Raw genomic sequence first — 144,179 nt, 5'->3', positions numbered from 1 at the left:
TATAAAGTTTCTTTTCAGTTGCAAACTCCACTCCATTCATATATATGGGGAGGTACAAGCTCCAACTCGATTTTACAGTGAAAACTGCAGAAACTTCAAACCGGCACTAGGAAACAGACTGAGAAAACAGAGTAAAAGATTCTCCTGCAACCCGTTCCCTTGGTGCTAGATGAACGAACGTCTCTCCACATGCTCAGTTCTGAGAGATAAGTGTGTGTGAAAGCCGTACTTCACCAATCTTGTTGGGAACACAAAGTTTCTTTTCAGTTGCAAACTCCACTCCATACATATATATGGGGAGGTACTAGCTCCAACTCGGTTTTACAGTGAAAACTGCAGGAACTTCAAACTGGCACTAGGAAACAGACTGAGAAACCAGAGTAAAAGTTTCTCCTGCAACCCGTTCCCTTGGTGCTAGATGAACGAACGTCTCTCCACATGCTCAGTTCTGAGAGATAAGTGTGTGTGAAAGCCATCCTTTACCTAGCTTGTTGGAAACACAAAGTTTCTTTTCAGTTGCAAACTCCACTCCATACATATATATGGGGAGGTACTAGCTCCAACTCGGTTTTACAGTGAAAACTGCAGGAACTTCAAACCGGCACTAGGAAACAGACTGGGAAACCAGAGTAAAATTTTCTCCTGCAACACTATCCATTGGTGCAAGGTGAACGAAAGTCTCTCCACTTGCTCAGTTCTGAGAGATATGTGTGTTTGGTAGCCGTCCTTCACCTAGCTTGTTGGGAACACAAAGTTTCTTTTCAGTTGCAAACCCCACTCCATACATATATAGGGGGAGGAACTAGCTCCAAATCTGTTTTACAGTGAAAACTGCAGTTACTTCAAAACGGCACTAGGAAACAGACTGAGAAACAAGAGTAAAAGTTTCTCCTGCAACCCATTCCCTTGTTGCTAGATGAACGAACGTCTCTCCACATGCTCAGTTCTGAGAGATAAGTGTGTGTGAAAGCCGTCCTTCACCTAGCTTGATGGGAACACATAGTTTTTTTTCAGTTGCAAACGCCACTCCATACATATATATGGGGAGGTACTAGCTCCAACTCGGTTTTACAGTGAAAACTGCAGTTAATTCAAAACGGCACTAGGAAACAGAAAGAGAATCCAGAGTAAAAGTTTCTCCTGCAACCCGTTCCCTTGGTGCTAGATGAACGAACGTCTCTCCACATGCTCAGTTCTGAGAAATAACTGTGTGTGAAAGCCGTCCTTAACCTAGCTTGTTGAAAACACAAAGTTTCTTTTCGGTTGCACACTCCACTCCATACATATATGTGGGGAGGTACTAGCTCCAACTCGGTGTTACAGTGAAAACTGCAGGAACTTCAAACCGGCACTAGGAAACAGACTGAGAAACCAGAGTTAAAGTTTCTCCTGCAATCCGTTCCCTTGGTGCTAGATGAACGAACGTCTCTCCGCATGTTAGGTTCTGAGAGATATGTGAGTGTGAAAGCCGTCCTTCACCTAGCTTGTTGGGAATATAAAGTTTCTTTTCAGTTGCAAACTCCACTCCATTCATATATATGGGGAGGTACAAGCTCCAACTCGATTTTACAGTGAAAACTGCAGAAACTTCAAACCGGCACTAGGAAACAGACTGAGAAAACAGAGTAAAAGATTCTCCTGCAACCCGTTCCCTTGGTGCTAGATGAACGAACGTCTCTCCACATGCTCAGTTCTGAGAGATAAGTGTGTGTGAAAGCCGTACTTCACCAATCTTGTTGGGAACACAAAGATTCTTTTCAGTTGCAAACTCCACTCCATACATATATATGGGGAGGTACTAGCTCCAACTCGGTTTTACAGTGAAAACTGCAGGAACTTCAAACTGGCACTAGGAAACAGACTGAGAAACCAGAGTAAAAGTTTCTCCTGCAACCCGTTCCCTTGGTGCTAGATGAACGAACGTCTCTCCACATGCTCAGTTCTGAGAGATAAGTGTGTGTGAAAGCCATCCTTTACCTAGCTTGTTGGAAACACAAAGTTTCTTTTCAGTTGCAAACTCCACTCCATACATATATATGGGGAGGTACTAGCTCCAACTCGGTTTTACAGTGAAAACTGCATTAACTTCAAACCGGCACTAGGAAACAGACTGGGAAACCAGAGTAAAATTTTCTCCTGCAACACTATCCATTGGTGCAAGGTGAACGAAAGTCTCTCCACTTGCTCAGTTCTGAGAGATATGTGTGTTTGGTAGCCGTCCTTCACCTAGCTTGTTGGGAACACAAAGTTTCTTTTCAGTTGCAAACCCCACTCCATACATATATAGGGGGAGGAACTAGCTCCAAATCTGTTTTACAGTGAAAACTGCAGTTACTTCAAAACGGCACTAGGAAACAGACTGAGAAACAAGAGTAAAAGTTTCTCCTGCAACCCATTCCCTTGTTGCTAGATGAACGAACGTCTCTCCACATGCTCAGTTCTGAGAGATAACTGTGTGTGAAAGCCGTACTTCACCTAGCATGTTGGGAACACAAAGTTTGTTTTCAGTTGCACACTCCACTCCATACATATATGTGGGGAGGTACTAGCTCCAACTCGGTGTTACAGTGAAAACTGCAGGAACTTCAAACCGGCACTAGGAAACAGACTGAGAAACCAGAGTTAAAGTTTCTCCTGCAATCCGTTCCCTAGGTGCTAGATGAACGAAAGTCTCTCCGCATGCTAGGTTCTGAGAGATATGTGACTGTGAAAGCCGTCCTTCACCTAGCTTGTTGGGAACATAAAGTTTCTTTTCAGTTGCAAACTCCACTCCATACATATATATGGGGAGGTACAAGCTCCAAATCGATTTTACAGTGAAAACTGCAGGAACTTCAAACCGGCACTAGGAAACAGACTGAGAAAACAGAGAAAAAGTTCCTCCTGCAACCCGTTCCCTTGGTGCTAGATGAACGAACGTCTCTCCACATGCTCACTTCTGACAGTTAAGTGTGTGTGAAAGCCGTCCTTAATTTAGCTTGTTGGGAACACAAAGTTTCTTTTCAGTTGCAAACTCCACTCCATACATATATATGGGGAGGTACTAGCTCCAACTCGGTTTAAAAGTGAAAACTGCAGGAACTTCAAACCGGCACTAGGAAACAGACTGGGAAACCAGAGTAAAAGTTTCTCCTACAACCCGTTCCCTTGGTGCAAGATGAACGAACGTCTATCCACATGCTCAGTTCTGAGAGATAAGTGTGTGTGAAAGCCGTCCTTCATCTATCTTTTTGGGAACACAAAGATTCTTTTCAGTTGCAAACTCCACTCCATACATATATATGGGGAGGTATTAGCTCCAACTCGGTTTTACAGTGAAAACTGCAGTTACTTCAAACCGGCACTAGGAAACAGACTGAGAAACCAGAGTAAAAGTTTCTCCTGCAATCCGTTCCCTTGGTACTAGATGAACGAACGTCTTTCCGCATGCTAGGTTCAAAGAGATAAGTGTGTGTGAAAGCCGTCCTTTAACTAGCTTGTTGGGAACACAAAGTTTCTTTTCAGTTGCAAACTCCACTCCATACATATATATGGGGAGGTACTAGCTCCATCTCTGTTTTACAGTGAAAACTGCAGGAACTTCAAACCGTCACTAGGAAACAGACTGAGAATCCAGGGTAACAGTTTCTCCTGCAACCCATTCACTTGGTGCTAGATGAACGAACGTCTCTCCACATGCTCAGATCTGAGAGATAAGTGTGTGTGAAAGCCGTCCTTCACCTAGCTTGTTGGGAACACAATGTTTTTTTTCAGTTGCAAACTCCACTCCATACATATATATGGGGAGGTACTAGCTATAACTCGGTTTTACAGTGAAAACTGCAGGAACTTCAAACAGGCACTAGGAAACAGACTGAGAAACCAGAGTAAAATTTCCAATGCAACCCGTTCACTTGTGGCTAGATGAACGAACGTCTCTCCACATGCTCAGTTCTGAGAGATAAGTGTGTGTGAAAGCCGTCCTTCACCTAGCTTGTTGGGAACACATAGTTTCTTTTCAGTTGCAAATTCCACTCCATACATATATATGGTGAGGTACTAGCTCCAACTCGGTTTTACAGTGAAAACTGCAGGAACTTCAAACCGGCACTAGGAAACAGACTGTGAAACCAGAGTAAAAGTTTCTCCTGCAACCCGTTCCCTTGTTGCTAGATGAACGAACGTCTCTCCACATGCTCATTTCTGAGAGATAAGTGTGTGTGAAAGCCGTCCTTCACCTAGCTTGTTGGGAACACAAAGTTTCTTTTAAGTTGCAAACTCCACTCCATACATATATATGGGGTGGTTTTAGCTCCAACTCGGTTTTACAGTGAAACCAGCAGGAACTTCAAACCGACACTAGGAAACAGACTGAGAATCCAGAGTAAAAGTTTCTCCTGCAACCCGTTCCCTTGGTGCAAGATGAACGAACGTCTCACCACATGCTCATTTCTGAGAGATAATTGTGTGTGAAAGCCGTCCTTCACATAGCTTGTTGGGAACACAAAGTTTCTTTTCAGTTGCAAACTCCACTCCATACATATATATGGGGAGGTACTAGCTCCAACTCGGTTTTACAGTGAAAACTGCAGGAACTTCAAACCGGCACTAGGAAACAGACTGAGAATCCGGAGTAAAATTTCTCCTGCAACCCGTTCCCTTGGTGCTAGATGAACGAACGTCTCTCCACATGCTCAGTTCTGAGAGATAACTGTGTGTGAAAGCCGTTCTTAACCTAGCTTGTTGGGAACACAAAGTTTCTTTTCAGTTGCAAACTCCACTCCATACATATATATGGGGAGGTAATAGCTCCAACTCGGTGTTACAGTGAAAACTGCAGGAAATTCAAACCGGCACTAGGAAACAGACTGAGAAACCAGAGTTAAAGTTTCTCCTGCAATCCGTTCCCTTGGTGCTAGATGAACGAACGTCTCTCCGCATGCTAGGTTCTGAGAGATATGTGAGTGTGAAAGCCGTCCTTCACCTAGCTTGTTGGGAACATAAAGTTTCTTTTCAGTTGCAAACTCCACTCCATACATATATATGGGGAGGTACAAGCTCCAACTCGATTTTACAGTGAAAACTGCAGGAACTTCAAACCGGCACTAGGAAACAGACTGAGAAAACAGAGTAAAAGTTTCTCCTGCAACCCGTTCCCTTGGTGCTAGATGAACGAACGTCTCTACACATGCTCACTTCTGACAGTTAAGTGTGTGTGAAAGCCGTCCTTAATTTAGCTTGTTGGGAACACAAAGTTTCTTTTCAGTTGCAAACTCCACTCCATACATATATATGGGGAGGTTCTAGCTCCAACTCGGTTTTACAGTGAAAATTGCAGGAACTTGAAACCGGCACTAGGAAACAGACTGAGAAACCAGAGTAAAATTTTTTCCTGCAACCCGTTCCCTTGTTGCTAGATGAACGAACGTCTCTCCACATGCTCAGTTCTGAGAGATAAGTGTGTGTGAAAGCCGTCCTTCACCTAGCTTGATGGGAACACAAAGTTTTTTTCAGTTGCAATCTCCACTCCATACATATATATGGGGAGGTACTAGCTCCAACTCGGTTTTACAGTGAAAACTGCAGGAACTTCAAACAGGCACTAGGAAACAGACTGAGAAACCAGAGTATAAGTTTCTCCTGCAACCCGTTCTTTGGTGCTAGATGAACGAACGTCTCTCCACTTGCTCAGTTCTGAGAGATATGTGTGTGGGGAAGCCGTCCTTCACCTAGCTTGTTGGGAACACAAAGTTTCTATTCAGTTTCAAACTCCACTCCATACATATATATGGGGAGGTACTAGCTCCAACTCGGTTTTACAGTGAAAACTGCAGTTACTTCAAAACGGCACTAGGAAACAGACTGAGAATCCAGAGTAAAAGTTTCTCCTGCAACCCGTTCCCTTGGTGCTAGATGAACGAACGTCTCTCCACATGCTCAGTTCTGAGAGATAACTGTGTGTGAAAGCCGTCCTTAACCTAGCTTGTTGAAAACACAAAGTTTCTTTTCGGTTGCAATCTCCACTCCATACATATATATGGGGAGGTACTAGCTCCAAATAGGTTTTACAGTGAAATCTGCAGGAACTTCAAACCGGCACTAGGAAACAGACTGAGAAACCAGAGTAAAAGTTTCTCCTGCAACCTGTTCCCTTGGTGATAGATGAACGAACGTCTCTCCACATGCTCAGTTCTGAGAGATAAGTGTGTGTGAAAGCCATCCTTCACCTAGCTTGTTGGGAACACAAAGTTTGTTTTCAGTTGCACACTCCATTCCATACATATATGTGGGGAGGTACTAGCTCCAACTCGGTGTTACAGTGAAAACTGCAGGAACTTCAAACCGGCCCTAGGAAACAGACTGAGAAACCAGAGTAAAAGTTTCTCCTGCAACCCGTTCCCTTGGTGCTAGATAAACGAACGTCTCTCCACATGCTCAGTTCTGAGAGATAAGTGTGTGTGAAAGCCGTCCTTCACCTAGCTTGTTGGGAACACAAAGTTTCTTTTCAGTTGCAAACTCCACTCCATACATATATATGGGGAGGTACTAGCTCCAACTCGGTTTTACAGTGAAAACTGCAGTTACTTCAAAACGGCACTAGGAAACAGACTGAGAATCCAGAGTAAAAGTATCTCCTGCAACCCGTTCCCTTGGTGCTAGATGAACGAACGTCTCTCCACATGCTCAGTTCTGAGAGATAAGTGTGTGTGAAAGCCGTCCTTCACCTAGCTTGATGGGAACACAAAGTTTTTTTCAGTTGCAAACGCCACTCCATACATATATATGGGGAGGTACTAGCTCCAACTCGGCTTTACAGTGAAAACTGCAGGAACTTCAAACCGGCACTAGGAAACAGACTGAGAAACCAGAGTAAAAGATTCTCCTGCAACCCATTCCCTTGGGGCTAGATCAACGAACGTCTCTCCACATGCTCAGTTCTGAGAGATAAGTGTGTGTGAAAGCCGTCCTTCACCTAGCTTGTTGGGAACACAAAGTTTCTTTTCAGTTGCAAACTCCACTCCATACATGTATATGGGGAGGTACTGGCTCCAACTAGGTTTTACAGTGAAAACTGCAGTTACTTCAAAACGGCACTAGGAAACAGACTGAGAATCCAGAGTAAAAATTTCTCCTGCAACCCGTTCCCTTGGTGCTAGATGAAAGAACGTCTCTCCACATGCTCAGTTCTGAGAGATAAGTGTGTGTGAAAGCCGTCCTTCACAAAGCTTGTTGGGAACACAAAGTTTCTTTTCAGTTGCAAACTCCACTCCATACATATATATGGGGAGGTACTAGCTCCAACTCGGTTTTACAGTGAAAACTGCAGTTACTTCAAAACGGCACTAGGAAACAGACTGAGAATCCAGAGTAAAAGATTCTCCTGCAACTCGTTCCCTTGTTGCTAGATGAACGAACGTCTCTCCACATGCTCAGTTCTGAGAGATAACTCTGTGTGAAAGCCGTACTTCACCTAGCTTGTTGGGAACACAAAGTTTCTTTTCAGTTGCAAACTCCACTCCATACATATATATGGGGAGGTACTAGCTCCAACTCGGTTTTACAGTGAAAACTGCAGGAACTTCAAACCGGCACTAGGACACAGACTGAGAAACCAGAGTTAAAGTTTCTCCTAAAACCCGTTCCATTGTTGCTAGATGAACGAACGTCTCTCCGCATGCTAGGTTCTGAGAGATATGTGACTGTGAAAGCCGAACTTCACCTAGCTTGTTGGGAACACAAAGTTTCTTTTCAGTTGCAAACTCCACTCCATACATATATATGGGGAGGTACTAGCTCCAACTCGGTTTTACAGTGAAAACTGCATGAACTTCAAACCGGCACTAGGAAACAGACTGCGATACCAGAGTAAAAATTTCTCCTGCAAAACGTTCCCTTGGTGCTAAATGAACGAACGTCTCTCCACATGCTCAGTTCTGAGAGATAAGTGTGTGTGAAAGCCGTCCTTCACCTAGCTTGTTGGGAACACAAAGTTTCTTTTCAGTTGCAAACTCCACTCCATACATATATATGGTGAGGTACAAGCTCCAACTCGATTTTACAGTGAAAACTGCAGGAACTTCAAACCGGCACTAGGAAACAGACTGAGAAAACAGAGTAAAAGATTTTCCTGCAACCCGTTCCCTTGGTGCTAGATGAACGAACGTCTCTCCACATGCTCACTTCTGACAGTTAAGTGTGTGTGAAAGCCGTCCTTAATTTAGCTTGTTGGGAACACAAAGTTTCTTTTCAGTTGCAAACTCCACTCCATACATATATATGGTGAGGTACAAGCTCCAACTCGATTTTACAGTGAAAACTGCAGGAACTTCAAACCGGCACTAGGAAACAGACTGAGAAACCAGAGTAAAAGATTCTCCTGCAACCCGTTCCCTTGGTGCTAGATGAAGGAACGTCTCTCCACCTGCTTAGTTCTGAGAGATAAGTGTGTGTGAAAGCCGTCCTACACCTAGCTTGTTGGGAAACAAAGTTTTTTCAGTTGCAAACTCCACTCCATACATATATATGGGGAGGAACAAGCTCCAACTCGGTTTTACAGTTAAAACTGCAGGAACTTCAAACCGGCACTAGGAAACAGACTGGGAAACCAGAGTAAAAGTTTCTCCTGAAACCCGTTCCCTTTGTGCAAGATGAACGAAAGTCTCTTCACTTGCTCAGTTCTGAGAGATATTTGTGTTTGGTAGCCGTACTTCACCTAGCTTGTTGGGAACACAAAGTTTCTTTTCAGTTGCAAACTCCGCTCCATACATATATAGGGGGAGGAACTAGCTCCAAATCTGTTTTACAGTGAAAACTGCAGTTACTTCAAAACGGCACTAGGAAACAGACTGAGAAACAAGAGTAAAAGTTTCTCCTGCAACCCATTCCCTTGTTGCTAGATGAACGAACGTCTCTCCACATGCTCAGTTCTGAGAGATAACTGTGTGTGAAAGCCGTACTTCACCTAGCATGTTGGGAACACAAAGTTTCTTTTCAGTTGCAAACTCCACTCCATACATATATATGGGGAGGTACTAGCTCCAACTCGGTTTTACAGTGAAAACTGCAGGAACTTCAAACCGGCACTACGAAACAGACTGAGAAACCAGAGTAAAAGTTTCTCCTGCAACCCGTTCCCTTGGTGCTAAATGAACGAAAGTCTCTCCACATGCTCAGTTCTGAGAGATAAGTGTGTGTGAAAGCCGTTCTTTACCTAGCTTGTTGGGAACACAAAGTTTCTTTTCAGTTGCAAACTGCACTCCATACATATATATGGGGAGGTTCTAGCTCCAACTCCGTTTTACAGTGAAAACTGCAGGAACTTCAAACCGGCACTAGGAAACAGACAGAGAAATCAGAGTTAAAGTTTCTCCTAAAAACCGTTCCCTTGGTGCTAGATGAACGAACGTCTTTCCGCATGCTAGGTTCTGAGAGATATATGAGTGTGAAAGCCGTCCTTCAACTAGCTTGTTGGGAACACAATGTTTCTTTTCTGTTGCCAACTCCACTCCATACATATATATGGGGAGGTACTAGCTCCAACTCAGTTTTACAGTGAAAACTGCAGGAACTTCAACCCCGCACAAGGAAACAGACTGAGAATCCAGAGTAAAAGTTTCTCCTGCAACCCGTTCCCTTGTTGCTAGATGAACGAACGTCTCTCCACATGCTAAGATCTGAGAGATAAGTGTGTGTGAAGGCCGTTCCTCATATAGCTTGTTGGGAACACAAAGTTCCTTTTCAGTTGCAAACTCCATTCCATACATATATATGGGGAGGTACTAGCTCCAACCCGGTTTTACAGTGAAAACTGCAGGAACTTCAAACCGGCCCTAGGAAACAGACTGAGAAACCAGAGTAAAAGTTTCTCCTGCAACCCGTTCCCTTGGTGCTAGATAAACGAACGTCTCTCCACATGCTCAGTTCTGAGAGATAAGTGTGTGTGAAAGCCGTCCTTCACCTAGCTTGTTGGGAACACAAAGTTTCTTTTCAGTTGCAAACTCCACTCCATACATATATATGGGGAGGTACTAGCTCCAACTCGGTTTTACAGTGAAAATTGCAGGAACTTAAAACCGGCACTAGGAAACAGACTGAGAATCCAGAGTAAAAGTTTCTCCTGCAACCCTTTCCCTTGTTGCTAGATGAACGAACGTCTCTCCACCTGCTTAGTTCTGAGAGATAAGTGTGTGTGAAAGCCGTCCTTCACCTAGCTTGATGGGAACACAAAGTTTTATTCAGTTGCAAACTCCACTCCATACATATATATGGGGAGGTACTAGCTCCAACTCGGGTTTACAGTGAAAACTGCAGGAACTTCAAATCGGCACTAGGAAACAGACTGAGAAACCAGAGTAAATGTTTCTCCTGCAACCCGTTCCTTTGGTGCTAGATGAACGAACGTCTCTCCACTTGCTCAGTTCTGAGAGATATATGTGTGGGGAAGCCGTCCTTCACATAGCTTGTTGGGAACACAAAGTTTCTTTTCAGTTGCAAACTCCACTCCATACATATATATGGGGAGGTACTAGCTCCAACTCGGTTTTACAGTGAAAACTGCAGTTACTTCAAAACGGCCTTAGGAAACAGACTGAGAATCCAGAGTAAAAGTTTCTCCTGCAACCCGTTCCCTTGGTGCTAGATGAACGAACGTCTCTCCACTTGCTCAGTTCTGAGAGATATATGTGTGGGGAAGCCGTCCTTCACATAGCTTGTTGGGAACACAAAGTTTCTTTTCAGTTGCAAACTCCACTCCATACATATATATGGGGAGGTACTAGCTCCAACTCGGTTTTACAGTGAAAAATGCAGTTACTTCAAAACGGCACTAGGAAACAGACTGAGAATCCAGAGTAAAAGTTTCTCCTGCAACCCGTTCCCTTGATGCTAGATGAACGAACGTCTCTCCACATGCTCAGTTCTGAGAGATAACTGCGTGTGAAAGCCGTTCTTAACCTAGCTTGTTGGGAACACAAAGATTCTTTTCGGTTGCAATCTCCACTCCATACATATATATGGGGAGGTACTAGCTCCAACTCTGTGTTACAGTGAAAACTGCAGGAACTTCAAACCGGCACTAGGAAACAGACTGAGAAACCAGAGTTAAAGTTTCTCCTGCAATCCGTTCCCTTGGTGCTAGATGAACGAACGTCTCTCCGCATGCTAGGTTCTGAGAGATATGTGAGTGTGAAAGCCGTCCTTCACCTAGCTTGTTGGGAACATAAAGTTTCTTTTCAGTTGCAAACTTCACTCCATACATATATATGGGGAGGTACAAGCTCCAACTCGGTTTTACAGTGAAAATTGCAGGAACTTAAAACCGGCACTAGGAAACAGACTGAGAATCCAGAGTAAAAGTTTCTCCTGCAACCCTTTCCCTTGTTGCTAGATGAACGAACGTCTCTCCACCTGCTTAGTTCTGAGAGATAAGTGTGTGTGAAAGCCGTCCTTCACCTAGCTTGATGGGAACACAAAGTTTTATTCAGTTGCAAACTCCACTCCATACATATATATGGGGATGTACTAGCTCCAACTCGGTTTTACAGTGAAAACTGCAGGAACTTCAAATCGGCACTAGGAAACAGACTGAGAAACCAGAGTAAATGTTTCTCCTGCAACCCGTTCCTTTGGTGCTAGATGAACGAACGTCTCTCCACTTGCTCAGTTCTGAGAGATATATGTGTGGGGAAGCCGTCCTTCACATAGCTTGTTGGGAACACAAAGTTTCTTTTCAGTTGCAAACTCCACTCCATACATATATATGGGGAGGTACTAGCTCCAACTCGGTTTTACAGTGAAAACTGCAGTTACTTCAAAACGGCCTTAGGAAACAGACTGAGAATCCAGAGTAAAAGTTTCTCCTGCAACCCGTTCCCTTGGTGCTAGATGAACGAACGTCTCTCCACATGCTCAGTTCTGAGAGATAAGTGTGTGTGAAAGCCGCCCTTCACCTAGCTTGATGGGAACACATAGTTTTTTTTCAGTTGCAAACGCCACTCCATACATATATATGGGGAGGTACTAGCTCCAACTCGGTTTTACAGTGAAAACTGCAGTTACTTCAAAACGGCACTAGGAAACAGACTGAGAATCCAGAGTAAAAGATTCTCCTGCAACCCATTCCCTTGGGGCTAGATGAATGAACGTCTCTCCACATGCTCAGTTCTGAGAGATAAGTGTGTGTGAAAGCCGTCCTTCACCTAGCTTGTTGGGAACACAAAGTTTCTTTTCAGTTGCAAACTCCACTCCATACATGTATATTGGGAGGTACTAGCTCCAACTCGGTTTTACAGTGAAAAATGCAGTTACTTCAAAACGGCACTAGGAAACAGACTGAGAATCCAGAGTAAAAGTTTCTCCTGCAACCCGTTCCCTTGGTGCTAGATGAACGAACGTCTCTCCACATGCTCAGTTCTGAGAGATAACTGTGTGTGAAAGCCGTTCTTAACCTAGCTTGTTGGGAACACAAAGATTCTTTTCGGTTGCAATCTCCACTCCATACATATATATGGGGAGGTACTAGCTCCAACTCTGTGTTACAGTGAAAACTGCAGGAACTTCAAACCGGCACTAGGAAACAGACTGAGAAACCAGAGTTAAAGTTTCTCCTGCAATCCGTTCCCTTGGTGCTAGATGAACGAACGTCTCTCCGCATGCTAGGTTCTGAGAGATATGTGAGTGTGAAAGCCGTCCTTCACCTAGCTTGTTGGGAACATAAAGTTTCTTTTCAGTTGCAAACTTCACTCCATACATATATATGGGGAGGTACAAGCTCCAACTCGATTTTACAGTGAAAACTGCAGGAACTTCAAACCGGCACTAGGAAACAGACTGAGAAAACAGAGTAAAAGTTTCTCCTGCAACCCGTTCCGTTGGTGCTAGATGAACGATCGTCTCTCCACATGCTCACTTCTGACAGTTAATTGTGTGTGAAAGCCGTCCTTAATTTAGCTTGTTGGGAACACAAAGTTTCTATTCAGTTGCAAACTCCACTCCATACATATATATGGGGAGGTTCTAGCTCCAACTCGGTTTTACAGTGAAAATTGCAGGAACTTGAAACCGGCACTAGGAAACAGACTGAGAAACCAGAGTAAAATTTTTTCCTGCAACCCGTTCCCTTGTTGCTAGATGAACGAACGTCTCTCCACATGCTCAGTTCTGAGAGATAAGTGTGTGTGAAAGCCGTCCTTCACCTAGCTTGATGGGAACACAAAGTTTTTTTCAGTTGCAAACTCCACTCCATACATATATATGGGGAGGTACTAGCTCCAACTCGGTTTTACAGTGAAAACTGCAGGAACTTCAAACCGGCACAAGGAAACAGACTGAGAAACCAGAGTAAAAGTTTCTCCTGCAACCCGTTCTTTGGTGCTAGATGAACGAACGTCTCTCCACTTGCTCAGTTCTGAGAGATATGTGTGTGGGGAAGCCGTCCTTCTCCTAGCTTGTTGGGAACACAAAGTTTCTTTTCAGTTGCAAACTCCACTCCATACATATATATGGGGAGGTACTAGCTCCAACTCGGTTTTACAGTGAAAACTGCAGTTAATTCAAAACGGCACTAGGAAACAGACTGAGAATCCAGAGTAAAAGTTTCTCCTGCAACCCGTTCCCTTGGTGCTAGATGAACGAACGTCTCTCCACATGCTCAGTTCTGAGAGATAACTGTGTGTGAAAGCCGTCCTTAACCTAGCTTGTTGAAAACACAAAGTTTCTTTTCGGTTGCACACTCCACTCCATACATATATGTGGGGAGGTACTAGCTCCAACTCGGTGTTACAGTGAAAACTGCAGGAACTTCAAACCGGTACTAGGAAACAGACTGAGAAACCAGAGTTAAAGTTTCTCCTGCAATCCGTTCCCTTGGTGCTAGATGAACGAACGTCTCTCCGCATGCTAGGTTCTGAGAGATATGTGAGTGTGAAAGCCGTCCTTCACCTAGCTTGTTGGGAATATAAAGTTTCTTTTCAGTTGCAAACTCCACTCCATTCATATATATGGGGAGGTACAAGCTCCAACTCGATTTTACAGTGAAAACTGCAGAAACTTCAAACCGGCACTAGGAAACAGACTGAGAAAACAGAGTAAAAGATTCTCCTGCAACCCGTTCCCTTGGTGCTAGATGAACGAACGTCTCTCCACATGCTCAGTTCTGAGAGATAAGTGTGTGTGAAAGCCGTACTTCACCAAGCTTGTTGGGAACACAAAGTTTCTTTTCAGTTGCAAACTCCACTCCATACATATATATGGGGAGGTACTAGCTCCAAATTTGTTTTACAGTGAAAACTGCAGGAACTTCAAACTGGCACTAGGAAACAGACTGAGAAACCAGAGCAAAAGTTTCTCCTGCAACCCGTTCCCTTGGTGCTAGATGAACGAACGTCTCTCCACATGCTCAGTTCTGAGAGATAAGTGTGTGTGAAAGCCATCCTTTACCTAGCTTGTTGGAAACACAAAGTTTCTTTTCAGTTGCAAACTCCACTCCATACATATATATGGGGAGGTACTAGCTCCAACTCGGTTTTACAGTGAAAACTGCAGGAACTTCAAACCGGCACTAGGAAACAGACTGGGAAACCAGAGTAAAATTTTCTCCTGCAACACGTTCCATTGGTGCAAGATGAACGAAAGTCTCTCCACATGCTCAGTTCTGAGAGATAACTGTGTGTGAAAGCCGTACTTCACCTAGCATGTTGGGAACACAAAGTTTGTTTTCAGTTGCAAACCCCACTCCATACATATATAGGGGGAGGAACTAGCTCCAAATCTGTTTTACAGTGAAAACTGCAGTTACTTCAAAACGGCACTAGGAAACAGACTGAGAAACAAGAGTAAAAGTTTCTCCTGCAACCCATTCCCTTGTTGCTAGATGAACGAACGTCTCTCCACATGCTCAGTTCTGAGAGATAACTGTGTGTGAAAGCCGTACTTCACCTAGCATGTTGGGAACACAAAGTTTGTTTTCAGTTGCACACTCCACTCCATACATATATGTGGGGAGGTACTAGCTCCAACTCGGTGTTACAGTGAAAACTGCAGGAACTTCAAACCGGCACTAGGAAACAGACTGAGAAACCAGAGTTAAAGTTTCTCCTGCAATCCGTTCCCTAGGTGCTAGATGAACGAAAGTCTCTCCGCATGCTAGGTTCTGAGAGATATGTGACTGTGAAAGCCGTCCTTCACCTAGCTTGTTGGGAACATAAAGTTTCTTTTCAGTTGCAAACTCCACTCCATACATATATATGGGGAGGTACAAGCTCCAAATCGATTTTACAGTGAAAACTGCAGGAACTTCAAAACGGCACTAGGAAACAGACTGAGAAAACAGAGAAAAAGTTCCTCCTGCAACCCGTTCCCTTGGTGCTAGATGAACGAACGTCTCTCCACATGCTCACTTCTGACAGTTAAGTGTGTGTGAAAGCCGTCCTTAATTTAGCTTGTTGGGAACACAAAGTTTCTTTTCAGTTGCAAACTCCACTCCATACATATATATGGGGAGGTACTAGCTCCAACTCGGTTTAAAAGTGAAAACTGCAGGAACTTCAAACCGGCACTAGGAAACATACTTAGAAACCAGAGTAAAAGATTCTCCTGCAACCCGTTCCCTTGGTGCTAAATGAACGAACGTCTCTCCACCTGCTTAGTTCTGAGAGATAAGTGTGTGTGAAAGGCGTCCTTCACCTAGCTTGTTGGGAAAACAAAGTTTTTTCAGTTGCAAACTCCACTCCATACATATATATGGGGAGGAACTAGCTCCAACTCGGTTTTGCAGTTAAAACTGCAGGAACTTCAAACCGGCACTAGGAAACAGACTGGGAAACCAGAGTAAAAGTTTCTCCTGCAACCCGTTCCCTTGGTGCAAGATGAACGAACGTCTCTCCACATGCTCAGTTCTGAGAGATAAATGTGTGTGAAAGCCGCCCTTCACCTATCTTTTTGGGAACACAAAGATTCTTTTCAGTTGTAAACTCCACTCCATACATATATATGGGGAGGTATTAGCTCCAACTCGGTTTTACAGTGAAAACTGCAGTTACATCAAACCGGCACTAGGAAACAGACTGAGAAACCAGAGTAAAAGTTTCTCCTGCAATCCGTTCCCTTGGTACTAGATGAACGAACGTCTCTCCGCATGCTAGGTTCTAAGAGATAAGTGTGTGTGAAAGCCGTCCTTTAACTAGCTTGTTGGGAACACAAAGTTTCTTTTCAGTTGCAAACTCCACTCCATACATATATATGGGGAGGTACTAGCTCCATCTCTGTTTTACAGTGAAAACTGCAGGAACTTCAAACCGTCACTAGGAAACAGACTGAGAATCCAGTGTAACAGTTTCTCCTGCAACCCATTCACTTGGTGCTAGATGAACGAACGTCTCTCCACATGCTCAGATCTGAGAGATAAGTGTGTGTGAAAGCCGTCCTTCACCTAGCTTGTTGGGAACACAATGTTTTTTTTCAGTTGCAAACTCCATTCCATACATATATATGGGGAGGTACTAGCTATAACTCGGTTTTACAGTGAAAACTGCAGGAACTTCAAACAGGCACTAGGAAACAGACTGAGAAACCAGAGTAAAATTTCCAATGCAACCCGTTCACTTGTGGCTAGATGAACGAACGTCTCTCCACATGCTCAGTTCTGAGAGATATGTGTGTGTGAAAGCCGTCCTTCACCTAGCTTGTTGGGAACACATAGTTTCTTTTGTTGCAAATTCCACTCCATACATATATATGGTGAGGTACTAGCTCCAACTCGGTTTTACAGTGAAAACTGCATTAACTTCAAACCGGCACTAGGAAAGAGACTGTGAAACCAGAGTAAAAGTTTCCCTGCAACCCGTTCCCTTGGTGCTAGATGAACGAACGTATCTCCACATGCTCAGTTCTGAGAGATAAGTGTGTGTGAATGTCGTCCTTCACCTAGCTTGTTGGGAACACAAAGTTTTTTTCAGTTGCAATCTCCAATCCATACATATATATGGGGAGGTACTAGCTCCAACTCGGTTTTACAGTGAAAACTGCAGGAACTTCAAACCGGCACTAGGAAACTGACTGAGAAACCGGAGTAATAGTTTCTCCTGCAACCCGTTCCCTTGTTGCTAGATGAACGAACGTCTCTCCACATGCTCAGTTCTGAGAGATAAGTGTGTGTGAAAGCCGTCCTTCACTTAGCTTGTTGGGAACACAAAGTTTCTTTTAAGTTGCAAACTCCACTCCATACATATATATGGGGTGGTTTTAGCTCCAACTCGGTTTTACAGTGAAACCAGCAGGAACTTCAAACCGACACTAGGAAACAGACTGAGAATCCAGAGTAAAAGTTTCTCCTGCAACCCGTTCCCTTGGTGCAAGATGAACGAACGTCTCACCACATGCTCATTTCTGAGAGATAATTGTGTGTGAAAGCCGTCCTTCACATAGCTTGTTGGGAACACAAAGTTTCTTTTCAGTTGCAAACTCCACTCCATACATATATATGGGGAGGTACTAGCTCCAACTCGGTTTTACAGTGAAAACTGCAGGAACTTCAAACCGGCACTATGAAACGGACTGAGAATCCGGAGTAAAATTTCTCCTGCAACCCGTTCCCTTGGTGCTAGATGAACGAACGTCTCTCCACATGCTCTGTTCTGAGAGATAAGTGTGTTTGAAAGCCGTCCTTCACCTAGCTTGTTGGGAACACAAAGTTTCTTTTCAGTTGCAAACTCCACTCCATACATATATATGGGTAGGTACTAGCTCCAACTCGGTTTTACAGTGAAAACTGCAGGAAATTTAAACCGGCACTAGGAAACAGACTGAGAAAACAGAGTAAAAGATTCTCCTGCAAACAGTTCCCTTGGTGCTAGATGAACGAACGTCTCTCCACATGCTCAGTTCTGAGAGATAAGTGTGTGTGAAAGCCGTCCTTCACCTAGCTTGTTGGGAACACAAAGTTTTTTTCAGTTGCAAATTTCATTCCATACATATATATGGGGAGGTACTAGCTCCAATTCGGTTTTACAGTGAAAACTGCAGGAACATCAAACCGGCACTAGGAAAAAGACTGAGAAACCAGAGTAAAAGTTTCTCCTGCAATCCGTTCCCTTGGTGCTAGATGAACGAAAGTCTCTCCGCATGCTAGGTTCTGAGAGATATGTGAGTGTGAAAGCCGTCCTTCACCTAACTTGTTGGGAACACAAAGTTTCTTTTCAGTTGCAAACCCCACTCCATACATATATATGGGGAGGTACTAGCTCCATCTCGGTTTTACAGTGAAACCTGCAGTAACTTCAAACCGGCACTAGGAAACAGACTGAGAATCCAGAGTAAAAGTTTCTCCTGCAACCCGTTCCCTTGGTGCTAGATGAACGAACGTCTCTCCGCATGCTCATTTCTGAGAGATAAGTGTGTGTGAAAGCCATCCTTCACCTAGCTTGTTGGGAACACAAAGTTTCTTTTCAGTTGCAAACTCCATTCCATACATATATATGGGGAGGTACTAGCTCCAACTCGGTTTTACAGAGAAAACTGCAGGAACTTCAAACGGGCACTAGGAAACAGACTGAGGAACCAGAGTAAAAGTTTCTCCTGCAACCCGTTCCCTTGGTGCTAGATGAACGAACGTCTCTCCACTTGCTCAGTTCTTGGAGTTATGTGTGTGTGGAAGCCGTCCTTCACCTAGATTGTTGGAAACACAAAGTTTCTTTTCAGTTGCAAACTCCACTCCATACATATATATGGGTAGGTACTAGCTCCAACTCGATTTTACAGTGAAAACTGCAGGAACTTCAAACCGGCACTAGGAAACAGACTGAGAAACCAGAGTAAAAGTTTCTCATGCAACCCGTTCCCTTGTGCTAGATGAACGAACGTCTCTCCACATGCTCATTTCTGAGAGATAAGTGTGTGTGAAAGCCATCCTTCACCTAGCTTGTTGGGAACACAAAGTTTCTTTTCAGTTGCAAACTCCACTCCATGCATATATATGGGGAGGTACTAGCTCCAACTCGGTTTTACAGAGAAAACTGCAGGAACTTCAAACGAGCACTAGGAAACAGACTGAGAAACCAGAGTAAATGTTTCTCCTGCAACCCGTTCCCTTGGTGCTAGATGAACGAACGTCTCTAAGCATGCTAGGTTCTGAGAGATATGTGAGTGTGAAAGCCGTCCTTCAAGTAGCTTGTTGGGAACACAATGTTTCTTTTCAGTTGCAAACTCAAATCAATACATATATATGGGGTGGTACTAGCTCCATCTCGGTTTTACAGTGAAACCTGCAGGAACTTCAAACCGGCACTAGGAAACAGACTGAGAATCCAGAGTAAAAGTTTCTCCTGCAACCCGTTCCCTTGGTGCTATATGAACGAACGTCTCTCCACATGCTCTGTTCTGAGAAATAATTGTGTATGAAAGCCGTTCTTCACCTAGTTTGTTGGGAACACAAAGTTTCTTTTCATTTGCAAACTCCACTCCATACATATATATGGGGAGGTACTAGCTCCAACTCGGTTTTACAGTGAAAACTGCAGGAACTTCAAACCGGCACTAGGAAACAGACTGAGAAACCAGAGTAAAAGTTTCTCCTGCAAACCGTTCCTTTGGTGCTAGATGAACGAACGTCTCTCCACTTGCTCAGTTCTGAGAGATATGTTTGTGTGAAAGCCTTCCTTCACCTAGCTTGTTGGGAACACAAAGATTCTTTTCAGTTGCATACTCCACTCCATACATATATATGGGGAGGTACTAGCTCCAACTCGGTTTTACAGTGAAAACTGCAGGAACTTCAAACCGGCACTAGGAAACAGACTGAGAAACCAAGTAAAAGTTTCCCCTTCAACCCGTTCCTTTGGTGCTAGATGAACGAACGTCTCTCCACATGCTCAGTTCTGAGAGAGATGTGTGTGTGGAAGCCGTACTTCACCTAACTTGTTGGGAACACAAAGTTTCTTTTCAGTTGCAAACTCCACTCCATACATATATATGGGGAGGTACTAGCTCCAACTCGGTTTTACAGTGAAAACTGCAGGAACTTCAAACGGGCACTAGGAAACAGACTGAGAAACCAGAGTAAAAGTTTCTCCTGCAACCCATTCCCTTGGTGCTAGATGAACGAACGTCTCTCCACATGCTCAGTTCTGAGAGATATATGTGTGTGGAAGCCGTCCTTCACCTAGCTTGTTGGGAACACAAAGTTTCTTTTCAGTTGCATACTCCACTCCATACATATATATGGGGAGGTACTAGCTCCAACTCGATTTTACAGTGAAAACTGCAGGAACTTCAAACCGGCACTAGGAAACAGACTGAGAAACCAGAGTAAAAGTTTCCAATGCAACCTGTTCACTTGTTGCTAGATGAACGAACGTCTCTCCACATGCTCAGTTCTGTGAGATTATTGTGTGTGAAAGCCGTCCTTCACCTATCTTTTTGGGAACACAAAGTTTCTTTTCAGTTGCAAACTCCACTCCATACATATATATGGGGAGGTATTAGCTCCAACTCGGTTTTACAGTGAAAACTGCAGTTACTTCAAACCGGCACTAGGAAACAGACTGAGAAACCAGAGTAAAAGTTTCTCCTGCAATCCGTTCCCTTGGTGCTAGATGAACGAACGTCTCTCCGCATGCTAGGTTCTGAGAGATAAGTGTGTGTGAAAGCCGTCCTTCAACTAGCTTGTTGGGAACACAAAGGTTCTTTTCAGTTGCAAACCCCACTCCATACATATATATGGGGAGGTACTAGCTCCATCTCTGTTTTACAGTGAAAACTGCAGGAACTTCAAACCGTCACTAGGAAACAGACTGAGAATCCAGGGTAACAGTTTCTCCTGCAACCCATTCACTTGGTGCTAGATGAACGAACGTCTCTCCACATGCTCAGATCTGAGAGATAATTGTGTGTGAAAGCCGTCCTTCACCTAGCTTGTTGGGAACACAATGTTTTTTTTCAGTTGCAAACTCCACTCCATACATTTATATGGGGAGGTACTAGCTATAACTCGGTTTTACAGTGAAAACTGCAGGAACTTCAAACAGGCACTAGGAAACAGACTGAGAAACCAGAGTAAAATTTCCAATGCATCCCGTTCACTTGTGGCTAGATGAACGAACGTCTCTCCACATGCTCAGTTCTGAGAGATATGTGTGTGTGAAAGCCGTCCTTCACCTAGCTTGTTGGGAACACATAGTTTCTTTTCAGTTGCAAACTCCACTCCATACATATATATGGGGAGGTACTAGCTCCAACTCGGTGTTACAGTGAAAACTGCAGGAACTTCAAACCGGCACTAGGAAACAGACTGTGAAACCAGAGTAAAAGTTTCTCCTGCAACCCATTCCCTTGGTGCTAGATGAACGAACGTCTCTCCACATGCTCAGTTCTGTGAGATTATTGTGTGTGAAAGCCATCCTTCACCTAGCTTGTTGGGAACACAAAGTTTCTTTTCAGTTGCAAACTCCACTCCATACATATATATGTGAGGTTCTAGCTCCAACTCGGTTTTACAGTGAATACTGCAGGAAATTCAAACCGGCACTAGGAAACATACTGAGAATCCAGAGTAAAAGTTTGTCCTGCAACCCGTTCCTTTGGTGCTAGATGAACGAACGTCTCTCCACTTGCTCAGTTCTGAGAGATATGTGTGTGTGGAAGCCGTCCTTCACCTAGCTTGTTGGGAACACAAAGTTTTTTTCAGTTGCATACTCCACTCCATACATATATATGGGGAGGTACTAGCTCCAACTTGGTTTTACAGTGAAAACTGCAGGAACATCAAACCGGCACTAGGAAACAGACTGAGAAACCAAGTAAAAGTTTCCCCTTCAACCCGTTCCTTTGGTGCTAGATGAACGAACGTCTCTCCACATGTTCAGTTCTGAGAGAGATGTGTGTGTGGAAGCCGTACTTCACCTAGCTTGTTGGGAACACAAAGTTTCTTTTCAGTTGCAAACTCCACTCCATACATATATATGTGAGACACTAGCTCCAACTCGGTTTTACAGTGAAAACTGCAGAAACTTCAAACCGGCACTAGGAAACAGACTGAGAAACCAGAGTAAAAGTTTCTCCTTTAACCCGTTCCCTTGGTGATACATGAACGAACGTCTCTCCACATGCTCAGTTCTGAGAGATAAGTGTGTGTGAAAGCCGTCCTTCACCTAGCTTGTTGGTAACACAAAGTTTCTTTTCAGTTGCAAACTCCACTCCATACATATATATGAGGAGGTACTAGCTCCAACTCGGTTTTACAGTGAAAACTGCAGGAACTTCAAACCGGCACTAGGAAACAGACTGAGAAACCAGAGTAAAAGTTTCTCCTGCAACCCATTCCCTTGGTGCTAGATGAACGAACGTCTCTCCACATGCTAGGTTCTGAGAGATATGTGAGTGTGAAAGCCGCCCTTCACCTAGCTTGTTGGGAACACATTGTTTCTTTACAGTTGCAAACTCCACTCCATACATATATATGGGGAGGTACTAGCTCCATCTCGGTTTTACAGTGAAAACTGCAGGAACTACAAACCGGCACTAGGAAACAGACTGAGAATCCAGAGTAAAAGTTTCTCCTGCAATCCGTTCCCTTGGTGCTAGATGAACGAACGTCTCTCCACATGCTCAGTTCTGAGAGATATGTGTGTGTGGAAGCCGTCCTTCACCTAGCTTGTTGGGAACACAAAGTTTCTTTTCAGTTGCCAACTCCACTCCATACATATATATGGGGAGGAACTAGCTCCAACTCGGTTTTACAGTGAAAACTGCAGGAACTTCAAACCGGCACTAGGAAACAGACTGAGAAACCAGAGTAAAAGTTTCCAATGCAACCTGTTCACTTGTTGCTAGATGAACGAACGTCTCTCCACATGCTCAGTTCTGTGAGATTATTGTGTGTGAAAGCCATCCTTCACCTAGCTTGTTGGGAACACAAAGTTTCTTTTCAGTTGCAAACTCCACTCCATACATATATATGTGAGGTACTAGCTCCAACTCGGTTTTACAGTGAAAACTGCAGAAACTTCAAACCGGCACTAGGAAACAGACTGAGAAACCAGAGTAAAAGTTTCTCCTTTAACCCGTTCCCTTGGTGCTACATGAACGAACGTCTATCCACATGCTCAGTTCTGAGAGATAAGTGTGTGTGAAAGCCGTCCTTCACCTAGCTTGTTGGGAACACAAAGTTTCTTTTCAGTTGCAAACTCCACTCCATACATATATATGGGGAGGTACTAGCTCCAACTCGGTTTTACAGTGAAAACTGCAGGAACTTTAAACCGGCACTAGGGAACAGACTGAGAAAACAGAGTAAAAGATTCTCCTGCAAACAGCTCCCTTGATGCTAGATGAACGAACGTCTCTCCACATGCTCAGTTCTGAGAGATAAGTGTGTGTGAAAGCCGTCCTTCACCTAGCTTGTTGGGAACACAAAGTTTTTTTCAGTTGCAAATTCCATTCCATACATATATATGGGGAGGTACTAGCTCCAACTCGGTTTTACTGTGAAAACTGCAGGAACTTCAAACCGGCACTAGGAAAAAGACTGAGAAACCAGAGAAAGGTTTCTCCTGCAATCCGTTCACTTGGTGCTAGATGAACGAAAGTCTCTCCGCATGCTAGGTTCTGAGAGATATGTGAGTGTGAAAGCCGTTCTTCACCTAACTTGTTGGGAACACAAAGTTTCTTTTCAGTTGCAAACTCCACTCCATACATATATATGGGGAAGTACTAGCTCCATCTCGGTTTTACAGTGAAACCTGCAGGAACTTCAAACCGGCACTAGGAAACAGACTGAGAATCCAGAGTAAAAGTTTCTCCTGCAACCCGTTCCCTTGGTGCTAGATGAACGAAAGACTCTCCGCATGCTCAGTTCTGAGAGAAAAGTGTGTGTGAAAGCCATTCTTCACCTAGCTTGTTGGGAACACAAAGTTTCTTTTCAGTTGCAAACTCCACTCCATACATATATATGGGGAGGTACTAGCTCCAACTCGGTTTTACAGAGAAAACTGCAGGAACTTCAAACGGGCACTAGGAAACAGACTGAGAAACCAGAGTAAAAGTTTCTCCTGCAACCCGTTCCCTTGCTGCTAGATGAACGAACGTCTGTCCACATGCTAGGTTCTGAGAGATATGTGAGTGTGAAAGCCGTCCTTCAACTAGCTTGTTGGGAACACAATGTTTCTTTTCAGTTGCAAACTCAAATCCATACATATATATGGGGAGGTACTAGCTCCATCTCGGTTTTACAGTGAAACCTGCAGGAACTTCAAACCGGCACTAGGAAACAGACTGAGAATCCAGAGTAAAAGTTTCTCCTGCAACCCGTTCCCTTGGTGCTAGATGAACGAACGTCTCTCCACATGCTCTGTTCTGAGAGATAATTGTGTATGAAAGCCGTTCTTCACCTAGTTTGTTGGGAACACAAAGTTTCTTTTCAGTTGCAAACTCCACTCCATACATATATATGGGGAGGTACTAGCTCCAACTCGGTTTTACAGTGAAAACTGCAGGAACTTCAAACCGGCACTAGGAAACAGACTGAGAAACCAGAGTAAAAGTTTCTCCTGCAAACAGTTCCCTTGGTGCTAGATGAACGAACGTCTCTCCACTTGCTCAGTTCTGAGAGATATGTTTGTGTGAAAGCCTTCCTTCACCTAGCTTGTTGGGAACACAAAGATTCTTTTCAGTTGCATACTCCACTCCTTACATATATATGGGGAGGTACTAGCTCCAACTCGGTTTTACAGTGAAAACTGCAGGAACTTCAAACCGGCACTAGGAAACAGACAGAGAAACCATAGTAAAAGATTCTCCTGCAACACATTCCTTTGGGGCTAGATGAACGAACGTCTCTCAACAAGCTCAGTTCTGAGAGATAAGTGTGTGTGAAAGCCGTCCTTCACCTAGCTTGTTGGGAACACAAAGTTTCTTTTCAGTTGCAAACTCCACTCCATACATGTATATGGGGAGGTACTAGCTCCAACTCGGTTTTACAGTGAAAACTGCAGTTACTTCAAAACGGCACTAGGAAACAGACTGAGAATCCAGAGTAAAAGTTTCTCCTGCAACCCGTTCCCTTGGTTCTAGATGAACGAACGTCTCTCAACATGCTCAATTCTGAGAGATAACTGTGTGTGAAAGCCGTCCTTCACCTAGCTTGTTGGGAACACAAAGTTTTTTTCAGTTGCAAATTCCATTCCATACATATATATGGGGAGGTACTAGCTCCAACTCGGTTTTACAGTGAAAACTGCAGGAACTTCAAACCGGCACTAGGAAAAAGACTGAGAAACCAGAGTAAAAGTTTCTCCTGCAATCCGTTCCCTTGGTGCTAGATGAACGAAAGTCTCTCTGCATGCTAGGTTCTGAGAGATATATGAGTGTGAAAGCCGTCCTTCACCTAACTTCTTGGGAACACAAAGTTTCTTTTCAGTTGCAAACTCCACTCCATACATATATATGGGGAGGTACTAGCTCCATCTCGGGTTTACAGTGAAACCTGCAGGAACTTCAAACCGGCACTAGGAAACAGACTGGGAATCCAGAGTAAAAGTTTCTCCTGCAACCCGTTCCCTTGGTGCTAGATGAACGAACGTCTCTCCGCATGCTCAGTTCTGAGAGATAAGTGTGTGTGAAAGCCATCCTTCAACTAGCTTGTTTTGAACACAAAGTTTCTTTTCAGTTGCAAACTCCACTCCATACATATATATGTGAGGTACTAGCTCCAACTCGGTTTTACAGTGAAAACTGCAGAAACTTCAAACCGGCCCTAGGAAACAGACTGAGAAACCAGAGAAAATGTTTCTCCTTTAACCCGTTCCCTTGGCGCTACATGAACGAACGTCTCTCCACATGCTCAGTTCTGAGAGATAAGTGTTTGTGAAAGCCGTCCTTCACCTAGCTTGTTGGGAACACAAAGTTTCTTTTCAGTTGCAAACTCCACTCCATACATATATATGGGGAGGTACTAGCTCCAACTCGGTTTTACAGTGAAAACTGCAGGAACTTTAAACCGGCACTAGGAAACAGACTGAGAAAACAGAGCAAAAGATTCTCCTGCAAACAGTTCCCTTGGTGCTAGATGAACGAACGTCTCTCCACATGCTCAGTTCTGAGAGATAAGTGTGTGTGAAAGCCGTCCTTCACCTAGCTTGTTGGGAACACAAAGTTTTTTTCAGTTGCAAATTCCATTCCATACATATATATGGGGAAGTACTAGCTCCAACTCGGTTTTACAGTGAAAACTGCAGGAACTTCAAACCGGCACTCGGAAAAAGACTGAGAAACCAGAGTAAAAGTTTCTCCTGCAATCCGTTCCCTTGGTGCTAGATGAACGAAAGTCTCTCCGCATGCTAGGTTCTGAGAGATATATGAGTGTGAAAGCCGTCCTTCACCTAACTTGTTGGGAACACAAAGTTTCTTTTCAGTTGCAAACTCCACTCCATACATATATATGGGGAGGTACTAGCTCCATCTCGGTTTTACAGTGAAACCTGCAGGAACTTCAAACCGGCACTAGGAAACAGACTGAGAATCCAGAGTAAAAGTTTCTCCTGCAACCCGTTCCCTTGGTGATAGATGAACGAACGTCTCTCCGCATGCTCAGTTCTGAGAGATAAGCGTGTGTGAAAGCCATCCTTCACCTAGCTTGTTGGGAACACAAAGTTTCTTTTCAGTTGCAAACTCCACTCCATACATATATATGGGGAGGTACTAGCTCCAACTCGGTTTTACAGAGAAAACTGCAGGAACTTCAAACGGGCACTAGGAAACAGACTGAGAAACCAGAGTAAATGTTTCTCCTGCAACCCGTTCCCTTGGTGCTAGATGAACGAACGTCTCTCCACATGCTAGGTTCTGAGAGATATGTGAGTGTGAAAGCCGTCCTTCAACTAGCTTGTTGGGAACAAAAAGTTTCTTTTCAGTTGCAAACTCCACTCCATACATATATATGGGGTGGTACTAGCTCCAACTCGGTATTACAGTGAAAACTGCAGGAACTTCAAACCTGCACTAGGAAACAGACTGAGAAACCAGAGTAAAAGTTTCTCCTGCAAACCGTTCCCTTGGTGCTAGATGAACGAACGTCTCTCCACTTGCTCAGTTCTGAGAGATATGTTTGTGTGAAAGCCTTCCTTCACCTAGCTTGTTGGGAACACAAAGATTCTTTTCAATTGCATACTCCACTCCATACATATATATGGGGAGGTACTAGCTCCAAATAGGTTTTACAGTGAAAACTGCAGGAACTTCAAACCGGCACTAGGAAACAGACTGAGAAACTAAGTAAAAGTTTCCCCTTCAACCCGTTCCTTTGGTGCTAGATGAACGAACGTCTCTCCACTTTTCTCAGTTCTGAGAGAGATGTGTGTGTGGAAGCCGTACTTCAACTAACTTGTTGGGAACACAAAGTTTCTTTTCAGTTGCAAACTCCACTCCATAAATATATATGGGGAGGTACTAGCTCCAACTCGGTTTTACAGTGAAAACTGCAGGAACTTCAAACCGGCACTAGGAAACAGACTGAGAAACCAGAGTAAAAGTTTCTCCTGCAAAACATTCCCTTGGTGCTAGATGAACGAATGTCTCTCCACATGCTAGGTTCTGAGAGATATGTGAGTGTGAAAGCCGTCCTTCACCTAGCTTGTTGGGAACACACTGTTTCTTTTCAGTTGCAAACTCCACTCCATACATATATATGGGGAGGTACTAGCTCCATCTCGGTTTTACAGTGAAACCAGCAGGAACTTCAAACCGGCACTAGGAAATAGACTGAGAATCCAGAGTAAAAGTTCTCCTGCAACCCGTTCCCTTGGTGCTAGATGAACGAATGTCTCTCCACATTCTCAGTTCTGAAGATATGTGTGTCTGGAAGCCGTCCTTCACCTAGCTTGTTGGGAACACGAAGTTTCATTTCAGTTGCATACTCCACTCCATACATATATATGGGGAGGTACTAGCTCCAACTCGGTTTTACAGTGAAAACTGCAGGAACTTCAAACAGGCACTAGGAAACAGACTGAGAAACCAGAGTCAAAGTTTCCAATGCAACCTGTTCACTTGTTGCTAGATGAACGAACGTCTCTCCACATGCTCAGTTCTGTGAGATTATTGTGTGTGAAAGCCATCCTTCACCTAGCTTGTTGGGAACACAAAGTTTCTTTTCAGTTGCAAACTCCACTCCATACATATATATGTGAGGTACTAGCTCCAACTCGGTTTTACAGTGAAAACTGCAGAAACTTCAAACCGGCACTAGGAAACAGAATGAGAAACCAGAGTAAAAGTTTCTCCTTTAACCCGTTCCCTTGGTGCTAAATGAACGAAAGTCTCTCCACATGCTCAGTTCTGAGAGATAAGTGTGTGTGAAAGCCGTCCTTCACCTAGCTTGTTGGGAACACAAAGTTTCTTTTCAGTTGCAAACTCCAATCCATACATATATATGGGGAGGTACTAGCTCCAACTCGGTTTTACAGTGAAAACTGCAGGAATATTAAACCGGCACTAGGAAACAGACTGAGAAAACAGAGTAAAAGATTCTCCTGCAAACAGTTCCCGTGGTGCTAGATGAACGAACGTCTCTCCACATGCTCAGTTCTGAGAGATAAGTGTGTGTGAAAGCCGTCCTTCACCTAGCATGTTGGGAACACAAAGTTTTTTTCAGTTGCAAATTCCACTCCATACATATATATGGGGAGGTAATAGCTCCAACTCGGTTTTACAGTGAAAACTGCAGGAACTTCAAACCGGCACTAGGAAAAAGACTGAGAAACCAGAGTAAAAGTTTCTCCTGCAATCCGTTCCCTTGGTGCTAGATGAACGAAAGTCTCTCCGCATGCTAGGTTCTGAGAGATATGTGAGTGTGAAAGCCGTCCTTCACCTAACTTGTTGGGAACACAAAGTTTCTTTTCAGTTGCAAACTCCACTCCATACATATATATGGGGAGGTACTAGCTCCATCTCGGTTTTAAGGTGAAACCTGCAGGAACTTCAAACCAACACTAGGAAACAGACTGAGAATCCAGAGTAAAAGTTTCTCCTGCAACCCGTTCCCTTGGTGCTAGATGAACAAACGTCTCTCCGCATGCTCAGTTCTGAGAGATAAGTGTGTGTGAAAGCCATTCTTCACATAGCTTGTTGGGAACACAAAGTTTCTTTTCAGTTGCAAACTCCACTCCATACATATATATGGGGAGGTACTAGCTCCAACTCGGTTTTACAGAGAATACTGCAGTAACGTCATACGAGCACTAGGAAACAGACTGAGAAACCAGAGTAAAAGTTTCTCCTGCAACCCGTTCCCTTGGTGCTAGATGAACGAACGTCTCTCCACATGCTAGGTTCTGAGAGATATGTGAGTGTGAAAGCCGTCCTTCAACTAGCTTGTTGGGAACACAATGTTTCTTTTCAGTTGCAAACTCAAATCCATACATATATATGGGGAGGTACTAGCTCCAACTCGGTTTTACAGTGAAACCTGCAGGAACTTCAAACCGGCACTAGGAAACAGACTGAGAATCCAGAGTAAAAGTTTTTCCTGCAACCCGTTCCCTTTGTGCTAGATGAACGAACGTCTCTCCACATGCTCTGTTCTGAGAGATAATTGTGTATGAAAGCCGTTCTTCACCTAGTTTGTTGGGAACACAAAGTTTCTTTTCAGTTGCAAACTCCACTCCATACATATATATGGGGAGGTACTAGCTCCAAATCGGTTTTACAGTGAAAACTGCAGGAACTTCAAACCGGCACTAGGAAACAGACTGAGAAACCAGAGTAAAAGTTTCTCCTGCAACACGTTCCCTTGGTGCTAGATGAACGAACGTCTCTCCACATGCTCAGTTCTGAGAGATAAGTGTGTGTGAAAGCCGTCCTTCAGCTAGCTTGATGGGAACACAAAGTTTTTTTCAGTTGCAAACTCCACTCCATACATATATATGGGGAGGTACTAGCTCCAACTCGGTTTTACAGTGAAAACTGCAGGAACTTCAAACCGGCACTAGGAAACAGACAGAGAAACCATAGTAAAAGATTCTCCTGCAACCCATTCCCTTGGTGCTAAATGAACGAACGTCTCTCCACATGCTCAGTTCTGAGAGATAAGTGTGTGTGAAAGCCGTCCTTCACCTAGCTTGTTGGGAACACAAAGTTTCTTTTCAGTTGCAAACTCCACTCCATACATGTATATGGGGAGGTACTAGCTCCAACTCGGTTTTACAGTGAAAACAGCAGTTACTTCAAAACGGCACTAGGAAACAGACTGAGAATCCAGAGTAAAAGTTTCTCCTGCAATCCGTTCCCTTGGTGCTAGATGAACGAAAGTCTCTCCGCATGCTAGGTTCTGAGAGATATGTGAGTGTGAAAGCCGTCCTTCACCTAACTTGTTGGGAACACAAAGTTTCTTTTCAGTAGCAAACTCCACTCCTTACATATATATGGGGAGGTACTAGCTCCATCTCGGTTTTACAGTGAAACCTGCAGGAACTTCAAACCGGCACTAGGAAACAGACTGAGAATCCAGAGTAAAAGTTTCTCCTGCAACCCGTTCCCTTGGTGCTAGATGAACGAACGTCTCTCCGCATGCTCAGTTCTGAGAGATAAGTGTGTGTGAAAGCCATCCTTCACCTAGCTTGTTGGGAACACAAAGTTTCTTTTCAGTTGCAAACTCCACTCCATACATATATATGGGGAGGTACTAGCTCCAACTCGGTTTTACAGAGAAAACTGCAGGAACTTCAAACGGGCACTAGGAAACAGACTGAGAAACCAGAGTAAAAGTTACTCCTGCAACCCGTTCCCTTGGTGATAGATGAACGAACGTCTCTCCACATGCTAGGTTCTGAGAGATATGTGAGTGTGAAAGCCGTCCTTCAACTAGCTTGTTGGGAACACAATGTTTCTTTTCAGTTGCAAACTCAAATCCATACATATATATGGGGAAGTACTAGCTCCATCTATTTTTTACAGTGAAACCTGCAGGAACTTCAAACCGGCACTAGGAAACAGACTGAGAATCCAGAGTAAAAGTTTCTCCTGCAACCCTTTCCCTTGTTGCTAGATGAACGAAAGTCTTTCCATATGCTCAGTTCTGAGAGATAATTGTGTGTGAAAGCCGTCCTTCACCTAGCTTGTTGGGAACACAAAGTTTGTTTTCAGTTGCAAACTCCACTCCATACATATATATGGGGAGGTACAAACTCCAACTCGTTTTTACAGTGAAAACTGCAGGAAATACAAACCGGCACTAGGAAACAGACTGAGAAACCAGAGTAAAAGTTTCTCCTGCAACCCGTTCTTTTGGTGCTAGATGAACGAACGTCTCTCCACTTGCTCAGTTCTGAGAAATATGTGTGTGTGAAAGCCGTCCTTAACCTAGCTTGTTGGGAACACAAAGTTTCTTTTCAGTTGAAACACCACTCCATACATATATATGGGGAGGTACTAGCTCCAACTCGGTTTTACATTGAAAACTGCAGTTACTTCAAAACGGCACTGGGAAGCAGACTGAGAATCCAGAGTAATAGTTTCTCCTGCAACCCGTTCCCTTGGTGCTAGATGAACGAACGTCTCTCCACATGCTCAGTTCTGAGAGATAAGTGTGTGTGAAAGCCGTCCTTCACCTAGCTTGATGGGAACACAAAGTTTCTTTCAGTTGCAAACGCCACTCCATACATATATATGGGGAGGTACTAGCTCCAACTTGGTTTTACAGTGAAAACTGCAGGAACTTCAAACCGGCACTAGGAAACAGACAGAGAAACCATAGTAAAATATTCTCCTGCAACCCATTCCCTTGGGTCTAGATGAACGAAAGTCTCTCCACATGCTCATTTCTGAGAGATAAGTGTGTGTGAAAGCCGTCCTTCACCTAGCTTGTTGGGAACACAAAGTTTCTTTTCAGTTGCAAACTCCACTCCATACATGTATATGGGGAGGTACTAGCTCCAACTCGGTTTTACAGTGAAAACTGCAGTTACTTCAAAACGGCACTAGGAAACAGACTGAGAATCCAGAGTAAAAGTTTCTCCTGCAACCCGTTCCTTTGGTGCTAGATGAACGAACGTCTCTCCACATGCTCAGTTCTGAGAGATAATTGTGTGTGAAAGCCGTCCTTCACCTAGCTTGTTGGGAACACAAAGTTTTTTTCAGTTGCAAATTCCATTCCATACATATATATGGGGAGGTAATAGCTCCAAATAGGTTTTACAGTGAAAACGGCAGGAACTTCAAACCGGCACTAGGAAAAAGACTGAGAAACCAGAGTAAAATTTTCTCCTGCAATCCGTTCCCTTGGTGCTAGATGAACGAAAGTCTCTCTGCATGCTAGGTTCTGAGAGATATGTGAGTGTGAAAGCCGTCCTTCACCTAACTTGTTGGGAACACAAAGTTTCTTTTCAGTAGCAAACTCCAATCCATACATATATATGGGGAGGTACTAGCTCCATCTCGGTTTTACAGTGAAACCTGCAGGAACTTCAAACCGGCACTAGGAAACAGACTGAGAATCCAGAGTAAAAGTTTCTCCTGCAACCCGTTCCCTTGGTGCTAGATGAACGAACGTCTCTCCGCATGCTCAGTTCTGAGAGATAAGTGTGTGTGAAAGCCATCCTTCACCTAGCTTGTTGGGAACACAAAGTTTCTTTTCAGTTGCAAACTCCACTCCATACATATATATGGGGAGGTACTAGCTCCAACTCGGTTTTACAGAGAAAACTGCAGGAACTTCAAACGGGCACTAGGAAACAGACTGAGAAAACAGAGTAAAAGTTACTCCTGCAACCCGTTCCCTTGGTGATAGATGAACGAACGTCTCTCCACATGCTAGGTTCTGAGAGATATGTGAGTGTGAAAGCCGTCCTTCAACTAGCTTGTTGGGAACACAATGTTTCTTTTCAGTTGCAAACTCAAATCCATACATATATATGGGGAAGTACTAGCTCCATCTCGGTTTTACAGTGAAACCTGCAGGAACTTCAAACCGGCACTAGGAAACAGACTGAGAATCCAGAGTAAAAGTTTCTCCTGCAACCCTTTCCCTTGGTGCTAGATGAACGAAAGTCTTTCCATATGCTCAGTTCTGAGAGATAATTGTGTGTGAAAGCCGTCCTTCACCTAGCTTGTTGGGAACACAAAGTTTGTTTTCAGTTGCAAACTCCACTCCATACATATATATGGGGAGGTACAAACTCCAACTCGTTTTTACAGTGAAAACTGCAGGAACTTCAAACCGGCACTAGGAAACAGACTGAGAATCCAGAGTAAAAGTTTCTCCTGCAACCCGTTCCTTTGGTTCTAGATGAACGAACGTCTCTCCACTTGCTCAGTTCTGAGAAATATGTGTGTGTGAAAGCCGTCCTTAACCTAGCTTGTTGGGAACACAAAGTTTCTTTTCAGTTGCAAACACCACTCCATACATATATATGGGGAGGTACTAGCTCCAACTCGGTTTTACATTGAAAACTGCAGTTACTTCAAAACGGCACTGGGAAGCAGACTGAGAATCCAGAGTAATAGTTTCTCCTGCAACCCGTTCCCTTGGTGCTAGATGAACGAACGTCTCTCCACATGCTCAGTTCTGAGAGATAAGTGTGTGTGAAAGCCGTCCTTCACCTAGCTTGATGGGAACACAAAGTTTTTTTCAGTTGCAAACGCCACTCCATACATATATATGGGGAGGTACTAGCTCCAACTTGGTTTTACAGTGAAAACTGCAGGAACTTCAAACCGGCACTAGGAAACAGACAGAGAAACCATAGTAAAAGATTCTCCTGCAACCCATTCCCTTGGGGCTAGATGAACGAAAGTCTCTCCACATGCTCATTTCTGAGAGATAAATGTGTGTGAAAGCCGTCCTTCACCTAGCTTGTTGGGAACACAAAGTTTCTTTTCAGTTGCAAACTCCACTCCATACATGTATATGGGGAGGTACTAGCTCCAACTCGGTTTTACAGTGAAAACTGCAGTTACTTCAAAACGGCACTAGGAAACAGACTGAGAATCCAGAGTAAAAGTTTCTCCTGCAACCCGTTCCCTTGGTGCTAGATGAACGAACGTCTCTCCACATGCTCAGTTCTGAGAGATAACTGTGTGTGAAAGCCGTCCTTCACCTAGCTTGTTGGGAACACAAAGTTTCTTTTCGGTTGCAATCTCCACTCCATACATATATATGGGGAGGTACTAGCTCCAAATTTGTTTTACAGTGAAAACTGCAGGAACTTCAAACCGGCACTAGGAAACAGACTGAGAAACCAGAGTAAAAGTTTCTCCTGCAACCCGTTCCCTTGGTGATAGATGTACGAACGTCTCTCCACATGTTCAGTTCTGAGAGATAAGTGTGTGTGAAAGCCATCCTTCACCTAGCTTGTTGGGAACACAAAGTTTGTTTTCAGTTGCACACTCCACTCCATACATATATGTGGGGAGGTACTAGCTCCAACTCGGTGTTACAGTGAAAACTGCAGGAACTTCAAACCGGCACTAGGAAACAGACTGAGAAACCAGAGTTAAAGTTTCTCCTGCAATCCGTTCCCTTGCTGCTAGATGAACGAACGTCTCTCCGCATGCTAGGTTCTGAGAGATATGTGAGTGTGAAAGCCGTCCTTCACCTAGCTTGTTGGGAACATAAAGTTTCTTTTCAGTTGCAAACCCCACTCCATACATATATATGAGGAGGTACAAGCTCCAACTCGGTTTTACAGTGAAAACTGCAGGAACTTCCAACCGGCACTAGGAAACAGACTGAGAATCCAGAATAAAAGTTTCTGCTGCAACACGTTCCCTTGTTGCTAGATGAAAGAACGTCTCTCCACATGCTCAGTTCTGAGAGATAAGTGTGTGTGAAAGCCGTCCTTCACATAACTTGTTGGGAATACAAAGTTTCTTTTCAGTGGCAAACTCCACTCCATACATATATATGGGGAAGTACTAGCTCCAACTCTGTTTTACAGTGAAAACTGCAGGAACTTCAAACCGGCACTAGGAAACAGACTGCGAAACCAAGTAAAAGTTTCCCCTTCAACCCGTTCCTTTGGTGCTAGATGAACGAACGTCTCTCCACTTGCTCAGTTCTGAGAGTGATGTGTGTGTGGAAGCCGTTCTTCACCAAGCTTGTTGGGAACACAAAGTTACTTTTCAGTTGCAAACTCCACTCCATACATATATATGGGGAGGTACTAGCTCCAACTCGTTTTTACAGTGAAAACTGCAGGAACTTCAAACCGGCACTAGGAAACAGACTGAGAAACCAGAGTAAAAGTTTCTCCTGCAATCCGTTCCCTTGGTGCTAGATGAACGAAAGTCTCTCCGCATGCTAGGTTCTGAGAGATATGTGAGTGTGAAAGCCGTCCTTCACCTAACTTGTTGGGAACACAAAGTTTCTTTTCCGTTGCAAACTCCACTCCATACATGTATATGGGGAGGTACTAGCTCCAACTCAGTTTTACAGTGAAACCTGCAGGAACTTCAAACCGGCACTAGGAAACAGACTGAGAAATCAGAGTAAAAGTTTCTCCTGCAACCCGTTCCCTTGGTGCTAGATGAACGAACGTCTCTCCGCATGCTCAGTTCTGAGAGATAAGTGTGTGTGAAAGCCGTCCTTCACCTAGGTTGTTGGGAACACAAAGTTTCTTTTCAGTTGCAAACTCCACTCCATACATATATATGGGGAGGTACTAGCTCCAACTCGGTTTTACAGTGATAACTGCAGGAATTTCAAAACGGCACTAGGAAACAGACTGAGAAACCACAGTAAAAGTTTCTCCTGCAACCCGTTCACTTGGTGCTAGATGAACGAACGTCTCTCCACTTGCTCAGTTCTGAGAGATATATGTGTGTGGAAGACGTACTTCACCAAGCTTGTTGGGAACACAAAGTTTTTTTCAGTTGCAAACTCCATTCCATACATATATATGGGGAGGTACTAGCTCCAACTCGGTTTTACAGTGAAAAATGCAGGAACTTCTAACCGGCACTAGGAAACAGACTGAGAAACCAGAGTAAAAGTTTCTCCTGCAACCATTTCCCTTGGTGCTAGATGAACGAACGTCTCTCCACTTGCTCAGTTCTGAGAGATATGTGTGTGTGAAAGCCGTCCTTCACCTAGCTTGTTGGGAACACAAAGTTTCTTTTCAGTTGCATACTCCACTCCATTCATATATATGGGGAGGTACTAGCTCCAACTCTGTTTTACAGTGAAAACTGCAGGAACTTCTAACCGGCACTAGGAAACAGACTGGGAAACCAAGTAAAAGTTTCCCCTTAAATCCGTTCCTTTGGTGCTAGATGAACGAACGTCTCTCCACTTGCTCAGTTCTGAGAGAGATGTGTGTGTGGAAGCCGTCCTTCACCTAGCTTGTTGGGAACACAAAGTATCTTTTCAGTTGCAAACTCCACTCCATACATATATATGGGGAGGTACTAGCTCCAACTCGGTTTTACAGTGAAAACTGCAGGAACTTCAAACCGGCACTAGGAAACAGACTGAGAAACCAGAGTAAAAGTTTCTCCTGCAACCCGTTCCCTTGGTGCTAAATGAACGAACGTCTCTCCACATGCTCAGTTCTGAGAGATAAGTGTGTGTGAAAGCCGTCCTTCACCTAGCTTGTTGGCAACACAAAGTTTCTTTTCAGTTGCAAACTCCACTCCATAAATATATATGGGGAGGTACAAGCTCCATCTCGATTTTACAGTGAAACCTGCAGGAACTTCAAACCGGCACTAGGAAACAGACTGAGAAACCAGAGTAAAAGTTTCTCATGCAACCCGTTCCCTTGGTGCTAGATGAACGAACGTCTCTCCACTTGCTCAGTTCTGAGAGATATGTGTGTGTGAAAGCCGTACTTCACCTAGCTTGTTGGGAACACAAAGTTTCTTTTCAGTTGCAAACTCCACTCCATACATATATATGGGGAGGTACTAGCTCCAACTCGTTTTTACAGTGAAAACTGCAGGAACTTCAAACCGGCACTAGGAAACAGACTGAGAAACCAGAGTAAAAGTTTCTCCTGCAACCCGTTCCTTTGGTGCTAGATGAACGAACGTCTCTCCACTTGCTCAGTTCTGAGAAATATGTGTGTGTGAAAGCCGTCCTTAACCTAGCTTGTTGGGAACACAAAGTTTCTTTTCAGTTGCAAACTCCACTCCATACATATATATGGGGAGGTACTAGCTCCAACTCGATTTTACATTGAAAACTGCAGTTACTTCAAAACGGCACTAGGAAACAGACTGAGAATCCAGAGTAATAGTTTCTCCTGCAACCCGTTCCCTGGTTCTAGATGAACGAACGTCTCTCCACATGCTCAGTTCTGAGAGATAAGTGTGTGTGAAAGCCGTCCTTCACCTAGCTTGATGGGAACACAAAGTTTTTTTCAGTTGCAAACGCCACTCCATACATATATATGGGGAGGTACTAGCTCCAACTTGGTTTTACAGTGAAAACTGCAGGAACTTCAAACCGGCACTAGGAAACAGACAGAGAAACCATAGTAAAAGATTCTCCTGCAACCCATTCCCTTGGGGCTAGATGAACGAAAGTCTCTCCACATGCTCAGTTCTGAGAGATAAGTGTGTGTGAAAGCCGTCCTTCACCAAGCTTGTTGGGAACACAAAGTTTCTTTTCAGTTGCAAACTCCACTCCATACATGTATATGGGAAGGTACTAGCTCCAACTCGGTTTTACAGTGAAAACTGCAGTAACTTCAAAACGGCACTAGGAAACAGACTGAGAATCCAGAGTAAAAGTTTCTCCTGCAACCCGTTCCCTTGGTGCTAGATGAACGAACGTCTCTCCACATGCTCAGTTCTGAGAGATAACTGTGTGTGAAAGCCGTCCTTCACCTAGCTTGTTGGGAACACAAAGTTTCTTTTCGGTTGCAATCTCCAATCCATACATATATATGGGGAGGTACTAGCTCCAAATAGGTTTTACAGTGAAAACTGCAGGAACTTCAAACCGGCACTAGGAAACAGACTGAGAAACCAGAGTAAAAGTTTCTCCTGCAACCCGTTCCCTTGGTGATAGATGTACGAACGTCTCTCCACATGCTCAGTTCTGAGAGATATGTGTGTGTGAAAGCCATCCTTCACCTAGCTTGTTGGGAACACAAAGTTTGTTTTCAGTTGCTCACTCCACTCCATACATATATGTGGGGAGGTACTAGCTCCAACTCGGTGTTACAGTGAAAACTGCAGGAACTTCAAACCGGCACTAGGAAACAGACTGAGAAACCAGAGGTAAAGTTTCTCCTGCAATCCGTTCCCTTGGTGCTAGATGAACGAACGTCTCTCCGCATTCTAGGTTCTGAGAGATATGTGAGTGTGAAAGCCGTCCTTCACCTAGCTTGTTGGGAACATAAAGTTTCTTTTCAGTTGCAAACTCCACTCCATACATATATATGAGGAGGTACAAGGTCCAACTCGGTTTTACAGTGAAAACTGCAGGAACTTCAAACCGGCACTAGGAAACAGACTGAGAATCCAGAATAAAAGTTTCTGCTGCAACCCGTTCCCTTGTTGCTAGATGAAAGAACGTCTCTCCACATGCTCAGTTCTGAGAGATAAGTGTGTGTGAAAGCCGTCCTTCACATAGCTTGTTGGGAACACAAAGTTTCTTTTCAGTGGCAAACTCCACTCCATACATATATATGGGGAGGTACTAGCTCCAACTCGGTTTTACAGTGAAAACTGCAGGAACTTCAAACCGGCACTAGGAAACAGACTGAGAAACCAAGTAAAAGTTTCCCCTTCAACCCGTTCCTTTGGTGCTAGATGAACGAACGTCTCTCCACTTGCTCAGTTCTGAGAGAGATGTGTGTGTGGAAGCCGTTCTTCACCAAGCTTGTTGGGAACACAAAGTTTCTTTTCAGTTGCAAACTCCACTCCATACATATATATGGGGAGGTACTAGCTCCAACTCGTTTTTACAGTGAAACCTGCAGGAACTTCAAACCGGCACTAGGAAACAGACTGAGAAACCAGAGTAAAAGTTTCTCCTGCAACCCGTTCCCTTGGTGCTAGATGAACGAACGTCTCTCCGCATGCTCAGTTCTGAGAGATAAGTGTGTGTGAAAGCCGTCCTTCACTTAGGTTGTTGGGAACACAAAGTTTCTTTTCAGTTGCAAACTCCACTCCATACATATATATGGGGAGGTACTAGCTCCAACTCGGTTTTACAGTGATAACTGCAGGAATTTCAAACCGGCACTAGGAAACAGACTGAGAAACCAGAGTAAAAGTTTCTCCTGCAACCATTTCCCTTGGTGCTAGATGAACGAACGTCTCTCCACTTGCTCAGTTCTGAGAGATATATGTGTGTGGAAGACGTCCTTCACCAAGCTTGTTGGGAACACAAAGTTTTTTTTAGTTGCAAACTCCATTCCATACATATATATGGGGCGGTACTAGCTCCAACTCGGTTTTACAGTGAAAAATGCAGGAACTTCTAACTGGCACTAGGAAACAGACTGAGAAACCAGAGTAAAAGTTTCTCCTGCAACCCGTTCCCTTGGTGCTAGATGAACGAACGTCTCTCCACATGCTCAGTTCTGAGAGATATGTGTGTGTGGAAGCCGTCCTTCACCAAACTTGTTGGGAACACAAAGTTTCTTTTCAGTTGCAAACTCCACTCCATACATATATATGGGGAGGTACTAGGTCCAAATCTGTTTTACAGTGAAAACTGCAGGAACTTCAAACCGGCACTAGGAAACAGACTGAGAAACCAAGTAAAAGTTTCCCCTTCAACCCGTTCCTTTGGTGCTAGATGAACGAACGTCTCTCCACTTGCTCAGTTCTGTGAGAGATGTGTGTGTGGAAGCCGTCCTTCACCTAGCTTGTTGGGAACACAAAGTTTCTTTTCAGTTGCAAACTCCACTCCATACATATATATGGGGAGGTACTAGCTCCAACTCGGTTTTACAGTGAAAACTGCAGGAACTTCAAACCGACACTAGGAAACAGACTGAGAAAACAGAGTAAAAGTTTCTCCTGCAACCCGTTCCCTTGGTGCTAAATGAACGAACGTCTCTCCACATGCTCAGTTCTGAGAGATAAGTGTGTGTGAAAGCCGTCCTTCACCTAGCTTGTTGGGAACACAAAGTTTCTTTTCAGTTGCAAACTCCACTCCATAAATATATATGGGGAGGTACAAGCTCCATCTCGATTTTACAGTGAAACTTGCAGGAACTTCAAACCGGCACTAGGAAACAGACTGAGAAACCAGAGTAAAAGTTTCTCCTGCATACCGTTCCCTTGGTTCTAGATGAACGAACGTCTCTCCACTTGCTCAGTTCTGAGAGATATGTTTGTGTGAAAGCCGAACTTCACCTAGCTTGTTGGGAACACAAAGATTCTTTTCAGTTGCAAAATCCACTCCGTACATATATATGGGGATGTACAAACTCCAACTCGGTTTTACAGTGAAAACTGCAGGAACTTCTAAACGGCACTAGGAAACAGACTGAGAAACCAGGGTAAAATTTTCCCTGCAACCCGTTCCCTTGGTGCTAGATGAACGAACGTCTCTCCACTTGCTCAGTTCTGAGAGATATGTGTGTGTGAAAGCCGTACTTCACCTAGCTTGTTGGGAACACAAAGTTTCTTTTCAGTTGCAAACTCCACACCATACATATATATGGGGAGGTACTAGCTTCAACTCGGTGTTACAGTGAAAACTGCAGGAATTTCAAACCGGCACTAGGAAACAGACTGAGAAACCAAGTAATAGTTTCCCCTGCAGCCCGTTCCATTGGTGCTAGATGAACGAACGTCTCTCAACTTACTCAGTTCTGAGAGAGATGTGTGTGTGGAAGCCGTACTTCACCTAGCTTGTTGGGAACACAAAGTTTCTTTTCCGTTGCAAACTCCACTCCATACATATATATGGGGAGGTACTAGCTCCAACTCGGTTTTACAGTGAAAACTGCAGGAACTTCAAACCGGCACTAGGAAACAGACTGAGATTCCACAATAAATGTTTCTAATGCAACCCGTTCCTTTGGTGCTAGATGAACGAACGTCTCTCCACTTGCTCAGTTCTGAGAGATATGTTTGTGTGAAAGCCGCACTTCACCTAGCTTTTTGGGAACACAAAGATTCTTTTCAGTTGCATACTCCACTCCATACATATATATGGGGAGGTACTAGCTCCAACTCGGTTTTACAGTGAAAACTGCAGGAACTACAAACCGGCACTAGGAAACAGACTGAGAAACCAAGTAAAAGTTTCCCCTTCAACCCGTTACTTTTGTGTTAGATGAACGAACGTCTCTCCACTTGTTCAGTTCTGAGAGAGATGTGTGTGTGGAAGCCGTTCTTCACCAAGCTTGTTGGGAACACAAAGTTTCTTTTCAGTTGCAAACTCCACTCCATACATATATATGGGGAGGTACTAGCTCCAACTCGTTTTTACAGTGAAAACTGCAGGAAATTCAAACCGGCACTAGGAAACAGACTTAGAAACCAGAGTAAAAGTTTCTCCTGCAATCCGTTCCCTTGTTGCTAGATGAACGAAAGTCTCTCCGCATGCTAGGTTCTGAGAGATATGTGAGTGTGAAAGCCGTCCTTCACCTAACTTCTTGGGAACAAAAAGTTTCTTTTCAGTTGCAAACTCCACTCCATACATATATATGGGGAGGTACTAGCTCCATCTCGGTTTAAAAGTGAAACCTGCAGGAACTTAAAACCGGCACTAGGAAACAGACTGAGAAACCAGAGTAAAAGTTTCTCCTGCAACCCGTTCCCTTGGTGCTAGATGAACGAACGTCTCTCCGCATGCTCAGTTCTGAGAGATAAGTGTGTGTGAAAGCCGTCCTTCACCTAGGTTGTTGGGAACACAAAGTTTCTTTTCAGTTGCAAACTCCAATCCATACATATATATGGGGAGGTACTAGCTCCAACTCTGATTTACAGTGAAAACTGCAGGAACTTCAAACCGGCACTAGGAAACAGACTGAGAAACCAGAGTAAAAGTTTCTCCTGCAACCCGTTCCATTGGTGCTAGATGAACGAACGTCTCTCCACTTTCTCAGTTCTGAGAGATATGTGTGTGTGGAAGCCGTCCTTCACCAAACTTGTTGGGAACACAAAGTTTCTTTTCAGTTGCAAACTCCACTCCATACATATATATGGGGAGGTACTAGCTCCAACTCTGATTTACAGTGAAAACTGCAGGAACTTCAAACCGGCACTAGGAAACAGACTGAGAAACCAGAGTAAAAGTTTCTCCTGCAACCCGTTCCCTTGGTGCTAAATGAACGAACGTCTCTCCACATGCTCAGTTCTGAGAGATAAGTGTGTGTGAAAGCCGTCCTTCACCTAGCTTGTTGGCAACACAAAGTTTCTATTCAGTTGCAAACTCCACTACATAAATATATATGGGGATGTACAAGCTCCATCTCGATTTTACAGTGAAACCTGCAGGAACTTCAAACCGGCACTAGGAAACAGACTGAGAAAACAGAGTAAAAGTTTCTCCTGCATACCGTTCCCTTGGTGCTAGATGAACGAACGTCTCTCAACTTACTCAGTTCTGAGAGAGATGTGTGTGTGGAAGCCGTACTTCAACTAGCTTGTTGGGAACACAAAGTTTCTTTTCCGTTGCAAACTCCACTCCATACATATATATGGGGAGGTACTAGCTCCAACCCTGTTTTACAGTGAAAACTGCAGGAACTTCAAACCGGCACTAGGAAACAGACTGAGAAACCAGAGTAAAAGTTTCTCTTGCAACCCGTTCCCTTGGTACTAGATGAACGAACGTCTCTCCACTTGCTCAGTTCTGAGAGATATGTGTGTGTCGTAGCCGTCCTTCACCTAACTTGTTGGGAACACAAAGTTTCTTTTCAGTTGCAAACTCCACTCCATACATATATATGGGGAGGTACTAGCTCCAACTCGGTTTTACAGTGAAAACTGCAGGAACTTCAAGAGGCACTAGGAAACAGACTGAGAAACCAGAGTAAAAGATTCTCCTGCAACCCGTTCCCTTGGTGCTAGATGAACGAACGTCTCTCCACATGCTCAGTTCTGAGAGATAAGTGTGAGTGAAAGCCGTACTTCACCTAGCTTGTTGGGAACACAAAGTTTCTTTTCAGTTGCAAAATCCACTCCATACATATATATGGGGAGGTACTAGCTCCAACTCTGTTTTACAGTGAAAACTGCAGGAACTTCAAACCGGCACTAGGAAACAGACTGAGAAACCAGAGTAAAAGTTTCTCCTGCAACCCTTTCCCTTGGTACTAGATGAACGAACGTCTCTCCACTTGCTCAGTTATGAGAGATATGTGTGTGTCGTAGCCGTTCTTCACCTAACTTGTTGGGAACACAAAGTTTCTTTTCAGTTGCAAACTCCACTCCATACATATATATGGGGAGGTACTAGCTCCAACTCGGTTTTACAGTGAAAACTGCAGGAACTTCAAGAGGCACTAGGAAACAGACTGAGAAACCAGAGTAAAAGATTCTCCTGCAACCCGTTCCCTTGGTGCTAGATGAACGAACGTCTCTCCACATGCTCAGTTCTGAGAGATAAGTGTGAGTGAAAGCCGTACTTCACCTAGCTTGTTGGGAACACAAAGTTTCTTTTCAGTTGCAAACTCCACTCCATACATATATATGGGGAGGTACTAGCTCCAACTCTGTTTTACAGTGAAAACTGCAGGAACTTCACACCGGCACTAGGAAACAGACTGAGAAACCAGAGTAAAAGTTTCTCCTGCAACCCGTTCCTTTGGTGCTAGATGAACGAACGTCTCTCCACTTGCTCAGTTCTGAGAGATATGTGTGTGTGAAAGCCGTACTTCACCTAGCTTGTTGGGAACACAAAGTTTTTTTCAGTTGCAAACTTCCCTCCATACATATATATGTTGAGGTACTAGCTCCAACTCGGTTTTACAGTGAAAACTGCAGGAAATTCAAACCGGCACTAGGAAACAGACTGAGAAACCAAGTAAACGTTTCCCCTGCAACCCGTTCCCTTGGTGCTAGATGAACGAACGTCTCTCCACATGTTCAGTTCTGAGAGATAAGTGTGTGTGGAAGCCGTCCTTCACCTAGGTTGTTGGGAACACAAAGTTTCTTTTCAGTTGCAAACTCCACTCCATACATATATATGGGGAGGTACTAGCTCAAACTCGGTTTTACAGTGAAAACTGCAGGAACTTCAAACCGGCACTAGGAAACAGACTGAGAAACCAGAGTAAAAGTTTCTCCTGCAACCCGTTCCATTGGTGCTAGATGAACGAACGTCTGTAAGCATGCTAGGTTCTGAGAGATATGTGAGTGTGAAAGCCGTCCTTCACCTAGCTTGTTGGGAACACAAAGTTTCTTTTCAGTGGCAAACTCCACTCCATACATATATATGGGGAGGTACTAGCTCCAAGTCGGTTTTACAGTGAAAACTGCAGGAACTTCAAACCGACACTAGGAAACAGTCTGAGAAACCAGAGTAAAAGTTTCTCCTGCAACCCGTTCCCTTGGTGCTGGATGAACGAACGTCTCACCACTTGCTCAGTTCTGAGAGATATGTGTGTGTGGTAGCCGTCCTTCACCTAACTTTTTGGGAACACAAAGTTTCTTTTCAGTTGCAAACCCCACTCCATACATATATATGGGGAGGTATTATCTCCAAATCTGTTTTACAGTGAAAACTGCAGGAACTTCAAACCGGCACTAGGAAACAGACTGAGAAACCAGAGTAAAAGTTTCTCCTGCAACCCGTTCCCTTGGTGCTAGATGAACGAACGTCTCTCCACATGCTCAGTTCTGAGAGATATGTGTGTGTGTTAGCCGCCCTTCACCTAGCTTGTTGGGAACACAAAGTTTCTTTTCAGTTGCAAACTCCCGACCATACATATATATGGGGAGGTACCAGCTCCAACTCTGTTTTACAGTGAAAACTGCAGGAATTTCAAACCGGCACTAGGAATCAGACTGAGAAACCAGAGATAAATTTTCTCCTGCAATCCGTTCCCTTGGTGCTAGATGAACGAAAGTCTCTAAGCATGCTAGGTTCTGAGAAATATGTGAGTGTGAAAGCCGCCTTCACCTAGCTTGTTGGGAACACAAAGTTTCTTTTCAGTGGCAAACTCCACTCCATACATATATATGGGGAGGTACTAGCTCCAACTCGGTTTTACAGTTAAAACTGCAGGAACTTCTAACCGGCACTAGGAAACAGACTGAGAAACCAGAGTAAAAGATTCTCCTGCAACCCGTTCCCTTGGTGCTAGATGAACGAACGTCTCTCCACATGCTCAGTTCTGAGAAGTACGTGTGTGTGAAAGCCATCGTTCACCTAGGTTGTTGGGAACACAAAGCTTCTTTTCAGTTGCAAACTCCACTACATATATATATATGGGGAGGCACTATCTCCAACTCGGTTTCACAGAGAAAACTGCAGGAACTTCAAACGGGCACTAGGAAACAGACTGAGAAACCAGAGTAAAAGATTCCCCTGCAACCCGTTCCCTTGGTGCTAGATGAACGAACGTCTCTCCACATGCTCAGTTCTGAGAGATATGTGTGTGTGGTAGCCGTCCTTCACCTAGCTTGTTGGGAACACAAAGTTTCTTTTCAGTTGCAAACTCCCGACCATACATATATATGGGGAGGTACCAGCTCCAACTATATTTTACAGTGAAAACTGCAGGAATTTCAAACCGGCACTAGGAATCGGACTGAGAAACCAGAGTTAAAGTTTCTCCTTTAACCCGTTCCCTTGGTGCTAGACGAACGAAGGTCTCTAAGCATGCTAGGTTCTGAGAGATATGTGAGTGTGAAAGCCGTCCTTCACCTAGCTTGTTGGGAACACAAAGTTTCTTTTCAGTGGCAAACTCCACTCCATACATATATATGGGGAGGTACTAGCTCCATCTCCGATTTACAGTGAAAACTGCAGGAACTTCAAACCTGCACTAGAAAACAGACTGAGAATCCAGAGTAAAAGATTCTCCTGCAACCCGTTCCCTAGGTGCTAGATGAACGAACGTCTCTCCACATGCTCAGTTCAGAGATAATTGTGTGTGAAAGCCGTCCTTCACCTAGCTTGTTGGGAACACAAAGTTTCTTTTCAGTTGCAAACTCCACTCCATACATATATATGGGCAGGTACTAGCTCCATCTCGGATTTACAGTGAAAACTGCAGGAACTTCAAACCGGCACTAGGAAACAGACTGAGAAACCATAGCAAAAGTTTCTCCTGCAACCCGTTCCCTTGGTGCTAGATGAACGAACGTCTCTCCACTTGCTCAGTTCTGAGTGATAAGTGTGTGTGAAAGCCGTCCTTCACCTAGCTTGTTGGGAACACAAAGTTTCTTTTCGGTTGCAAACTTCCGACCATACATATATATGGGGAGGCACTAGCTCCAACTCGGTTTTACAGTGAAAACTGCAGGAACTTCAAACCGGCACTAGGAAACAGACTGAGAAACCACAGTAAAAGTTTCTCTTGCAACCCGTTCCCTTGGTGCTAGATGAACGAACGTCTCTCCACATGCTCAGTTCTGAGAGATATGTGTGTGTGTTAGCCGTCCTTCACCTAGCTTGTTGGGAACACAAAGTTTCTTTTCAGTTGCAAACTCCCGACCATACATATATATGGGGAGATACCAGCTCCAACTCTGTTTTACAGTGAAAACTGCAGGAACTTCTAACCGGCACTAGGAAACAGACTGAGAAACCAGAGTAAAAGATTCTCCTGCAACCCGTTCCCTTGGTGCTAGATGAACGAACGTCTCTCCACATGCTCAGTTCTGAGAAGTAAGTGTGTGTGAAAGCCATCGTTCACCTAGGTTGTTGGGAACACAAAGTTTCTTTTCAGTTGCAAACTCCACTCCATATATATATATGGGGAGGCACTATCTCCAACTCGGTTTTACAGTGAAAACTGCAGGAACTTCAAACCGGCACTACGAAACAGACTGAGAAACCAGAGTAAAAGTTTCTCCTGCAACCCGTTCCCTTGGTGCTAGATGAACGAACGTCTCTCCACATGCTCAGTTCTGAGAGATAAGTGTGTGTGATAGCCGTCCTTCACCTAGCTTGTTGGGAACACAAAGTTTCTTTTCAGTTGTAAACTCCATTCCATACATATATATGGGGAGGTACTAGCTCCAACTCGGTTTTACAGAGAAAACTGCAGGAACTTCAAACGGGCACTAGGAAACAGACTGAGAAACCAGAGTAAAAGATTCCCCTGCAACCCGTTCCCTTGGTGCTAGATGAACGAAAGTCTCTCCACATGCTCAGTTCTGAGAGATATGTGTGTGTGGTAGCCGTCCTTCACCTAGCTTGTTGGGAACACAAAGTTTCTTTTCAGTTGCAAACTCCCGACCATACATATATATGGGGAGGTACCACCTCCAACTCTGTTTTACAGAGAAAACTGCAGGAATTTCAAACCGGCACTAGGAATCAGACTGAGAAACCAAGTAAAAGTTTCTCCTTTAACCCGTTCCCTTGGTGCTAGATGAACGAACGTCTCTAAGCATGCTAGTTTCTGAGAGATATGTGAGTGTGAAAGCCGTCCTTCAACTAGCTTGTTTGGAACACAAAGTTTCTTTTCAGTGGCAAACTCCACTCCATACATATATATGGGGAGGTACTAGCTCCATCTCGGATTTACAGTGAAAACTGCAGGAACTTCAAACCTGCACTAGAAAACAGACTGAGAATCCAGAGTGAAAGATACTCCTGCAACCCGTAACCTAGGTGCTAGATGAACGAACGTCTCTGCACATGCTCAGTTCAGAGATAAGTGTGTGTGAAAGCCGTCCTTCACCTAGCTTGTTGGGAACACAAAGTTTTTTTCAGTTGCAAACTCCATTGCATACATATATATGGGGAGGTACTAGCTCCAACTCGGTTTTACAGTGAAAACTGCAGGAAATTCAAACCGGCACTAGGAAACAGAATGAGAAACCAGAGAAAAAGTTTCTCCTGCAACCTGTTCCCTTGGTGCTAGATGAACGAACGTCTCTACACTTGCTCAGTTCTGATAGATATGTGTGTGTGGAAGCCGTACTTCACCTAGATTGTTGGGAACACAAAGTTTCTTTTCAGTTGCCAACTCCACTCCATACATATATATGGGGAGGTACTAGCTCCAACTCGGTTTTACAGTGAAAATTGCAGGAACTTCAACCGGCCCTAGGAAACAGACTGAGAAAACAGATTAAAAGATTCCAATGCAAACCGTTCCCTTGGTGCTAGATGAACGAACGTCTCTCAACATGCTCAATTCTGAGAGATAAGTGTGTGTGAAGCCGTTCTTCACCTAGATTGTTGGGAACACAAAGTTTCTTTTCAGTTGCAAACTCCACTCCTTACATATATATGTGTAGGTACTAGCTCCAACACGGTTTTACAGTGAAAACTGCAGGAACTTCAAACCGGCACTAGGAAACAGACTGAGAAACCACAGTAAAAGTTTCTCCTGCAACCCGTTCCTTGGTGCTAGATGAACGAACGTCTCTCCACATGCTCAGTTCTGAGAGATAAGTGTGTGTGAAAGCCGTCCTTCACCTAGCTTGTTGGGAACACAAAGATTCTTTTCAGTTGCAAACTCCACTCCATACATATATATGGGGAGGTACTAGCTCCAACTCGGTTTTACAGTGAAAACTGCAGGAAATTCAAACCGGCACTAGGAAACAGACTGAGAAACCAGAGAAAAAGTTTCCCCTGCAACCCGTTCCCCTGGTGCTAGATGAACGAACGTCTCTCCTCTTGCTCAGTTCTGAGAGGTATGTGTGTGTGGAAGCCGTCCTTCACATAGATTGTTGGGAACACAAAGATTCTTTTCAGTTGCAAACTCCACTCCATACATATATATGGGGAGGTACTAGCTCCAACTCGGTTTTACAGTGAAAATTGCAGGAACTTCAAACCGGCACTAGGAAACAGACTGAGAAACCAGAGTAAAAGATTCCAATGTAACCCGTTCACTTGGTGCTAGATGAACGAACGTCTCTCAACATGCTCAATTCTGAGAGAAAACTGAGTGTGAAAGCCGTCCTTCACCTAGCTTGTTGGGAACACAAAGTTTTTTTCAGTTGCAAACTCCATTCCATACATATATATGGGGAGGTACTAGCTCCAACTCCGTTTTACAGTGAAAACTGCAGGAACTTCAAACCGGCACTAGGAAACAGACTGAGAAACCAGAGTAAAAGTTTCTCCTGCAACCCGTTCCTTTGGTGCTAGATGAACGAACGTCTCTCCACTTGCTCAGTTCTGAGAGATATGTGTGTGTGAAAGCCGTACTTCACCTAGCTTTTTGGGAACACAAAGTTTCTTTTCAGTTGCAAACTCCACTCCATACATATATATGGGGAGGTACTAGCTCCAACTCCGTTTTACAGTGAAAACTGCAGGAACATCAAACCGGCAGTAGGAAACAGACTGAGTAACCAAGTAAAAGTTTCTCCTGCAACCCGTTCCCTTGGTGCTAGATGAATGAACGTCTCTCCACTTGCTCAGTTCTGAGAGAGATATGTGTGTGGAAGCCGTCCTTCAACTAGCTTGTTGGGAACACAAAGTTTCTTTTCAGTTGCAAACTCCACTCCATACATATATATGGGGAGGAACTAGCTCCAACTCGGTTTTACAGTGAAAACTGCAGGAAATTCAAACCGGCACTAGGAAACAGACTGAGAAACCAGAGTAAAAGTTTCTCCTGCAACCCGTTCCCTTGGTGCTAGATGAACGAACGTCTCTCCACTTGCTCAGTTCTGAGAGATATGTGTGTGTGGAAGCCATCCTTCACCTAGATTGTTGGGAACACAAAGTTTCTTTTCAGTTGCAAACTCCACTCCATACATATATATGGGGAGTTACTAGCTCCAACTCGGTTTTACAGTGAAAACTGCAGGAACTTCAACGCGGCACTAGGAAACAGACTGAGAATCCAGAGTAAAAGATTCTCCTGCAACCCGTTCCCTTGTTGCTAGATGAACGAATGTCTATCCACTTGCTCAGTTCTGAGAGATAAGTGTGTGTGAATGCCGTCCTTCACCTAGCTTGTCGGGAACACAAAGTTTCTTTTCAGTTACAAACTCCACTCCATACATATATATGGGGAGGTACAAGCTCCAACTCAGTTTCTCAGTGAAAACTGCAGGAACTTCAAACCGGCACTAGGAAACAGACTGAGAAACCAGAGTAATAGTTTCTCCTGCAACCCGTTCCTTTGGTGCTAGATGAACGAACGTCTCTCCACTTGCTCAGTTCTGAGAGATATGTGTGTGTGAAAGCCGTACTTCAACTAGCTTGTTGGGAACACAAAGTTTCTTTTCAGTTGCAAACTCCACTCCATACATATATATGGGGAGGTACTAGCTCCAACTCCGTTTTACAGTGAAAACTGCAGGAACATCAAAACGGCACTAGGAAACAGACTGAGTAACCAAGTAAAAGTTTCCCCTGCAACCCGTTCCCTTGGTGCTAGATGAACGAACGTCTCTCCACTTGCTCAGTTCTGAGAGAAATATGTGTGTGGAAGCCGTCCTTCACCTAGCTTGTTGGGAACACAAAGTTTCTTTTCAGTTGCAAACTCCACTCCATACATATATATGGGGAGGAACTAGCTCCAACTCGGTTTTACAGTGAAAACTGCAGGAACTTCAAACCGGCACTAGGAAACAGACTGAGAAACCAGAGTAAAAATTTCTCCTGCAACCCGTTCCCTTGGTGATAGATGAACGAACGTCTCTCCACTTGCTCAGTTCTGAGAGATATGTGTGTGTGGAAGCCGTCCTTCACCTAGATTGTTGGGAACACAAAGTTTCTTTACAGTTGCAAACTCCACTCCATACATATATATGGGGAGGTACTAGCTCCAACTCGGTTTTACAGTGAAAACTGCAGGAACTTCAAAGCGGCACTAGGAAACAGACTGAGAATCCAGAGTAAAAGATGCTCCTGCAACCCGTTCCCTTGGTGCTAGATGAACGAAAGTCTATCCACATGCTCAGTTCTGAGAGATAAGTGTGTGTGAAAGCCATCCTTCACCTAGCTTGTTGGGAACACAAAGTTTCTTTTCAGTTGCAAACTCCACTCCATACATATATATGGGGAGGTACTAGCTCCAACTCGTTTTTACAGTGAAAACTGCAGGAAATTCAAACCGGCACTAGGAAACAGACTGAGAAACCAGAGTAAAAGATTCTCCTGCAAACCGTTCCCTTGGTTCTAGTTGAACAAACGTTTCTCCACATGCTCAGTTCTGATATATAAGTGTGTGTGAAAGCTGTCCTTCATCTAGCTTGTCGGGAACACAAAGTTTCTTTTCAGTTACAAACTCCACTCCATACATATATATGGGGAGGTACTAGCTCCAACTCGTTTTTACAGTGAAAACTGCAGGAACTTCAAACCAGCACTAGGAAACAGACTGAGAAACCAGAGTAAAAGTTTCTCCTGCAACCCGTTCCTTTGGTGCTAGATGAACGAACGTCTCTCCACTTGCTCAGTTCTGAGAGATATGTGTGTGTGAAAGCCGTACTTCACCTAGCTTTTTGGGAACACAAAGTTTCTTTTCAGTTGCAAACTCCATTCCATACATATATATGGGGAGGTACTAGCTCCAACTCCGTTTTACAGTGAAAACTGCAGGAACATCAAACCGGCAGTAGGAAACAGACTGAGTAACCAAGTAAAAGATTCTCCTGCAACCCGTTCCCTTGGTGCTAGATGAATGAACGTCTCTCCACTTGCTCAGTTCTGAGAGAGATATGTGTGTGGAAGCCGTCCTTCAACTAGCTTGATGGGAACACAAAGTTTCTTTTCAGTTGCAAACTCCACTCCATACATATATATGGGGAGGAACTAGCTCCAACTCGGTTTTACAGTGAAAACTGCAGGAACTTCAAACCGGCACTAGGAAACAGACTGAGAAACCAGAGTAAAAGTTTCTCCTGCAACCCGTTCCCTTGGTGCTAGATGAACGAACGTCTCTCCACTTGCTCAGTTCTGAGAGATATGTGTGTGTGGAAGCCATCCTTCACCTAGATTGTTGGGAACACAAAGTTTCTTTTCAGTTGCAAACTCCATTCCATACATATATATGGGGAGTTACTAGCTCCAACTCGGTTTTACAGTGAAAACTGCAGGAACTTCAACGCGGCACTAGGAAACAGACTGAGAATCCAGAGTAAAAGATTCTCCTGCAACCCGTTCCCTTGGTGCTAGATGAACGAATGTCTATCCACTTGCTCAGTTCTGAGAGATAAGTGTGTGTGAAAGCCGTCCTTCACCTAGCTTGTCGGGAACACAAAGTTTCTTTTCAGTTACAAACTCCACTCCATACATATATATGGGGAGGTACAAGCTCCAACTCGGTTTTTCAGTGAAAACTGCAGGAACTTCAAACCGGCACTAGGAAACAGACTGAGAAACCAGAGTAAAAGTTTCTCCTGCAACCCGTTCCTTTGGTGCTAGATGAACGAACGTCTCTCCACTTGCTCAGTTCTGAGAGATATGTGTGTGTGAAAGCCGTACTTCAACTAGCTTGTTGGGAACACAAAGTTTCTTTTCAGTTGCAAACTCCACTCCATACATATATATGGGGAGGTACTAGCTCCAACTCCGTTTTACAGTGAAAACTGCAGGAACATCAAAACGGCACTAGGAAACAGACTGAGTAACCAAGTAAAAGTTTCCCCTGCAACCCGTTCCCTTGGTGCTAGATGAACGAACGTCTCTCCACTTGTTCAGTTCTGAGAGAGATATGTGTGTGGAAGCCGTCCTTCACCTAGCTTGTTGGGAACACAAAGTTTCTTTTCAGTTGCAAACTCCACTCCATACATATATATGGGGAGGAAATAGCTCCAACTCGGTTTTACAGTGAAAACTGCAGGAACTTCAAACCGGCACTAGGAAACAGACTGAGAAACCAGAGTAAAAATTTCTCCTGCAACCCGTTCCCTTGGTGATAGATGAACGAACGTCTCTCCACTTGCTCAGTTCTGAGAGATATGTGTGTGTGGAAGCCGTCCTTCACCTAGATTGTTGGGAACACAAAGTTTCTTTACAGTTGCAAACTCCACTCCATACATATATATGGGGAGGTACTAGCTCCAACTCGGTTTTACAGTGAAAACTGCAGGAACTTCAAAGCGGCACTAGGAAACAGACTGAGAATCCAGAGTAAAAGATGCTCCTGCAACCCGTTCCCTTGGTGCTAGATGAACGAACGTCTATCCACATGCTCAGTTCTGAGAGATAAGTGTGTGTGAAAGCCGTCCTTCACCTAGCTTGTTGGGAACACAAAGTTTCTTTTCAGTTGCAAACTCTACTCCATACATATATACGGGGAGGTACTAGCTCCAACTCGGTTTTACAGTGAAAACTGCAGGAAATTCAAACCGGCACTAGGAAACAGACTGAGAAACCAGAGTAAAAGATTTTCCTGTAACCCGTTAACTTGGTGCTAGTTGAACAAACGTTTCTCCACATGCTCAGTTCTGAGAGATAAGTTTGTGTGAAATCCGTCCTTCACCTATCTTGTCGGGAACACAAAGTTTCTTTTCAGTTACAAACTCCACTCCATACATATATATGGGGAGGTACTAGCTCCAACTCGGTTTTACAGTGAAAACTGCAGGAACTTCAAACCGGCACTAGGAAACAGACTGAGAAACCAGAGTAAAAGATTCTCCTGCAACCCGTTCCTTTGGTGCTAGATGAACGAACGTCTCTCCACATGCTCAGTTCTGAGAGATAAGTGTGTGTGAAAGCCCTCCTTCACCTGGCTTGTTGGGAACACAATTTTTTTCAGTTGCAAACTCCATTCCATACATATATATGGGGAGGTACTAGCTCCAACAAGGTTTTACAGTGAAAACTGCAGGAACTTCAAACCGGCACTAGGAAACAGACTGAGAAACCAGAGTAAAAGTTTCCAAAGCAACCCGTTCCCTTGGTGCTAGATGAACGAACGTCTCTCCACTTGCTCAGTTCTGAGAGATATGGGTGTGTGGAAGCCGTCCTTCACCTAGATTGTTGGGAACAAAGTTTCTTTTCTGTTGCAAACTCCACTCCATACATATATATGGGGAGGTACAAGCTCCAACTCGTGTTTACAGTGAAAATTGCAGGAACTTCAAACCGGCCCTCGGAAACAGACTGAGAAACCAGAGTAAAAGTTTCCAATGCAACCCGTTCACTTGGTGCTAGATGAACGAACGTCTCTCAACATGCTCAATTCTAAGAGATAAGTGTGTGTGAAAGCCGTCCTTCACCTAGATTGTTGGGAACACAAAATTTCTTTACAGTTGCAAACTACACTCCATACATATATATGTGTAGGTACTAGCTCCAACACGGTTTTACAGTGAAAAGTGCAGGAACTTCAACCCGGCACTAGGAAACAGACTGAGAATCCAGAGTAAAATTTTCTCCTGAAACCCGTTCCCTTGGTGCTAGATGAACGAACGTCTCTCCACATATTCAGTTCTGAGAGATAAGTGTGTTTAAGCCGTCCTTCACCTAGCTTGTTGGGAACACAAAGTTTCTTTTCAGTTGCAAACTCCACTCCATACATATATATGGGTAGTTACTAGCTCCAACTCGGTTTTACAGTGAAAACTGCAGGAACTTCAAAGCGGCACTAGGAAACAGACTGAGAATCCAGAGTAAAAGATTCCCCTGCAACCCGATCCCTTGGTGCTAGATGAACGAACGTCTATCCACATGCTCAGTTCTGAGAGATAAGTGTGTGTGAAAGATGTCCTTCACATAGCTTGATGGGAACACAAAGTTTCTTTTCAGTTGAAAACTCCACTCCATACATATATACGGGGAGGTACTTGCTCCAGCTCGGTTTTACAGTGAAAAATGCAGGAAATTCAAACCGGCAGTAGGAAACAGACTGAGAAACCAGAGTAAAAGATTCTCCTGCAACCCGTTCCCGTGGTGCTAGTTGAACAAACGTTTCTCCACTTGCTCAGTTCTGAGATATAAGTGTGTTTGAAAGCCGTCCTTCACCTACCTTGTCAGGAACACAAAGATTCTTTTCAGTTGCAAACTCCACTCCATACATATATAAGGGGAGGTAATAGCTCCAACTCGGTTTTACAGTGAAAACTGCAGGAACTTCAAACCGGCACTAGGAAACAGACTGAGAAACCAGAGTAAAAGTTTCTCCTGCAACCCGTTCCTTTGTTGCTAGATGAACGAACGTCTCTCCACTTGCTCAGTTCTGAGAGATATGTGTGTGTGGAAGCCGTCCTTCACCTAGATTGTTGGGAACACAAAGTTTCTTTTCAGTTGCAAACTCCACTCCATACATATATATGGGGAGTGACTAGCTCCAACTCGGTTTTACAGTGAAAACTGCAGGAACTTCAACGCGGCACTAGGAAACAGACTGAGAATCCAGAGTAAAAGATTCTCCTGCAACCCGTTCCCTTGGTGCTAGATGAACGAATGTCTATCCACTAGCTCAGTTCTGAGAGATAAGTGTGTGTGAAAGCCGTCCTTCACCTAGCTTGTCGGGAACACAAAGTTTCTTTTCAGTTACAAACTCCACTCCATACATATATATGGGGAGGTACAAGCTCCAACTCGGTTTTACAGTGAAAACTGCAGGAACTTCAAACCGGCACTAGGAAACAGACTGAGAAACCAGAGTAAAAGATTCTCCTGCAACCCGTTCCTTTGGTGCTAGATGAACGAACGTCTCTCCACTTGCTCAGTTCTGAGAGATATGTGTGTGTGAAAGACGTACTTCAATTAGCTTGTTGGGAACACAAAGTTTCTTTTCAGTTGCAAACTCCACTCCATACATATATATGGGGAGGTACTAGCTCCAACTCGGTTTTACAGTGAAAACTGCAGGAACATCAAACCGGCACTAGGAAACAGACTGAGTAACCAAGTAAAAGTTTCCCCTGCAACCCGTTCCCTTGGTGCTAGATGAACGAACGTCTCTCCACTTGCTCAGTTCTGAGAGAGATATGTGTGTGGAAGCCGTCCTTCACCTAGCTTGTTGGGAACACAAAGTTTCTTTTAAGTTGCAAACTCCACTCCATACATATATATGGGGAGGAACTAGCTCCAACTCGGTTTTACAGTGAAAACTGCAGGAATTTCAAACCGGCACTAGGAAACAGACTGAGAAACCAGAGTAAAAATTTCTCCTGCAACCCGTTCCCTTGGTGATAGATGAACGAACGTCTCTCCACTTGCTCAGTTCTGAGAGATATGTGTGTGTGGAAGCCGTCCTTCACCTAGATTGTTGGGAACACAAAGTTTCTTTTCAGTTGCAAACTCCACTCCATACATATATATGGGGAGGTACCAGCTCCAACTCGGTTTTACAGTGAAAACTGCAGGAACTTCAAAGCGGCACTAGGAAACAGACTGAGAATCCAGAGTAAAAGATGCTCCTGCAACCCGTTCCCTTGGTGCTAGATGAACGAACGTCTATCCACATGCTCAGTTCTGAGAGATAAGTGTGTGTGAAAGCCGTCCTTCACCTAGCTTGTTGGGAACACAAAGTTTCTTTTCAGTTGCAAACTCTACTCCATACATATATACGGGGAGGTACTAGCTCCAACTCGGTTTTACAGTGAAAACTGCAGGAAATTCAAACCGGCACTAGGAAACAGACTGAGAAACCAGAGTAAAAGATTTTCCTGTAACCCGTTAACTTGGTGCTAGTTGAACAAACGTTTGTCCACATGCTCAGTTCTGAGAGATAAGTGTGTGTGAAATCCGTCCTTCACCTATCTTGTCGGGAACACAAAGTTTCTTTTCAGTTACAAACTCCACTCCATACATATATATGGGGAGGTACTAGCTCCAACTCGGTTTTACAGTGAAAACTGCAGGAACTTCAAACCGGCACTAGGAAACAGACTGAGAAACCAGAGTAAAAGATTCTCCTGCAACCCGTTCCTTTGGTGCTAGATGAACGAACCTCTCTCCACTTGCTCATTTCTGAGAGATATGTGTGTGTGAAAGCCATACTTCACCTAGCTTGTTGGGAATACAAAGTTTATTTTCAGTTGCAAACTCCACTCCATACATATATATGGGGAGGTACTAGCTCCAACTCCGTTTTACAGTGAAAACTGCAGGAACATCAAACCGGCACTAGGAAACAGACTGAGTAACCAAGTAAAGTTTCCCCTGCCACCCGTTCCCTTGGTGCTAGATGAACGAACGTCTCTCCACTTGCTCAGTTCTGAGAGAGATATGTGTGTGGAAGCCGTCTTTCACCTAGCTTGTTGGGAACACAAAGTTTCTTTTAAGTTGCAAACTCCACTCCATACATATATATGGGGAGGAACTAGCTCCAACTCGGTTTTACAGTGAAAACTGCAGGAACTTCAAACCGGCACTAGGAAACAGACTGAGAAACCAGAGTAAAAGTTTCTCCTGCAACCCGTTCCCTTGGTGCTAGATGAACGAACGTCTCTCCACTTGCTCAGTTCTGAGAGATATGTGTGTGTGGAAGCCGTCCTTCACCTAGCTTGTAGGGAACACAAAGTTTCTTTTCAGTTGCAAACTCCACTCCATACATATATATGGGGAGGTACTAGCTCCAACTCGGTTTTACAGTGAAAATTGCAGGAACTTCAACCGGCCCTAGGAAACAGACTGAGAAAACAGAGTAAAAGATTCCAATGCAAACCGTTCCCTTGGTGCTAGATGAACAAACGTCTCTCCACATGCTCAGTTCTGAGAGATAAGTGTGTGTGAAAGCCCTCCTTCACCTGGCTTGTTGGGAACACAATTTTTTTCAGTTGCAAACTCCATTCCATACATATATATGGGGAGGTACTAGCTCCAACAAGGTTTTACAGTGAAAACTGCAGGAACTTCAAACCGGCACTAGGAAACAGACTGAGAAACCAGAGTAAAAGTTTCCAAAGCAACCCGTTCCCTTGGTGCTAGATGAACGAACGTCTCTCCACTTGCTCAGTTCTGAGAGATATGGGTGTGTGGAAGCCGTCCTTCACCTAGATTGTTGGGAACACAAAGTTTCTTTTCAGTTGCAAACCCCACTCCATACATATATATGGGGAGGTACAAGCTCCAACTCGGGTTTACAGTGAAAATTGCAGGAACTTCAAACCGGCCCTCGGAAACAGACTGAAAAACCAGAGTAAAAGTTTCCAATGCAACCCGTTCACTTGGTGCTAGATGAACGTACGTCTCTCAACATGCTCAATTCTAAGAGATAAGTGTGTGTGAAAGCCGTCCTTCACCTAGATTGTTGGGAACAGAAAGTTTCTTTTCAGTTGCAAACTACACTCCATACATATATATGGGTAGGTACTAGCTCCAACACGGTTTTACAGTGAAAAGTGCAGGAACTTCAACCCGGCACTAGGAAACAGACTGAGAATCCAGAGTAAAAGTTTCTCTTGCAACCCGATCCCTTGGTTCTAGATGAACGAACGTCTATCCACATGCTCAGTTCTGAGAGATAAGTGTGTGTGAAAGATGTCCTTCACCTAGCTTGATGGGAACACAAAATTTCTTTTCAGTTGCAAACTCCACTCCATACATATATACGGGGAGGTACTTGCTCCAGCTCGATTTTACAGTGAAAACTGCAGGAAATTCAAACCGGCAGTAGGAAACAGACTGAGAAACCAGAGTAAAAGATTCTCCTGCAACCCGTTCCCGTGGTGCTAGTTGAACAAACGTTTCTCCACATGCTCAGTTCTGAGATATAAGTGTGTTTGAAAGCCGTCCTTCACCTAGCTTGTCAGGAACACAAAGATTCTTTTCAGTTGCAAACTCCACTCCATACATATATAAGGGGAGGTACTAGCTCCAACTCGGTTTTACAGTGTAAACTGCAGGAACTTCAAACCGGCACTAGGAAACAGACTGAGAATCCAGAGTAAAAGTTTCTCCTGCAACCCGTTCCTTTGGTGCTAGATGAACGAACGTCTCTCCACTTGCTCAGTTCTGAGAGATATGTGTGTGTGAAAGCCGTCCTTCACCAAGCTTGTTGGGAACACAATGTTTCTTTTCAGTTGCAAACCCCACACCATACATATATATGAGGAGGTACTAGCTCCAAGTCGGTTTTACAGTGAAAACTGCAGGAACATCAAACCGGCACTAGGAAACAGACTGAGAAACCAAGTAAATGTTTCCCTTGCAACCCGTTCCCTTGGTGCTAGATGAACGAACGTCTCTCCACTTGCTCAGTTCTCAGAGAGATATGTGTGTGGAAGCCGTCCTTCACCTAGCTTGTTGGGAACACAAAGTTTCTTTTCAGTTGCAAACTCCACTCCATACATTTATATGGGGAGGTACTAGCTCCAACTCGGGTTTACAGTGAAAACTGCAGGAACTTCAAACCGGCACTAGGAAACAGACTGTGAAACCAGAGTAAAAGTTTCTCCTGCAACCCATTCCCTTGGTGCTAGATGAACGAACGTCTCTCCACTTGCTCAGTTCTGAGAGATATGTGTGTGTGGTAGCCTACTTCACCTAAATTGTTGGGAACACAAAGTTTCTTTTCAGTTGCAAACTCCACTCCATACATATATATGGGGAGGTACTAGCTCCAACTCGGTTTTATAGTGAGAACTGCAGGAACTTCTAAACGGCACTAGGAAACAGACTGAGGAACCATAGTAAAAGTTTCTCCTGCAACCCGTTCCCTTGGTGCTAGATGAACGAACGTCTCTCCACATGCTCAGTTCTGAGAGATAAGTGTGTGTGGTAGCCATACTTCACCTAACTTGTTGGGAACACAAAGTTTCTTTTCATTTGCAAACACCACTCCATAGATATATATGGGGAGGTACTAGCTCCAACTCGGTTTAACAGTCAAAACTGCAGGAACATCAAACCGGCACTAGGAAACAGACTGAGAAACCAAGTAAAAGATTCTCTTGCAACCCGTTCCCTTGGTGCTAGATGAACGAAATTCTCTCCACATGCTTAGTTCTGAGAGATAAGTGTGTGTGAAAGCCGTCCTTCACCTAGCTTGTTGGGAACACAAAGTTTCTTTTCAGTTGCAAACTCCACTCCATACAAATATATGGGGAGGTACCAGCTCCAACTCGGTTTTACAGTGAAAACTGCAGTAAATTCAAACCGGCACTAGGAAACAGACAGAGAAACCAGAGTTAAAGTTTCTCCTGCAATCCTTTCCCTTGGTGCTAGATGAACGAACGTCTCTCCGAAAGCTAGGTTCTGAGAGATATGTGAGTGTGAAAGCCGTCCTTCACCTAGCTTGTTGGGAACACAAAGTTTCTTTTCAGTTGCCAACTCCACTCCATACATATATATCGGGAGGTACTAGCTCCAACTCTGTTTTACAATGAAAACTGCAGGAACTTCATACCGGCACTAGGAAACAGACTGAGAAACCAGAGTAAAAGTTTCTCCTACAACCCGTTCCCTTGGTGCTAGATGAACGAACGTCTCTCCACTTGCTCAGTTCTGAGAGATATGTGTGTGTGGAACCAGTCCTTCACCAAGCTTGTTGGGAACACAAAGTTTTTTTCAGTTGCAAACTCCATTCCATACATATATATGGGGAGGTTCTAGCTCCAACTCGGTTTTACAGTGAAAACTGCAAAACCTTCAAACCGGCACTAGGAAACAGACTGAGAAACCAGAGTAAAAGATTCCAATGCAACCCGTTCACTTGGTTTTAGATGAACGAACGTCTCTCAACATGCTCAGTTCTGAGAGATAAGTGTGTGTGAAAGCCGTCCTTCACCTAGATTTTTGGGAACACAAAGTTTCTTTTCAGTTGCAAACTCCACTCCATACATATATATGGGTAGGTAGTAGCTCCAACTAGGTTTTACAGTAAAAACTGCAGGAATTTCACAAAGGCACTAGGAAACAGACTGAGAAACCAGAGTAAAAGTTTCTCCTGCAACCCTTTCCCTTGGTGCTAGATGAACGAACGTCTCTCCACTTGCTCAGTTCTGAGAGATATGTGTGTGTGGAAGCCTTCCTTCACCAAGCTTGTTGGGAACACAAAGTTTCTTTTCAGTTGCAAACTCCACTCCATACATATATATGGGGAGGTACAAGCTAAAACTCGGTTTTACATTGAAAACTGCAGGAACTTCAAACCGGCACTAGGAAACAGAATGAGAAACCAGAGTAAAATTACCCCTGCAACCCGTTCCCTTGGTTCTAGATGAACGAACGTCTCTCCACATGCTCAGTTCTGAGAGATAAGTGTGTGTGAAAGCCGTACTTCACCTAGCTTGTTGGGAACACAAAGTTTTTTTCAGTTGCAAACTCCATTCCATACATATATATGGGGAGGTACAAGCTCCAACTCGGTTTTACAGTGAAAACTGCAGGAAATTCAAACCGGCAATAGGAAACAGACTGAGAAACCAGAGAAAAAGTTTCTCCTGCAACCCGTTCCCTTGGTGTTAGATTAACGAACGTCTCTCCACTTGCTCAGTTCTTGGAGTTATGTGTGTGTGGAAGCCGTCTTTCACCTAGATTGTTGGGAACACAAAGTTTCTTTTCAGTTGCAAACTCCAATCCATACCTATATATGGGGAGGAACTAGCTTCAACTCGGTTTTACAGTGAAAATTGCAGGAACTTCAAACCGGCCCTAGGAAACAGACTGAGAAACCAGTGTAAAAGATTCCAATGCAACCCGTTCACTAGGTGCTAGATGAACGAACGTCTCTCAACATGCTCAATTCTGAGAGATAAGTGTGTGTGAAAGCCGTCCTTCACCTAGATTGTTGGGTACAAAGTTTCTTTTCAGTTGCAAACTCCACTCCATACATATATATGGGTAGGTACTAGCTCCAACTCGGTTTTACAGTGAAAACTGCAGAAACTTCAAACCGGCACTAGGAAACAGACTGAGAAACCAGAGTAAAAGTTTCTCCTGCAACCCGTTCCCTTGTTGCTAGATGAACGAACGTCTCTCCACATGCTCAGTTCTGAGAGATAAGTGTGTGTGAAAGCCGTCCTTCACCTAGCTTGTTGGGAACACAAAGTTTTTTCAGTTGCATACTCCATTACATATATATATATATGGGGAGGTACTAGCTCCAACTCGGTTTTACCGTGAAAACTGCAGGAACTTCAAACCGGCACTAGGAAACAGACTGAGAAACCAGAGTAATAGTTTCTCCTGTAACCCGTTCCCTTGGTGCTAGATGAACGAACGTCTCTCCACTTGCTCAGTTCTGAGAGATATGTGTTTGTGGAAGCCGTCCTTCACCAAGCTTGTTGGGAACACAAAGTTTTTTTCAGTTGCAAACTCCATTCCATACATATATATGGGGAGGTACTAGCTCCAATTCGGTTTTACAGTGAAAACTGCAAAACCTTCAAACCGGCACTAGGAAACAGACTGAGAAACCAGAGTAAAAGATTCCAATGCAACCCGTTCACTTGGTGCTAGATGAACGAACGTCTCTCAACATGCTCAGTTCTGAGAGATAAGTGTGTGTGAAAGCCGTCCTTCACTTAGATTGTTGGGAACACAAAGTTTCTTTTCAGTTGCAAACTCCACTCCATACATATATATGGGTAGGTAGTAGCTCCAACTAGGTTTTACAGTGAAAACTGCAGGAATTTCAAACCGGCACTAGGAAACAGACTGAGAAAACAGAGTAAAAGTTTCTCCTGCAACCCGTTCCCTTGGTGCTAGATGAACGAACTTCTCTCCACATGCTCAGTTCTGAGAGATAACTGTGTGTGAAAGCCGTCCTTCAACTAGCTTGTAGGGAACACAAAGTTTTTTCAGTTTCATACTCCATTCCATACATATATATGGGGAGGTACAAGCTCCAACTCGGTTTTACAGTGAAAACTGCAGGAACTTCTAACCGGCACTAGGAAACAGACTGAGAAACCAGAGTAAAAGTTTCTCCTGCAACCCTTTCCCTTGGTGCTAGATGAACGAACGTCTCTCCACTTGCTCAGTTCTGAGAGATATGTGTGTGTGGAAGTCGTCCTTCACCAAGCTTGTTGGGAACACAAAGTTTCTTTTCAGTTGCAAACTCCACTCCATACATATATATGGGGAGGTACTAGCTCCAACTCGGTTTTACAGTGAAAACTGCAGGAACTTCAAACCGGCAATAGGAAACAGACTGAGAAACCAGAGTAAAAGATTCTCCTGCAACCCGTTCTTTGGTGCTAGATGAACGAACCTCTCTCCACTTGCTCATTTCTGAGAGATATGTGTGTGTGAAAGCCATACTTCACCTAGCTTGTTGGGAATACAAAGTTTCTTTTCAGTTGCAAACTCCACTCCATACATATATATGGGGAGGTACTAGCTCCAACTCCGTTTTACAGTGAAAACTGCAGGAACATCAAACCGGCACTAGGAAACAGACTGAGTAACCAAGTAAAGTTTCCCCTGCCACCCGTTCCCTTGGTGCTAGATGAACGATCGTCTCTCCACTTGCTCAGTTCTGAGAGAGATATGTGTGTGGAAGCCGTCTTTCACCTAGCTTGTTGGGAACACAAAGTTTCTTTTAAGTTGCAAACTCCACTCCATACATATATATGGGGAGGAACTAGCTCCAACTCGGTTTTACAGTGAAAACTGCAGGAACTTCAAACCGGCACTAGGAAACAGACTGAGAAACCAGAGTAAAAGTTTCTCCTGCAACCCGTTCCCTTGGTGCTAGATGAACGAACGTCTCTCCACTTGCTCAGTTCTGAGAGATATGTGTGTGTGGAAGCCGTCCTTCACCTAGCTTGTAGGGAACACAAAGTTTCTTTTCAGTTGCAAACTCCACTCCATACATATATATGGGGAGGTACTAGCTCCAACTCGGTTTTACAGTGAAAATTGCAGGAACTTCAACCGGCCCTAGGAAACAGACTGAGAAAACAGAGTAAAAGATTCCAATGCAAACCGTTCCCTTGGTGCTAGATGAACGAACGTCTCTCCACATGCTCAGTTCTGAGAGATAAGTGTGTGTGAAAGCCCTCCTTCACCTGGCTTGTTGGGAACACAATTTTTTTCAGTTGCAAACTCCATTCCATACATATATATGGGGAGGTACTAGCTCCAACAAGGTTTTACAGTGAAAACTGCAGGAACTTCAAACCGGCACTAGGAAACAGACTGAGAAACCAGAGTAAAAGTTTCCAAAGCAACCCGTTCCCTTGGTGCTAGATGAACGAACGTCTCTCCACTTGCTCAGTTCTGAGAGATATGGGTGTGTGGAAGCCGTCCTTCACCTAGATTGTTGGGAACACAAAGTTTCTTTTCAGTTGCAAACCCCACTCCATACATATATATGGGGAGGTACAAGCTCCAACTCGGGTTTACAGTGAAAATTGCAGGAACTTCAAACCGGCCCTCGGAAACAGACTGAGAAACCAGAGTAAAAGTTTCCAATGCAACCCGTTCACTTGGTGCTAGATGAACGTACGTCTCTCAACATGCTCAATTCTAAGAGATAAGTGTGTGTGGAAGCCGTCCTTCACCTAGATTGTTGGGAACAGAAAGTTTCTTTTCAGTTGCAAACTACACTCCATACATATATATGGGTAGGTACTAACTCCAACACGGTTTTACAGTGAAAAGTGCAGGAACTTCAACCCGGCACTAGGAAACAGACTGAGAATCCAGAGTAAAAGTTTCTCTTGCAACCCGATCCCTTGGTGCTAGATGAACGAACGTCTATCCACATGCTCAGTTCTGAGAGATAAGTGTGTGTGAAAGATGTCCTTCACCTAGCTTGATGGGAACACAAAATTTCTTTTCACTTGCAAACTCCACTCCATACATATATACGGGGAGGTACTTGCTCCAGCTCGGTTTTACAGTGAAAACTGCAGGAAATTCAAACCGGCAGTAGGAAACAGACTGAGAAACCAGAGTAAAAGATTCTCCTGCAACCCGTTCCCGTGGTGCTAGTTGAACAAACGTTTATCCACATGCTCAGTTCTGAGATATAAGTGTGTTTGAAAGCCGTCCTTCACCTAGCTTGTCAGGAACACAAAGATTCTTTTCAGTTGCAAACTCCACTCCATACATATATAAGGGGAGGTACTAGCTCCAACTCGGTTTTACAGTGAAAACTGCAGGAACTTCAAACCGGCACTAGGAAACAGACTGAGAAACCAGAGTAATAGTTTCTCCTGTAACCCGTTCCCTTGGTGCTAGATGAACGAACGTCTTTCCACTTGCTCAGTTCTGAGAGATATGTGTGTGTGGAACCAGTCCTTCAACAAGCTTGTTGGGAACACAAAGTTTTTTTCAGTTGCAAACTCCATTCCATACATATATATGGGGAGGTTCTAGCTCCAACTCGGTTTTACAGTGAAAACTGCAAAACCTTCAAACCGGCACTAGGAAACAGACTGAGAAACCAGAGTAAAAGATTCCAATGCAACCCGTTCACTTGGTGTTAGATGAACGAACGTCTCTCAACATGCTCAGTTCTGAGAGATAAGTGTGTGTGAAAGCCGTCCTTCACCTAGATTGTTGGGAACACAAAGTTTCTTTTCAGTTGCAAACTCCACTCCATACATATATATGGGTAGGTAGTAGCTCCAACTAGGTTTTACAGTAAAAACTGCAGGAATTTCAAACCGGCACTAGGAAACAGACTGAGAAACAAGAGTAAAAGTTTCTCCTGCAACCCGTTCCCTTGGTGCTAGATGAACGAACTTCTCTCCACATGCTCAGTTCTGAGGGATAAGTGTGTGTGAAAGCCGTCCTTCAACTAGCTTGTAGGGAACACAAAGTTTTTTTCAGTTTCATACTCCATTCCTTACATATATATGGGGAGGTACAAGCTCCAACTCGGTTTTACAGTGAAAACTGCAGGAACTTCTAACCGGCACTAGGAAACAGACTGAGAAACCAGAGTAAAAGTTTCTCCTGCAACCCTTTCCCTTGGTGCTAGATGAACGAACGTCTCTCCACTTGTTCAGTTCTGAGAGATATGTGTGTGTGGAAGCCTTCCTTCACCAAGCTTGTTGGGAACACAAAGTTTCTTTTCAGTTGCAAACTCCACTCCATACATATATATGGGGAGGTACAAGCTAAAACTCGGTTTTACATTGAAAACTGCAGGAACTTCAAACCGGCACTAGGAAACAGAATGAGAAACCAGAGTAAAATTACCCCTGCAACCCGTTCCCTTGGTTCTAGATGAACGAACGTCTCTCCACATGCTCAGTTCTGAGAGATAAGTGTGTGTGAAAGCCGTACTTCACCTAGCTTGTTGGGAACACAAAGTTTTTTTCAGTTGCAAACTCCATTCCATACATATATATGGGGAGGTACAAGCTCCAACTCGGTTTTACAGTGAAAACTGCAGGAAATTCAAACCGGCAATAGGAAACAGACTGAGAAACCAGAGAAAAAGTTTCTCCTGCAACCCGTTCCCTTGGTGTTAGATTAACGAACGTCTCTCCACTTGCTCAGTTCTTGGAGTTATGTGTGTGTGGAAGCCGTCTTTCACCTAGATTGTTGGGAACACAAAGTTTCTTTTCAGTTGCAAACTCCAATCCATACCTATATATGGGGAGGAACTAGCTTCAACTCGGTTTTACAGTGAAAATTGCAGGAACTTCAAACCGGCCCTAGGAAACAGACTGAGAAACCAGTGTAAAAGATTCCAATGCAACCCGTTCACTAGGTGCTAGATGAACGAACGTCTCTCAACATGCTCAATTCTGAGAGATAAGTGTGTGTGAAAGCCGTCCTTCACCTAGATTGTTGGGTACAAAGTTTCTTTTCAGTTGCAAACTCCACTCCATACATATATATGGGTAGGTACTAGCTCCAACTCGGTTTTACAGTGAAAACTGCAGAAACTTCAAACCGGCACTAGGAAACAGACTGAAAACCAGAGTAAAAGTTTCTCCTGCAACCCGTTCCCTTGTTGCTAGATGAACGAACGTCTCTCCACATGCTCAGTTCTGAGAGATAAGTGTGTGTGAAAGCCGTCCTTCACCTAGCTTGTTGGGAACACAAAGTTTTTTCAGTTGCATACTCCATTACATACATATATATGGGGAGGTACTAGCTCCAACTCGGTTTTACCGTGAAAACTGCAGGAACTTCAAACCGGCACTAGGAAACAGACTGAGAAACCAGAGTAATAGTTTCCCCTGTAACCCGTTCCCTTGGTGCTAGATGAACGAACGTCTCTCCACTTGCTCAGTTCTGAGAGATATGTGTGTGTGGAAGCCGTCCTTCACCAAGCTTGTTGGGAACACAAAGTTTTTTTCAGTTGCAAACTCCATTCCATACATATATATGGGGAGGTACTAGCTCCAACTCGGTTTTACAGTGAAAACTGCAAAACCTTCAAACCGGCACTAGGAAACAGACTGAGAAACCAGAGTAAAAGATTCCAATGCAACCCGTTCACTTGGTGCTAGATGAACGAACGTCTCTCAACATGCTCAGTTCTGAGAGATAAGTGTGTGTGAAAGCCGTCCTTCACCTAGATTGTTGGGAACACAAAGTTTCTTTTCAGTTGCAAACTCCACTCCATACATATATATGGGTAGGTAGTAGCTCCAACTAGGTTTTACAGTGAAAACTGCAGGAATTTCAAACCGGCACTAGGAAACAGACTGAGAAAACAGAGTAAAAGTTTCTCCTGCAACCCGTTCCCTTGGTGCTAGATGAACGAACTTCTCTCCACATGCTCAGTTCTGAGAGATAACTGTGTGTGAAAGCCGTCCTTCAACTAGCTTGTAGGGAACACAAAGTTTTTTTCAGTTTCATACTCCATTCCATACATATATATGGGGAGGTACAAGCTCCAAATCGGTTTTACAGTGAAAACTGCAGGAACTTCTAACCGGCACTAGGAAACAGACTGAGAAACCAGAGTAAAAGTTTCTCCTGCAACCCTTTCCCTTGGTGCTAGATGAACGAACGTCTCTCCACTTGCTCAGTTCTGAGAGATATGTGTGTGTGGAAGTCGTCCTTCACCAAGCTTGTTGGGAACACAAAGTTTCTTTTCAGTTGCAAACTCCACTCCATACATATATATGGGGAGGTACAAGCTAAAACTTGGTTTTACATTGAAAACTGCAGGAACTTCAAACCGGCACTAGGAAACAGAATGAGAAACCAGAGTAAAAGTTACCCCTGCAACCCGTTCCCTTGGTTCTAGATGAACGAACTTCTCTCCACATGCTCAGTTCTGAGAGGTAAGTGTGTGTGAAAGCCATCGTTCACCTAGCTTGTTGGGAACACAAAGATTCTTTTCAGTTTCAAACTCCACTCCATATATATATATGGGGAGGCACTATCTCCAAATCGGTTTTACAGTGAAAACTGCAGGAACTTCAAACCGGCACTAGGAAACAGACTCAGAATCCAGAGAAAAAGTTTCTCCTGCAACCCGTTCCCTTGGTGCTAGATGAACGAACGTCTCTCCACATGCTCAGTTCTGAGAGATAAGTGTGTGTGAAAGCCGTCCTTCACCTAGCTTGTTGGGAACACAAAGTTTTTTTCAGTTGCAAACTCCATTCCATACATATATATGGGGAGGTACTAGCTCCAACTCGGTTTTACAGTGAAAACTGCAGGAACTTCAAACCGGCAATAGGAAACAGACTGAGAAACCAGAGTAAAAGATTCTCCTGCAACCCGTTCCTTTGGTGCTAGATGAACGAACCTCTCTCCACTTGCTCATTTCTGAGAGATATGTGTGTGTGAAAGCCATACTTCACCTAGCTTGTTGGGAATACAAAGTTTCTTTTCAGTTGCAAACTCCACTCCATACATATATATGGGGAGGTACTAGCTCCAACTCCGTTTTACAGTGAAAACTGCAGGAACATCAAACCGGCACTAGGAAACAGACTGAGTAACCAAGTAAAGTTTCCCCTGCCACCCGTTCCCTTGGTGCTAGATGAACGAACGTCTCTCCACTTGCTCAGTTCTGAGAGAGATATGTGTGTGGAAGCCGTCTTTCACCTAGCTTGTTGGGAACACAAAGTTTCTTTTAAGTTGCAAACTCCACTCCATACATATATATGGTGAGGAACTAGCTCCAACTCGGTTTTACAGTGAAAACTGCAGGAACTTCAAACCGGCACTAGGAAACAGACTGAGAAACCAGAGTAAAAGTTTCTCCTGCAACCCGTTCCCTTGGTGCTAGATGAACGAACGTCTCTCCACTTGCTCAGTTCTGAGAGATATGTGTGTGTGGAAGCCGTCCTTCACCTAGCTTGTAGGGAACACAAAGTCTCTTTTCAGTTGCAAACTCCACTCCATACATATATAAGGGGAGGTACTAGCTCCAACTCGGTTTTACAGTTAAAATTGCAGGAACTTCAACCGGCCCTAGGAAACAGACTGAGAAAACAGAGTAAAAGATTCCAATGCAAACCGTTCCCTTGGTGCTAGATGAACGAACGTCTCTCCACATGCTCAGTTCTGAGAGATAAGTGTGTGTGAAAGCCCTCCTTCACCTGGCTTGTTGGGAACACAATTTTTTTCAGTTGCAAACTCCATTCCATACATATATATGGGGAGGTACTAGCTCCAACAAGGTTTTACAGTGAAAACTGCAGGAACTTCAAACCGGCACTAGGAAACAGACTGAGAAACCAGAGTAAAAGTTTCCAAAGCAACCCGTTCCCTTGGTGCTAGATGAACGAACGTCTCTCCACTTGCTCAGTTCTGAGAGATATGGGTGTGTGGAAGCCGTCCTTCACCTAGATTGTTGGGAACACAAAGTTTCTTTTCAGTTGCAAACCCCACTCCATACATATATATGGGGAGGTACAAGCTCCAACTCGGGTTTACAGTGAAAATTGCAGGAACTTCAAACCGGCCCTCGGAAACAGACTGAGAAACCAGAGTAAAAGTTTCCAATGCAACCCGTTCACTTGGTGCTAGATGAACGTACGTCTCTCAACATGCTCAATTCTAAGAGATAAGTGTGTGTGGAAGCCGTCCTTCACCTAGATTGTTGGGAACAGAAAGTTTCTTTTCAGTTGCAAACTACACTCCATACATATATATGGGTAGGTACTAGCTCCAACACGGTTTTACAGTGAAAAGTGCAGGAACTTCAACCCGGCACTAGGAAACAAACTGAGAATCCAGAGTAAAAGTTTCTCTTGCAACCCGATCCCTTGGTGCTAGATGAACGAACGTCTATCCACATGCTCAGTTCTGAGAGATAAGTGTGTGTGAAAGATGTCCTTCACCTAGCTTGATGGGAACACAAAATTTCTTTTCAGTTGCAAACTCCACTCCATACATATATACGGGGAGGTACTTGCTCCAGCTCGGTTTTACAGTGAAAACTGCAGGAAATTCAAACCGGCAGTAGGAAACAGACTGAGAAACCAGAGTAAAAGATTCTCCTGCAACCCGTTCCCGTGGTGCTAGTTGAACAAACGTTTCTCCACATGCTCAGTTCTGAGATATAAGTGTGTGTGAAAGCCGTCCTTCACCTAGCTTGTCAGGAACACAAAGATTCTTTTCAGTTGCAAACTCCACTCCATACATATATAAGGGGAGGTACTAGCTCCAACTCGGTTTTACAGTGAAAACTGCAGGAACTTCAAACCGGCACTAGGAAACAGACTGAGAAACCAGAGTAATAGTTTCTCCTGTAACCCGTTCCCTTGGTGCTAGATGAACGAACGTCTCTCCACTTGCTCAGTTCTGAGAGATATGTGTGTGTGGAACCAGTCCTTCACCAAGCTTGTTGGGAACACAAAGTTTTTTTCAGTTGCAAACTCCATTCCATACATATATATGGGGAGGTCCTAGCTCCAACTCGGTTTTACAGTGAAAACTGCAAAACCTTCAAACCGGCACTAGGAAACAGACTGAGAAACCAGAGTAAAAGATTCCAATGCAACCCGTTCACTTGGTGTTAGATGAACGAACGTCTCTCAACATGCTCAGTTCTGAGAGATAAGTGTGTGTGAAAGCCGTCCTTCACCTAGATTGTTGGGAACACAAAGTTTCTTTTCAGTTGCAAACTCCACTCCATACATATATATGGGTAGGTAGTAGCTCCAACTAGGTTTTACAGTAAAAACTGCAGGAATTTCAAACCGGAACTAGGAAACAGACTGAGAAACCAGAGTAAAAGTTTCTCCTGCAACCCGTTCCCTTGGTGCTAGATGAACGAACTTCTCTCCACATGCTCAGTTCTGAGGGATAAGTGTGTGTGAAAGCCGTCCTTCAACTAGCTTGTAGGGAACACAAAGTTTTTTTCAGTTTCATACTCCATTCCTTACATATATATGGGGAGGTACAAGCTCCAACTCGGTTTTACAGTGAAAACTGCAGGAACTTCTAACCGGCACTAGGAAACAGACTGAGAAACCAGAGTAAAAGTTTCTCCTGCAACCCTTTCCCTTGGTGCTAGATGAACGAACGTCTCTCCACTTGCTCAGTTCTGAGAGATATGTGTGTGTGGAAGCCTTCCTTCACCAAGCTTGTTGGGAACACAAAGTTTCTTTTCAGTTGCAAACTCCACTCCATACATATATATGGGGAGGTACAAGCTAAAACTCGGTTTTACATTGAAAACTGCAGGAACTTCAAACCGGCACTAGGAAACAGAATGAGAAACCAGAGTAAAATTACCCCTGCAACCCGTTCCCTTGGTTCTAGATGAACGAACGTCTCTCCACATGCTCAGTTCTGAGAGATAAGTGTGTGTGAAAGCCGTACTTCACCTAGCTTGTTGGGAACACAAAGTTTTTTTCAGTTGCAAACTCCATTCCATACATATATATGGGGAGGTACAAGCTCCAACTCGGTTTTACAGTGAAAACTGCAGGAAATTCAAACCGGCAATAGGAAACAGACTGAGAAACCAGAGAAAAAGTTTCTCCTGCAACCCGTTCCCTTGGTGTTAGATTAACGAACGTCTCTCCACTTGCTCAGTTCTTGGAGTTATGTGTGTGTGGAAGCCGTCTTTCACCTAGATTGTTGGGAACACAAAGTTTCTTTTCAGTTGCAAACTCCAATCCATACCTATATATGGGGAGGAACTAGCTTCAACTCGGTTTTACAGTGAAAATTGCAGGAACTTCAAACCGGCCCTAGGAAACAGACTGAGAAACCAGAGTAAAAGTTTCTCCTGCAACCCGTTCCCTTGTTGCTAGATGAACGAACGTCTCTCCACATGCTGAGTTCTGAGAGATAAGTGTGTGTGAAAGCCGTCCTTCACCTAGCTTGTTGGGAACACAAAGTTTTTTCAGTTGCATACTCCATTCCATACATATATATGGGGAGGTACTAGCTCCAACTCGGTTTTACCGTGAAAACTGCAGGAACTTCAAACCGGCACTAGGAAACAGACTGAGAAACCAGAGTAATAGTTTCTCCTGTAACCCGTTCCCTTGGTGCTAGATGAACGAACGTCTCTCCACTTGCTCAGTTCTGAGAGATATGTGTGTGTGGAAGCCGTCCTTCACCAAGCTTGTTGGGAACACAAAGTTTTTTTCAGTTGCAAACTCCATTCCATACATATATATGGGGAGGTACTAGCTCCAACTCGGTTTTACAGTGAAAACTGCAAAACCTTCAAACCGGCACTAGGAAACAGACTGAGAAACCAGAGTAAAAGATTCCAATGCAACCCGTTCACTTGGTGCTAGATGAACGAAAGTCTCTCAACATGCTCAGTTCTGAGAGATAAGTGTGTGTGAAAGCCGTCCTTCACCTAGATTGTTGGGAACACAAAGTTTCTTTTCAGTTGCAAACTCCACTCCATACATATATATGGGTAGGTAGTAGCTCCAACTAGGTTTTACAGTGAAAACTGCAGGAATTTCAAACCGGCACTAGGAAACAGACTGAGAAAACAGAGTAAAAGTTTCTCCTGCAACCCGTTCCCTTGGTGCTAGATGAACGAACTTCTCTCCACATGCTCAGTTCTGAGAGATAAGTGTGTGTGAAAGCCGTCCTTCAACTAGCTTGTAGGGAACACAAAGTTTTTTTCAGTTTCATACTCCATTCCATACATATATATGGGGAAGTACAAGCTCCAACTCGGTTTTACAGTGAAAACTGCAGGAACTTCTAACCGGCACTAGGAAACAGACTGAGAAACCAGAGTAAAAGTTTCTCCTGCAACCCTTTCCCTTGGTGCTAGATGAACGAACGTCTCTCCACTTGCTCAGTTCTGAGAGATATGTGTGTGTGGAAGTCGTCCTTCACCAAGCTTGTTGGGAACACAAAGTTTCTTTTCAGTTGCAAACTCCACTCCATACATATATATGGGGAGGTACAAGCTAAAACTTGGTTTTACATTGAAAACTGCAGGAACTTCAAACCGGCACTAGGAAACAGAATGAGAAACCAGAGTAAAAGTTACCCCTGCAACCCGTTCCCTTGGTTCTAGATGAACGAACGTCTCTCCACATGCTCAGTTCTGAGAGGTAAGTGTGTGTGAAAGCCATCGTTCACCTAGCTTGTTGGGAACACAAAGTTTCTTTTCAGTTGCAAACTCCACTCCATATATATATATGGGGAGGCACTATCTCCAAATCGGTTTTACAGTGAAAACTGCAGGAACTTCAAACCGGCACTAGGAAACAGACTCAGAATCCAGAGAAAAAGTTTCTCCTGCAACCCGTTCCCTTGGTGCTAGATGAACGAACGTCTCTCCACATGCTCAGTTCTGAGAGATAAGTGTGTGTGAAAGCCGTCCTTCACCTAGCTTGTTGGGAACACAAAGTTTTTTTAAGTTGCAAACTCCATTCCATACATATATAAGGGGAGGTACTAGCTCCAACTCGGTTTTACAGTGAAAACTGCAGGAACTTCAAACCGGCAATAGGAAACAGACTGAGAAACCACAGTAAAAGATTCTCCTGCAACCCGTTCCTTTGGTGCTAGATGAACGAACCTCTCTCCACTTGCTCATTTCTGAGAGATATGTGTGTGTGAAAGCCATACTTCACCTAGCTTGTTGGGAATACAAAGTTTCTTTTCAGTTGCAAACTCCACTCCATACATATATATGGGGAGGTACTAGCTCCAACTCCGTTTTACAGTGAAAACTGCAGGAACATCAAACCGGCACTAGGAAACAGACTGAGTAACCAAGTAAAGTTTCCCCTGCCACCCGTTCCCTTGGTGCTAGATGAACGAACGTCTCTCCACTTGCTCAGTTCTGAGAGAGATATGTGTGTGGAAGCCGTCTTTCACCTAGCTTGTTGGGAACACAAAGTTTCTTTTAAGTTGCAAACTCCACTCCATACATATATATGGGGAGGAACTAGCTCCAACTCGGTTTTACAGTGAAAACTGCAGGAACTTCAAACCGGCACTAGGAAACAGACTGAGAAACCAGAGTAAAAGTTTCTCCTGCAACCCGTTCCCTTGGTGCTAGATGAACGAACGTCTCTCCACTTGCTCAGTTCTGAGAGATATGTGTGTGTGGAAGCCGTCCTTCACCTAGCTTGTAGGGAACACAAAGTTTCTTTTCAGTTGCAAACTCCACTCCATAAATATATATGGGGAGGTACTAGCTCCAACTCGGTTTTACAGTGAAAATTGCAGGAACTTCAACCGGCCCTAGGAAACAGACTGAGAAAACAGAGTAAAAGATTCCAATGCAAACCGTTCCCTTGGTGCTAGATGAACGAACGTCTCTCCACATGCTCAGTTCTGAGAGATAAGTGTGTGTGAAAGCCCTCCTTCACCTGGCTTGTTGGGAACACAATTTTTTTCAGTTGCAAACTCCATTCCATACATATATATGGGGAGGTACTAGCTCCAACAAGGTTTTACAGTGAAAACTGCAGGAACTTCAAACCGGCACTAGGAAACAGACTGAGAAACCAGAGTAAAAGTTTCCAAAGCAACCCGTTCCCTTGGTGCTAGATGAACGAACGTCTCTCCACTTGCTCAGTTCTGAGAGATATGGGTGTGTGGAAGCCGTCCTTCACCTAGATTGTTGGGAACACAAAGTTTCTTTTCAGTTGCAAACCCCACTCCATACATATATATGGGGAGGTACAAGCTCCAACTCGGGTTTACAGTGAAAATTGCAGGAACTTCAAACCGGCCCTCGGAAACAGACTGAGAAACCAGAGTAAAAGTTTCCAATGCAACCCGTTCACTTGGTGCTAGATGAACGTACGTCTCTCAACATGCTCAATTCTAAGAGATAAGTGTGTGTGAAAGCCGTCCTTCACCTAGATTGTTGGGAACAGAAAGTTTCTTTTCAGTTGCAAACTACACTCCATACATATATATGGGTAGGTACTAGCTCCAACACGGTTTTACAGTGAAAAGTGCAGGAACTTCAACCCGGCACTAGGAAACAGACTGAGAATCCAGAGTAAAAGTTTCTCTTGCAACCCGATCCCTTGGTGCTAGATGAACGAACGTCTATCCACATGCTCAGTTCTGAGAGATAAGTGTGTGTGAAAGATGTCCTTCACCTAGCTTGATGGGAACACAAAATTTCTTTTCAGTTGCAAACTCCACTCCATACATATATACGGGGAGGTACTTGCTCCAGCTCGGTTTTACAGTGAAAACTGCAGGAAATTCAAACCGGCAGTAGGAAACAGACTGAGAAACCAGAGTAAAAGATTCTCCTGCAACCCGTTCCCGTGGTGCTAGTTGAACAAACGTTTCTCCACATGCTCAGTTCTGAGATATAAGTGTGTGTGAAAGCCGTCCTTCACCTAGCTTGTCAGGAACACAAAGATTCTTTTCAGTTGCAAACTCCACTCCATACATATATAAGGGGAGGTACTAGCTCCAACTCGGTTTTACAGTGAAAACTGCAGGAACTTCAAACCGGCACTAGGAAACAGACTGAGAAACCAGAGTAATAGTTTCTCCTGTAACCCGTTCCCTTGGTGCTAGATGAACGAACGTCTCTCCACTTGCTCAGTTCTGAGAGATATGTGTGTGTGGAACCAGTCCTTCACCAAGCTTGTTGGGAACACAAAGTTTTTTTCAGTTGCAAACTCCATTCCATACATATATATGGGGAGGTTCTAGCTCCAACTCGGTTTTACAGTGAAAACTGCAAAACCTTCAAACCGGCACTAGGAAACAGACTGAGAAACCAGAGTAAAAGATTCCAATGCAACCCGTTCACTTGGTGTTAGATGAACGAACGTCTCTCAACATGCTCAGTTCTGAGAGATAAGTGTGTGTGAAAGCCGTCCTTCACCTAGATTGTTGGGAACACAAAGTTTCTTTTCAGTTGCAAACTCCACTCCATACATATATATGGGTAGGTAGTAGCTCCAACTAGGTTTTACAGTAAAAACTGCAGGAATTTCAAACCGGAACTAGGAAACAGACTGAGAAACCAGAGTAAAAGTTTCTCCTGCAACCCGTTCCCTTGGTGCTAGATGAACGAACTTCTCTCCACATGCTCAGTTCTGAGGGATAAGTGTGTGTGAAAGCCGTCCTTCAACTAGCTTGTAGGGAACACAAAGTTTTTTTCAGTTTCATACTCCATTCCTTACATATATATGGGGAGGTACAAGCTCCAACTCGGTTTTACAGTGAAAACTGCAGGAACTTCTAACCGGCACTAGGAAACAGACTGAGAAACCAGAGTAAAAGTTTCTCCTGCAACCCTTTCCCTTGGTGCTAGATGAACGAACGTCTCTCCACTTGCTCAGTTCTGAGAGATATGTGTGTGTGGAAGCCTTCCTTCACCAAGCTTGTTGGGAACACAAAGTTTCTTTTCAGTTGCAAACTCCACTCCATACATATATATGGGGAGGTACAAGCTAAAACTCGGTTTTACATTGAAAACTGCAGGAACTTCAAACCGGCACTAGGAAACAGAATGAGAAACCAGAGTAAAATTACCCCTGCAACCCGTTCCCTTGGTTCTAGATGAACGAACGTCTCTCCACATGCTCAGTTCTGAGAGATAAGTGTGTGTGAAAGCCGTACTTCACCTAGCTTGTTGGGAACACAAAGTTTTTTTCAGTTGCAAACTCCATTCCATACATATATATGGGGAGGTACAAGCTCCAACTCGGTTTTACAGTGAAAACTGCAGGAAATTCAAACCGGCAATAGGAAACAGACTGAGAAACCAGAGAAAAAGTTTCTCCTGCAACCCGTTCCCTTGGTGTTAGATTAACGAACGTCTCTCCACTTGCTCAGTTCTTGGAGTTATGTGTGTGTGGAAGCCGTCTTTCACCTAGATTGTTGGGAACACAAAGTTTCTTTTCAGTTGCAAACTCCAATCCATACCTATATATGGGGAGGAACTAGCTTCAAATCGGTTTTACAGTGAAAATTGCAGGAACTTCAAACCGGCCCTAGGAAACAGACTGAGAAACCAGTGTAAAAGATTCCAATGCAACCCGTTCACTAGGTGCTAGATGAACGAACGTCTCTCAACATGCTCAATTCTGAGAGATAAGTGTGTGTGAAAGCCGTCCTTCACCTAGATTGTTGGGTACAAAGTTTCTTTTCAGTTGCAAACTCCACTCCATACATATATATGGGTAGGTACTAGCTCCAACTCGGTTTTACAGTGAAAACTGCAGAAACTTCAAACCGGCACTAGGAAACAGACTGAGAAACCAGAGTAAAAGTTTCTCCTGCAACCCGTTCCCTTGTTGCTAGATGAACGAACGTCTCTCCACATGCTCAGTTCTGAGAGATAAGTGTGTGTGAAAGCCGTCCTTCACCTAGCTTGTTGGGAACACAAAGTTTTTTCAGTTGCATACTCCATTACATACATATATATGGGGAGGTACTAGCTCCAACTCGGTTTTACCGTGAAAACTGCAGGAACTTCAAACCGGCACTAGGAAACAGACTGAGAAACCAGAGTAATAGTTTCTCCTGTAACCCGTTCCCTTGGTGCTAGATGAACGAACGTCTCTCCACTTGCTCAGTTCTGAGAGATATGTGTGTGTGGAAGCCGTCCTTCACCAAGCTTGTTGGGAACACAAAGTTTTTTTCAGTTGCAAACTCCATTCCATACATATATATGGGGAGGTACTAGCTCCAACTCGGTTTTACAGTGAAAACTGCAAAACCTTCAAACCGGCACTAGGAAACAGACTGAGAAACCAGAGTAAAAGATTCCAATGCAACCCGTTCACTTGGTGCTAGATGAACGAACGTCTCTCAACATGCTCAGTTCTGAGAGATAAGTGTGTGTGAAAGCCGTCCTTCACCTAGATTGTTGGGAACACAAAGTTTCTTTTCAGTTGCAAACTCCACTCCATACATATATATGGGTAGGTAGTAGCTCCAACTAGGTTTTACAGTGAAAACTGCAGGAATTTCAAACCGGCACTAGGAAACAGACTGAGAAAACAGAGTAAAAGTTTCTCCTGCAACCCGTTCCCTTGGTGCTAGATGAACGAACTTCTCTCCACATGCTCAGTTCTGAGAGATAACTGTGTGTGAAAGCCGTCCTTCAACTAGCTTGTAGGGAACACAAAGTTTTTTTCAGTTTCATACTCCATTCCATACATATATATGGGGAGGTACAAGCTCCAACTCGGTTTTACAGTGAAAACTGCAGGAACTTCTAACCGGCACTAGGAAACAGACTGAGAAACCAGAGTAAAAGTTTCTCCTGCAACCCTTTCCCTTGGTGCTAGATGAACGAACGTCTCTCCACTTGCTCAGTTCTGAGAGATATGTGTGTGTGGAAGTCGTCCTTCACCAAGCTTGTTGGGAACACAAAGTTTCTTTTCAGTTGCAAACTCCACTCCATACATATATATGGGGAGGTACAAGCTAAAACTTGGTTTTACATTGAAAACTGCAGGAACATCAAACCGGCACTAGGAAACAGAATGAGAAACCAGAGTAAAAGTTACCCCTGCAACCCGTTCCCTTGGTTCTAGATGAACGAACTTCTCTCCACATGCTCAGTTCTGAGAGGTAAGTGTGTGTGAAAGCCATCGTTCACCTAGCTTGTTGGGAACACAAAGATTCTTTTCAGTTTCAAACTCCACTCCATATATATATATGGGGAGGCACTATCTCCAAATCGGTTTTACAGTGAAAACTGCAGGAACTTCAAACCGGCACTAGGAAACAGACTCAGAATCCAGAGAAAAAGTTTCTCCTGCAACCCGTTCCCTTGGTGCTAGATGAACGAACGTCTCTCCACATGCTCAGTTCTGAGAGATAAGTGTGTGTGAAAGCCGTCCTTCACCTAGCTTGTTGGGAACACAAAGTTTTTTTCAGTTGCAAACTCCATTCCATACATATATATGGGGAGGTACTAGCTCCAACTCGGTTTTACAGTGAAAACTGCAGGAACTTCAAACCGGCAATAGGAAACAGACTGAGAAACCAGAGTAAAAGATTCTCCTGCAACCCGTTCCTTTGGTGCTAGATGAACGAACCTCTCTCCACTTGCTCATTTCTGAGAGATATGTGTGTGTGAAAGCCATACTTCACCTAGCTTGTTGGGAATACAAAGTTTCTTTTCAGTTGCAAACTCCTCTCCATACATATATATGGGGAGGTACTAGCTCCAACTCCGTTTTACAGTGAAAACTGCAGGAACATCAAACCGGCACTAGGAAACAGACTGAGTAACCAAGTAAAGTTTCCCCTGCCACCCGTTCCCTTGGTGCTAGATGAACGAACGTCTCTCCACTTGCTCAGTTCTGAGAGAGATATGTGTGTGGAAGCCGTCTTTCACCTAGCTTGTTGGGAACACAAAGTTTCTTTTAAGTTGCAAACTCCACTCCATACATATATATGGGGAGGAACTAGCTCCAACTCGGTTTTACAGTGAAAACTGCAGGAACTTCAAACCGGCACTAGGAAACAGACTGAGAAACCAGAGTAAAAGTTTCTCCTGCAACCCGTTCCCTTGGTGCTAGATGAACGAACGTCTCTCCACTTGCTCAGTTCTGAGAGATATGTGTGTGTGGAAGCCGTCCTTCACCTAGCTTGTAGGGAACACAAAGTCTCTTTTCAGTTGCAAACTCCACTCCATACATATATATGGGGAGGTACTAGCTCCAACTCGGTTTTACAGTGAAAATTGCAGGAACTTCAACCGGCCCTAGGAAACAGACTGAGAAAACAGAGTAAAAGATTCCAATGCAAACCGTTCCCTTGGTGCTAGATGAACGAACGTCTCTCCACATGCTCAGTTCTGAGAGATAAGTGTGTGTGAAAGCCCTCCTTCACCTGGCTTGTTGGGAACACAATTTTTTTCAGTTGAAAACTCCATTCCATACATATATATGGGGAGGTACTAGCTCCAACAAGGTTTTACAGTGAAAACTGCAGGAACTTCAAACCGGCACTAGGAAACAGACTGAGAAACCAGAGTAAAAGTTTCCAAAACAACCCGTTCCCTTGGTGCTAGATGAACGAACGTCTCTCCACTTGCTCAGTTCTGAGAGATATGGGTGTGTGGAAGCCGTCCTTCACCTAGATTGTTGGGAACACAAAGTTTCTTTTCAGTTGCAAACCCCACTCCATACATATATATGGGGAGGTACAAGCTCGAACTCGGGTTTACAGTGAAAATTGCAGGAACTTCAAACCGGCCCTCGTAAACAGACTGAGAAACCAGAGTAAAAGTTTCCAATGCAACCCGTTCACTTGGTGCTAGATGAACGTACGTCTCTCAACATGCTCAATTCTAAGAGATAAGTGTGTGTGAAAGCCGTCCTTCACCTAGATTGTTGGGAACAGAAAGTTTCTTTTCAGTTGCAAACTACACTCCATACATATATATGGGTAGGTACTAGCTCCAACACGGTTTTACAGTGAAAAGTGCAGGAACTTCAACCCGGCACTAGGAAACAGACTGAGAATCCAGAGTAAAAGTTTCTCTTGCAACCCGATCCCTTGGTGCTAGATGAACGAACGTCTATCCACATGCTCAGTTCTGAGAGATAAGTGTGTGTGAAAGATGTCCTTCACCTAGCTTGATGGGAACACAAAATTTCTTTTCAGTTGCAAACTCCACTCCATACATATATACGGGGAGGTACATGCTCCAGCTCGGTTTTACAGTGAAAACTGCAGGAAATTCAAACCGGCAGTAGGAAACAGACTGAGAAACCAGAGTAAAAGATTCTCCTGCAACCCGTTCCCGTGGTGCTAGTTGAACAAACGTTTCTCCACATGCTCAGTTCTGAGATATAAGTGTGTTTGAAAGCCGTCCTTCACCTAGCTTGTCAGGAACACAAAGATTCTTTTCAGTTGCAAACTCCACTCCATACATATATAAGGGGAGGTACTAGCTCCAACTCGGTTTTACAGTGAAAACTGCAGGAACTTCAAACCGGCACTAGGAAACAGACTGAGAATCCAGAGTAAAAGTTTCTCCTGCAACCCGTTCCTTTGGTGCTAGATGAACGAACGTCTCTCCACTTGCTCAGTTCTGAGAGATATGTGTGTGTGAAAGCCGTCCTTCACCAAGCTTGTTGGGAACACAATGTTTCTTTTCAGCTGTAAACCCCACACCATACATATATATGAGGAGGTACTAGCTCCAAGTCGGTTTTACAGTGAAAACTGCAGGAACATCAAACCGGCACTATGAAACAGACTGAGAAACCAAGTAAATGTTTCCCTTGCAACCCGTTCCCTTGGTGCTAGATGAACGAACGTCTCTCCACTTGCTCAGTTCTCAGAGAGATATGTGTGTGGAAGCCGTCCTTCACCTAGCTTGTTGGGAACACAAAGTTTCTTTTCAGTTGCAAACTCCACTCCATACATTTATATGGGGAGGTACTAGCTCCAACTCGGGTTTACAGTGAAAACTGCAGGAACTTCAAACCGGCACTAGGAAACAGACTGTGAAACTAGAGTAAAAGTTTCTCCTGCAACCCATTCCCTTGGTGCTAGATGAACGAACGTCTCTCCACTTGCTCAGTTCTGAGAGATATGTGTGTGTGGTAGCCGTACTTCTCCTAAATTGTTGGGAACACAAAGTTTCTTTTCAGTTGCAAACTCCACTCCATACATATATATGGGGAGGTACTAGCTCCAACTCGGTTTTATAGTGAAAACTGCAGGAACTTCTAAACGGCACTAGGAAACAGACTGAGGAACCATAGTAAAAGTTTCTCCTGCAACCCGTTCCCTTGGTGCTAGATGAACGAACGTCTCTCCACATGCTCAGTTCTGAGAGATAAGTGTGTGTGGTAGCCATACTTCACCTAACTTGTTGGGAACACAAAGTTTCTTTTCAGTTGCAAACTCCACTCCATACATATATATGGGGAGGTACTAGCTCCAACTCGGTTTAACAGTCAAAACTGCAGGAACATCAAACCGGCACTAGGAAACAGACTGAGAAACCAAGTAAAAGATTCTCTTGCAACCCGTTCCCTTGGTGCTAGATGAACGAAATTCTCTCCACATGCTTAGTTCTGAGAGATAAGTGTGTGTGAAAGCCGTCCTTCACCTAGCTTGTTGGGAACACAAAGTTTCTTTTCAGTTGCAAACTCCACTCCATACATATATAAGGGGAGGTACCAGCTCCAACTCGGTTTTACAGTGAAAACTGCAGTAAATTCAAACCGGCACTAGGAAACACACAGAGAAACCAGAGTTAAAGTTTCTCCTGCAATCCTTTCCCTTGGTGCTAGATGAACGAACGTCTCTCCGAAAGCTAGGTTCTGAGAGATATGTGAGTGTGAAAGCCGTCCTTCACCTAGCTTGTTGGGAACACAAAGTTTCTTTTCAGTTGCCAACTCCACTCCATACATATATATCGGGAGGTACTAGCTCCAACTCTGTTTTACAATGAAAACTGCAGGAACTTCATACCGGCACTAGGAAACAGACTGAGAAACCAGAGTAAAAGTTTCTCCTACAACCCGTTCCCTTGGTGCTAGATAAACGAACGTCTCTCCACATGCTCTGTTCTGAGAGATAAGTGTGTGTGAAAGCCGTCCTTCACCTAGCTTGTTGGGAACACAAAGTTTTTTCAGTTGCATACACCATTCCATACATATATATGGGGAGGTACTAGCTCCAACTCGGTTTTACCGTGAAAACTGCAGGAACTTCAAACCGGCACTAGGAAACAGACTGAGAAACCAGAGTAATAGTTTCTCCTGTAACCCGTTCCCTTGGTGCTAGATGAACAAACGTCTCTCCACTTGCTCAGTTCTGAGAGATATGTGTGTGTGGAACCAGTCCTTCACCAAGCTTGTTGGGAACACAAAGTTTTTTTCAGTTGCAAACTCCATTCCATACATATATATGGGGAGGTTCTAGCTCCAACTCGGTTTTACAGTGAAAACTGCAAAACCTTCAAACCGGCACTAGGAAACAGACTGAGAAACCAGAGTAAAAGATTCTAATGCAACCCGTTCACTTGGTGTTAGATGAACGAACGTCTCTCAACATGCTCAGTTCTGAGAGATAAGTGTGTGTGAAAGCCGTCCTTCACCTAGATTGTTGGGAACACAAAGTTTCTTTTCAGTTGCAAACTCCACTCCATACATATATATGGGTAGGTAGTAGCTCCAACTAGGTTTTACAGTAAAAACTGCAGGAATTTCAAACCGGCACTAGGAAACAGACTGAGAAACCAGAGTAAAAGTTTCTCCTGCAACCCGTTCCCTTGGTGCTAGATGAACGAACTTCTCTCCACATGCTCAGTTCTGAGGGATAAGTGTGTGTGAAAGCCGTCCTTCAACTAGCTTGTAGGGAACACAAAGTTTTTTTCAGTTTCATACTCCATTCCTTACATATATATGGGGAGGTACAAGCTCCAACTCGGTTTTACAGTGAAAACTGCAGGAACTTCTAACCGGCACTAGGAAACAGACTGAGAAACCAGAGTAAAAGTTTCTCCTGCAACCCTTTCCCTTGGTGCTAGATGAACAAACGTCTCTCCACTTGCTCAGTTCTGAGAGATATGTGTGTGTGGAAGCCTTCCTTCACCAAGCTTGTTGGGAAAACAAAGTTTCTTTTCAGTTGCAAACTCCACTCCATACATATATATGGGGAGGTACAAGCTAAAACTCGGTTTTACATTGAAAACTGCAGGAACTTCAAACCGGCACTAGGAAACAGAATGAGAAACCAGAGTAAAATTACCCCTGCAACCCGTTCCCTTGGTTCTAGATGAACGAACGTCTCTCCACATGCTCAGTTCTGAGAGATAAGTGTGTGTGAAAGCCGTACTTCACCTAGCTTGTTGGGAACACAAAGTTTTTTTCAGTTGCAAACTCCATTCCATACATATATATGGGGAGGTACAAGCTCCAACTCGGTTTTACAGTGAAAACTGCAGGAAATTCAAACCGGCAATAGGAAACAGACTGAGAAACCAGAGAAAAAGTTTCTCCTGCAACCCGTTCCCTTGGTGTTAGATTAACGAACGTCTCTCCACTTGCTCAGTTCTTGGAGTTATGTGTGTGTGGAAGCCGTCTTTCACCTAGATTGTTGGGAACACAAAGTTTCTTTTCAGTTGCAAACTCCAATCCATACCTATATATGGGGAGGAACTAGCTTCAACTCGGTTTTACAGTGAAAATTGCAGGAACTTCAAACCGGCCCTAGGAAACAGACTGAGAAACCAGTGTAAAAGATTCCAATGCAACCCGTTCACTAGGTGCTAGATGAACGAACGTCTCTCAACATGCTCAATTCTGAGAGATAAGTGTGTGTGAAAGCCGTCCTTCACCTAGATTGTTGGGTACAAAGTTTCTTTTCAGTTGCAAACTCCACTCCATACATATATATGGGTAGGTACTAGCTCCAACTCGGTTTTACAGTGAAAACTGCAGAAACTTCAAACCGGCACTAGGAAACAGACTGAGAAACCAGAGTAAAAGTTTCTCCTGCAAACCGTTCCCTTGTTGCTAGATGAACGAACGTCTCTCCACATGCTCAGTTCTGAGAGATAAGTGTGTGTGAAAGCCGTCCTTCACCTAGCTTGTTGGGAACACAAAGTTTTTTCAGTTGCATACTCCATTACATACATATATATGGGGAGGTACTAGCTCCAACTCGATTTTACCGTGAAAACTGCAGGAACTTCAAACCGGCACTAGGAAACAGACTGAGAAACCAGAGTAATAGTTTCTCCTGTAACCCGTTCCCTTGGTGCTAGATGAACGAACGTCTCTCCACTTGCTCAGTTCTGAGAGATATGTGTGTGTGGAAGCCGTCCTTCACCAAGCTTGTTGGGAACACAAAGTTTTTTTCAGTTGCAAACTACATTCCATACATATATATGGGGAGGTACTAGCTCCAACTCGGTTTTACAGTGAAAACTGCAAAACCTTCAAACCGGCACTAGGAAACAGACTGAGAAACCAGAGTAAAAGATTCCAATGCAACCCGTTCACTTGGTGCTAGATGAACGAACGTCTCTCAACATGCTCAGTTCTGAGAGATAAGTGTGTGTGAAAGCCGTCCTTCACCTAGATTGTTGGGAACACAAAGTTTCTTTTCAGTTGCAAACTCCACTCCATACATATATATGGGTAGGTAGTAGCTCCAACTAGGTTTTACAGTGAAAACTGCAGGAATTTCAAACCGGCACTAGGAAACAGACTGAGAAAACAGAGTAAAAGTTTCTCCTGCAACCCGTTCCCTTGGTGCTAGATGAACGAACTTCTCTCCACATGCTCAGTTCTGAGAGATAACTGTGTGTGAAAGCCGTCCTTCAACTAGCTTGTAGGGAACACAAAGTTTTTTTCAGTTTCATACTCCATTCCATACATATATATGGGGAGGTACAAGCTCCAACTCGGTTTTACAGTGAAAACTGCAGGAACTTCTAACCGGCACTAGGAAACAGACTGAGAAACCAGAGTAAAAGTTTCTCCTGCAACCCTTTCCCTTGGTGCTAGATGAACGAACGTCTCTCCACTTGCTCAGTTCTGAGAGATATGTGTGTGTGGAAGTCGTCCTTCACCAAGCTTGTTGGGAACACAAAGTTTCTTTTCAGTTGCAAACTCCACTCCATACATATATATGGGGAGGTACAAGCTAAAACTTGGTTTTACATTGAAAACTGCAGGAACTTCAAACCGGCACTAGGAAACAGAATGAGAAACCAGAGTAAAAGTTACCCCTGCAACCCGTTCCCTTGGTTCTAGATGAACGAACTTCTCTCCACATGCTCAGTTCTGAGAGGTAAGTGTGTGTGAAAGCCATCGTTCACCTAGCTTGTTGGGAACACAAAGATTCTTTTCAGTTTCAAACTCCACTCCATATATATATATGGGGAGGCACTATCTCCAAATCGGTTTTACAGTGAAAACTGCAGGAACTTCAAACCGGCACTAGGAAACAGACTCAGAATCCAGAGAAAAAGTTTCTCCTGCAACCCGTTCCCTTGGTGCTAGATGAACGAACGTCTCTCCACATGCTCAGTTCTGAGAGATAAGTGTGTGTGAAAGCCGTCCTTCACCTAGCTTGTAGGGAACACAAAGTTTTTTTCAGTTGCAAACTCCATTCCATACATATATATGGGGAGGTACTAGCTCCAACTCGGTTTTACAGTGAAAACTGCAGGAACTTCAAACCGGCAATAGGAAACAGACTGAGAAACCAGAGAAAAAGTTTCTCCTGCTACCCGTTCCCTTGGTGTTAGATTAACGAACGTCTCTCCACTTGCTCAGTTCTTGGAGTTATGTGTGTGTGGAAGCCGTCCTTCACCTAGCTTGTTGGGAACACAAAGTTTCTTTTCAGTTGCAAACTCCAATCCATACCTATATATGGGGAGGAACTAGCTTCAACTCGGTTTTACAGTGAAAATTGCAGGAACTTCAAACCGGCACTAGGAAACAGACTGAGAAACCAGAGTAAAAGATTCCAATGCAACCCGTTCACTTGGTGCTAGATGAACGAACGTCTCTCAACATGCTCAATTCTGAGAGATAAGTGTGTGTGAAAGCCGTCCTTCACCTAGATTGTTGGGTACAAAGATTCTTTTCAGTTGCAAAGTCCACTCCATACATATATATGGGTAGGTACTAGCTCCAACTCGGTTTTACAGTGAAAACTGCAGGAACATCAAACCGGCACTAGGAAACAGACTGAGAAACCAGAGTAAAAGTTTCTCCTGCAACCCGTTCCCTTGTGCTAGATGAACGAACGTCTCTCCACATGCTCAGTTCTGAGAGATAAGTGTGTGTGAAAGCCGTCCTTCACCTAGCTTGTTGGGAACACAAAGTTTTTTTCAGTTGCAAACTACATTCCATACATATATATGGGGAGGTACTAGCTCCAACTCGGTTTTACAGTGAAAACTGCAGGAACTTCAAACCGGCACTAGGAAACAGACTGAGAAACCAGAGTAAAAGTTTCCCCCGCAATCCGTTCCCTTGGTGCTAGATGAACGAACGTCTCTCCACATGCTCAGTTCTGAGAGGTAAATGTGTGTGAAAGCCATCGTTCACCTAGCTTGTTGGGAACACAAAGTTTCTTTTCAGTTTCAAGCTCCACTCCATACATATATATGGGGAGGAAATATCTCCAACTCGGTTTTACAGTGAAAACTGCAGGAACTTCAAACCGGCACTAGGAAACAGACTGAGAAACCAGAGTAAAAGTTTCTCCTGCAACCCGTTCCCTTGGTGCTAGATGAACGAACGTCTCTCCACATGCTCAGTTCTGAGAGGTAAGTGTGTGTGAAAGCCATCGTTCACCTAGCTTGTTGGGAACACAAAGTTTCTTTTCAGTTGCAAGCTACACTCCATACATATATATGGGGAGGTACTAGCTCCAACTCGGTTTTACAGTGAAAACTGCAGGAACTTCAAACCGGCAATAGGAAACAGACTGAGAAACCAGAGAAAAAGTTTCTCCTGCAACCCGTTCCTTTGGTGTTAGATTAACGAACGTCTCTCCACTTGCTCAGTTCTTGGAGTTATGTGTGTGTGGAAGCCGTCTTTCACCTAGATTGTTGGGAACAGAAAGTTTCTTTTCAGTTGCAAACTCCAATCCATACCTATATATGGGGAGGAACTAGCTTCAACTCGGTTTTACAGTGAAAATTGCAGGAACTTCAAACCGGCCCTAGGAAACAGACTGAGAAACCAGAGTAAAAGATTCCAATGCAACCCGTTCACTAGGTGCTAGATGAACGAACGTCTCTCAACATGCTCAATTCTGAGAGATAAGTGTGTGTGAAAGCCGTCCTTCACCTAGATTGTTGGGTACAAATTTTCTTTTCAGTTGCAAACTCCACTCCATACATATATATGGGTAGGTACTAGCTCCAACTCGGTTTTACAGTGAAAACTGCAGGAACTTCAAACCGGCACTAGGAAACAGACTGAGAAACCAGAGTAAAAGATTCCAATGCAACCCCTTCACTAGGTGCTAGATGAACGAACGTCTCTCAACATGCTCAATTCTGAGAGATAAGTGTGTGTGAAAGCCGTCCTTCACCTAGATTGTTGGGTACAAAGTTTCTTTTCAGTTGCAAACTCCACTCCATACATATATATGGGTAGGTAGTAGCTCCAACTAGGTTTTACAGTGAAAACTGCAGGAATTTCAAACCGGCACTAGGAAACAGACTGAGAAAACAGAGTAAAAGTTTCTCCTGCAACCCGTTCCCTTGTTGCTAGATGAACGAACTTCTCTCCACATGCTCAGTTCTGAGAGATAACTGTGTGTGAAAGCCGTCCTTCAACTAGCTTGTAGGGAACACAAAGTTTTTTTCAGTTTCATACTCCATTCCATACATATATATGGGGAGGTACAAGCTCCAACTCGGTTTTACAGTGAAAACTGCAGGAACTTCTAACCGGCACTAGGAAACAGACTGAGAAACCAGAGTAAAAGTTTCTCCTGCAACCCTTTCCCTTGGTGCTAGATGAACGAACGTCTCTCCACTTGCTCAGTTCTGAGAGATATGTGTGTGTGGAAGTCGTCCTTCACCAAGCTTGTTGGGAACACAAAGTTTCTTTTCAGTTGCAAACTCCACTCCATACATATATATGGGGAGGTACAAGCTAAAACTTGGTTTTACATTGAAAACTGCAGGAACTTCAAACCGGCACTAGGAAACAGAATGAGAAACCAGAGTAAAAGTTACCCCTGCAACCCGTTCCCTTGGTTCTAGATGAACGAACTTCTCTCCACATGCTCAGTTCTGAGAGGTAAGTGTGTGTGAAAGCCATCGTTCACCTAGCTTGTTGGGAACACAAAGATTCTTTTCAGTTTCAAACTCCACTCCATATATATATATGGGGAGGCACTATCTCCAAATCGGTTTTACAGTGAAAACTGCAGGAACTTCAAACCGGCACTAGGAAACAGACTCAGAATCCAGAGAAAAAGTTTCTCCTGCAACCCGTTCCCTTGGTGCTAGATGAACGAACGTCTCTACACATGCTCAGTTCTGAGAGATAAGTGTGTGTGAAAGCCGTCCTTCACCTAGCTTGTTGGGAACACAAAGTTTTTTTCAGTTGCAAACTCCATTCCATACATATATATGGGGAGGTACTAGCTCCAACTCGGTTTTACAGTGAAAACTGCAGGAACTTCAAACCGGCAATAGGAAACAGACTGAGAAACCAGAGAAAAAGTTTCTCCTGCTACCCGTTCCCTTGGTGTTAGATTAACGAACGTCTCTCCACTTGCTCAGTTCTTGGAGTTATGTGTGTGTGGAAGTCGTCCTTCACCTAGCTTGTTGGGAACACAAAGTTTCTTTTCAGTTGCAAACTCCAATCCATACCTATATATGGGGAGGAACTAGCTTCAACTCGGTTTTACAGTGAAAATTGCAGGAACTTCAAACCGGCACTAGGAAACAGACTGAGAAACCAGAGTAAAAGATTCCAATGCAACCCGTTCACTTGGTGCTAGATGAACGAACGTCTCTCAACATGCTCAATTCTGAGAGATAAGTGTGTGTGAAAGCCGTCCTTCACCTAGATTGTTGGGTACAAAGATTCTTTTCAGTTGCAAAGTCCACTCCATACATATATATGGGTAGGTACTAGCTCCAACTCGGTTTTACAGTGAAAACTGCAGGAACTTCAAACCGGCACTAGGAAACAGACTGAGAAACCAGAGTAAAAGTTTCTCCTGCAACCCGTTCCCTTGTGCTAGATGAACGAACGTCTCTCCACATGCTCAGTTCTGAGAGATAAGTGTGTGTGAAAGCCGTCCTTCACCTAGCTTGTTGGGAACACAAAGTTTTTTTCAGTTGCAAACTACATTCCATACATATATATGGGGAGGTACTAGCTCCAACTCGGTTTTACAGTGAAAACTGCAGGAACTTCAAACCGGCACTAGGAAACAGACTGAGAAACCAGAGTAAAAGTTTCCCCCGCAATCCGTTCCCTTGGTGCTAGATGAACGAACGTCTCTCCACATGCTCAGTTCTGAGAGGTAAATGTGTGTGAAAGCCATCGTTCACCTAGCTTGTTGGGAACACAAAGTTTCTTTTCAGTTTCAAGCTCCACTCCATACATATATATGGGGAGGAAATATCTCCAACTCGGTTTTACAGTGAAAACTGCAGGAACTTCAAACCGGCACTAGGAAACAGACTGAGAAACCAGAGTAAAAGTTTCTCCTGCAACCCGTTCCCTTGGTGCTAGATGAACGAACGTCTCTCCACATGCTCAGTTCTGAGAGGTAAGTGTGTGTGAAAGCCATCGTTCACCTAGCTTGTTGGGAACACAAAGTTTCTTTTCAGTTGCAAGCTCCACTCCATACATATATATGGGGAGGAACAATCTCCAACTCGGTTTTACAGTGAAAACTGCAGGAACTTCAAACCGGCACTAGGAAACAGACTGAGAAACCAGAGTAAAAGTTTCTCCTGCAACCAGTTCCCTTGGTGCTAGATGAACGAACGTCTCTCCACATGCTCAGTTCTGAGAGATATGTGTGTGTGAAAGCCGTCCTTCACATACCTTGTTGGGAACACAAAGTTATTTTCAGTTGCAAACTCCATTCCATACATATATATGGGGAGGTACTAGCTCCAACTCGGTTTTACAGTGAAAACTGCAGGAACTTCAAACCGGCAATAGGAAACAGACTGAGAAACCAGAGAAAAAGTTTCTCCTGCAACCCGTTCCTTTGGTGTTAGATTAACGAACGTCTCTCCACTTGCTCAGTTCTTGGAGTTATGTGTGTGTGGAAGCCGTCTTTCACCTAGATTGTTGGGAACACAAAGTTTCTTTTCAGTTGCAAACTCCAATCCATACCTATATATGGGGAGGAACTAGCTTCAACTCGGTTTTACAGTGAAAATTGCAGGAACTTCAAACCGGCCCTAGGAAACAGACTGAGAAACCAGAGTAAAAGATTCCAATGCAACCCGTTCACTAGGTGCTAGATGAACGAACGTCTCTCAACATGCTCAATTCTGAGAGATAAGTGTGTGTGAAAGCCGTCCTTCACCTAGATTGTTGGGTACAAATTTTCTTTTCAGTTGCAAACTCCACTCCATACATATATATGGGTAGGTACTAGCCCCAACTCGGTTTTACAGTGAAAACTGCAGGAACTTCAAACCGGCACTAGGAAACAGACTGAGAAACCAGAGTAAAAGATTCCAATGCAACCCCTTCACTAGGTGCTAGATGAACGAACGTCTCTCAACATGCTCAATTCTGAGAGATAAGTGTGTGTGAAAGCCGTCCTTCACCTAGATTGTTGGGTACAAAGTTTCTTTTCAGTTGCAAACTCCACTCCATACATATATATGGGTAGGTACTAGCTCCAACTCGGTTTTACAGTGAAAACTGCAGGAACTTCAAACCGGCACTAGGAAACAGACTGAGAAACCAGAGTAATAGTTTCTCCTTTAACCCGTTCCCTTGGTGCTAGATCAACGAACGTCTCTCCACTTGCTCAGTTCTGAGAGATATGTGTGTGTGGAAGCCGTCCTTCACCAAGCTTGTTGGGAACACAAAGTTTTTTTCAGTTGCAAACTCCATTCCATACATATATATGGGGAGGTACTAGCTCCAACTCGGTTTTACAGTGAAAACTGCAAAACCTTCAAACCGGCACTAGGAAACAGACTGAGAAACCAGAGTAAAAGATTCCAATGCAACCCGTTCACTTGGTGCTAGATGAACGAACGTCTCTCAACATGCTCAGTTCTGAGAGATAAGTGTGTGTGAAAGCCGTCCTTCACCTAGATTGTTGGGAACACAAAGTTTCTTTTCAGTTGGAAACTCCAATCCTTACCTATATATGGGGAGGAACTAGCTTCAACTCGGTTTTACAGTGAAAATTGCAGGAACTTCAAACCGGCCCTAGGAAACAGACTGAGAAACCAGAGTAAAAGATTCCAATGCAACCCGTTCACTAGGTGCTAGATGAACGAACGTCTCTCAACATGCTCAATTCTGAGAGATAAGTGTGTGTGAAAGCCGTCCTTCACCTAGATTGTTGGGTACAAAGTTTCTTTTCAGTTGCAAACTCCACTCCATACATATATATGGGTAGGTAGTAGCTCCAACTAGGTTTTACAGTGAAAACTGCAGGAATTTCAAACCGGCACTAGGAAACAGACTGAGAAAACAGAGTAAAAGTTTCTCCTGCAACCCGTTCCCTTGGGGCTAGATGAACGAACTTCTCTCCACATGCTCAGTTCTGAGAGATAACTGTGTGTGAAAGCCGTCCTTCAACTAGCTTGTAGGGAACACAAAGTTTTTTTCAGTTTCATACTCCATTCCATACATATATATGGGGAGGTACAAGCTCCAACTCGGTTTTACAGTGAAAACTGCAGGAACTTCTAACCGGCACTAGGAAACAGACTGAGAAACCAGAGTAAAAGTTTCTCCTGCAACCCTTTCCCTTGGTGCTAGATGAACGAACGTCTCTCCACTTGCTCAGTTCTGAGAGATATGTGTGTGTGGAAGTCGTCCTTCACCAAGCTTGTTGGGAACACAAAGTTTCTTTTCAGTTGCAAACTCCACTCCATACATATATATGGGGAGGTACAAGCTAAAACTTGGTTTTACATTGAAAACTGCAGGAACTTCAAACCGGCACTAGGAAACAGAATGAGAAACCAGAGTAAAAGTTACACCTGCAACCCGTTCCCTTGGTTCTAGATGAACGAACTTCTCTCCACATGCTCAGTTCTGAGAGGTAAGTGTGTGTGAAAGCCATCGTTCACCTAGCTTGTTGGGAACACAAAGATTCTTTTCAGTTGCAAACTCCACTCCATATATATATATGGGGAGGCACTATCTCCAAATCGGTTTTACAGTGAAAACTGCAGGAACTTCAAACCGGCACTAGGAAACAGACTCAGAATCCAGAGAAAAAGTTTCTCCTGCAACCCGTTCCCTTGGTGCTAGATGAACGAACGTCTCTCCGCATGCTCAGTTCTGAGAGATAAGTGTGTGTGAAAGCCGTCCTTCACCTAGCTTGTTGGGAACACAAAGTTTTTTTCAGTTGCAAACTCCATTCCATACATATATGTGGGGAGGTACTAGCTCCAACTCGGTTTTACAGTGAAAACTGCAGGAACTTCAAACCGGCAATAGGAAACAGACTGAGAAACCAGAGAAAAAGTTTCTCCTGCAACCCGTTCCCTTGGTGTTAGATTAACGAACGTCTCTCCACTTGCTCAGTTCTTGGAGTTATGTGTGTGTGGAAGCCGTCATTCACCTAGGTTGTTGGGAACACAAAGTTTCTTTTCAGTTGCAAACTCCAATCCATACCTATATATGGGGAGGAACTAGCTTCAACTCGGTTTTACAGTGAAAATTGCAGGAACTTCAAACCGGCCCTAGGAAACAGACTGAGAAACCAGAGTAAAAGATTCCAATTCAACCCGTTCACTTGGTGCTAGATGAACGAACGTCTCTCAACATGCTCAATTCTGAGAGTTAAGTGTGTGTGAAAGCCGTCCTTCACCTAGATTGTTGGGTACAAAGATTCTTTTCAGTTGCAATGTCCACTCCATACATATATATGGGTAGGTACTAGCTCCAACTCGGTTTTACAGTGAAAACTGCAGGAACTTCAAACCGGCACTAGAAAACAGACTGAGAAACCAGAGTAAAAGTTTCTCCTGCAACCCGTTCCCTTGTGCTAGATGAACGAACGTCTCTCCACATACTCAGTTCTGAGAGATAAGTGTGTGTGAAAGCCGTCCTTCACCTAGCTTGTTGGGAACACAAAGTTTTTTTCAGTTGCAAACTACATTCCATACATATATATGGGGAGGTACTAGCTCCAACTCGGTTTTACAGTGAAAACTGCAGGAACTTCAAACCGGCACTAGGAAACAGACTGAGAAACCAGAGTAAAAGTTTCCCCCGCAATCCGTTCCCTTGGTGCTAGATGAACGAACGTCTCTCCAAATGCTCAGTTCTGAGAGGTAAATGTGTGTGAAAGCCATCGTTCACCTAGCTTGTTGGGAACACAAAGTTTCTTTTCAGTTGCAAGCTCCACTCCATACATATATATGGGGAGGAACTATCTCCTACTCGGTTTTACAGTGAAAACTGCAGGAACTTCAAACCGGCACTAGGAAACAGACTGAGAAACCAGAGTAAAAGTTTCTCCTGCAACTCGTTCCCTTGGTGCTAGATGAACGAACGTCTCTCCACATGCTCAGTTCTGAGAGGTAAGAGTGTGTGAAAGCCATCGTTCACCTAGCTTGTTGGGAACACAAAGTTTCTTTTCAGTTGCAAGCTCCACTCCATACATATATATGGGGAGGAACTATCTCCAACTCGGTTTTACAGTGAAAACTGCAGGAACTTCAAACCGGCACTAGGAAACAGACTGAGAAACCAGAGTAAAAGTTTCTCCTGCAATCCGTTCCCTTGGTGCTAGATGAACGAACGTCTCTCAACATGCTCAGTTCTGAGAGATATGTGTGTGTGAAAGCCGTCCTTCACATACCTTGTTGGGAACACAAAGTTTTTTTCAGTTGCAAACTACATTCCATACATATATATGGGTAGGTAGTAGCTCCAACTAGGTTTTACAGTGAAAACTGCAGGAATTTCAAACCGGCACTAGGAAACAGACTGAGAAAACAGAGTAAAAGTTTCTCCTGCAACCCGTTCCCTTGGTGCTAGATGAACGAACTTCTCTCCACATGCTCAGTTCTGAGAGATAAGAGTGTGTGAAAGCCGTCCTTCAACTAGCTTGTAGGGAACACAAAGTTTTTTTCAGTTTCATACTCCATTCCATACATATATATGGGGAGGTACAAGCTCCAACTCGGTTTTACAGTGAAAACTGCAGGAACTTCTAACCGGCACTAGGAAACAGACTGAGAAACCAGAGTAAAAGTTTCTCCTGCAACCCTTTCCCTTGGTGCTAGATGAACGAACGTCTCTCCACTTGCTCAGGTCTGAGAGATATGTGTGTGTGGAAGCCGTCCTTCACCAAGCTTGTTGGGAACACAAAGTTTCTTTTCAGTTGCAAACTCCACTCCATACATATATATGGGGAGGTACAAGCTAAAACTTGGTTTTACATTGAAAACTGCAGGAACTTCAAACCGGCACTAGGAAACAGAATGAGAAACCAGAGTAAAAGTTACCCCTGCAACCCGTTCCCTTGGTTCTAGATGAACGAACGTCTCTCCACATGCTCAGTTCTGAGAGGTAAGTGTGTGTGAAAGCCATCGTTCAGCTAGCTTGTTGGGAACACAAAGATTCTTTTCAGTTGCAAACTCCACTCCATATATATATATGGGGAGGCACTATCTCCAAATCGGTTTTACAGTGAAAACTGCAGGAACTTCAAACCGGCACTAGGAAAAAGACTCAGAATCCAGAGAAAAAGTTTCTCCTGCAACCCGTTCCCTTGGTGCTAGATGAACGAACGTCTCTCCACATGCTCAGTTCTGAGAGATAAGTGTGTGTGAAAGCCGTCCTTCAACTAGCTTGTTGGGAACACAAAGTTTTTTTCAGTTGCAAACTCCATTCCATACATATATATGGGGAGGTACTAGCTCCAACTCGGTTTCACAGTGAAAACTGCAGGAACTTCAAACCGGCAATAGGAAACAGACTGAGAAACCAGAGAAAAAGTTTCTCCTGCAACCCGTTCCCTTGGTGTTAGATTAACGAACGTCTCTCCACTTGCTCAGTTCTTGGAGTTATGTGTGTGTGGAAGCCGTCCTTCACCTAGATTGTTGGGAACACAAAGTTTCTTTTCAGTTGCAAACTCCAATCCATACCTATATATGGGGAGGAACTAGCTTCAACTCGGTTTTACAGTGAAAATTGCAGGAACTTCAAACCGGCCCTAGGAAACAGACTGAGAATCCAGAGTAAAAGATTCCAATGCAACCCGTTCACTTGGTGCTAGATGAACGAACGTCTCTCAACATGCTCAATTCTGAGAGATAAGTGTGTGTGAAAGCCGTCCTTCACCTAGATTGTTGGGTACAAAGTATCTTTTCAGTTGCAAACTCCACTCCATACATATATATGGGTAGGTACTAGCTCCAACTCGGTTTTACAGTGAAAACTGCAGGAACTTCAAACCGGCACTAGGAAACAGACTGAGAAACCAGAGTAAAAGTTTCTCCTGCAACCCGTTCCCTTGGTGCTAGATGAACGAACGTCTCTCCACATGCTCAGTTCTGAGAGGTAAGTGTGTGTGAAAGCCATCGTTCACCTAGCTTGTTGGGAACACAAAGTTTCTTTTCAGTTGCAAGCTCCACTCCATACATATATATGGGGAGGAACTATCTCCAACTCGGTTTTACAGTGAAAACTGCAGGAACTTCAAACCGGCACTAGGAAACAGACTGAGAAACCAGAGTAAAAGTTTCTCCTGCAACCCGTTCCCTTGGTGCTAGATGAACGAACGTCTCTCCACATGCTCAGTTCTGAGAGATATGTGTGTGTGAAAGCCGTCCTTCACATACCTTGTTGGGAACACAAAGTTTTTTTCAGTTGCAAACTCCATTCCATACATATATATGGGGAGGTACAAGCTCCAACTCGGTTTTACAGTGAAAACTGCAGGAACTTCAAACCGGCACTAGGAAACAGACTGAGAAACCAGAGTAAAAGTTTCCCCTGCAACCCGTTCCCTTGGTGCTAGATGAACGAACGTCTATCCACATGCTCAGTTCTGAGAGGTAAGTGTGTGTGAAAGCCATCGTTCACCTAGCTTGTTGGGAACACAAAGTTTCTTTTCAGTTGCAAACTCCCGACCATACATATATATGGGGAGGCACTATCTCCAACTCGGTTTTACAGTGAAAACTGCAGGAATTTCAAACCGGCTCTAGGAAACAGACTGAGAAACCAGAGTAAAAGTTTCTCCTGCAACCCGTTCCATTGGTGCTAGATGAACGAACGTCTCTCCAAATGCTCAGTTCTGAGAGATAAGTGTGTGTGAAAGCCGTCCTTCACCTAGCTTGTTGGGAACACAAAGTTTTTTTCAGTTGCAAACTCCATTCCGTACATATATATGGGGAGGTACTAGCTCCAACTCTGTTTTACAGTGAAAATTGCAGGAACTTCAAACCGGCACTAGGAAACAGACTGAGAAACCAGAGTAAAAGATTCCAATGCAATCCGTTCCCTTGGTGCTAGATGAACGAACGTCTATCCACATGCTCAGTTCTGAGAGGTAAGTGTGTGTGAAAGCCATCGTTCACCTAGCTTGTTGGGAACACAAAGTTTCTTTTCAGTTGCAAACTCCCGACCATACATATATATGGGGAATCACTATCTCCAACTCGGTTTTACAGTGAAAACTGCAGGAATTTCAAACCGGCTCTAGGAAGCAGACTGAGAAACCAGAGTAAAAGTTTCTCCTGCAACCCGTTCCCTTGGTGCTAGATGAACGAACGTCTCTCCACATGCTCAGTTCTGAGAGATAAGTGTGTGTGAAAGCCGTCCTTCACCTAGCTTGTTGGGAACACAAAGTTTTTTTCAGTTGCAAACTCCATTCCGTACATATATATGGGGAGGTACTAGCTCCAACTCTGTTTTACAGTGAAAATTGCAGGAACTTCAAACCGGCACTAGGAAACAGACTGAGAAACCAGAGTAAAAGATTCCAATGCAATCCGTTCACTTGGTGCTAGATGAACGAACGTCTCTCAACATGCTCAATTCTGAGAGATAAGTGTGTGTGGAAGCCGTCCTTCACCTAGATTGTTTGGAACACAAAGTTTCTTTTCAGTTGCAAACTCCATTCCATACATATATATGGGGAGGTAGAGCTCCAACTCGGTTTTACAGTGAAAACTGCAGGAACTTCATCCCGGCACTAGGAAACACACTGAGAATCCAGAGAAAAATATTCTCCTGCAACCTGTTCCCTTGGTGCTAGATGAACGAACGTCTCTCCACATGCTCAATTCTGAGAGAAAAGTGTGTGTGAAAGCCGTCCTTCACCTAGCTTGTTGGGAACACAAAGTTTCTTTTCAGTTGATATCTCCACTCCATACATATATATGGGGAGGTACTAGCTCCAACTCGGTTTTACAGTGAAAACTGCAGGAACTTCAAACCGGCACTAGGAAACAGACTGAGAAACCAGAGTAAGAGTTTCTCCTGCAAACCGTTCCCTTGGTGCTAGATGAACGAACGTCTCTCCACATGCTCAGTTCTGAGAGATAAGTGTGTGTTAAAGCAGTCCTTCACCTAGCTTGTTGGGAACACAAAGTTTTTTTCAGTTGCAAACTCCAATCCATACATATATATGGGGAGGTACTAGCTCCAACTCTGTTTTACAGTGAAAACTGCAGGAACTTCAAACCGGCACTAGGAAACAGACTGAGAAACCAGAGAAAAAGTTTCTCCCTTAACCCGTTCCCTTGGTGCTAGATGAACGAACGTCTCTCCACTTGCTCAGTTCTGATATATATGTGTGTGTGGAAGCCGTCCTTCACCAAGCTTGTTGGGAACACAAAGTTTCTTTTCAGTTGCAAACTCCACTCCATACATATATATGGGGAGGTACTAGCTCCAACTCGTTATTACAGTGAAAACTGCAGGAAATTCAAACCGGCACTGGGAAACAGACTGAGAAACCAGAGTAAAAGTTTCCCCTGCAACCGGTTCCCTTGGTGCTAGATGAACGAACGTCTCTCCACATGCTCCGTTCTGAGAGATAAGTGTGTGTGAAAGCCGTCCTTCACCTAGCTTGTTGGGAGCACAAAGTTATTTTCAGTTGCAAACTCACTCCATACGTATATATGGGGAGGTACAAGCTCCAACTCGGTTTTACAGTGAAAACTGCAGGAACTTCAAACCGGCACTAGGAAAGAGACTGAGAATCCAGAGAAAAAGTTTCTCCTGCAACCCGTTCCATTGGTGCTAGATGAACGAACGTCTCTCCACTTGCTCAGTTCTGAGAGATATGTGTGTGTGGAAGCCGTCCTTCACCTAGCTTGTTGGGAACACAAAGTTTTTTTCAGTTGCAAACTACATTCCATACATATATATGGGGAGGTACTAGCTCCAACTCGGTTTTACAGTGAAAACTGCAGGAACTTCAAACCGGCACTAGGAAACAGACTGAGAAACCAGAGTAAAAGTTTCTCCTGCAAACCGTTCCCTTGGTGGTAGATGAACGAACGTCTCTCCACATGCTCAGTTCTGAGAGGTAAGTGTGTGTGAAAGCCATCGTTCACCTAGCTTGTTGGGAACACAAAGTTTCTTTTCAGTTGCAAGCACCACTCCATACATATATATGGGGAGGAACTATCTCCAACTCGGTTTTACAGTGAAAACTGCAGGAACTTCAAACCGGCACTAGGAAACAGACTGAGAAACCAGAGTAAAAGTTTCTCCTGCAACCCGTTCCCTTGGTGCTAGATGAACGAACGTCTCTCCACATGCTCAGTTCTGAGAGATATATGTGTGTGAAAGCCGTCCTTCACATACCTTGTAGGGAACACAAAGTTTTTTTCAGTTGCAAACTCCATTCCATACATATATATGGGGAGGTACAAGCTCCAACTCGGTTTTACAGTGAAAACTGCAGGAACTTCTAACCGGCACTAGGAAACAGACTGAGAAACCAGAGTAAAAGTTTCTCCTGCAACCCGTTCCCTTGGTGCTAGATGAACGAACGTCTCTCCACATGCTCAGTTCTGAGAGATATGTGTGTGTGAAACCGTCCTTCACATACCTTGTTGGGAACACAAAGTTTTTTTCAGTTGCAAACACCATTCCATACATATATATGGGGAGGTACAAGCTCCAACTCGGTTTTACAGTGAAAACTGCAGGAACTTCAAACCGGCACTAGGAAACAGACTGAGAAACCAGAGTAAAAGTTTCCCCTGCAACCCGTTCCCTTGGTGCTAGATGAACGAACGTCTCTCCACATGCTCAGTTCTGAGAGGTAAGTGTGTGTGAAAGCCATCGTTCACCTAGCTTGTTGGGAACACAAAGTTTCTTTTCAGTTGCAAACTCCCGACCATACATATATATGGGGAGGCACTATCTCCAACTCGGTTTTACAGTGAAAACTGCAGGAATTTCAAACCGGCTCTAGGAAACAGACTGAGAAACCAGAGTAAAAGTTTCTCCTGCAACCCGTTCCCTTGGTGCTAGATGAACGAACGTCTCTCCACATGCTCAGTTCTGAGAGATAAGTGTGTGTGAAAGCCGTCCTTCACCTAGCTTGTTGGGAACACAAAGTTTTTTTCAGTTGCAAACTCCATTCCGTACATATATATGTGGAGGTACTAGCTCCAACTCTGTTTTACAGTGAAAATTGCAGGAACTTCAAACCGGCACTAGGAAACAGACTGAGAAACCAGAGTAAAAGATTCCAATGCAATCCGTTCACTTGGTGCTAGATGAACGAACGTCTCTCAACATGCTCAATTCTGAGAGATAAGTGTGTGTGGAAGCCGTCCTTCACCTAGATTGTTTGGAACACAAAGTTTCTTTTCAGTTGCAAACTCCATTCCATACATATATATGGGGAGGTAGAGCTCCAACTCGGTTTTACAGTGAAAACTGCAGGAACTTCATACCGGCACTAGGAAACACACTGAGAATCCAGAGAAAAATATTCTCCTGCAACCTGTTCCCTTGGTGCTAGATGAACGAACGTCTCTCCACATGCTCAATTCTGAGAGATAAGTGTGTGTGAAAGCCGTCCTTCACCTAGCTTGTTGGGAACACAAAGTTACTTTTCAGTTGATAACTCCACTCCATACATATATATGGGGAGGTACTAGCTCCAACTCGGTTTTACAGTGAAAACTGCAGGAACTTCAAACCGGCACTAGGAAACAGACTGAGAAACCAGAGTAAGAGTTTCTCCTGCAACCCGTTCCCTTGGTGCTAGATGAACGAACGTCTCTCCACATGCTCAGTTCTGAGAGATAAGTGTGTGTTAAAGCAGTCCTTCACCTAGCTTGTTGGGAACACAAAGATTTTTTCAGTTGCAAACTCCAATCCATACATATATATGGGGAGGTACTAGCTCCAACTCTGTTTTACAGTGAAAACTGCAGGAACTTCAAACCGGCACTAGGAAACAGACTGAGAAACCAGAGTAAAAGTTTCTCCTTTAACCCGTTCCCTTGGTGCTAGATGAACGAACGTCTCTCCACTTGCTCAGTTCTGATATATATGTGTGTGTGGAAGCCGTCCTTCACCAAGCTTGTTGGGAACACAAAGTTTCTTTTCAGTTGCAAACTCCACTCCATACATATATATGGGGAGGTACTAGCTCCAACTCGTTATTACAGTGAAAACTGCAGGAAATTCAAACCGGCACTGGGAAACAGACTGAGAAACCAGAGTAAAAGTTTCCCCTGCAACCGGTTCCCTTGGTGCTAGATGAACGAACGTCTCTCCACATGCTCCATTCTGAGAGATAAGTGTGTGTGAAAGCCGTCCTTCACCTAGCTTGTTGGGAACACAAAGTTATTTTCAGTTGCAAACTCACTCCATACGTATATATGGGGAGGTACAAGCTCCAACTCGGTTTTACAGTGAAAACTGCAGGAACTTCAAACCGGCACTAGGAAAGAGACTGAGAATCCAGAGAAAAAGTTTCTCCTGCAACCCGTTCCATTGGTGCTAGATGAACGAACGTCTCTCCACTTGCTCAGTTCTGAGAGATATGTGTGTGTGGAAGCCGTCCTTCACCTAGCTTGTTGGGAACACAAAGTTTTTTTCAGTTGCAAACTACATTCCATACATATATATGGGGAGGTACTAGCTCCAACTCGGTTTTACAGTGAAAACTGCAGGAATTTCAAACCGGCAATAGGAAACAGACAGAGAAACCAGAGTAAAAGTTTCTCTTGCAATCCTTTCCCTTGGTGCTAGATGAACGAACGTCTCTCCGAATGCTAGGTTCTGAGAGATATGTGAGTGTGAAATCCGTCCTTCACATAGCTTGTTGGGAACACAAAGTTTCTTTTCAGTTGCCAACTCCACTCCATACATATATATCGGGAGGTACTAGCTCCAACTCTGTTTTACACTGAAAACTGCAGGAACTTCATACCGGCACTAGGAAACAGACTGAGAAACCAGAGTAAAAGTTTCTCCTGCAACCCGTTCCCTTGGTGCTAGATGAACGAACGTCTCTCCACATGCTCAGTTCTGAGAGATAAGTGTGTGTGAAAGCCGTCCTTCACCTAGCTTGTTGGGAACACAAAGTTTTTTCAGTTGCATACTCCATTCCATACATATATATGGGGAGGTACAAGCTCCAACTCGGTTTTACCATGAAAACTGCAGGAACTTCAAACCGGCACTAGGAAACAGACTGAGAAACCAGAGTAATAGTTTCTCCTGTAACCCGTTCCCTTGGTGCTAGATGAACGATCGTCTCTCCACTTGCTCAGTTCTGAGAGATATGTGTGTGTGGAAGCCGTCCTTCACCAAGCTTGTTGGGAACACAAAGTTTTTTTCAGTTGCAAACACCATTCCATACATATATATGGGGAGGTACTAGCTCCAACTCGGTTTTACAGTGAAAACTGCAAAACCTTCAAACCGGCACTAGGAAACAGACTGAGAAACCAGAGTAAAAGATTCCAATGCAACCCGTTCACTTGGTGCTAGATGAACGAACGTCTTTCAACATGCTCAGTTCTGAGAGATAAGTGTGTGTGAAAGCCGTCCTTCACCTAGATTGTTGGGAACACAAAGTTTCTTTTCAGTTGCAAACTCCACTCCATACATATATATGGGTAGGTAGTAGTTCCAACTAGGTTTTACAGTGAAAACTGCAGGAATTTCAAACCGGCACTAGGAAACAGACTGAGAAACCAGAGTAAAAGTTTCTCCTGCAACCCGTTCCCTTGGTGATAGATGAACGAACTTCTCTCCACATGCTCAGTTTTGAGAGATAAGTGTGTGTGAAAGCCGTCCTTCAACTAGCTTGTAGGGAACACAAAGTTTTTTTCAGTTTCATACTCCATTCCATACATATATATGAGGAGGTACAAGCTCCAACTCGGTTTTACAGTGAAAACTGCAGGAACTTCTAACCGGCACTAGGAAACAGACTGAGAAACAAGAGTAAAAGTTTCTCCTGCAACCCTTTCCCTTGGTGCTAGATGAACGAACGTCTCTCCACTTGCTCAGTTCTGAGAGATATGTGTGTGTGGATGCCGTCCTTCACCAAGCTTGTTGGGAACACAAAGTTTCTTTTCAGTTGCAAACTCCACTCCATACATATATATGGGGAGGTACAAGCTAAAACTCGGTTTTACATTGAAAACTGCAGGAACTTCAAACCGGCACTAGGAAACAGAATGAGAAACTAGAGTAAAATTACCCCTGCAACCCGTTCCCTTGGTTCTAGGTGAACGAACGTCTCTCCACATGCTCAGTTCTGAGAGGTAAGTGTGTGTGAAAGCCATCGTTCACCTAGCTTGTTGGGAACACAAAGATTCTTTTCAGTTGCAAACTCCACTCCATATATATATATGGGGAGGCACTATCTCCAAATCGGTTTTACAGTGAAAACTGCAGGAACTTCAAACCGGCACTAGGAAACAGACTCAGAATCCAGAGAAAAAGTTTCTCCTGCAACCCGTTCCCTTGGTGCTAGATGAACGAACGTCTCTCCACATGCTCAGTTCTGAGAGATAAGTGTGTGTGAAAGCCGTCCTTCACCTAGCTTGTTGGGAACACAAAGTTTATTTCAGTTGCAAACTCCATTCCATACATATATATGGGGAGGTACTAGCTCCAACTCGGTTTTACAGTGAAAACTGCAGGAACTTCAAACCGGCAATAGGAAACAGACTGAGAAACCAGAGTAAAAGTTTCCCCCGCAATCCGTTCCCTTGGTGCTAGATGAACGAACGTCTCTCCACATGCTCAGTTCTGAGATGTAAGTGTGTGTGAAAGCCATCGTTCACCTAGCTTGTTGGGAACACAAAGTTTCTTTTCAGTTGCAAGCTCCACTCCATACATATATATGGGGAGGAACTATCTCCAACTCGGTTTTACAGTGAAAACTGCAGGAACTTCAAACCGGCACTAGGAAACAGACTGAGAAACCAGAGTAAAAGTTTCTCCTGCAACCCGTTCCCTTGGTGCTAGATGAACGAACGTCTCTCCACATGCTCCGTTCTGAGAGGTAAGTGTGTGTGAAAGCCATCGTTCACATAGCTTGTTGGGAACACAAAGTTTCTTTTCAGTTGCAAGCTCCACTCCATACATATATATGGGGAGGAACTATCTCCAACTCGGTTTTACAGTGAAAACTGCAGGAAATTCAAACCGGCACTAGGAAACAGACTGAGAAACCAGAGTAAAAGTTTCTCCTGCAACCCGTTCCCTTGGTGCTAGATGAACGAACGTCTCTCCACATGCTCAGTTCTGAGAGATATATGTGTGTGAAAGCCGTTCTTCACATACCTTGTTGGGAACACAAAGTTTTTTTCAGTTGCAAACTCCATTCCATACATATATATGGGGAGGTACAAGCTCCAACTCGGTTTTACAGTGAAAACTGCAGGAACTTCTAACCGGCACTAGGAAACAGACTGAGAAACCAGAGTAAAAGTTTCTCCTGCAACCCTTTCCATTGGTGCTAGATGAACGAACGTCTCTCCACTTGCTCAGTTCTGAGAGATATGTGTGTGTGGAAGCCGTCCTTCACCAAGCTTGTTGGGAACACAAAGTTTCTTTTCAGTTTGCAAACTCCACTCCATACATATATATGGGGAGGTACTAGCTCCAACTCGGTTTTACAGTGAAAACCGCAGGAACTTCAAACCGGCACTAGGAAACAGACTGAGAAACCAGAGTAAGAGTTTCTCCTGCAACCCGTTCCCTTGGTGCTAGATGAACGAACGTCTCTCCACATGCTCAGTTCTGAGAGATAAGTGTGTGTTAAAGCAGTCCTTCACCTAGCTTGTTGGGAACACAAAGTTTCTTTTCAGTTGCAAACTCCACTCCATACATATATATGGGGAGGTACAAGCTCCAACTCGGTTTTATAGTGAAAACTGCAGGAACTTCTAAACGGCACTAGGAAACAGACTGAGAAACCATAGTAAAAGTTTCTCCTGCAACCCGTTCCCTTGGTGCTAGATGAACGAACGTCTCTCCACATGCTCAGTTCTGAGAGATAAGTGTGTGTGGTAGCCATACTTCACCTAACTTATTGGGAACACAAAGTTTCTTTTCATTTGCAAACACCACTCCATAGATATATATGGGGAGGTACTAGCTCCAACTCGGTTTTATAGTGAAAACTGCAGGAACTTCTAAACGGCACTAGGAAACAGACTGAGAAACCATAGTAAAAGTTTTTCCTGCAACCCGTTCCCTTGGTGCTAGATGAACGAACGCCTCTCCACATGCTCAGTTCTGAGAGATAAGTGTGTGTGGTAGCCATACTTCACCTAACTTGTTGGGAACACAAAGTTTCTTTTCATTTGCAAACACCACTCCATAGATATATATGGGGAGGTACAAGCTCCAACTCGGTTTAACAGTCAAAACTGCAGGAACATCAAACCGGCACTAGGAAACAGACTGAGAAACCAAGTAAAAGATTCTCTTGCAACCCGTTCCCTTGGTGCTAGATGAACGAACTAGTCTCCACATGCTTAGTTCTGAGAGATAAGTGTGTGTGAAAGCCGTCCTTCATCTAGCTTGTAGGGAACACAAAGTTTCTTTTCAGTTGCAAACTCCACTCCATACATATATATGGGGAGGTACTAGCTCCAACTCGGTTTTACAGTGAAAACTGCAGGAACATCACACCGGCACTAGGAAACAAACTGAGAAACCAGAGTAAAAGATTCTCCTGCAACCCGTTCCCTTGGTACTACGTGAACGACCGTCTCTCCACATGCTCAGTTCTGAGAGATAAGTGTGTGTGAAAGCCGTACTTCACCTAGCTTGTTGGGAACACAAAGTTACTTTTCAGTTGCAAACTCCACTCCATACATATATATGGGGAGGTACCAGCTCCAACTCGGTTTTACAGTGAAAACTGCAGTAAATTCAAACCGGCACTAGGAAACAGACTGAGAAACCAGAGTAAAAGTTTCCCCTGCAACCCGTTCCCTTGGTGCTAGATGAACGAACGTCTATCCACATGCTCAGTTCTGAGAGGTAAGTGTGTGTGAAAGCCATCGTTCACCTAGCTTGTTGGGAACACAAAGTTTCTTTTCAGTTGCAAACTCCCGACCATACATATATATGGGGAGGCACTATCTCCAACTCGGTTTTACAGTGAAAACTGCAGGAATTTCAAACCGGCTCTAGGAAACAGACTGAGAAACCAGAGTAAAAGTTTCTCCTGCAACCCGTTCCCTTGGTGCTAGATGAACGAACGTCTCTCCAAATGCTCAGTTCTGAGAGATAAGTGTGTGTGAAAGCCGTCCTTCACCTAGCTTGTTGGGAACACAAAGTTTTTTTCAGTTGCAAACTCCATTCCGTACATATATATGGGGAGGTACTAGCTCCAACTCTGTTTTACAGTGAAAATTGCAGGAACTTCAAACCGGCACTAGGAAACAGACTGAGAAACCAGAGAAAAAGATTCCAATGCAATCCGTTCCCTTGGTGCTAGATGAACGAACGTCTCTCCACATGCTCAGTTCTGAGTGGTAAGTGTGTGTGAAAGCCATCGTTCACCTAGCTTGTTGGGAACACAAAGTTTCTTTTCAGTTGCAAACTCCCGACCATACATATATATGGGGAGGCACTATCTCCAACTCGGTTTTACAGTGAAAACTGCAGGAATTTCAAACCGGCTCTAGGAAGCAGACTGAGAAACCAGAGTAAAAGTTTCTCCTGCAACCCGTTCCCTTGGTGCTAGATGAACGAACGTCTCTCCACATGCTCAGTTCTGAGAGATAAGTGTGTGTGAAAGCCGTCCTTCACCTAGCTTGTTGGGAACACAAAGTTTTTTTCAGTTGCAAACTCCATTCCGTACATATATATGGGGAGGTACTAGCTCCAACTCTGTTTTACAGTGAAAATTGCAGGAACTTCAAACCGGCACTAGGAAACAGACTGAGAAACCAGAGTAAAAGATTCCAATGCAATCCGTTCACTTGGTGCTAGATGAACGAACGTCTCTCAACATGCTCAATTCTGAGAGATAAGTGTGTGTGGAAGCCGTCCTTCACCTAGATTGTTTGGAACACAAAGTTTCTTTTCAGTTGCAAACTCCATTCCATACATATATATGGGGAGGTAGAGCTCCAACTCGGTTTTACAGTGAAAACTGCAGGAACTTCATCCCGGCACTAGGAAACACACTGAGAATCCAGAGAAAAATATTCTCCTGCAACCTGTTCCCTTGGTGCTAGATGAACGAACGTCTCTCCACATGCTCAATTCTGAGAGAAAAGTGTGTGTGAAAGCCGTCCTTCACCTAGCTTGTTGGGAACACAAAGTTTCTTTTCAGTTGATATCTCCACTCCATACATATATATGGGGAGGTACTAGCTCCAACTCGGTTTTACAGTGAAAACTGCAGGAACTTCAAACCGGCACTAGGAAACAGACTGAGAAACCAGAGTAAGAGTTTCTCCTGCAACCCGTTCCCTTGGTGCTAGATGAACGAACGTCTCTCCACATGCTCAGTTCTGAGAGATAAGTGTGTGTTAAAGCAGTCCTTCACCTAGCTTGTTGGGAACACAAAGTTTTTTCAGTTGCAAACTCCAATCCATACATATATATGGGGAGGTACTAGCTCCAACTCTGTTTTACAGTGAAAACTGCAGGAACTTCAAACCGGCACTAGGAAACAGACTGAGAAACCAGAGAAAAAGTTTCTCCCTTAACCCGTTCCCTTGGTGCTAGATGAACGAACGTCTCTCCACTTGCTCAGTTCTGATATATATGTGTGTGTGGAAGCCGTCCTTCACCAAGCTTGTTGGGAACACAAAGATTCTTTTCAGTTGCAAACTCCACTCCATACATATATATGGGGAGGTACTAGCTCCAACTCGTTATTACAGTGAAAACTGCAGGAAATTCAAACCGGCACTGGGAAACAGACTGAGAAACCAGAGTAAAAGTTTCCCCTGCAACCGGTTCCCTTGGTGCTAGATGAACGAACGTCTCTCCACATGCTCCGTTCTGAGAGATAAGTGTGTGTGAAAGCCGTCCTTCACCTAGCTTGTTGGGAGCACAAAGTTATTTTCAGTTGCAAACTCACTCCATACGTATATATGGGGAGGTACAAGCTCCAACTCGGTTTTACAGTGAAAACTGCAGGAACTTCAAACCGGCACTAGGAAAGAGACTGAGAATCCAGAGAAAAAGTTTCTCCTGCAACCCGTTCCATTGGTGCTAGATGAACGAACGTCTCTCCACTTGCTCAGTTCTGAGAGATATGTGTGTGTGGAAGCCGTCCTTCACCTAGCTTGTTGGGAACACAAAGTTTTTTTCAGTTGCAAACTACATTCCATACATATATATGGGGAGGTACTAGCTCCAACTCGGTTTTACAGTGAAAACTGCAGGAACTTCAAACCGGCACTAGGAAACAGACTGAGAAACCAGAGTAAAAGTTTCTCCTGCAAACCGTTCCATTGGTGGTAGATGAACGAACGTCTCTCCACATGCTCAGTTCTGAGAGGTAAGTGTGTGTGAAAGCCATCGTTCACCTAACTTGTTGGGAACACAAAGTTTCTTTTCAGTTGCAAGCACCACTCCATACATATATATGGGGAGGAACTATCTCCAACTCGGTTTTACAGTGAAAACTGCAGGAACTTCAAACCGGCACTAGGAAACAGACTGAGAAACCAGAGTAAAAGTTTCTCCTGCAACCCTTTCCCTTGGTGCTAGATGAACGAACGTCTCTCCACATGCTCAGTTCTGAGAGATATATGTGTGTGAAAGCCGTCCTTCACATACCTTGTAGGGAACACAAAGTTTTTTTCAGTTGCAAACTCCATTCCATACATATATATGGGGAGGTACAAGCTCCAACTCGGTTTTACAGTGAAAACTGCAGGAACTTCTAACCGGCACTAGGAAACAGACTGAGAAACCAGAGTAAAAGTTTCTCCTGCAACCCGTTCCCTTGGTGCTAGATGAACGAACGTCTCTCCACATGCTCAGTTCTGAGAGATATGTGTGTGTGAAACCGTCCTTCACATACCTTGTTGGGAACACAAAGTTTTTTTCAGTTGCAAACACCATTCCATACATATATATGGGGAGGTACAAGCTCCAACTCGGTTTTACAGTGAAAACTGCAGGAACTTCAAACCGGCACTAGGAAACAGACTGAGAAACCAGAGTAAAAGTTTCCCCTGCAACCCGTTCCCTTGGTGCTAGATGAACGAACGTCTCTCCACATGCTCAGTTCTGAGAGGTAAGTGTGTGTGAAAGCCATCGTTCACCTAGCTTGTTGGGAACACAAAGTTTCTTTTCAGTTGCAAACTCCCGACCATACATATATATGGGGAGGCACTATCTCCAACTCGGTTTTACAGTGAAAACTGCAGGAATTTCAAACCGGCTCTAGGAAACAGACTGAGAAACCAGAGTAAAAGTTTCTCCTGCAACCCGTTCCCTTGGTGCTAGATGAACGAACGTCTCTCCACATGCTCAGTTCTGAGAGATAAGTGTGTGTGAAAGCCGTCCTTCACCTAGCTTGTTGGGAACACAAAGTTTTTTTCAGTTGCAAACTCCATTCCGTACATATATATGTGGAGGTACTAGCTCCAACTCTGTTTTACAGTGAAAATTGCAGGAACTTCAAACCGGCACTAGGAAACAGACTGAGAAACCAGAGTAAAAGATTCCAATGCAATCCGTTCACTTGGTGCTAGATGAACGAACGTCTCTCAACATGCTCAATTCTGAGAGATAAGTGTGTGTGGAAGCCGTCCTTCACCTAGATTGTTTGGAACACAAAGTTTCTTTTTAGTTGCAAACTCCATTCCATACATATATATGGGGAGGTACTAGCTCCAACTCGGTTTTACAGTGAAAACTGCAGGAACTTCAAACCGGCACTAGGAAACAGACTGAGAAACCAGAGTAAGAGTTTCTCCTGCAACCCGTTCCCTTGGTGCTAGATGAACGAACGTCTCTCCACATGCTCAGTTCTGAGAGATAAGTGTGTGTTAAAGCAGTCCTTCACCTAGCTTGTTGGGAACACAAAGATTTTTTCAGTTGCAAACTCCAATCCATACATATATATGGGGAGGTACTAGCTCCAACTCTGTTTTACAGTGAAAACTGCAGGAACTTCAAACCGGCACTAGGAAACAGACTGAGAAACCAGAGTAAAAGTTTCTCCTTTAACCCGTTCCCTTGGTGCTAGATGAACGAACGTCTCTCCACTTGCTCAGTTCTGATATATATGTGTGTGTGGAAGCCGTCCTTCACCAAGCTTGTTGGGAACACAAAGTTTCTTTTCAGTTGCAAACTCCACTCCATACATATATATGGGGAGGTACTAGCTCCAACTCGTTATTACAGTGAAAACTGCAGGAAATTCAAACCGGCACTGGGAAACAGACTGAGAAACCAGAGTAGAAGTTTCCCCTGCAACCGGTTCCCTTGGTGCTAGATGAACGAACGTCTCTCCACATGCTCCATTCTGAGAGATAAGTGTGTGTGAAAGCCGTCCTTCACCTAGCTTGTTGGGAACACAAAGTTATTTTCAGTTGCAAACTCACTCCATACGTATATATGGGGAGGTACAAGCTCCAACTCGGTTTTACAGTGAAAACTGCAGGAACTTCAAACCGGCACTAGGAAAGAGACTGAGAATCCAGAGAAAAAGTTTCTCCTGCAACCCGTTCCATTGGTGCTAGATGAACGAACGTCTCTCCACTTGCTCAGTTCTGAGAGATATGTGTGTGTGGAAGCCGTCCTTCACCTAGCTTGTTGGGAACACAAAGTTTTTTTCAGTTGCAAACTACATTCCATACATATATATGGGGAGGTACTAGCTCCAACTCGGTTTTACAGTGAAAACTGCAGGAATTTCAAACCGGCAATAGGAAACAGACAGAGAAACCAGAGTAAAAGTTTCCCCCGCAATCCGTTCCCTTGGTGCTAGATGAACGAACGTCTCTCCACATGCTCAGTTCTGAGATGTAAGTGTGTGTGAAAGCCATCGTTCACCTAGCTTGTTGGGAACACAAAGTTTCTTTTCAGTTGCAAGCTCCACTCCATACATATATATGGGGAGGTACTAGCTCCAACTCGGTTTTACAGTGAAAACTGCAGGAACATCACACCGGCACTAGGAAACAAACTGAGAAACCAGAGTAAAAGATTCTCCTGCAACCCGTTCCCTTGGTGCTACATGAACGACCGTCTCTCCACATGCTCAGTTCTGAGAGATAAGTGTGTGTGAAAGCCGTACTTCACCTAACTTGTTGGTAACACAAAGTTTCTTTTCAGTTGCAAACTCCACTCCATACATATATATGGGGAGGTACCAGCTCCAACTCGTTTTTACAGTGAAAACTGCAGTAAATTCAAACCGGCACTAGGAAACAGACAGAGAAACCAGAGTTAAAGTTTCTCTTGCAATCCTTTCCCTTGGTGCTAGATGAACGAACGTCTCTCCGAATGCTAGGTTCTGAGAGATATGTGAGTGTGAAATCTGTCCTTCACATAGCTTGTTGGGAACACAAAGTTTCTTTTCAGTTGCCAACTCCACTCCATACATATATATCGGGAGGTACTAGCTCCAACTCTGTTTTACACTGAAAACTGCAGGAACTTCATACCGGCACTAGGAAACAGACTGAGAAACCAGAGTAAAAGTTTCTCCTGCAACCCGTTCCCTTGGTGCTAGATGAACGAACGTCTCTCCACATGCTCAGTTCTGAGAGATAAGTGTGTGTGAAAGCCGTCCTTCACCTAGCTTGTTGGGAACACAAAGTTTTTTCAGTTGCATACTCCATTCCATACATATATATGGGGAGGTACAAGCTCCAACTCGGTTTTACCATGAAAACTGCAGGAACTTCAAACCGGCACTAGGAAACAGACTGAGAAACCAGAGTAATAGTTTCTCCTGTAACCCGTTCCCTTGGTGCTAGATGAACGAACGTCTCTCCACTTGCTCAGTTCTGAGAGATATGTGTGTGTGGAAGCCGTCCTTCACCAAGCTTGTTGGGAACACAAAGTTTTTTTCAGTTGCAAACACCATTCCATACATATATATGGGGAGGTACTAGCTCCAACTCGGTTTTACAGTGAAAACTGCAAAACCTTCAAACCGGCACTAGGAAACAGACTGAGAAACCAGAGTAAAAGATTCCAATGCAACCCGTTCACTTGGTGCTAGATGAACGAACGTCTTTCAACATGCTCAGTTCTGAGAGATAAGTGTGTGTGAAAGCCGTCCTTCACCTAGATTGTTGGGAACACAAAGTTTCTTTTCAGTTGCAAACTCCACTCCATACATATATATGGGTAGGTAGTAGTTCCAACTAGGTTTTACAGTGAAAACTGCAGGAATTTCAAACCGGCACTAGGAAACAGACTGAGAAACCAGAGTAAAAGTTTCTCCTGCAACCCGTTCCCTTGGTGATAGATGAACGAACTTCTCTCCACATGCTCAGTTTTGAGAGATAAGTGTGTGTGAAAGCCGTCCTTCAACTAGCTTGTAGGGAACACAAAGTTTTTTTCAGTTTCATACTCCATTCCATACATATATATGAGGAGGTACAAGCTCCAACTCGGTTTTACAGTGAAAACTGCAGGAACTTCTAACCGGCACTAGGAAACAGACTGAGAAACAAGAGTAAAAGTTTCTCCTGCAACCCTTTCCCTTGGTGCTAGATGAACGAACGTCTCTCCACTTGCTCAGTTCTGAGAGATATGTGTGTGTGGATGCCGTCCTTCACCAAGCTTGTTGGGAACACAAAGTTTCTTTTCAGTTGCAAACTCCACTCCATACATATATATGGGGAGGTACAAGCTAAAACTCGGTTTTACATTGAAAACTGCAGGAACTTCAAACCGGCACTAGGAAACAGAATGAGAAACTAGAGTAAAATTACCCCTGCAACCCGTTCCCTTGGTTCTAGATGAACGAACGTCTCTCCACATGCTCAGTTCTGAGAGGTAAGTGTGTGTGAAAGCCATCGTTCACCTAGCTTGTTGGGAACACAAAGATTCTTTTCAGTTGCAAACTCCACTCCATATATATATATGGGGAGGCACTATCTCCAAATCGGTTTTACAGTGAAAACTGCAGGAACTTCAAACCGGCACTAGGAAACAGACTCAGAATCCAGAGAAAAAGTTTCTCCTGCAACCCGTTCCCTTGGTGCTAGATGAACGAACGTCTCTCCACATGCTCAGTTCTGAGAGATAAGTGTGTGTGAAAGCCGTCCTTCACCTAGCTTGTTGGGAACACAAAGTTTATTTCAGTTGCAAACTCCATTCCATACATATATATGGGGAGGTACTAGCTCCAACTCGGTTTTACAGTGAAAACTGCAGGAACTTCAAACCGGCAATAGGAAACAGACTGAGAAACCAGAGTAAAAGTTTCCCCCGCAATCCGTTCCCTTGGTGCTAGATGAACGAACGTCTCTCCACATGCTCAGTTCTGAGATGTAAGTGTGTGTGAAAGCCATCGTTCACCTAGCTTGTTGGGAACACAAAGTTTCTTTTCAGTTGCAAGCTCCACTCCATACATATATATGGGGAGGAACTATCTCCAACTCGGTTTTACAGTGAAAACTGCAGGAACTTCAAACCGGCACTAGGAAACAGACTGAGAAACCAGAGTAAAAGTTTCTCCTGCAACCCGTTCCCTTGGTGCTAGATGAACGAACGTCTCTCCACATGCTCCGTTCTGAGAGGTAAGTGTGTGTGAAAGCCATCGTTCACATAGCTTGTTGGGAACACAAATTTTCTTTTCAGTTGCAAGCTCCACTCCATACATATATATGGGGAGGAACTATCTCCAACTCGGTTTTACAGTGAAAACTGCAGGAACTTCAAACCGGCACTAGGAAACAGACTGAGAAACCAGAGTAAAAGTTTCTCCTGCAACCCGTTCCCTTGGTGCTAGATGAACGAACGTCTCTCCACATGCTCAGTTCTGAGAGATATATGTGTGTGAAAGCCGTTCTTCACATACCTTGTTGGGAACACAAAGTTTTTTTCAGTTGCAAACTCCATTCCATACATATATATGGGGAGGTACAAGCTCCAACTCGGTTTTACAGTGAAAACTGCAGGAACTTCTAACCGGCACTAGGAAACAGACTGAGAAACCAGAGTAAAAGTTTCTCCTGCAACCCTTTCCATTGGTGCTAGATGAACGAACGTCTCTCCACTTGCTCAGTTCTGAGAGATATGTGTGTGTGGAAGCCGTCCTTCACCAAGCTTGTTGGGAACACAAAGTTTCTTTTCAGTTTGCAAACTCCACTCCATACATATATATGGGGAGGTACTAGCTCCAACTCGGTTTTACAGTGAAAACTGCAGGAACTTCAAACCGGCACTAGGAAACAGACTGAGAAACCAGAGTAAGAGTTTCTCCTGCAACCCGTTCCCTTGGTGCTAGATGAACGAACGTCTCTCCACATGCTCAGTTCTGAGAGATAAGTGTGTGTTAAAGCAGTCCTTCACCTAGCTTGTTGGGAACACAAAGTTTCTTTTCATTTGCAAACACCACTCCATAGATATATATGGGGAGGTACTAGCTCCAACTCGGTTTTATAGTGAAAACTGCAGGAACTTCTAAACGGCACTAGGAAACAGACTGAGAAACCATAGTAAAAGTTTTTCCTGCAACCCGTTCCCTTGGTGCTAGATGAACGAACGTCTCTCCACATGCTCAGTTCTGAGAGATAAGTGTGTGTGGTAGCCATACTTCACCTAACTTGTTGGGAACACAAAGTTTCTTTTCATTTGCAAACACCACTCCATAGATATATATGGGGAGGTACAAGCTCCAACTCGGTTTAACAGTCAAAACTGCAGGAACATCAAACCGGCACTAGGAAACAGACTGAGAAACCAAGTAAAAGATTCTCTTGCAACCCGTTCCCTTGGTGCTAGATGAACGAACTTGTCTCCACATGCTTAGTTCTGAGAGATAAGTGTGTGTGAAAGCCGTCCTTCATCTAGCTTGTAGGGAACACAAAGTTTCTTTTCAGTTGCAAACTCCACTCCATACATATATATGGGGAGGTACTAGCTCCAACTCGGTTTTACAGTGAAAACTGCAGGAACATCACACCGGCACTAGGAAACAAACTGAGAAACCAGAGTAAAAGATTCTCCTGCAACCCGTTCCCTTGGTACTACGTGAACGACCGTCTCTCCACATGCTCAGTTCTGAGAGATAAGTGTGTGTGAAAGCCGTACTTCACCTAGCTTGTTGGGAACACAAAGTTACTTTTCAGTTGCAAACTCCACTCCATACATATATATGGGGAGGTACCAGCTCCAACTCGGTTTTACAGTGAAAACTGCAGTAAATTCAAACCGGCACTAGGAAACAGACAGAGAAACCAGAGTTAAAGTTTCTCCTGCAATCCTTTCCCTTGGTGCTAGATGAACGAACGTCTCTCTGAATGCTAGTTTCTGAGAGATATGTGAGTGTGAAAGCCGTCCTTCACATAGCTTGTTGGGAACACAAAGTTTCTTTTCAGTTGCCAACTCCACTCCATACATATATATCGGGAGGTACTAGCTCCAACTCGGTTTTACAATGAAAACTGCAGGAACTTCATACCGGCACTAGGAAACAGACTGAGAAACCAGAGTAAAAGTTTCTCCTGCAACCCGTTCCCTTGGTGCTAGATGAACGAACGTCTCTCCACATGCTCAGTTCTGAGAGATAAGTGTGTGTGAAAGCCGTCCTTCACCTAGCTTGTTGGGAACACAAAGTTTTTTCAGTTGCATACTCCATTCCATACATATATATGGGGAGGTACTAGCTCCAACTCGGTTTTACCGTGAAAACTGCAGGAACTTCAAACCGGCACTAGGAAACAGACTGAGAAACCAGAGTAATAGTTTCTCCTGTAACCCGTTCCCTTGGTGCTAGATGAACGAACGTCTCTCCACTTGCTCAGTTCTGAGAGATATGTGTGTGTGGAAGCCGTCCTTCACCAAGCTTGTTGGGAACACAAAGTTTTTTTCAGTTGCAAACTCCATTCCATACATATATATGGGGAGGTACTAGCTCCAAATCGGTTTTACAGTGAAAACTGCAAAACCTTCAAACCGGCACTAGGAAACAGACTGAGAAACCAGAGTAAAAGATTCCAATGCAACCCGTTCACTTGGTGCTAGATGAACGAACGTCTTTCAACATGCTCAGTTCTGAGAGATAAGTGTGTGTGAAAGCCGTCCTTCACCTAGATTGTTGGGAACACAAAGTTTCTTTTCAGTTGCAAACTCCACTCCATACATATATATGGGTAGGTAGTAGCTCCAACTAGGTTTTACAGTGAAAACTGCAGGAATTTCAAACCGGCACTAGAAAACAGACTGAGAAACCAGAGTAAAAGTTTCTCTTGCAACCCGTTCCCTTGGTGCTAGATGAACGAACTTCTCTCCACATGCTCAGTTCTGAGAGATAAGTGTGTGTGAAAGCCGTCCTTCAACTAGCTTGTAGGGAACACAAAGTTTTTTTCAGTTTCATACTCCATTCCATACATATATATGGGGAGGTACAAGCTCCAACTCGGTTTTACAGTGAAAACTGCAGGAACTTCTAACCGGCACTAGGAAACAGACTGAGAAACAAGAGTAAAAGTTTCTCCTGCAACCCTTTCCCTTGGTGCTAGATGAACGAACGTCTCTCCACTTGCTCAGTTCTGAGAGATATGTGTGTGTGGATGCCGTCCTTCACCAAGCTTGTTGGGAACACAAAGTTTCTTTTCAGTTGCAAACTCCACTCCATACATATATATGGGGAGGTACAAGCTAAAACTCGGTTTTACATTGAAAACTGCAGGAACTTCAAACCGGCACTAGGAAACAGAATGAGAAACTAGAGTAAAATTACCCCTGCAACCCGTTCCCTTGGTTCTAGATGAACGAACGTCTCTCCACATGCTCAGTTCTGAGAGGTAAGTGTGTGTGAAAGCCATCGTTCACCTAGCTTGTTGGGAACACAAAGATTCTTTTCAGTTGCAAACTCCACTCCATATATATATATGGGGAGGCACTATCTCCAAATCGGTTTTACAGTGAAAACTGCAGGAACTTCAAACCGGCCCTAGGAAACAGACTGAGAAACCAGAGTAAAAGATTCCAATGCAACCCGTTCACTAGGTGCTAGATGAACGAACGTCTCTCAACAAGCTCAATTCTAAGAGATAAGTGTGTGTGAAAGCCGTCCTTCACCTAGATTGTTGGGTACAAAGTTTCTTTTCAGTTGCAAACTCCACTCCATACATATATATGGGTAGGTACTAGCTCCAACTCGGTTTTACAGTGAAAACTGCAGGAACTTCAAACCGGCACTAGGAAACAGACTGAGAAACCAGAGTAAAAGTTTCTCCTGCAACCCGTTCCCTTGTTGCTAGATGAAAGAACGTCTCTTCACATGCTCAGTTCTGAGAGATAAATGTGTGTGAAAGCCGTCCTTCACCTAGCTTGTTGGGAACACAAAGTTTTTTCAGTTGCATACTCCATTCCATACATATATATGGGGAGGTACTAGCTCCAACTCGGTTTTACCGTGAAAACTGCAGGAACTTCAAACCGGCACTAGGAAACAGACTGAGAAACCAGAGTAATAGTTTCTCCTGTAACCAGTTCCCTTGGTGCTAGATGAACGAACGTCTCTCCACTTGCTCAGTTCTGAGAGATATGTGTGTGTGGAAGCCGTCCTTCACCAAGCTTGTTGGGAACACAAAGTTTTTTTCAGTTGCAAACTCCATTCCATACATATATATGGGGAGGTACTAGCTCCAACTCGGTTTTACAGTGAAAACTGCAAAACCTTCAAACCGGCACTAGGAAACAGACTGAGAAACCAGAGTAAAAGATTCCAATGCAACCCGTTCACTTGGTGCTAGATGAACGAACGTCTATCAACATGCTCAGTTCTGAGAGATAAGTGTGTGTGAAAGCCGTCCTTCACCTAGATTGTTGGGAACACAAAGTTTCTTTTCAGTTGCAAACTCCACTCCATACATATATATGGGTAGGTAGTAGCTCCAACTAGGTTTTACAGTGAAAACTGCAGGAATTTCAAACCGGCACTAGGAAACAGACTGAGAAAACAGAGTAAAAGTTTCTCCTGCAACCCGTTCCCTTGGTGCTAGATGAACGAACTTCTCTCCACATGCTCAGTTCTGAGAGATAAGTGTGTGTGAAAGCCGTCCTTCAACTAGCTTGTAGGGAACACAAAGTTTTTTTCAGTTTCATACTCCATTCCATACATATATATGGGGAGGTACAAGCTCCAACTCGGTTTTACAGTGAAAACTGCAGGAACTTCTAACCGGCACTAGGAAACAGACTGAGAAACCAGAGTAAAAGTTTCTCCTGCAACCCTTTCCCTTGGTGCTAGATGAACGAACGTCTCTCCACTTGCTCAGTTCTGAGAGATATGTGTGTGTGGAAGCCGTCCTTCATCAAGCTTGTTGGGAACACAAAGTTTCTTTTCAGTTGCAAACTCCACTCCATACATATATATGGGGAGGTACAAGCTAAAACTTGGTTTTACATTGAAAACTGCAGGAACTTCAAACCGGCACTAGGAAACAGAATGAGAAACAAGAGTAAAAGTTACCCCTGCAACCCGTTCCCTTGGTTCTAGATGAACGAACGTCTCTCCACATGCTCAGTTCTGAGAGGTAAGTGTGTGTGAAAGCCATCGTTCACCTAGCTTGTTGGGAACAGAAAGATTCTTTTCAGTTGCAAACTCCACTCCATATATATATATGGGGAGGCACTATCTCCAAATCGGTTTTACAGTGAAAACTGCAGGAACTTCAAACCGGCACTAGGAAACAGACTCAGAATCCAGAGAAAAAGTTTCTCCTGCAACCCGTTTCCTTGGTGCTAGATGAACGAACGTCTCTCCACATGCTCAGTTCTGAGAGATAAGTGTGTGTGTAAGCCGTCCTTCACCTAGCTTGTTGGGAACACAAAGTTTTTTTCAGTTGCAAACTCCATTCCATACATATATATGGGGAGGTACTAGCTCCAACCCGGTTTTACAGTGAAAACTGCAGGAACTTCAAACCGGCAATAGGAAACAGACTGAGAAACCAGAGAAAAAGTTTCTCCTGCAACCCGTTCCCTTGGTGTTATATTAACGAACGTCTCTCCACTTGCTCAGTTCTTGGAGTTATGTGTGTGTGGAAGCCGTCCTTCACCTAGATTGTTGCGAACACAAAGTTTCTTTTCAGTTGCAAACTCCAATCCATACCTATATATGGGGAGGAACTAGCTTCAACTCGGTTTTACAGTGAAAATTGCAGGAACTTCAAACCGGCCCTAGGAAACAGACTGAGAAACCAGAGTAAAAGATTCCAATGCAACCCGTTCACTTGCTGCTAGATGAACGAACGTCTCTCAACATGCTCAATTCTGGGAGATAAGTGTGTGTGAAAGCCGTCCTTCACCTAGATTGTTGGGTACAAAGTTTCTTTTCAGTTGCAAACTCCACTCCATACATATATATGGGTAGGTACTAGCTCCAACTCGGTTTTACAGTGAAAACTGCAGGAACTTCAAACCGGCACTAGGAAACAGACTGAGAAACCAGAGTAAAAGTTTCTCCTGCAACCCGTTCCCTTGTGCTAGATGAACGAACGTCTCTCCACATGCTCAGTTCTGAGATATAAGTGTGTGTGAAAGCCGTCCTTCACCTAGCTTGTTGGGAACACAAAGTTTTTTTCAGTTGCAAACTACATTCCATACATATATATGGGGAGGTACTAGCTCCAACTCGGTTTTACAGTGAAAACTGCAGGAACTTCAAACCGGCACTAGGAAACAGACTGAGAAACCAGAGTAAAAGTTTCCCCCGCAATCCGTTCCCTTGGTGCTAGATGAACGAACATCTCTCCACATGCTCAGTTCTGAGAGGTAAGTGTGTGTGAAAGCCATCGTTCACATAGCTTGTTGGGAACACAAAGTTTCTTTTCAGTTGCAAGCTCCACTCCATACATATATATGGGGAGGAACTATCTCCAACTCGGTTTTACAGTGAAAACTGCAGGAACTTCAAACCGGCACTAGGAAACAGACTGAGAAACCAGAGTAAAAGTTTCTCCTGCAACCCGTTCCCTTGGTGCTAGATGAACGAACGTCTCTCCACATGCTCAGTTCTGAGAGGTAAGTGTGTGTGAAAGCCTTCGTTCACCTAGCTTGTTGGGAACACAAATTTTCTTTTCAGTTGCAAGCTCCACTCCATACATATATATGGGGAGGAACTATCTCCAACTCGGTTTTACAGTGAAAACTGCAGGAACTTCAAACCGGCACTAGGAAACAGACTGAGAAACCAGAGTAAAAGTTTCTCCTGCAACCCGTTCCCTTGGTGCTAGATGAACGAACGTCTCTCCACATGCTCAGTTCTGAGAGATATGTGTGTGTGAAAGCCGTCCTTCACATACCTTGTTGGGAACACAAAGTTTTTTTCAGTTGCAAACTCCATTCCATACATATATATGGGGAGGTACAAGCTCCAACTCGGTTTTACAGTGAAAACTGCAGGAACTTCTAACCGGCACTAGGAAACAGACTGAGAAACCAGAGTAAAAGTTTCTCCTGCAACCCTTTCCATTGGTGCTAGATGAACGAACGTCTCTCCACTTGCTCAGTTCTGAGAGATATGTGTGTGTGGAAGCCGTCCTTCACCAAGCTTGTTGGGAACACAAAGTATCTTTTCAGTTGCAAACTCCACTCCATACATATATATGGCGAGGTACTAGCACCAACTCGGGTTTACAGTGAAAACTGCAGGAACTTCAAACCGGCACTAGGAAACAGACTGAGAAACCAGAGTAAAAGTTTCCCCTGCAACCCGTTCCCTTGGTGCTAGATGAACGAACGTCTTTCCACATGCTCAGTTCTGAGAGGTAAGTGTGTGTGAAAGCCACCGTTCACCTAGCTTGTTGGGAACACAAAGTTTCTTTTCAGTTGCAAACTCCCGACCATACATATATATGGGGAGGCACTATCTCCAACTCGGTTTTACAGTGAAAACTGCAGGAATTTCAAACCGGCACTAGGAAACAGACTGAGAAACCAGAGTAAAAGTTTCTCCTGCAACCCGTTCCCTTGGTGCTAGATGAACGAACGTCTCTCCACATTCTCAGTTCTGAGAGATAAGTGTGTGTGAAAGCCGTCCTTCACCTAGCTTGTTGGGAACACAAAGTTTTTTTCAGTTGCAAACTCCATTCCGTACATATATATGGGGAGGTAATAGCTCCAACTCGGTTTTACAGTGAAAATTGCAGGAACTTCAAACCGGCACTAGGAAACAGACTGAGAAACCAGAGTAAAAGATTCCAATGCAATCCGTTCACTTGGTGCTAGATGAACGAACGTCTCTCAACATGCTCAATTCTGAGAGATAAGTGTGTGTGGAAGCCGTCCTTCACCTAGATTGTTTGGAACACAAAGTTTCTTTTCAGTTGCAAACTCCATTCCATACATATATATGGGGAGGTAGAGCTCCAACACGGTTTTACAGTGAAAACTGCAGGAATTTCATACCGGCACTAGGAAACACACTGAGAATCCAGAGAAATAAATTCTCCTGCAACCTGTTCCCTTGGTGCTAGATGAACGAACGTCTCTCCACATGCTCAATTCTGAGAGATAAGTGTGTGTGAAAGCCGTCCTTCACCTAGCTTGTTGGGAACACAAAGTTTCTTTTCAGTTGATAACTCCACTCCATACATATATATGGGGAGGTACTAGCTCCAACTCGGTTTTACAGTGAAAACTGCAGGAACTTCAAACCGGCACTAGGAAACAGACTGAGAAACCAGAGTAAGAGTTTCTCCTGCAACCCGTTCCCTTGGTGCTAGATGAACGAACGTCTCTCCACATGCTCAGTTCTGAGAGATAATTGTGTGTTAAAGCAGTCCTTCACCAAGCTTGTTGGGAACACAAAGTTTCTTTACAGTTGCAAACTCCTCTCCATATATATATATGGGGAGGTACTAGCTCCAACTCGTTATTACAGTGAAAACTGCAGGAAATTCAAACCAGCACTGGGAAACAGACTGAGAAACCAGAGTAAAAGTTTCCCCTGCAACCGGTTCCCTTGGTGCTAGATGAACGAACGTCTCTCCACATGCTCAGTTCTGAGAGGTAAATGTGTGTGAAAGCCATCGTTCACCTAGCTTGTTGGGAACCCAAAGTTTCTTTTCAGTTGCAAACTCCACTCCATATATATATATGGGGAAGCTCTATCTCCAACTCGGTTTTACAGTGAAAACTGCAGGAACTTCAAACCGGCACTAGGAAACAGACTGAGAAAACAGAGTAAAATTTTCCCTTGCAACCCGTTCCCTTGGTGCTAGATGAACGAACGTCTCTCCACATGCTCCGTTCTGAGAGATAAGTGTGTGTGAAAGCCGTCCTTCACCTAGCTTGTTGTGAACACAAAGTTATTTTCAGTTGCAAACTCACTCCATACGTATATATGGGGAGGTACTAGCTCCAACTCGGTTTTACAGTGAAAACTGCAGGAACTTCAAACCGGCACTAGGAAACAGACTGAGAAACCAGAGAAAAAGTTTCTCCTGCAACCCGTTGCATTGGTGCTAGATGAACGAACGTCTCTCCATATGCTCAGTTCTGAGAGATATGTGTGTGTGGAAGCCGTCCTTCACCTAGCATGATGGGAACACAAAGTTTCTTTTCAGTTGCAAACCCCAATCCATACAAATATATGGGGAGGTACTAGCTCCAACTCGGTTTTACAGTGAAAATTGCAGGAACTTCAAACCAGCACTAGGAAACAGACTGAGAAACCAGAGTAAAAGTTTCCAATGCAACCCGTTCACTTGGTGCTAGATGAACGAACGTCTCTCAACATGCTCAATTCTGAGAGATATGTGTGTGTGAAAGCCATTCTTCACGTAGCTTGTTGGGAACACAAAGTTTCTTTTCAATTGCAAACTCCACTCCATACATATATATGGGGAGGTACTAGCTCCAACTCGGTTTTACAGTGAAAACTGCAGGAACTTCAAACCGGCACTAGGAAACAGACTGAGAAACCAGAGTTAAAGTTTCCCCTTAAACCCGTTCCCTTGGTGCTAGATGAACGAACGTCTCTCCACTTGCTCAGTTCTGAGAGATATGTGTGTGTGGAAGCCGTCCTTCAACAAGCTTTTTGGGAACACAAAGTTACTTTTCAGTTACAAACTCCACTCCTTACATATATATGGGGAGGTACTAGCTCCAACTCGGTTTTACAGTGAAAACTGCAGAAAATTCAAACCGGCACTGGGAAACAGACTGAGAAACCAGAGTAAAAGTTTCCCCTGCAACCCGTTTCCTTGGTGCTAGATGAACGAACGTCTCTCCACATGCTCAGTTCTGAGATGTAAGTGTGTGTGAAAGCCATCGTTCACCTAGCTTGTTGGGAACACAAAGTTTCTTTTCAGTTACAAACTCCAATCCTTACATATATATGGGGAGGCACTATCTCCAACTCGGTTTTACAGTGAAAACTGCAGGAACTTCAAACCGGCACTAGGAAACAGACTTGAAACCAGAGTAAAAGTTTCTCTTGCAACCCGTTCCCTTGGTGCTAGATGAACGAACATATCTCCACTTGCTCAGTTCTGAGAGATATGTGTGTGTGGAAGCCGTCCTTCACCTAGCATGTTGGGAACACAAAGTTTCTTTTCAGTTGCAAACTCCACTCCATACATATATATGGGGAGGTACTAGCTCCAACTCGGTTTTACAGGGAAAACTTCAGGAACTTCAAAACGGCACTAGGAAACAAACTGAGAAACCACAGTAAAAGTTTCTCCTGCAACCCGTTCCCTTGGTGCTAGATGAACGAACATCTCTACACTTACTCATTTCTGAGAGATAAGTGTGTGTGAAAGCCGTCCTTCTCCTAGCTTGTTGGGAACACATAGTTTCTTTTCAGTTGCAAACTCCACTCCATATATATATATGGAGAGGTACTAGCTCCAACTCGGTTTTACAGTGAAAACTGCAGGAACTTCAAACCGGCACTAGGAAACAGAATGAGAAACAAGAGTAAAAGTTACCCCTGCAACCCGTTCCCTTGGTTCTAGATGAACGAACGTCTCTCCACATGCTCAGTTCTGAGAGGTAAGTGTGTGTGAAAGCCATCGTTCACCTAGCTTGTTGGGAACAGAAAGATTCTTTTCAGTTGCAAACTCCACTCCATATATATATATGGGGAGGCACTATCTCCAAATCGGTTTTACAGTGAAAACTGCAGGAACTTCAAACCGGCACTAGGAAACAGACTCAGAATCCAGAGAAAAAGTTTCTCCTGCAACCCGTTTCCTTGGTGCTAGATGAACGAACGTCTCTCCACATGCTCAGTTCTGAGAGATAAGTGTGTGTGTAAGCCGTCCTTCACCTAGCTTGTTGGGAACACAAAGTTTTTTTCAGTTGCAAACTCCATTCCATACATATATATGGGGAGGTACTAGCTCCAACTCGGTTTTACAGTGAAAACTGCAGGAACTTCAAACCGGCAATAGGAAACAGACTGAGAAACCAGAGAAAAAGTTTCTCCTGCAACCCGTTCCCTTGGTGTTAGATTAACGAACGTCTCTCCACTTGCTCAGTTCTTGGAGTTATGTGTGTGTGGAAGCCGTCCTTCACCTAGATTGTTGGGAACACAAAGTTTCTTTTCAGTTGCAAACTCCAATCCATACCTATATATGGGGAGGAACTAGCTTCAACTCGGTTTTACAGTGAAAATTGCAGGAACTTCAAACCGGCCCTAGGAAACAGACTGAGAAACCAGAGTAAAAGATTCCAATGCAACCCGTTCACTTGCTGCTAGATGAACGAACGTCTCTCAACATGCTCAATTCTGAGAGATAAGTGTGTGTGAAAGCCGTCCTTCACCTAGATTGTTGGGTACAAAGTTTCTTTTCAGTTGCAAACTCCACTCCATACATATATATGTGTAGGTACTAGCTCCAACTCGGTTTTACAGTGAAAACTGCAGGAACTTCAAACCGGCACTAGGAAACAGACTGAGAAACCAGAGTAAAAGTTTCTCCTGCAACCCGTTCCCTTGTGCTAGATGAACGAACGTCTCTCCACATGCTCAGTTCTGAGATATAAGTGTGTGTGAAAGCCGTCCTTCACCTAGCTTGTTGGGAACACAAAGTTTTTTTCAGTTGCAAACTACATTCCATACATATATATGGGGAGGTACTAGCTCCAACTCGGTTTTACAGTGAAAACTGCAGGAACTTCAAACCGGCACTAGGAAACAGACTGAGAAACCAGAGTAAAAGTTTCCCCCGCAATCCGTTCCCTTGGTGCTAGATGAACGAACATCTCTCCACATGCTCAGTTCTGAGAGGTAAGTGTGTGTGAAAGCCATCGTTCACATAGCTTGTTGGGAACACAAAGTTTCTTTTCAGTTGCAAGCTCCACTCCATACATATATATGGGGAGGAACTATCTCCAACTCGGTTTTACAGTGAAAACTGCAGGAACTTCAAACCGGCACTAGGAAACAGACTGAGAAACCAGAGTAAAAGTTTCTCCTGCAACCCGTTCCCTTGGTGCTAGATGAACGAACGTCTCTCCACATGCTCAGTTCTGAGAGGTAAGTGTGTGTGAAAGCCTTCGTTCACCTAGCTTGTTGGGAACACAAATTTTCTTTTCAGTTGCAAACTCCCGACCATACATATATATGGGGAGGCACTATCTCCAACTCGGTTTTACAGTGAAAACTGCAGGAATTTCAAACCGGCACTAGGAAACAGACTGAGAAACCAGAGTAAAAGTTTCTCCTGCAACCCGTTCCCTTGGTGCTAGATGAACGAACGTCTCTCCACATTCTCAGTTCTGAGAGATAAGTGTGTGTGAAAGCCGTCCTTCACCTAGCTTGTTGGGAACACAAAGTTTTTTTCAGTTGCAAACTCCATTCCGTACATATATATGGGGAGGTACTAGCTCCAACTCGGTTTTACAGTGAAAATTGCAGGAACTTCAAACCGGCACTAGGAAACAGACTGAGAAACCAGAGTAAAAGATTCCAATGCAATCCGTTCACTTGGTGCTAGATGAACGAACGTCTCTCAACATGCTCAATTCTGAGAGATAAGTGTGTGTGGAAGCCGTCCTTCACCTAGATTGTTTGGAACACAAAGTTTCTTTTCAGTTGCAAACTCCATTCCATACATATATATGGGGAGGTAGAGCTCCAACTCGGTTTTACAGTGAAAACTGCAGGAACTTCATACCGGCACTAGGAAACACACTGAGAATCCAGAGAAATAAATTCTCCTGCAACCTGTTCCCTTGGTGCTAGATGAACGAACGTCTCTCCACATGCTCAATTCTGAGAGATAAGTGTGTGTGAAAGCCGTCCTTCACCTAGCTTGTTGGGAACACAAAGTTTCTTTTCAGTTGATAACTCCACTCCATACATATATATGGGGAGGTACTAGCTCCAACTCGGTTTTACAGTGAAAACTGCAGGAACTTCAAACCGGCACTAGGAAACAGACTGAGAAACCAGAGTAAGAGTTTCTCCTGCAACCCGTTCCCTTGGTGCTAGATGAACGAACGTCTCTCCACATGCTCAGTTCTGAGAGATAATTGTGTGTTAAAGCAGTCCTTCACCAAGCTTGTTGGGAACACAAAGTTTCTTTACAGTTGCAAACTCCTCTCCATATATATATATGGGGAGGTACTAGCTCCAACTCGTTATTACAGTGAAAACTGCAGGAAATTCAAACCAGCACTGGGAAACAGACTGAGAAACCAGAGTAAAAGTTTCCCCTGCAACCGGTTCCCTTGGTGCTAGATGAACGAACGTCTCTCCACATGCTCAGTTCTGAGAGGTAAATGTGTGTGAAAGCCATCGTTCACCTAGCTTGTTGGGAACCCAAAGTTTCTTTTCAGTTGCAAACTCCACTCCATATATATATATGGGGAAGCTCTATCTCCAACTCGGTTTTACAGTGAAAACTGCAGGAACTTCAAACCGGCACTAGGAAACAGACTGAGAAAACAGAGTAAAATTTTCCCTTGCAACCCGTTCCCTTGGTGCTAGATGAACGAACGTCTCTCCACATGCTCCGTTCTGAGAGATAAGTGTGTGTGAAAGCCGTCCTTCACCTAGCTTGTTGTGAACACAAAGTTATTTTCAGTTGCAAACTCACTCCATACGTATATATGGGGAGGTACTAGCTCCAACTCGGGTTACAGTGAAAACTGCAGGAACTTCAAACCGGCACTAGGAAACAGACTGAGAAACCAGAGAAAAAGTTTCTCCTGCAACCCGTTGCATTGGTGCTAGATGAACGAACGTCTCTCCATATGCTCAGTTCTGAGAGATATGTGTGTGTGGAAGCCGTCCTTCACCTAGCATGATGGGAACACAAAGTTTCTTTTCAGTTGCAAACCCCAATCCATACAAATATATGGGGAGGTACTAGCTCCAACTCGGTTTTACAGTGAAAATTGCAGGAACTTCAAACCAGCACTAGGAAACAGACTGAGAAACCAGAGTAAAAGTTTCCAATGCAACCCGTTCACTTGGTGCTAGATGAACGAACGTCTCTCAACATGCTCAATTCTGAGAGATATGTGTGTGTGAAAGCCATTCTTCACGTAGCTTGTTGGGAACACAAAGTTTCTTTTCAATTGCAAACTCCACTCCATACATATATATGGGGAGGTACTAGCTCCAACTCGGTTTTACAGTGAAAACTGCAGGAACTTCAAACCGGCACTAGGAAACAGAATGAGAAACCAGAGTTAAAGTTTCCCCTTAAACCCGTTCCCTTGGTGCTAGATGAACGAACGTCTCTCCACTTGCTCAGTTCTGAGAGATATGTGTGTGTGGAAGCCGTCCTTCAACAAGCTTTTTGGGAACACAAAGTTACTTTTCAGTTACAAACTCCACTCCTTACATATATATGGGGAGGTACTAGCTCCAACTCGGTTTTACAGTGAAAACTGCAGAAAATTCAAACCGGCACTGGGAAACAGACTGAGAAACCAGAGTAAAAGTTTCCCCTGCAACCCGTTTCCTTGGTGCTAGATGAACGAACGTCTCTCCACATGCTCAGTTCTGAGATGTAAGTGTGTGTGAAAGCCATCGTTCACCTAGCTTGTTGGGAACACAAAGTTTCTTTTCAGTTACAAACTCCAATCCTTACATATATATGGGGAGGCACTATCTCCAACTCGGTTTTACAGTGAAAACTGCAGGAACTTCAAACCGGCACTAGGAAACAGACTTGAAACCAGAGTAAAAGTTTCTCTTGCAACCCGTTCCCTTGGTGCTAGATGAACGAACTTATCTCCACTTGCTCAGTTCTGAGAGATATGTGTGTGTGGAAGCCGTCCTTCACCTAGCATGTTGGGAACACAAAGTTTCGTTTCAGTTGCAAACTCCACTCCATACATATATATGGGGAGGTACTAGCTCCAACTCGGTTTTACAGGGAAAACTTCAGGAACTTCAAAACGGCACTAGGAAACAAACTGAGAAACCACAGTAAAAGTTTCTCCTGCAACCCGTTCCCTTGGTGCTAGATGAACGAACATCTCTACACTTACTCATTTCTGAGAGATAAGTGTGTGTGAAAGCCGTCCTTCTCCTAGCTTGTTGGGAACACATAGTTTCTTTTCAGTTGCAAACTCCACTCCATATATATATATGGAGAGGTACTAGCTCCAACTCGGTTTTACAGTGAAAACTGCAGGAACTTCAAACCGGCACTAGGAAACACACTGAGAATCAAGAGTAAAAGTTTCTCCTGCAACCCGTTCCCTTGGTGCTAGATGAACGAACGTCTCTCCACATGCTCAGTTCTGAGAGATAAGTGTGTGTGAAAGCCGTCCTTCACCTAGCTTGTTGGGAACACAAAGTTTTTTTCAGTTGCAAACAATACTCCATACATATATATGGGGAGGTACTAGCTCCAACTCGGTTTTACAGTGAAAACTGCAGGAACTTCAAACCGGCACTAGGAAACAGACTGAGAAACCAGAGTAAAAGTTTCCCCTGCAATCCGTTCCATTGGTGCTAGATGAACGAACGTCTCTCCACATGCTCAATTCTGAGAGATATGTGTGTGTGGAAGCCGTCCTTCACCTAGCTTGTTGGGAACACAAAGTTTCTTTTCAGTTGCAAACTCCACTCCATACAAATATATGGGGAGTTACTAGCTCCAACTCGGGTTTACAGTGAAAATTGCTGGAACTTCAAACCAGCACTAGGAAACAGACTGAGAACCCAGAGTAAAAGTTTCCAATGCAACCCGTTCACTTGGTGCTAGATGAACGAACGTCTCTCAACATGCTCAGTTCTGAGAGATAAGTGTGTGTGAAAGCCGTCCTTCACCTAGCTTGTTGGGAACACAAAGTTTCTTTTCAGTTGCAAACTCCAATCCATACATATATATGGGGAGGTACTAGCTCCAACTCGGTTTTACAGTGAAAACGGCAGGAACTTCAAACCGGCACTAGGAAACAGACTGAGAAACCACAGTAAAAGTTTCTCCTGCAACCCGTTCCCTTAGTGCTAGATGAACGAACATCTCTACACTTACTCATTTCTGAGAGATAAGTGTGTGTGAAAGCCGTTCTTCACTTAGCTTGTTGGGAACACAAAGTTTTTTTCAGTTGCAAACTCCATTCCATACATATATATGGGGAGGTACTAGCTCCAACTCGGTTTTACAGTGAAAACTGCAGGAACTTCAAACCGGCACTGGGAAACAGACTGAGAAAGCAGAGTAAAAGTTTCCCCTGCAACCCGTTCCCTTGGTGCTAGATGAACGAACGTCTCTCCACATGCTCAGTTCTGAGAGATATGTGTGTGTGGAAGCCGCCCTTCACATAGCTTGTTGGGAACACAAAGTTTCTTTTCAGTTGCAAACTCCACTCCATACATATATATGGGGAGGTACTTGCTCCAACTCGGTTTTACAGGGAAAACTGCAGGAACTTCAAACCGGCACTAGGAAACAGACTGAGAAACCACAGTAAAAGTTTCTCCTGCAACCCGTTCCCTTGGTGCTAGATGAACGAACATCTCTACACTTACTCATTTCTGAGAGATAAGTGTGTGTGAAAGCCGTTCTTCACTTAGCTTGTTGGGAACACAAAGTTTTTTTCAGTTGCAAACTCCATTCCATACATATATATGGGGAGGTACTAGCTCCAACTCGGTTTTACAGTGAAAACGGCAAGAACTTCAAACCGGCACTAGGAAACAGACTGAGAAACCAGAGTAAACGTTTCCAATGCAACCCGTTCCCTTGGTGCTAGATGAACGAACGTCTCTCATCATGCTCAGTTCTGAGAGATAAGTGTGTGTGAAAGCCATCCTTCACTTGTCTTGTTGGGAACACAAAGTTTCTTTTCAGTTGCAAACTCCACTCCATACATATATATGGGGAGGTACTAGCTCCAACACCGTTTTACAGTGAAAACTGCAGGAACTTCAAACCGGCACTAGGAAACAGACTGAGAAACCAGAGCAAAAGTTTCTCCTGCAACCCGTTCCCTTTGTGCTAGATGAACGAACGTCTCTCCACATGCTCAGTTCTGAGAGATAAGTGTGTGTGAAAGCAGTCCTTCACCTAGCTTGTTGGGAAAACAAAGTTTTTTTCAGTTGCAAACTCCATTTCATACATATATATGGGGAGGTACTAGCTCCAACTCGGTTTTACAGTGAAAACTGCAGGAACTTCAAACCGGCACTGGGAAACAGACTGAGAAACCAGAGTAAAAGTTTCCCCTGCAACCCGTTCCCTTGGTGCTAGATGAACGATCGTCTCTCCACATGCTCAGTTCTGAGAGATATGTGTGTGTGGAAGCCGTCCTTCACATAGCTTGTTGGGAACACAAAGTTTCTTTTCAGTTGCAAACTCCACTCCATACATATATATGGGGAGGTACTAGCTCCAACTCGGTTTTACAGTGAAAACTGCAGGAATTTCAAACCGGCACTAGGAAACAGACTGAGAAACCAGAGTTAAAGTTTCTCTTGCAATCCGTTCCCTTGGTGCTAGATGAACAAACGTCTCTCCGCATGCTAAGTTCTGAGAGATATGTGAGTGTGAAAGCCGTCCTTCACCTAGCTTGTTGGGAACACATAGTTTCTTTTCAGTTGCAAACTCCACCCCATACATATATATCTAGAGGTACTAGCTCCAACTCGGTTTTACAGTGAAAACTGCAGGAACTTCAAACCGGCACTAGGAAACACACTGAGAATCCAGAGTAAAAGTTTCTCCTGCAACCCGTTCCCTTGGTGCTAGATGAACGAACGTCTCTCCACATGCTCAGTTCTGAGAGATAAGTGTGTGTGAAAGCCGTCCTTCACCTAGCTTGTTGGGAACACAAAGTATTTTTCAGTTGCAAACACCACTCCATACATATATATGGGGAGGTACTAGCTCCAACTCGGTTTTACAGTGAAAACTGCAGGAACTTCAAACCGGCACTAGGAAACAGACTGAGAAACCAGAGTAAAAGTTTCCCCTGCAATCCGTTCCCTTGTTGCTAGATGAACGAACGTCTCTCCACAAGCTCAGTTCTGAGAGATATGTGTGTGTGGAAGCCGTCCTTCACCTAGCTTGTTGGGAACACAAAGTTTCTTTTCAGTTGCAAACTCCACTCCATACATATATATGGGGAGGTACTAGCTCCAACTCGGTTTTACAGTGAAAACTGCAGGAACTTCAAACCGGCACTAGGAAACAGACTGAGAAACCAGAGTAAACGTTTCCAATGCAACCGGTTCACTTGGTGCTAGATGAACGAAAGTCTCTCCACATGCTCAGTTCTGAGAGATAAGTGTGTGTGAAAGCCATCCTTCACCTAGCTTGTTGGGAACACAAAGTTTCTATTCAGTTGCAAACTCCAATCCATACATATATATGGGGATGTAGAGCTCCAACTGGGATTTACAGTGAAAATTGCAGGAACTTCAAACCGGCAAAAGGAAACAGACTGAGAATCCATAGAAAAAGATTCTCCTGCAACCCGTTCCCTTGGTGCTAGATGAACGAACGTCTCTCCACATGCTCAGTTCTGAGAGATAAATGTGTGTGAAAGCTGTCCTTCACCTACCTTGTTGGGAACACAAAGTTTCTTTTGAGTTGCTAACTCCACTCCATACATATATATGGGGAGGTACTAACTCCAACTCGGTTTTACAGTGAAAACTGCAAGAACTTCAAAAAGGCACTAGGAAACAGACTGAGGAACCAGAGTAAAACTTTCCCCTGCAACCCGTTCCCTTTGTGCTAGATGAACGAACGTCTCTCCACATGCTCAGTTCTGAGAGATAAGTGTGTGTGAAAGCAGTCCTTCACCTAGCTTGTTGGGAACACAAAGTTTTTTTTAGTTGCAAACTCCATTCCATACATATATATGGGGAGGTACTAGCTCCAACTCGGTTTTACTGTGAAAACTGCAAGAACTTCAAACCGGCACTAGGAATCAGACTGAGAAACCAGAGTAAAAGTTTCTCCTTTAACCCGTTCCCTTGTTGCTAGATGAACGAACGTCTCTCCACTTGCTCAATTCTGAGAGATATGTGTGTGTGGAAGCCGTCCTTCACCAAGCTTGTTGGGAACACAAAGATTCTTTTCAGTAGCAAACTCCACTCCATACATATATATGGGGAGGTACTAGCTCCAACTCGGTTTTACAGTGAAAACTGCAGGAAGTTCAAACCGGCACTAGGAAACAGACTGAGAAACCTGAGTAAAAGTTTCCCCTGCAACCCGTTCCCTTGGTGCTAGATGAACGAACTTCTCTCCACATCCTCAGTTCTCAGAGATAAGTGTGTGTGAAAGCCGTCCTTCACCTAGCTTGTTGGGAACACAAAGTTTCTTTTCAGTTGCATACTCCACTCCATACATATATATGGGGAGGTACTAGCTCCAACTCGGGTTTACAGTGAAAACTGCAGGAACTTCAAACCGGCACTGGGAAACAGACTGAGAAACCAGAGTAAAAGTTTCCAATGCAACCCGTTCCCTTGGTGATACATGAACGAACGTCTCTCCACATGCTCAGTTCTGAGAGATAAGTGTGTGTGAAAGCCATCCTTCACTTGTCTTGTTGTGAACACAAAGTTTCTTTTCAGTTGCAAACTCCACTCCATACATATATATGGGGAGGTACTAGCTCCAACTCGGTTTTACAGTGAAAACTGCAGGAACTTCAAACCGGCACTAGGAAACAGACTGAGAAACCAGAGCAAAAGTTTCTCCTGCAACCCGTTCCCTTTGTGCTAGATGAAAGAACGTCTCTCCACATGCTCAGTTCTGAGAGATAAGTGTGTGTGAAAGCAGTCTTTCACCTAGCTTGTTGGGAACACAAAGTTTTTTTCAGTTGCAAACTCCATTTCATACATATATATGGGGAGGTACTAGCTCCAACTCGGTTTTACAGTGAAAACTGCAGGAACTTCAAACCGGCACTGGGAAACAGACTGAGAAACCAGAGTAAAAGTTTCCCCTGCAACCCGTTCCCTTGGTGCTAGATGAACGAACGTCTCTCCACATGCTCAGTTCTGAGAGATATGTGTGTGTGGAAGCCGTCCTTCATATAGCTTGTTGGGAACACAAAGTTTCTTTTCAGTTGCAAACTCCACTCCATACATATATATGGGGAGGTACTAGCTCCAACTCGGTTTTACAGTGAAAACTGCAGGAAATTCAAACCGGCACTAGGAAACAGACTGAGAAACCAGAGTTAAAGTTTCTCTTGCAATCCGTTCCCTTGGTGCTAGATGAACAAACGTCTCTCCGCATGCTAAGTTCTGAGAGATATGTGAGTGTGAAAGCCGTCCTTCACCTAGCTTGTTGGGAACACATAGTTTCTTTTCAGTTGCAAACTCCACTCCATACATATATATCTAGAGGTACTAGCTCCAACCCGGTTTTACAGTGAAAACTGCAGGAACTTCAAACCGGCACTAGGAAACACACTGAGAATCCAGAGTAAAAGTTTCTCCTGCAACCCGTTCCCTTGGTGCTAGATGAACGAACGTCTCTCCACATGCTCAGTTCTGAGAGATAAGTGTGTGTGAAAGCCGTCCTTCACCTAGCTTGTTGGGAACACAAAGTTTTTTTCAGTTGCAAACACCACTCCATACATATATATGGGGAGGTACTAGCTCCAACTCGGTTTTACAGTGAAAACTGCAGGAACTTCAAACCGGCACTAGGAAACAGACTGAGAAACCAGAGTAAAAGTTTCCCCTGCAATCCGTTCCCTTGGTGCTAGATGAACGAACGTCTCTCCACAAGCTCAGTTCTGAGAGATATGTGTGTGTGGAAGCCGTCCTTCACCTAGCTTGTTGGGAACACAAAGTTTCTTTTCAGTTGCAAACTCCACTCCATACATATATATGGGGAGGTACTAGCTCCAACTCGGTTTTACAGTGAAAACTGCAGGAACTTCAAACCGGCACTAGGAAACAGACTGAGAAACCAGAGTAAACGTTTCCAATGCAACCCGTTCACTTGGTGCTAGATGAACGAACGTCTCTCCACATGCTCAGTTCTGAGAGATAAGTGTGTGTGAAAGCCATCCTTCACCTAGCTTGTTGGGAACACAAAGTTTCTTTTCAGTTGCAAACTCCAATCCATACATATATATGGGGTGGTAGAACTACAACTGGGTATTACAGTGAAAATTGCAGGAACTTCAAACCGGCACCAGGAAACATTCTGAGAATCCAGAGAAAAAGATTCCCCTGCAACCCGTTCCCTTGGTGCTAGATGAACGAACGTCTCTCCACATGCTCAGTTATGAGAGATAAGTGTGTGTGAAAGCTGTCCTTCACCTACCTTGTTGGGAACACAAAGTTTCTTTTCAGTTGCTAACTCCACTCCATACATATATATGGGGAGGTACTAGCTCCAACTCGGTTTTACAGTGAAAACTGCAGGAACTTCAAACCGGCACTAGGAAACACACTGAGAATCCAGACTAATTGTTTCCCCTGCATCCCGTTCCCTTGGTGCTAGATGAACGAACGTCTCTCTGCATGCTAGGTTCTGAGAGATATGTGAGTGTGAAAGCCGTGCTTCATCTAGCTTGTTGGGAACACAAAGTTTCTTTTCAGTTGCAAACTCCACTCCATACATATATATGGAGAGGTACTAGCTCCAACTCGGTTTTACAGTGAAAACTGCAGGAACTTCAAACCGGCACTAGGAAACACACTGAGAATCCAGACTAAAAGTTTCCCTGCAACCCGTTCCCTTGGTGCTAGATGAACGAACGTCTCTCCACATGCTCAGTTCTGAGAGATAAGTGTATGTGAAAGCCGCCCTTCACCTAGCTTGTTGGGAACACAAAGTTTTTTTCAGTTGCAAACTCCATTCCATACATATATATGGGGAGGTACTAGCTCCAACTCGGTTTTACAGTGAAAACTGCAGGAACTTCAAACCGGCACTAGGAATCAGACTGAGAAACCAGAGTAAAAGTTTCTCCTGCAACCCGTTGCATTGGTGCTAGATGAACGAACGTCTCTCCATATGCTCAGTTCTGAGAGATATGTGTGTGTGGAAGCCGTCCTTCACCTAGCATGATGGGAACACAAAGTTTCTTTTCAGTTGCAAACCCCAATCCATACAAATATATGGGGAGGTACTAGCTCCAACTCGGTTTTACAGTGAAAATTGCAGGAACTTCAAACCAGCACTAGGAAACAGACTGAGAAACCAGAGTAAAAGTTTCCAATGCAACCCGTTCACTTGGTGCTAGATGAACGAACGTCTCTCAACATGCTCAATTCTGAGAGATATGTGTGTGTGAAAGCCATTCTTCACGTAGCTTGTTGGGAACACAAAGTTTCTTTTCAATTGCAAACTCCACTCCATACATATATATGGGGAGGTACTAGCTCCAACTCGGTTTTACAGTGAAAACTGCAGGAACTTCAAACCGGCACTAGGAAACAGACTGAGAAACCAGAGTTAAAGTTTCCCCTTAAACCCGTTCCCTTGGTGCTAGATGAACGAACGTCTCTCCACTTGCTCAGTTCTGAGAGATATGTGTGTGTGGAAGCCGTCCTTCAACAAGCTTTTTGGGAACACAAAGTTACTTTTCAGTTACAAACTCCACTCCTTACATATATATGGGGAGGTACTAACTCCAACTCGGTTTTACAGTGAAAACTGCAGAAAATTCAAACCGGCACTGGGAAACAGACTGAGAAACCAGAGTAAAAGTTTCCCCTGCAACCCGTTTCCTTGGTGCTAGATGAACGAACGTCTCTCCACATGCTCAGTTCTGAGATGTAAGTGTGTGTGAAAGCCATCGTTCACCTAGCTTGTTGGGAACACAAAGTTTCTTTTCAGTTACAAACTCCAATCCTTACATATATATGGGGAGGCACTATCTCCAACTCGGTTTTACAGTGAAAACTGCAGGAACTTCAAACCGGCACTAGGAAACAGACTTGAAACCAGAGTAAAAGTTTCTCTTGCAACCCGTTCCCTTGGTGCTAGATGAACGAACTTATCTCCACTTGCTCAGTTCTGAGAGATATGTGTGTGTGGAAGCCGTCCTTCACCTAGCATGTTGGGAACACAAAGTTTCTTTTCAGTTGCAAACTCCACTCCATACATATATATGGGGAGGTACTAGCTCCAACTCGGTTTTACAGGGAAAACTTCAGGAACTTCAAAACGGCACTAGGAAACAAACTGAGAAACCACAGTAAAAGTTTCTCCTGCAACCCGTTCCCTTGGTGCTAGATGAACGAACATCTCTACACTTACTCATTTCTGAGAGATAAGTGTGTGTGAAAGCCGTCCTTCTCCTAGCTTGTTGGGAACACATAGTTTCTTTTCAGTTGCAAACTCCACTCCATATATATATATGGAGAGGTACTAGCTCCAACTCGGTTTTACAGTGAAAACTGCAGGAACTTCAAACCGGCACTAGGAAACACACTGAGAATCAAGAGTAAAAGTTTCTCCTGCAACCCGTTCCCTTGGTGCTAGATGAACGAACGTCTCTCCACATGCTCAGTTCTGAGAGATAAGTGTGTGTGAAAGCCGTCCTTCACCTAGCTTGTTGGGAACACAAAGTTTTTTTCAGTTGCAAACAATACTCCATACATATATATGGGGAGGTACTAGCTCCAACTCGGTTTTACAGTGAAAACTGCAGGAACTTCAAACCGGCACTAGGAAACAGACTGAGAAACCAGAGTAAAAGTTTCCCCTGCAATCCGTTCCATTGGTGCTAGATGAACGAACGTCTCTCCACATGCTCAATTCTGAGAGATATGTGTGTGTGGAAGCCGTCCTTCACCTAGCTTGTTGGGAACACAAAGTTTCTTTTCAGTTGCAAACTCCACTCCATACAAATATATGGGGAGTTACAAGCTCCAACTCGGGTTTACAGTGAAAATTGCTGGAACTTCAAACCAGCACTAGGAAACAGACTGAGAACCCAGAGTAAAAGTTTCCAATGCAACCCGTTCACTTGGTGCTAGATGAACGAACGTCTCTCAACATGCTCAGTTCTGAGAGATAAGTGTGTGTGAAAGCCGTCCTTCACCTAGCTTGTTGGGAACACAAAGTTTCTTTTCAGTTGCAAACTCCAATCCATACATATATATGGGGAGGTACTAGCTCCAACTCGGTTTTACAGTGAAAACGGCAGGAACTTCAAACCGGCACTAGGAAACAGACTGAGAAACCACAGTAAAAGTTTCTCCTGCAACCCGTTCCCTTAGTGCTAGATGAACGAACATCTCTACACTTACTCATTTCTGAGAGATAAGTGTGTGTGAAAGCCGTTCTTCACTTAGCTTGTTGGGAACACAAAGTTTTTTTCAGTTGCAAACTCCATTCCATACATATATATGGGGAGGTACCAGCTCCAACTCGGTTTTACAGTGAAAACTGCAGGAACTTCAAACCGGCACTGGGAAACAGACTGAGAAAGCAGAGTAAAAGTTTCCCCTGCAACCCGTTCCCTTGGTGATAGATGAACGAACGTCTCTCCACATGCTCAGTTCTGAGAGATATGTGTGTGTGGAAGCCGCCCTTCACATAGCTTGTTGGGAACACAAAGTTTCTTTTCAGTTGCAAACTCCACTCCATACATATATATGGGGAGGTACTAGCTCCAACTCGGTTTTACAGGGAAAACTGCAGGAACTTCAAACCGGCACTAGGAAACAGACTGAGAAACCACAGTAAAAGTTTCTCCTGCAACCCGTTCCCTTGGTGCTAGATGAACGAACATCTCTACACTTACTCATTTCTGAGAGATAAGTGTGTGTGAAAGCCGTTCTTCACTTAGCTTGTTGGGAACACAAAGTTTTTTTCAGTTGCAAACTCCATTCCATACATATATATGGGGAGGTACTAGCTCCAACTCGGTTTTACAGTGAAAACGGCAGGAACTTCAAACCGGCACTAGGAAACAGACTGAGAAACCAGAGTAAACGTTTCCAATGCAACCCGTTCACTTGGTGCTAGATGAACGAACGTCTCTCATCATGCTCAGTTCTGAGAGATAAGTGTGTGTGAAAGCCATCCTTCACTTGTCTTGTTGGGAACACAAAGTTTCTTTTCAGTTGCAAACTCCACTCCATACATATATATGGGGAGGTACTAGCTCCAACACCGTTTTACAGTGAAAACTGCAGGAACTTCAAACCGGCACTAGGAAACAGACTGAGAAACCAGAGCAAAAGTTTCTCCTGCAACCCGTTCCCTTTGTGCTAGATGAACGAACGTCTCTCCACATGCTCAGTTCTGAGAGATAAGTGTGTGTGAAAGCAGTCCTTCACCTAGCTTGTTGGGAAAACAAAGTTTTTTTCAGTTGCAAACTCCATTTCATACATATATATGGGGAGGTACTAGCTCCAACTCGGTTTTACAGTGAAAACTGCAGGAACTTCAAACCGGCACTGGGAAACAGACTGAGAAACCAGAGTAAAAGTTTCCCCTGCAACCCGTTCCCTTGGTGCTAGATGAACGATCGTCTCTCCACATGCTCAGTTCTGAGAGATATGTGTGTGTGGAAGCCGTCCTTCACATAGCTTGTTGGGAACACAAAGTTTCTTTTCAGTTGCAAACTCCACTCCATACATATATATGGGGAGGTACTAGCTCCAACTCGGTTTTACAGTGAAAACTGCAGGAATTTCAAACCGGCACTAGGAAACAGACTGAGAAACCAGAGTTAAAGTTTCTCTTGCAATCCGTTCCCTTGTTGCTAGATGAACAAACGTCTCTCCGCATGCTAAGTTCTGAGAGATATGTGAGTGTGAAAGCCGTCCTTCACCTAGCTTGTTGGGAACACATAATTTCTTTTCAGTTGCAAACTCCACCCCATACATATATATCTAGAGGTACTAGCTCCAACTCGGTTTTACAGTGAAAACTGCAGGAACTTCAAACCGGCACTAGGAAACACACTGAGAATCCAGAGTAAAAGTTTCTCCTGCAACCCGTTCCCTTGGTGCTAGATGAACGAACGTCTCTCCACATGCTCAGTTCTGAGAGATAAGTGTGTGTGAAAGCCGTCCTTCACCTAGCTTGTTGGGAACACAAAGTATTTTTCAGTTGCAAACACCACTCCATACATATATATGGGGAGGTACTAGCTCCAACTCGGTTTTACAGTGAAAACTGCAGGAACTTCAAACCGGCACTAGGAAACAGACTGAGAAACCAGAGTAAAAGTTTCCCCTGCAATCCGTTCCCTTGTTGCTAGATGAACGAACGTCTCTCCACAAGCTCAGTTCTGAGAGATATGTGTGTGTGGAAGCCGTCCTTCACCTAGCTTGTTGGGAACACAAAGTTTCTTTTCAGTTGCAAACTCCACTCCATACATATATATGGGGAGGTACTAGCTCCAACTCGGTTTTACAGTGAAAACTGCAGGAACTTCAAACCGGCACTAGGAAACAGACTGAGAAACCAGAGTAAACGTTTCCAATGCAACCCGTTCACTTGGTGCTAGATGAACGAACGTCTCTCCACATGCTCAGTTCTGAGAGATAAGTGTGTGTGAAAGCCATCCTTCACCTAGCTTGTTGGGAACACAAAGTTTCTATTCAGTTGCAAACTCCAATCCATACATATATATGGGGAGGTAGAGCTCCAACTGGGATTTACAGTGAAAATTGCAGGAACTTCAAACCGGCAAAAGGAAACAGACTGAGAATCCATAGAAAAAGATTCTCCTGCAACCCGTTCCCTTGGTGCTAGATGAACGAACGTCTCTCCACATGCTCAGTTCTGAGAGATAAATGTGTGTGAAAGCTGTCCTTCACCTACCTTGTTGGGAACACAAAGTTTCTTTTGAGTTGCTAACTCCACTCCATACATATATATGGGGAGGTACTAACTCCAACTCGGTTTTACAGTGAAAACTGCAAGAACTTCAAAAAGGCACTAGGAAACAGACTGAGGAACCAGAGTAAAACTTTCCCCTGCAACCCGTTCCCTTTGTGCTAGATGAACGAACGTCTCTCCACATGCTCAGTTCTGAGAGATAAGTGTGTGTGAAAGCAGTCCTTCACCTAGCTTGTTGGGAACACAAAGTTTTTTTTAGTTGCAAACTCCATTCCATACATATATAAGGGGAGGTACTAGCTCCAACTCGGTTTTACTGTGAAAACTGCAAGAACTTCAAACCGGCACTAGGAATCAGACTGAGAAACCAGAGTAAAAGTTTCTCCTTTAACCCTTTCCCTTGTTGCTAGATGAACGAACGTCTCTCCACTTGCTCAATTCTGAGAGATATGTGTGTGTGGAAGCCGTCCTTCACCAAGCTTGTTGGGAACACAAAGATTCTTTTCAGTAGCAAACTCCACTCCATACATATATATGGGGATGTACTAGCTCCAACTCGGTTTTACAGTGAAAACTGCAGGAAGTTCAAACCGGCACTAGGAAACAGACTGAGAAACCTGAGTAAAAGTTTCCCCTGCAACCCGTTCCCTTGGTGCTAGATGAACGAACTTCTCTCCACATCCTCAGTTCTGAGAGATATGTGTGTGTGAAAGCCGTCCTTCACCTAGCTTGTTGGGAACACAAAGTTTCTTTTCAGTTGCATACTCCACTCCATACATATATATGGGGAGGTACTAGCTCCAACTCGGGTTTACAGTGAAAACTGCAGGAACTTCAAACCGGCACTGGGAAACAGACTGAGAAACCAGAGTAAAAGTTTCCAATGCAACCCGTTCCCTTGGTGATACATGAACGAACGTCTCTCCACATGCTCAGTTCTGAGAGATAAGTGTGTGTGAAAGCCATCCTTCACTTGTCTTGTTGTGAACACAAAGTTTCTTTTCAGTTGCAAACTCCACTCCATACATATATATGGGGAGGTACTAGCTCCAACTCGGTTTTACAGTGAAAACTGCAGGAACTTCAAACCGGCACTAGGAAACAGACTGAGAAACCAGAGCAAAAGTTTCTCCTGCAACCCGTTCCCTTTGTGCTAGATGAAAGAACGTCTCTCCACATGCTCAGTTCTGAGAGATAAGTGTGTGTGAAAGCAGTCCTTCACCTAGCTTGTTGGGAACACAAAGTTTTTTTCAGTTGCAAACTCCATTTCATACATATATATGGGGAGGTACTAGCTCCAACTCGGTTTTACAGTGAAAACTGCAGGAACTTCAAACCGGCACTGGGAAACAGACTGAGAAACCAGAGTAAAAGTTTCCCCTGCAACCCGTTCCCTTGGTGCTAGATGAACGAACGTCTCTCCACATGCTCAGTTCTGAGAGATATGTGTGTGTGGAAGCCGACCTTCATATAGCTTGTTGGGAACACAAAGTTTCTTTTCAGTTGCAAACTCCACTCCATACATATATATGGGGAGGTACTAGCTCCAACTCGGTTTTACAGTGAAAACTGCAGGAAATTCAAACCGGCACTAGGAAACAGACTGAGAAACCAGAGTTAAAGTTTCTCTTGCAATCCGTTCCCTTGGTGCTAGATGAACAAACGTCTCTCCGCATGCTAAGTTCTGAGAGATATGTGAGTGTGAAAGCCGTCCTTCACCTAGCTTGTTGGGAACACATAGTTTCTTTTCAGTTGCAAACTCCACTCCATACATATATATCTAGAGGTACTAGCTCCAACCCGGTTTTACAGTGAAAACTGCAGGAACTTCAAACCGGCACTAGGAAACACACTGAGAATCCAGAGTAAAAGTTTCTCCTGCAACCCGTTCCCTTGGTGCTAGATGAACGAACGTCTCTCCACATGCTCAGTTCTGAGAGATAAGTGTGTGTGAAAGCCGTCCTTCACCTAGCTTGTTGGGAACACAAAGTTTTTTTCAGTTGCAAACACCACTCCATACATATATATGGGGAGGTACTAGCTCCAACTCGGTTTTACAGTGAAAACTGCAGGAACTTCAAACAGGCACTAGGAAACAGACTGAGAAACCAGAGTAAAAGTTTCCCCTGCAATCCGTTCCCTTGGTGCTAGATGAACGAACGTCTCTCCACAAGCTCAGTTCTGAGAGATATGTGTGTGTGGAAGCCGTCCTTCACCTAGCTTGTTGGGAACACAAAGTTTCTTTTCAGTTGCAAACTCCACTCCATACATATATATGGGGAGGTACTAGCTCCAACTCGGTTTTACAGTGAAAACTGCAGGAACTTCAAACCGGCACTAGGAAACAGACTGAGAAACCAGAGTAAACGTTTCCAATGCAACCCGTTCACTTGGTGCTAGATGAACGAACGTCTCTCCACATGCTCAGTTCTGAGAGATAAGTGTGTGTGAAAGCCATCCTTCACCTAGCTTGTTGGGAACACAAAGTTTCTTTTCAGTTGCAAACTCCAATCCATACATATATATGGGGTGGTAGAACTACAACTGGGTATTACAGTGAAAATTGCAGGAACTTCAAACCGGCACCAGGAAACATTCTGAGAATCCAGAGAAAAAGATTCCCCTGCAACCCGTTCCCTTGGTGCTAGATGAACCAACGTCTCTCCACATGCTCAGTTATGAGAGATAAGTGTGTGTGAAAGCTGTCCTTCACCTACCTTGTTGGGAACACAAAGTTTCTTTTCAGTTGCTAACTCCACTCCATACATATATATGGGGAGGTACTAGCTCCAACTCGGTTTTACAGTGAAAACTGCAGGAACTTCAAACCGGCACTAGGAAACACACTGAGAATCCAGACTAATAGTTTCCCCTGCATCCCGTTCCCTTGGTGCTAGATGAACGAACGTCTCTCTGCATGCTAGGTTCTGAGAGATATGTGAGTGTGAAAGCCGTGCTTCATCTAGCTTGTTGGGAACACAAAGTTTCTTTTCAGTTGCAAACTCCACTCCATACATATATATGGAGAGGTACTAGCTCCAACTCGGTTTTACAGTGAAAACTGCAGGAACTTCAAACCGGCACTAGGAAACACACTGAGAATCCAGACTAAAAGTTTCCCCTGCAACCCGTTCCCTTGGTGCTAGATGAACGAACGTCTCTCCACATGCTCAGTTCTGAGAGATAAGTGTATGTGAAAGCCGCCCTTCACCTAGCTTGTTGGGAACACAAAGTTTTTTTCAGTTGCAAACTCCATTCCATACATATATATGGGGAGGTACTAGCTCCAACTCGGTTTTACAGTGAAAACTGCAGGAACTTCAAACCGGCACTAGGAAACAGACTGAGAAACCAGAGTAAACGTTTCCAATGCAACCCGTTCACTTGGTGCTAGATGAACGAACGTCTCTCAACATGCTCAGTTCTGAGAGATAAGTGTGTGTGAAAGCCGTACTTCACCTAGCTTGTTGGGAACACAAAGATTCTTTTCAGTTGCAAACTCCACTCCATACATATATATGGGGAGGTACTAGCTCCAAC

The sequence above is a fragment of the Camelus bactrianus genome, chromosome 23, assembly GCF_048773025.1.
Source record: "Camelus bactrianus isolate YW-2024 breed Bactrian camel chromosome 23, ASM4877302v1, whole genome shotgun sequence".
NCBI classification, from domain to species: domain Eukaryota; kingdom Metazoa; phylum Chordata; class Mammalia; order Artiodactyla; family Camelidae; genus Camelus; species Camelus bactrianus.
The sequence above is the reverse complement of the archived record's forward strand: the minus strand, read 5'-3'. Positions refer to the sequence as shown.